We start from the raw sequence: 144,179 nt of genomic DNA, 5'->3' as shown, positions 1-144,179 counted from the left end.
ACTATACTGGTTTCGTTTTTTAAAAACGAGATATACATATGTGATCAAACTTGGGCACTGCCTGAAAAGAAGGTTAAACTTAGTTTAGGTTATAAGGCCAGGCTAGGGTTCAGAAGACCTATCTGCATTTGCAGCCATTAGAAAAATGATTTTTCTAATGTGCTCTGTCCCCCGTGCTACTCCCCCACTCCTCTTAAGCGTTGAATTCCCTCCCACTCTTTTGCGGACTTTGCCCCATCAGTCATCCTTTTTCCTAGATCTTCTTTTACCTTGATTCTCTTCGTCCTCTTCTACCAGACTATAGTCGTGAGCAGTCTTAGATTATTAAAAACAGAATTATGCTAATCCCCATATAATCTCATTTACTCAGCAGCTCATTTTATTTCCATCCTTTCCTTAAATCTCATTGAAACTCTCAATATGACTAAATACAATGCACGTTCTTTCCTCTTATGCCACCTTTGTGTCTTTAGGCACTGCCAGCCTCTCTCACCTTGAACTTTCTTGAAAATTCTCTCCTGTGACAGTACTCTCCAAGTCTTCCTCCCAGCTCCCTAGATGTTGCTCCCTAGTTTTTCCTGTATTGGTATCCCCTCCTTAGCTTGTTCCCTAAATGGTAGTGTTTTGTAGGCTCCACCCCTGCCCACTCAACCCAGTAGTCACAGTGATTATAAACAGGTACAAGTTCGTGATTGTAACTTCCACACCCCCCCCTTTCCTTTTAAAATTGTGATCCTGACTCAAATGGCACTGCTAATTTCACCAGGCTACCAAACTGGAAATCTAAGACACTGGTTAGGTCCTTCTCTGCTCCCAGCTCCTCAGTTGAATCAGTCATCGGGTACTTTTTATTTTACCTCCAGGATACTTTCATAGCTTTCAGACCTCATGGGCTGGCTTTTTGAGATCTGTCCCATAGCTACCTCAGCCTTCTCTTCCATCATTCTCTTTCTTAGTCCTTTGGTCTGCCTGCCTGCTCCTCCATGGTTAATCACTTTGGCTGGCCTCTTTGAAATGTGGCTAGTTATAGCACCTCTGGGGACTCTTTCTTGAACCCACCACCCTACCACCGTCTGATTTATGCCTGTCCTTTGTGGTCAGTCCCACAGCATCTGTATGTGCCTCTAGCACAGTTGTTCTCAACCAGGAATTATTATGCCGTCTAGGTGATATTTGACAATGTTTGGAGACGTTTTTGATTGTCACAGTCTGGAGGGGAGGGAGAATACTGCTCTGTAGTTGGAAGAGGCTAGGGATGTTGCCAGCCATTTTAACAATGCATAGGACAGACCTTCTACCACAAAGAGATACCTGTCCCAAAATGTCAATAACCCCAAGGTTGAAAGACCCTGCCAGCATAATATTTTGTGGCTCTCGGTACTTGATTATTTTGTTTCCTTCTCCATTAGACCTGGGACCTTGTCTTACTTGTTTTTATAGGACCTGTCACATAGCAGAAGTTCAATAAATTTTGAAAAGGAGTAAAGGAGATAATTAGGGTTAATTTATAAATGGGAGACAAGCAGAGTCTGCTACCAAGGGGTACTTGCTAATTTCAGTGATTTCCCCCTCATTGCCTTTTATTCATAATGCATTGCAGTGATGCCCAGACTGGTCTGTTTTTCATTTATTCATTCAGCAAATATTAATTCATGTAAAAAATAATATATTGATGTTTTCTTTCTTCAGCATACTTTATGCTCTCCTCTATGTGTGTATTTTTGCCATTTATGAAGTGGTAAAAACTCATTGATTAGCTATGCTTCAGAAAACAAACCAGATCTGTTTAATTCTTGTCAGAGATTGGTTGGTCAAAACTCTGCAAGACATAATGACTTCGACAAATAAAGCAATTGAATTACAACTACAAGTGAAACAAAATGCAGAAGAATTACAGGACTTTATGAGGGAATTAGAAAACTGGGAAAAAGATATCAAACAGAAGGATATGGAACTAAGAAGACAGAATGGTGTTCCTGAAGAGGTAAATTTCTTAATTAAAACCTACTTTAGCATCCAGCAAAACTATTTAATTTAAAATAAAGCACAGCCTTTTAAAATGTTTTGTGAAAATACTGAAATTGAAGTGATTTGCTGCCTGTCAACATTTTGAAAAATTCTGCTTTTTAAATCTTTGTAGTACTTATATTAACTCTGGTAAGACATTTTAAGGCTTAGCCAATAGTTAGGGAAAGGAAGACCATGTGATAATTCTTCAGGTAAATGAATAGCATTTTCGATATTTGGGGGTGTGTGTGTGTGTGTATATGTATATAATACAGATCATATATAATTATATATTTAATGATATCTTAACATATAGTATTGGCATAAAATACAGATTACTTACGTAGGTTCAACCAAACGTTTTTCTTAATACTGTATATTTAAATATGCATAATTTTTTCATACTAATGGTGTGGAGGCAGTTCAGTTTGCTGTTGTACTATTGCTAATTCATTGTAGTAAGGCTGAAGATCAGGCAGTTTTGAAGTGTGACTTTAGGATTGCAAATTAAATGTATAATTAAAATTTCTAGATAATACTTTCCTTGTGACTAAACAATATTCAACATTTGTCAAAGAATGAATTAAACTTTTCAAGCATGAATTGTTATAAGTGAAGATGGTAAATTGGTATTTTTAAGCACTTAAAAAATAAAAAGTACTTCTTTTTTTTTTTTTTAAAGATTTTATTTATTTAATTGAAAGAGAGAGAGACAGAGAGAGAGGGAACACAAGCAGGGGGAGTAGGAGAGGGAGAAGCAGGCTTTCCGTGAGGTGGGGAGCCTGATGCGGGGCTTGATCCCAGGACCCTGGGATCATGACTTGAGCCAAAGGCAGACGCTTAACAACTGAGCCACCCAGGCGCCCCTAAAAAGTACTTCTTACTTGAAAATATAATTTAGTGAGAATTTTAAACATTGGTAGTTATACAAAAAAGTAATAGAGCAGTGCTCAAACATCATGTGTTTATTTTTTCCCATCCCTAGAATTTACCTCCTATTCGAAATGGGAATTTTAGGAAAAAGAAGAAAGGCAAACCTAAAGAGTCTTCTAAAAAAACCAAAGATGAAAACACAAAAAACAGGATAAAATCTTATGATTATGAGGCATGGGCAAAACTTGATGTGGTAAGTTAATCTACTTATATGCTTCTTAGTATTTGAATAAGATTGTCTTGGAGTTAGCTAAGAGTAATGGGTTAAATGAAAATAATGTAAAGTATCTTACCCTTGTGTCTTTCACTTATAGATTATTTTATGTGAATCCAACTTTAATTACAATTCTTTTCAGTTAACTAGATTATTTTTTCTCCTGCAGCCCTCTTTCAGTGAGTAGTGGCTAAAACAGCCAGGATTCTTTTCTTTTTTTCTATTTTTTCTATTTTTTTTCTTTCTTTCTTTCTTTCTTTCTTTTTCTTTCTTTCTTTCTTTCTTTCTTTCTTTTCTTTTCTTTTCTTTTCTTTTCTTTTCTTTTTTCTTTTTTCTTTTCTCTTCTCTTCTCTTCTCTTCTTTTTTTTTTGCAAAAATAGTACGTAGAGATCCAGCATACTTCCCACCCAGTTTACCCCAGTAATTCCTTAATTATAGTACAGTATCAAAAACAGGAAACTGATATGGTACAATGTATGTATATATCACATAGATTTGGGTAACCACCATTGCATTTAGAATTCAAAAATACTGCATCCCCATCCCATCTTCTTTTCTTCCCTCTACCCCCATAAATAACCACTCTTCTGATTTTTAGGTTTATTATTTTATTGGCACTTTTCTATTTAACATTTTTATTTGAGGTTAAACATACAGTAAAGTGCAAAAATCTTAAGTGTACAGTTTCCTGAATTTTTGCTCCTGTATATACTTGAAAAACCACCATCCACATCAAGATAGAAGATATTTTCAGCATCCCAGAAGCCTTCCTTTTCAGTTGATTACCTCCCAGAGGTAGCCACTATTGTGATCTTTAATATTATAGATCAGTTTTGCCAGTTTTGGAATTTCATATAAATGTATCATACAGTATGCACTCTTTTGTGTTTGGCTTTGTTTGCTAGCATTGTCTGAGATTGATCCATATTGTCAGTAACAGTAATTTATTTTTTTCCTTGCTGATCAGAATTCCATTGTGTGAATATATCACAATTTGTATATCCATTCTCCTGTTGACATACATTTGGGTTGTTTCCAGTTTGGGGCTATTATGAATAAGCCTGCTATGAACATTCCTGTATGTGTCTTTTGATGGATCTAAGCTCCTGGGAGGGAATTTGCAGGTCATACTTTATATATACATTTAGTTTTAGAAGACACTGCTCAATAGTTTTCCAAATTACTTGTATTTTTCTTAATGAAACCAAGGCTAATTGACTCAAGATAGAGCTGGCACTACCAATTAAATAGTTTGCCATCTGCTTCAGTATTGTCCTGATGCAGGGAAAGTATAATTTTACGTCTTGGATTTATTGCTGTGGGAAATGATGCTTTCTGAACATGATATTTTCTCCGCTGAGTATTATATAGTCTACTTTCATTTTTTATGACCTTATTCCTCATTATATAGCTTTTTCCTTTTCATAAGGTGCCATCTTCTTATAATGCTTTTTCCTGAAAGCCATCATCCTCAGATCATTTCTGAGAGAGGTGCTTTCTATACAGTCATTTATTTACTCAGCAGATACTGATTGAACTCCTGCTTTGTGTGGCCGATGCCATCATGATGTACTGCAGTGCTTGACGTCAATTTAGTGTATCTATACAAGACGTAGGTGTTTACTTACTGTTCCAGTCTAGTTGAGATCTGAGCAGTTGCTTTAGTGTTCTGCTGCTGGTGGTGGTCTCCACATGCAAGCATAGCAGCGTTGGATAATCTTGGCTCTTTAATGTTGGTAGGCTGGTGGTATTTGTAGAATCTTCATGCTAAAACGTGTAGCTGAGTTTTAGTCTATCTTTTAGTGTTCATTCAGTGAAACTAAGCCTAGATTTTATTTTATTTTTTAATTTGTCAATGATTTGGGGCTTTTTGACATAAAATAGTATGATATTAAATGCAAAAAAGATTTTATATAATTAAAATTTTTGTTTAAATGAGCTTTAATGAACTCTTTAATGCTTACTGGTTTTAAAATCTCTTACTGGTTTTAAAAACCATTCTTTTATCATATATGATAAATATGATTAAAAATTCCTGATGGGGTTTATGAGATGATTTATTACCATGAAAGGAATGTGTGATCCAAAAGAGATTGGGAATTGTTGGACTAGTATATTACGTATTTTCTTTGGTAGGGTCGGCTGTATTTTTGGAATTCACTGAGACTATAACATAGTCATTGAGAGTGCTTCAGAGGAGGCAGATTTACCTTGATTCAAATCCTGACTTGGCCACTCGTTAGCCAAGTGATCTTGAGTTAACAAACCTCTGTGTCTTGATTCATTCCTTCCAGTAAAAAACATGGGGAATTGTACTTACCTCATAAGTTTTTGTGAGGATTAGGAGTTAATGTGCTTTACAGGCAGTTTTTCATGTTTTGAGAATAAGGAAGAAAAAAGGCTTTTAGTAACAACCCTTTCTTGGCTGCTGGTTGTTTATTATACTAGTTTAGGGTTATTTCCAGACTTGCCTTATGTCAAGCCATAAATACCTCACTACTAATAGTTTGTGATTTAGGGGTGATTTGTGGACTCTGTTGACTTAGCTTACTTCATGAGTTCAGAGCTAGATTCTTTTAAGTGGTTTGGATCTTGATTTTCTAGACAAGGGTACAGTTTTCTCTGGAGAGAATCCTAACAATGAGAGGTTATTTGGATTGAAAGCAACCTTAGGCCTTCAGGTCCTTAGATCATTACAACCTAAGTTGAGTGTACTTTTTTTTTTTTTAATGTCTTCTTTATTTTAATGGTCATGTAACTATGAGCACTGTTCTACTTATAATTTCAGGACAGTATCCTTGATGAGCTTGATAAAGAAGAGAGTATCCATGATTCTGTGTCTCAAGAATCAGAGTCAGAAGAAGATGGGATTCACGTAGATTCACAAAAGGCTCTTGCTCTAAAAGAAAAGGTATTTTTCTTTAGGTTAGCCTTAGTTTCCTTCATGTAAGCAGGATATGTAGAAAATCATGTGGATCCCGGTATTTCTTCAATGTAGTTTTGGGTGGGGAGGTGCTCAGACTTTAATGTATCCGTATCAAGAGGCAGTATAGCTTGTTGGTTAGGAGTATATGTCTGAAACCAGATTGTACGGGTTCAGATCCTGTGACAAGTTCTTTAATTACCTGTACCTCAGTTTTCTTAACTGTAAAAATAAGATTAATATTATTACTAAATCTTAATGGGTTGTTATGAATATTAAATGAATTATTATATGTAAAATGCATGGACTGTACGGAGAGTCCTTTTAGGGTTTTTTGTAGTAGACTAACTTAAAATCAGAATGTGAATCTTGACATGAATATTAAATTCCACTCTTCCATATCACAGGTCATCTCTGGTTACTTTTTGGAATATTAAACATCCCTCTTTGGAAAGCCTCATTAATAAAACTAACTATATTGCTTTTCAAAAAGGTGGAACTCTTTTCAGATTAAACTTCATCTTGATGTCTTTCTTTTGTTACATTTCTGTGGGTATTGTCAATCAAAAGTACATAATTCTACGTATGTTACTCATTTTTCTACCAAGGCTTTTTTGGCTTGTGCTCATACAATGACTATCTAGTGAATTTCAGCATTTGTTGAAAGACCATTTTGCTTAATTTTCTTTTCTTTCCTGTTAACCTTGAACACAGAGCTAATGAGTTAGAAAGAGATGCATAATATTGAAAGAAAATGGTTCTGCAATTCTCTGCCAGTATATATCTGACTCATATGCTTTTTCAGGGCAATAAATACTTCAAACAAGGAAAATATGATGAAGCAATTGAATGCTACACCAAAGGAATGGATGCTGATCCATATAATCCTGTGTTGCCAACAAACAGAGCATCAGCATACTTTAGGTTGAAAAAGTAAGGGATTCCCATAATGTGTGTGACTATTTTATATGTGTATGGAGGCTGATTTTTTTTTATGTTAATGTTAGTCACCATACATTACATCATTAGTTTCTGATGTAGTGTTCACTGATTCATTATCTGCATATAACACTCAGGGCTTAATGCAATATGTGCCCTCCTTAATACTCATCACCGGGCTAACCCATCCCCCCCACCCCCTCCCCTCTAAAACCCTCAGTTTGTTTCTCAGAGTCCATCGTCTCTCATGGTTCATCTCTCCCTCCGATTCCCCCCGCTTCATTTTTCCCTTCCTTCTCCTAGTGTCCTCCATGCCATTCCTTATGTTCCACAAATAAGTGAAACCATATGATAATTGACTTTCTCTGCTTGACTTATTTCACTGAGCATAATCTCCTCCAGTCCCATCCATGTTGATGTAGAAGTTGGGTACTCATCCTTTCTGATGGCTGAGTAATATCCCATTGTATATATGGACCACATCTTCTTTATCCATTCATCTGTTGAAGGGCATCTCAGCTCTTTCCACAGTCTGGCTATTGCGGACATTGCTGCTATGAACATTGGGGTGCACCTGGTCCTTCTTTTCACTACATCTGTGTCTTTGGGGTAAATACCCAGGAGTGCAATTGCTGGGTCGTAGGGTAGCTCTATTTTAAAATTTTTGGGGAACCTCCACACTGTTTTCCAAAGTGACTGTACCAACTTGCATTCCCACCAACAGTGTAAGAGGGTTCCCCTTTCTCTGCACAACCTCTCCAACATTTGTTGTTTCTTGCCTTGTCAATTTCTGCCATTCTAACTGGTGTAAGGTGGTATCTCAATGTGGTTTTGATATGAATTTCCCTGATGGCTGATGATGATGAACATTTTTTCATGTGTCTGTTAGCCATTTGTATGTCTTCTTTTGAGAAGTTTCTGTTCATGTCTTCTGCCCTTTTTTTGACTTGATTATTTGTTTTTTGGGTGTTGAGTTTGAGAAGTTCTTTATACATTTTGGATATCAGCCCTTTGTCTGTAGTATCATTTGCAAATATCTTCTCCCATTCCGTGGGTTGCCTCTTTGTTTTGTTGACTGTTTCCTTTGCTGTGCAGAAGCTTCTTATCTTGATGAAGTCCCAAAAGTTCACTTTCGCTTCTGTTTCCCTTTGGAGGCTGATTTTTAAAAAAAATCTTTCATACGTCCAGGCAATGACATAATATTCAGCGATAAAAACGCGTGAGTTATTAAGCCGTGAAAAGTCATGGAGGAACCTTAGATGCATATTTCTTCTCTCTCTTTTTTTTTTTAGTGTTACTGACTTTTTATTCTCATAACTAAGCCTAGTAAAACAAACATAGTCATTTGCTGTCATAATTTCTTGAACAAAAGACTATTTGGCAGTATTGAGGACATAATCTTAGAACAATCTTTTATTTATTTATTTTTTTATTTTTTAAAGATTTTATTTATTTGACAGAGAGAGAAATAGCAAGAGCAGGAGCACAAGCAGGGGGAGTGGGGGAGGGAGAAGCAGGCTTCCCGCCAAGCAGGGAGCCTGATGTGGGGCTCGATCCCAGGACCCTGGGATCATGACCTGAGCTGAGAGCAGACACTTAACGACTGAGCCACCCAGGTGCCCCTAGAATAGTCTTTTAAAGATTTTATTTATTTATTTATTTGAGAGAGAGAGAATGAGAGAGAGAGAGCACGAGAGGGAAGAGGGTCAGAGGGAGAAGCAGACTCCCTGCCGAGCAGGGAGCCCGATGTGGGACTCGATCCCGGGACTCCAGGATCATGACCTGAGCCGAAGGCAGTCGCTTAACCAGCTGAGCCACCCAGGCGCCCCCCTAGAATAGTCTTTTAAATGAAATCATTTGGCCTTATAAGAATTTACGTATGGCCTGTCTTTTCCCAGTTTTCATCCTAACATGGTAAAAACTTGTCCCAAATTCTGGCACTTGCCTGCAGACTAGCATTTGGGAATCATACATCATAAAAAGATAACTTTCGGGGCACCCGGGTGGCTCAGTCATTAAGCGTCTGCCTTCGGCTCAGGTCATGATCCCAGGGTCCTGGGATTGAGCCCCGCATCGGGCTTCCTGCTCCGCGGGGAGCCTGCTTCTCCCCCTCCCTCTCCCCCTGCTTATGTTCCTTCTCTCGCTGTGTCTCTCTTTGTCAAATAAACAAATAAAATCTTTTAATGAAAAAAAAAGATAATTTTCTTCTTTCCTTGAAAATGGAGATGGGATCTTCATTTTCTTTTTTCCTCCAAATTTTTATTTAAATTCCAGTTAACATACAGTGTAATATTAGTTTCAGGTGTAGAATTTAGTGATTCATTGCTTACATGTAACACTCAGTGCTTATCACAAGTGCCCTCCTTAATACCCATCACCTACTTAACCCATCCCCCCACCCACCTCCCCTCCAGTAAACCTGTTTGTGTGTATAGTTAAGAGTCTGCTTCTTGGTTTGTCTTTCCTTTTTTCCCCCGTGTTCATTTGTTTTGTTTCTTAAATTCCACATATGAGTGAAGGTATTTGTCTGATTTTGTTTAGCATAATACACTGTAGCTCCATCCACATCATTGCAAATGGCAAGATTTTATTCTTTTTGATGGCTGAGTAATACTCCATTGTATATATATACCACATCTTCTTTACCCATTTATCAGTGATGGACTTTTGGGCTCTTTTCATAATTTGGCTGTTGTTGATAATGCTGTTAGCATTGGGGTGCATGTAGCCCTTTGAATCAGTATTTTTGTATCCTTTAGGTAAATACCTAATAGTGCAATTGCTGGAATGTAGGGTAGTTCTATTGTTAACTTTTTGAGGAACCTCCATAGTGTTTTCCAGGGTAGATACACCAGCTTGCATTCCCACCAACAGAGTAAGAGGGTTCCCTTTTCTGCCCAACCTCCCCAATACCTGTTATTTCCTGTGTTGTTAATTTTAGCTATTCTGACAGGTGTGAGGTGGTATCTCATTTTGATTTGTATTTCCCCAATGAGTGATGTTGAGCATCTTGTCATGTGTCTTTTGGCCATTTGTATGTCTTCTTTGGAGAAATGTTAACTCATGCCCATTTCTTAACTGGTGGTGAATTTGGTAAGTTCTTTATAGATTTTGGATACTAACCCTTTATCAGATATGTCATTTACAAATATCTTTTCCCATTTTGTGGGTTGCCTTTTAGTTTTGTTGATGGTTTCTTTCACTGTACAGAAGCTTTTTATTTTGATGAAGTCCCTATAGTTTACTTTTGCTTTTGTTTCCCTTGTCTTTGGAGATGTATCTAGTAAGCAGTTGCTATAGCCAGTGTCAAAGAGGTTACTGTGTGTGTTCTCCTCTAGGAATTTGATGGTTTCCTGTGTCACATTTAGGTCTTTCATCCATTTTGACTTTATTTTTGTGTGTGGTCTAAGAAGGTGGTCCAGTTTCATTTTTTTTGCATGTTACTGTCCAGTTTTCCCAACACCATTTGTTGAAGAGACTGTGTTTTTCCATTGGATATTCTTTCCCATAGAATTGTGGATCCATTTCTGGGTTTTCTATTCTGTTCCATTGATCTATGCGTCTGTTTTTATGCCAGTACCATGTCTTGATGATGATTATAGCTTTGAAATATAGCTTGCAGTCTGGAATTGTGATGCCTCTAGCTTTGGTTTTCTTTTTCAAGATTGCTTTGGCTGTTTGTGGTCTTCTGTGGTTCCATACAGATTAAGGATTGTTTGTTGTAGCTCTGTGAAAAATGCTGATGGTATTTTGATAGGGATTGCATTAAATGTGTGGATTGCTTTGGGTAGTATAGACATTTTAATAGTATTGTTTTTCTAATCCATGAGCATGGAATGTTTTTCAGTTTCTTTGTGTCCTCTTCAATTTCTACAGTTTTCAGAGTACAGATCTTTCACCTCTTTGGTTAGGTTTATTGCTAGGTATCTTACGGTTTTTGGTGCAATTGTAAATGCAATTAATTCCTTGATTTCTCTTTCTGCTGCTTCATTCTTGGTGTATAGAAATGCAACAGTATTCTGTACGTTGATTTTGTATCCTGTGACTTTACTGAATTTGTGTATCAATTCTAGCAATTTTTTGGTGGAGTCTTTTAGGTTTTCTTTATAGAGTATCATGTCATCTGCAAAAGTGAATGTTTGACTTCTTCCTTGCTGATTTAGATGCCTTTTATTTCTTTTTGTTGTCTTGATTGTTGAGGCTAGGACTACTAGTACTATGTTAAATAACTGGTGAGAGTGAATATCCCTGTCTTGGTCCTGACCGTAGAGGAAAAGCTCTCAGTTTTTCCCTATTGAAGATGGTATTAGCTGTGGGTTTTTCATGTATGGCCTTTGTAATGTTGACGTATATTCTTTCTGTTCCTCCTTTGTTGAGGGATTTTATCATGAATGGGTGTTGTATTTTGTTAGATGTTTTTTCTGCATCTGTTGAGAGGATCATATGGTTCTCATCCTTTCTTTTATTGTGGTGTATCATGTTGATTGATTTGCAAATATTGAATCACCCTTGCAGCGCAGGAATAAATCCCATTTGATTGTGATGAGTGATTCTTTTAATATACTGTTAGATTTGATTTGCTAGTATTTTGTTGAGAATTTTTGCATCCATGTTCTTCAGAGTAATTGGTTTGTAGTTCTCTTTTTTAGTGGACTCTGGTTTTGGAATCAGGGTAATGCTGGCTTCATAGAATGAATTTGGAAGTTTTCCTTCCATTTATATTTTTTGGAACAGTTTGAGAAGAGTAGGTATTAATTCTTTAAATGTTTGGTAGAATTCCCCTGGGAAGCCATCTGGTCCTGGACTTTTGTTTTTTGGCAGATTTTTGATTACTGATTCAATTTCTTTGCTGGTTATCAGTCTGTTCAAGTTTTTTGTTTCTTCCTGTTTTCAGTTTTGGTAGTTTAAACATTTTCTGGGAAATTTGTTGGCATATAATTTTTCATAATACTCTTATAATTGTATTTCTGTGTCTTGGTTGTTAATGTCCCCTCTCTCATTTGTGATTTTATTTATTTGGGTCCTTTCTCTTTTCTTTTTGGTAAGTCTGGCTAGGGGTTTATCAATTTTATTCTTTCAAAGAACCAGCTCTTGGTTTCATTGGTCTGTTCTACTGTTTTTTGTTATTGTTGTTTTTGTTTTGCTTATTCCTGCTCTAATCTTCATTATTTCTCTTCTTCTGTTGGCTTTAAGCTTTGTTGTTCTTTTTCTAGCTCCTTTCCAGGTGTAAGGTTAGGTTATGTATTTGAGATTTTTCTTGCTTTTTAAGGTGGGCCTGTATTGCTGTATACTTCCCTCTTAGGACCACTTTTGCTGTATCCCAAAGCTTTTGGACCATCATGTTTTCATTTTCACTTGTTTCCATGTATTTTCTTATTTCTTCTGTGATTTCCTGGTTGATCCATTCATTCTTTAGGATGTTTATAATCTTCATGTATTTGTGCTCCTTCCAAATGTCTTCTTGTGGTTGACTTCAAGTTTCATAGTGTTGTGGTCAGAAAGTAGTCATGGTATGATCTCAGTCTTTTTTGTACTTGTTGAGGCCTGATTTGTGACCTAGTATGTGATCTATTCTGGAGAATGTCCCATGTGCCCTTGAAAAGAATGTGTATTCTGCTGCTTTAGGATGCAATATTTTGCATATATCAGTTAAGTCCATCTGGTCCAGTGTGTCATTCAAAGCCATTGTTTCCTTGTTGATTTTCTGCTTAGGTGATCTGTCCATTGCTGTAAGTGGGGTGTTAAAGTCCCCTCCTATTATTGTGTTATTATCGAGTTCCTTTATGTTATTAATTATTTTATACATTTGGGTCCTCCCACGTTGGGACCAAAAGTATTTATAATTGTTAGATCTCTTTGTTGGATAGTCCACTTTATTAGGATATAGTGCTCTTCTTCATCTCTTGTTACAGTCTTTGGTGTAGAATCTAGTTTGTCTGATATAAGTATTGCTACTCCAGCTTTCTTTTGACTTCCATTTGCATGATGGATGGTTCTCCATCCACTCACTTTCAATCTGCAGGTGTCTTTAGGTCTAAAAGGAATCTCTTGTAAGCAGCATATAGATGGGTCTGTTTTTTTTATCCATTCTGACACCCTATGTCTTTTGATTGGAGTATTTAGTCCATTTACATTCAGAGTAATTATTGATATGAATTTAGTGTCATTGTATTACTTGTTCTTTTGTTGTTTCTGGAGATTTTCTCTGTTCCTTTTTAGTCTTTGTCACTTTTGGTCTTTCTTTCCCATTCAAAGAATCCCCTTTAATATCTCTTGCAGGGCTGGTTTAGTGCTCATGAACTCCTTTAGTTTTTGTTTGGGAAACTCTTTAATCTCTCCTATTTTGAATGACAGCCTTGCTGTATAGAATATTCTTGGCTGCATATTTTTCCCGTTCAGCATGTTGAATATATCATTTCACTCCCTTCTGGCTTGCCAAGTTTTTGTGCGGAGATCTCCAGCTAGCCTTACAGGTCTTCCCTTGTAAGTTAGGGGCTGCTTTTAGGATTTTTTCTTTCTCACTATATTTTGCAAATTTAACTACAATATGTCTTGATGTTGGCCTGTTTCTGTTGATTTTGATGGGAGTTCTTTGTGCCTCCTGGATTCAGATGTCTGTTTCCTTCCCCAGATAGGGAAGTTTTCAGTGATTATTTACTCAAATAAATCTTCTGCCTCCTTTTCTTCATCTGGGACTCCTATGATACGAATATTATTATGTGTGATGGAGTCACGGAGTTCCGTAAGTCTATTCCTGTGATCCATAATTTTTCTTTCTTTTCTTCAGCTTCATTATTTTCCATTATTCTCTCTTCTGTATCACTTATTTGTTCCTCTGCTTCTTCCATCTTTGGGGTCATTACATCAGTCTGTTTGGAATCTCAGTTATTGCATTTTTCATTCTGATTTTTTTTTAACTCTTTTATCTCTGTGGTAAAGGCCTCCCTAATGTCTTCTAACTTTTCTCAAGCCCAGCAAGTATCCTTGATTGTTGCTTTATATTCTACATTAGGCATATTACTTATATCTTTTTCAATGAAATCTCTGGCTATGACCTTTTCTTGTCCTCTTTTAGGATGAATTCCTCTGTGTTGGCATTTTGTCTAAGTCTCTGTCTTCCGTGTGTTAGAAAAGCCTGTTATGTTTCTTGTTTCTGAGAGTAATGGCTTTATGGAGAAGAGGTCATATAGTGTCCAGGGTGTGGTGCTCGGGGAGTGTCTGGTGTGTGCCGCGCGTACTCTGCTCCTGTGGTTCGGCTTCTCTGTCCCTCTGGTCAGTCGTCTGTAGAAGCTCTCCTTGCCTGCCGTGGGCAGCGTTTGAGCCTTGGCCACATGGTGGTGAGTTTTAACTAGGTGTGCTCTGGTCTGCTTGTTCAGTGAGACCTGATACTACTACTTCCACTAGAACTGAAGCCTTGTGGAACTCTCTCGTCAGTAGACGTGTGTGTGGCGGTTTCTGCTGGTCTTCTGGGGAAGGGGTCTGCTGCACTGCGACTTGGGCACACTTGCCTGAGAGAAGCTGTACCGGTGGAGCGGGGGGGGAGGGGGGGCGTGCTGGCACTTGGGGTAAGCAGGTTAGGCAGCCAGTATTGGTGCTGTGCTGTTTACTGAAGTTGGTTTAGGCTAAGGGGGGCCGGGTTGGGGGGGAGGAAAATGGCTCCTTTTTTCCCCGGAGAGGGGTCTCCATACTTGCTGCTCTCAGGGAAGCACTCCCAGAAGAGCAAACAGTTTGCCAGGAGTTTTTCAGGTCGCTGTTTTCCTGCTGTCTGTCTCCAGGTTGCTTGCCTGCCTGGAGCAGTGCAGTGCACTTTGCGTTCTGTCCCCGCCAAGCCTGCTGACTTTTAAAATTCCACACTTTAGGGACATGCTGTGGCAAGGGCCTGCGCTGGTCTTCTGGGGGAGGGTCTCGCTGCTCTGGGACAAATGCAGGTTTGACCAAGAAGGGTAGTCAGCGCAGGGGCATGGGATTTGGAGCAAGGCCGGCTAAGCCAGTGTCCGTGTTAGCCACCCTCAGCATGTGTCTCTGAGCCTCTGCTGAGGGTCGGGGGAGGGGGAAAATGGTGCCTGTTGCCTCTTTTGTCCCTTGAGAGACGTCTCTGGGAATGCCACCTCTCATATGCGCTCCCAGAAGCGCGAACGGTCTCTCCCTCTCGCCGTGTGCCATAGGTGAACCTCAGATCGCACCTTCTGCCCCCAGGTAGTTTGCCTGTTTCTTTCTAGGAGCAGGGCAGTGCCCTCAGGGCTCTATCCCAGCCAAGCCTGACCTCTAAAACTCCAGGCTTTGAGCCCAGCTGGCTGCAAAAACTCATGAAAATCAGCTCCACTTGTTTCCGAAGCCAGTGGCTTTGGGGTCGTGCTCTCTTTGTGCATATCCCCGAGCACTCTACTCTCACCTTTCTCCTCCATCAGGGCTCCCTCTGCTCCATGGCACCCAGACCACATCTCTGCACCTCCTACCTTCCTCGATGTGGCTTCTTCTGTCCCTCTAGTTGTACAGTTTGTTCTGTCAGTCCTCAGGTCGATTTCTTGGCTATTCAGAATGATTTGATACTTATCTAGCTGAGTTGGAGGGATGAGGCAAGCCTAGGGTCCTCCTACTGCGCCGCCATCTTAGCTCACCCCTTAGATGCATATTTCTGTGTGAAAGAAGCTAATCTGAAAAATCTATTTACTATATGATTTCATGATTTCAACTATATGATATTCTGGAAAAGGCAAAATGGTGGAGACAGAAAAGATGAGTGGTTGTCGGGTTGGGGGTGGTGGAGGAATGAACAGACAGATTTTTAGGGCAATGAAAACATTCTATAATAATGTAATGATAGATACATGCCATTTTATACTTTCCCAAACCCATAGAATCTACAACACCAAGAATAAACTGTAATGTAAGCTGTGGACTTTGGGTGATAATGATGTGCCAGTATGGGTTCATCCCTTGTGCAAATGTACCACTCATGTGGGATATTGATAATGATAACTATGCATGTATGGAGGCAGGGAGTATACAGATGAGAAATATCTGTACCTTCCCCTCAGTACCGCTATGAGCCTAAAACTGCTCTAGAAAATTTATCTTAATAAAAGAAATTTGAATAAAAAAATCTTTCATGATAAAGGATCTGTGAAAGATTAAACATGTATTACGTTTCTTTTCAACTGTAAATTCTTACAGCTCACTTTTTTTTTTTTAAGATTTTTTTTTTTTTTTTTTTATTTGACAGAGACACAGCGAGAGAGGGAGCACCAGCAGGGGGAATGGAAGAGGGAGAAGCAGGCTTCCTGCTGTGGAGGGAGCCCGATGTGGGCCTCGATCCCAGGACCGTGGGACCATGACCTGAGCCGAAGGCAGACGCTTAATGACTGAGCCACCCAGGCGCCCCTGGCTCACTTCTTTTTATTGAGTTATTTTATTTAAACCATTTTAAATGGTTTAAATGGTTTCAGATACTCACACCATGCTCCTGTAGTTCACTTTACCAAGATGTATCCTCCAATAAAAATTTGAGTAATGATGTTCTTTACCTAATTCACAAAAGAAAGGAGAGTTAGCTGGGTAAAAATTTTTAGAAATTAATTTCCTTATTTTGAAAAATCATTTATCCACTCTTTAACCTAGAGACCTTTCATTATAATAAACTTAAAATGTGTTCTAATCTTTGTTTATCTTTAAGTCATACTGACCCTTTAAATACATATATAATGTTGAAGAACATGAATGAGTTACGGTCTTATCATAAGCAGAGAATGGACTTATCATAAGAATTTAAACAAAGACAAATACCATCAAGATATTTCTTGAGGGATGCCTGGGTGGCTCAGTCGGTTAAGCGTCTGCCTTTGGCTCAGGTCATGATCCCAGGGTCCTGTGATTGAGTCCTGCATACTCAGCGGCCTCCCCTGCTTGTGCTTTCTCTATCTCTCTCTCTCTGACAAATAAATAAAATCTTTTTTTTAAAGAAAAAAAAGGTATTTCTTGAATGTTAAAATTTTTAACTGTTAAATTATTATTTGGAAATATAAATTGTATGGGTATCTGAGTTTTAACTATTTAAATGACATTTAAGTGTTTGAAACTTATTAATATCCTGACAAATTACAATATTTACATTTCATAATATAGCTACAATTTAGTATGTTTAAGTTATGGAAAATAATTTTAAATAAACCCACATGCACCCACCATGCAACTTAGGAACTAGAACATTACTATTATTTTTGAAGCTACCTTGATACTCCTTTCCATATCCTGACCCTTGCTTCTCTCCCAGTTAACCACTGTTTTAAGTTGCATATTATTCTTTTGGTTTAAAAAAATTCATCGTATATGTATATATTCTTATGTAGTATATTGTATGACTGCTTATTTTTGAGCTTTAGGAGTGTATTATACTGAATATAATTTTCTGTGGCTTGCCTATTTCTCTGAATATTATATTGCTAAGATTTGTTCATGTTTTGCGTATAGCTGTAGATCTTTCATTTTCACTGTTATATGTAATTCCTTTCTAGGAATATACTATTCTGTATCCATTCTCCTGTTGCTGGGTTGTTGGTCTCCTTTCTTCCTTTCCTTCCTTTCCTTCCCCTTCTCCCCTTCCCCTCCTTTCTCCCAGGGACTCCCACCCTTCTTTTCCTCCTTATTTAAAGCAGTGATACTGTCAAGATTTTTGTATGTTTCTTGGGGCTGGGTCACAGGATATATGTGCGACTTTACATGGTGATGACCAATTGTATAAGTAGTACAGAGGTGGTTGTATAAGTTTATATTCCCATTAGGAGCATGTAAGAAGCTTGCTCCATTGTCTTTACCAACACTGGTAGAAACGGGCTTCTTAATTGTTTTCTAGTGGATGTAAAATGGTAATTCATTGTGGTCTTAATTTGCATTTCCACGATTGCTAATGAGGTTGAACATTGTCTTAAATGTTTATTCACCACTTGTATTTTTTTTTTCCTGTGAATTGCCTGTTTTGTCTTTTGGCCATTTTTCTGTTAGGCTATTTTTCTGTTGATTTTTAAAAATTCTTTATTGTGGATACTAATCCTTCAGTGTTTATTTATAATAATTATTTTCTTCCAATTTGCAGCTTTGCTTTTTTTCTTTGTGAAGTCTCAATGAACAGAAATTCTTTATTTTAATATATTTCAGTTTATTGATTTTTTTAAAGGTTAGCACTTCCAAAAATATGATTTGTTAAAAAAAAGTTTCCTTTCCTGAGCTCATTATAATCTTCTCTATTTTCTAAAAGTTTTTATGTTTTAACTTTTCATGTTTAAGTCTTTACATATGCTGAAGGTAGAATTCAAATTTCATATCTTTTCATGTGAATATTTCAATCATTTCAGTCTTTTTTTTTATTTTATTTTATTTTTTTTAAAGATTTTATTTATTTGACAGAGACATAGTAAAGAGAGGGAACACAAGCAAGGGGAGTGGGAGAGGGAAAAGCAGGCTTTCCGCCGAGCAGGGAACCCATTGTGGGGCTCAGTCCCAGGATCCTGGGATCATGACCTGAGCTGAAGGCAGACGCTTAACGACAGAGCCACCCAGGCACCCCCCAGTCTTATTTATTGAATATCCATGCTTTTCCCATGGATTTGCAATGCCACCATTGTTCTATATCAAGTTTGCACTGATCTCTTTTTTATCACTGTGTTCTCCAATTGATCTGTTGCTTATCCCTCTGCCCATTTCATACTATCTTCAATAGCTATAGCATTATAATTACAAGTCTTGATATTTGGCACTGGGTGTGTTTTTTTACCTTATTTTTTAGGAATGTCTTGGGTATTCTTGGACTTTTGCTTATCAGTGTAAATATTGGAATCATGTCAGATTCCTTGAAAAATTATGTTGGGGTTTTGATTACAATTGCTTTGGATTCAGAGCTCAGTTTGGGGAGAATTATATTGCTATGTTTTTGTGACTTATTATAGATCATGAATATGCTGTATCTCCACTTAAGTCTTCTTTAATGTTTTTGAAGATGGTTCTCAAATTTTCTCGTTCCTTGCTTTAAAGGGAACATTACTTATATCTCACCATCACGAATTAATGCTTTTCAGCAGCCTTAAGTAAATAAAAGAAGGTGGGTAACACACCTTTAAGTGGGAACTAAATCCCCTTGGGGATTTCAGAAACAAATTTTGAAGTTTTGGTTTAACAAATGAATTTTATTAACCTTAATTTTTTTTAAATTGCAGATTTGCTGTTGCTGAGTCTGATTGTAATTTAGCAATTGCCTTGAATAGAAGTTATACAAAGGCTTATGCAAGACGAGGTGCTGCTCGATTTGCTTTGCAAAAATTAGAGGATGCCAAAAAAGGTATTATTTTCCAGGTCCTAATATCTAAAAAAGTCTTTGTTTAATTTGACAGATGCTATACAAAGAATACTAGACAATCATAGTTCTTACCTTCAGAGAACTTTCTGTATTTGAATAAAGCTCACTTTTGCTATTTAAAAGTATCTTGATACTTTGGGAAAGAATGCATTATTTGCCACCAATTTGACTTTGGTTCAAATTCTTATTCTACCATGTATTAGCTGTGTGACCAAAGGGAAGGTTATGGAAGGATCTCCTATGATTTTCAGTTTCTTGCCTGTAAAGTAGGGATTAAAACACCTTGTTGGATAATTTGAGGCAGAGGCACTGTACCTAAAGTTCTTAACACGTTTTTCTTTATTTGTAAAATCTAAGCCTTTTATTATTTTCTAAAATAGGTTTGTGTACTGTAAATTACAAAATAATAAAGTTGATAATCTGGGATTCTGCTGCTACTTGGTTTTATGATGTACAACTTAATGATAGCAAGTATCCTTCCTGGGGCTGGTGGAAGAACATGATTTGTCGTGGGATTCTGTCAGGGTTTTGTTTGTCCTGGGGGAGAATGGAGAAAGTCCAGTAGCCTGCTGTTGGTTAGTATTTCTTATTCTTCTTAATTTTGCTGCAGGACACTTGCCTGTTGGTCACATGTAGCAAAGGATTACGGTTTTACAGAATTTTTAAAATATCCTGTCTTTCAAGTATTAATCTTCTTGTTTACCTAGATTATGAACAAGTATTAGAACTGGAACCAAATAACTTTGAAGCAACAAATGAACTCAGGAAAATTAATCAGGTAAATCATAGTTACTTAAATTAAGTGCATTACTTAACCTTTATTTGATGAAGTAAAAGTTTTTGCATAGTCTTTGTACTATAGATTACTTAATACAGACTTTTTCTAATTTTAGTTCTTTGTACTGTATAGTTTTATTAAACAGATCTGCAAGCCAGAGGAAGTAGAATGAATGGTATTTAAAGATCCTTAGGAGTCATCATCTTAAAAAGTCATCTGAGGGGCACCTGGCTGACTCAGTCAGTAGAACATGCAACTCTTGATCTTGGGGTTGTGAGTTCGAGCCCCACGTTGGGTGTAGAGATAACTTAAAGTCTTAAAAGAAAAAAAAGTCTTCTGAGGTCTGTGAACTCCTGCTGCTTTATTTTTTCCCAGATGATAGAATTATTTCTCTTTATCCCACCGATTTTTCTTCTTTGGCTTGCGCTTTGATTTCTGTACTAAACTTTTACTTTTGTAAGTAAAAGTAAGTAAGTTTGATTTTGTAATTTTAAGTTGCTCCATCCTCATAGTTTATATTTTAGCAAAAGCAATACTAATTACTTAACAGTGAGAAAATAGTTGTTACTTAGCTATAAAATTTGCTGTCAAATGATACTGTACAGTTACGTATTCCTTTCATGTTGCTGTTGAATCAGTTACAAGTATTGTGTGCCATCCGTTGAAACTTTGAGAAAAAAGTGACAATGGGGAAAATCTGCTTTTAAATATTGCCATTACTTATTGCACATAATTTTCTGATAAATTTATCAACTTATAATGGTGAATTATGTTTTATATTTTTGTATTTTGTCGGAGATTAAATAATGACTGAATATTAAATCTGAGAAATTTGGTGATGTGGTCTTAATTATCTGTTTATTTTTGAAAAAGGTTACTAGAATGGTGCCTGGCCTGTGTAAAAATTCAATAAATATTTCTTGAATAAATAAATGAACAACTACCACTAGTGGATATGGCTTATTTTAATTGGAATAAGATGTATATTAAATTCACTATTTTGTTTTTTAATTTGAATTAGACTTTGATTAGAGTAAAAACTATTATTTCAATATTAATTTGAAATGTGACAGAAATTCTAACACATTTGAATGATTTAGTGTTTTAAAGTCAAATATATATATGCATCTTGCATTACTTGTTTTACTTTAGCTGACTACTGTGTCTCCTAGGCTTTAACATCCAAAGAAAATTCATATCCAAAGGGAGCTGATACAATGATTAAATCAACCGAAGGAGAGAAAAAACAAATTGAAGAGCAAAAGAATAAGCAGCAGGCCATTTCAGAGAAAGATCTGGTAACCAGAGGGATTTCAACATATATATGTTTTGCTGAGTGTACTCTTCATTTCTTTTGTCTCTTTCTGTCTTCTCTAATATTAAAATTCTTCAGTAGGAACTGAAAATTATACTAAAAAACCCCTGGAGGTTACTAATTCAAAATTTGAGTAATTGATGACTTAATACATAACTTTAAAAAATAGTATAGTTTAGGGAGGAAATTACTTTTTTTAAAAAATTTTTTAAAATTTTATTTGTTAGTGAGAGAGAGAGAGAGAGAGAGAGCACGAGAGGAGGTAGGGTCAGAGGGAGAAGCAGGCTCCCTGCTGGGCAGGGAGCCCGATGCAGGACTCGATCCCGGGACTCCGGGATCATGACCTGAGCTGAAGGCAGTCGCTTAACCAACTGAGCCACCCAGGCACCCAGGGAGGAAGTTACTTTTGAGGATTTTAACATATTTACATAGAGATGGTTATAAATTTAACATAGAAATAAGTTACAGTTCATTCTTACATAGAATTTTTTTTTCATTAATTCACACTGGACTGTTTTCTGGTCAAAATTCCTTTAGGAATCCTGAGTTGGGATTTAGTTTAACATATTTGTAGCTTTTCTTGGAAAAATACTTATGGAATGATAAATACTTACGGAATGATACTGATTGTGATAAACCTGACTGATTATAAATAAAATAGTGAAATCTGGTACACATTCCAATATGGTTTAATTTATCCTGTGTTTAGGCATGTTAGTGTTACCAAAGAATGAGTTGTACAATTCTGGTACTCTGTTCTTTCACAAAAATTATTTGAGTTAATGAAATTCTATTGTACAGCTTCCAATACAACTAACGAGTATAATATTTGGGCCTCTATTTATTAAAGTGTGTTTTTAGATTTAAGCTTTGTATAATATTTAATTAGTAGAATAATGATTAATGGTGCAAAGTAGTATAGTAGTGTACATTTTTTTCTTTTCAGTACTGAAAAGAGAATAATGCCATTACAAAAAACAACCTAAACTAACAGATTTTAGAACATGTGTCATGGACTAAATTTTTAACATTAAAATATACTTTAATTACTGATACAGTGTTGATGAGTATTCTTGTAGTGTTGACTTAAGATTTGAATTCAGCTAATTTTTTGCATATTTTGTCATTCTTTATACTTCTCTCGAAAATGATAGGGGAATGGATTTTTCAAAGAGGGGAAATACGAAAGAGCAATTGAATGCTATACTCGGGGGATAGCAGCAGATGGCACTAATGCCCTTCTTCCAGGTAACAGAGCGATGGCCTATCTGAGGATTCAGAAGTAAGTATTGGTTCTATTTAATGCTTTTCAGGATGAAAATGAAATTTACCATAAATTGGCATGTTAGATAAATAATAAAATATAATTTATTTACTCATGAGCATTAAATTTAAATGAGAGAGAAACTGAGTGTGTATCAGTACATATTCAGTAAATGTTAGCTCTTGTTATTATTTTCCCACTTGTAATAGTGTGGCATTACACAATTTAACATTTCTTCAATTGTTTAATGCATGTTACTTTGAATTAGTGATTTAAAAATTATTTTTAAACTCAGAACCTTTTGGGCAAAATCTTACCTGGCAGTGTTTTATATATGCATGTCCATACATAACAAAAGAGAATTGTTGCCATTGAGATCAGCTGATTGATTATATATACAGCTAAGACTTGGTCCTGTGATACACTAACAGCTGTTTCTGGATGCACTCAGGGGTTCCGAGTTGAACAATCGGCTGGATATATCTGCTCGCAGAAACTGTGTCTCACAGTTCTTTACATCTGTTGTAATAGTATTTTGTATACTAGTGATAGAATTTAAGAAAAAACCCTGTGAATACTTAAAATAGGGATTCTGAACTTTTTTTGGTGCTGTGGACCCATTTGGCTGCATGGGGAACCTTTCTCGGGATATCTTTGAATGCATAATTATACATTTGAGACTACAGAGGTAGCCAATTATGTTGAAATATAGTTTTTAAAATACTACACTTTGTGACAGTGGTATATATACTTTTTAATTGACACAACAAAACGAGAAGCTACATTTAAAATACAGGTAGATTTAAAGCTAAAAATTTGCTTTGAAGACATAATACGAAAATTTAAATTTGGGCTGATCTGTGACATCTTCTTCCACATACTGATGCACTAGTAAGTGTGGATAGGAAGTAAGAAAAGTAACACACACAGATGGTTATGTTACCAGTGTGGTAACATATGACTTTGCTCTTTGGTATCTGAATGACTACTAGGGGCAGAGTTAGTTGCCTAATAGTTGGCCAGTTAGGCCCTAGAAGCATTTATAGACTGGGATGCTGTGATCACATACAAACAAATCGCAGGTTTAATTACTACTATAATTCTGAAATAGTGGTGAACATAAGTAATATTTTGAGATATCTGTAATAGTTGTAATGTGATATGAAAATAATGATATTTATTGGGGCGAAGTCATAGCTACTGCTTTTGCTACTGTGGTTTTCTTGTCTACAGTTATAATCGAAAGAAAAGCCAAATCCCATTTAAGAGTTAGTGAAAATAAGGAGTAATATTTTTCCCATCCAACTTTTCAGGTCTCTTAAAGGACCTCAGGTTAGGAACTCCTGTCATAGGAGTAAATTTTGTTTGTATATTTATTCTCATTTAAACTAACAGACACAATTAGAGATACATTATTTTGGTTAGAGTAAGTGAGGTGAAAAACAGGTTGAGAACCCCAGTATAGGTTTAAAGGCACAAGAGTGGGAAAGTTAATGTAACTTCTGGAAAGGGCACGTGGCCCATATTGTGGCTGTATACAGGGTACAGTGGTAGAGCGAAGGCTGGAGAGTCAGGCAAGCCCTTGACTTTGTGCTCCTTAAAGTACTTTACCTTGAAAACTGGGGCGGGGGGAGGAGGGCATGCATGTGTCTGGAATGAGAGAATGATACAGTCAGCAAAATAGAAAATCTGTTAGTGGGGCGTGGCCACACACACTTGTACAGACATAATTTCATTGAAAAATGAATTAAAGAAAAGATGTTTAAGTTCATTAGAAATTTTGATTTGTTCTTATGAGGTCTTGTTTTGAGGGTAGAATGGCATTCATTTTAGACTTGGGGAGAATGTAATCACGGGAGAGACTCATTTTTTGGAATTTTTTATTATGAAACTTTTATAGCTTTCATGAAAGTAATATAATAAATCCCATGTACCAAATCATCTAGTTTTAACAAGCCATACGTTTGTCATTATATTTAGTTAGCTTTTTTCCCATCTGAATTGTTATAAAGCAAATTAGGACATATGACATCTTATCCCTAAAGGATCTTTTGTACATAACTGTAATACCATTATCATGCCAAATAAATTTACAGTAATTCATTAATGTCATTTTGACACATAGGAGGGTCTTCAGTTTTTTTGTTTGGTTTTTGTTTTGTTTTGTTTTGTTTTAGCTCTCTTTAACTTTTTGTTTTTTAGAGCACTACCCAGTCTGACTGAATTGATGGCTGGTTGCATGGTTGAGTAGAATTAATGAAAAGCGTTAGATGATATGCCATCACACATATAACGAGTCCTCAGTTTTGCGTAGGTTGGTTTTCCTTAGGTGAGGTATACCTTAGGTGATCCTTACGTGGGTAAATATTAGAAAATTAATGCCAGTTTTAATTGTCAATGTAGTACCTGTGTGTATTGAGTGTTGAGGGGGAAGTGGGCTGCCAGCATGTGGTATTCTTTTGTCTGCTCGGCTTGTATTTTGCCATCATTTCTTACATTCTTCCAGCACATTCTTTCCTGACTTTCTTTTAACCTCGTACCTTTTCCCTCCTTCCTAGATGTTTCCAAGATTTGGTGAGAGGGAACAATTAAAAAAAAAATAGTCTTTCCCCTCAAAGACAGATTTGGGAGTTTTTAATTAAAATAATATGCCTGCGTTTTACATTAGAAGCTCTGTTTATGTCAAGTTTATCTATGAGCTCCATTTTCCAGTTGGTAATTTTGTTATATTAAATAGATATGAAGAAGCCGAAAAAGACTGCACACAAGCTATTTTATTAGATGGCTCATACTCTAAAGCTTTTGCCAGAAGAGGAATGGCAAGAACATTTTTGGGAAAGTTAAATGAGGCCAAACAAGGTACGACTGTTTTTAAAACAACTATCACTCACTTGTCCTTATGAGACTCCTCTAAGTTACAGAAGCAGAGATTTATGTAGCTTTTCTGTTGTTCAAGGATACAGAACTTAGAGAAGTAAATTTTCTTTCACAGTTCAGATCGTGAATAGTTTGCAGATTTGAAGGAATGCAGCTTCCATAGTGGACCAGATTATCTTTTACTTTAATAGTGTACAGTCTGACCTGGCTAATTGCCAATCAGAGTTAATGAATAATTTGAATTATAGGTGAGAAGGAAAAGGCAAAAAGAAAAAGAAAGGGAATCAGCCGTTAAAGGTTAGAGGATAACGTGAGATCTGCAGTGGTGCTCCTTTTTATTGTTGCTACTAGTTATTTTATTTTTCCAGGATCTATCTTTTAAGTATTCATTCTATTAGTCTTTTTGGAGAACCAGCTTGGTTTTATTGTGGGTGTTTTCTGTTTCATTTATTTCTGCTCTTTATTCCTTTCCTTCAATTTTGTTGAGGTTTGTTTTAAAGATTTTATTGGGGCGCCTAGGTGGCTCAGTCGTTAAGCATCTGCCTTCGGCTCAGGTCATGATCCCTGGGTCCTGGGATCGAGCCCCATGTTGGGCTCCCTGCTCAGCAGGAAGCCTGCTTCTCCCTTTCCCGCTACTTGTGTTCCCTCTCTCACTGTCTCTCTCTCTCTCTCTGTCAAATAAAATCTTAAAAAAAAAAAAGATTTTATTTGAGAGAGAGCGAGAGAGGGCATGCGCATGAGCCGGGGCGGGGGGGGGGGGGTGGGAAGCAGAGGGAGAGGAAGAAGCAGGGAGCTGAGCAGGGAGCCCAACAAGGGCTTGATCCCAGGATCCCAGGATCATGACCTGAGCCCCCAAGCGCCCCTATTTTGTTTAGGTTTAATTTGATGTTTTTCTAATATCTTGACATCAATACTTAGATAATTGATTTTCAGCCTTCCTTCTTTTCTGATATGTGCATTTAAATCTGACAGTTTCTCTCTAAGCTTGGCTTCAGGTGAAGCTCATGCATTTAAAAAAATAGTAAAATATACATAACATAAAAATTTGCCATCATAACCTTTTTTTTTTTTTTAAAGATTTTATTTCTTTATTTGAGAGAGAGGGACAGATAGCGAGAGAGAGCACAAGTGGGGAGGAGAGGGAGAAGCAGGGTCCCTGCTCAGCAGGGAGCCCCATGTGGGGCTCGATCCCAGGACCCTGAGATTATGACCTGAGCCGAAGGCAGAAACTTAACTGACTGAGCCACCCAGGCGCCTCCATCTTAACCATTTTTTAAGTGTACAGTTCAGTGGCATTAAGTACATTCACACTGTTGTGTGACCATCACCAGCATACATCTTCAGAACTTTTTCATCATCCAATCCTGAAAATCTACCCATTAACAAGAACTCCCCATTCCCCCCTTCTCCAGGCCCTGGTAACCACCATTGTACTTTCTGTCTCAATAAATTTGACTATTCTAGGTAACCCATATAAGTAGAATCATGCAGTATTTGTCCTTTTGTGTTTGGCTTCTTTAACTTAGCATAATGTCTTCAAGGTTTAAGGCTGATAATATTCCATTATATGGAATTCTCTTAGATTCTATCTTACATTTGGTGAGTAACCCTGTCATTTTTTAATAGTATGAGCTTTGGTAAGTTAGATGACCTCTAGGCCTCATCTGGAAAGTGGGGTTGTGATGAGGGTGACACGAGAATTCACATAAAGTAACTAGAGGAGCACTTAGTCATTGTTTAGCTCTTATTATTGCTCACCTGTTTCCTAGTATCCTGAGTAAAGCTTCTGGAGAGAAACATGGGTTATTAACTAAATGTATCATGGCTTGAACTCTGTAAATATTTTCATTAATTCTGTTTCTTAAAAATTCACTTTAGATTTTGAAACTGTTTTACTTTTGGAACCTGGGAATAAGCAAGCAGTAACTGAACTTTCCAAAATTAAAAAGGTAATGTAATCTTTTCACCAAAATATGGTCTTATTTTCTGAAACAGAAACACATTATCTGTTACATAATTAACTTGAGAATATATTTTGGTAGTCATGCTTACAAATTTATTTTCAAGGACTTAATTGAGAAAGGACACTGGGATGACGTTTTTCTTGATTCTACACAAAGGCAAAATGTGATAAAACCTATTGATAATCCGTCTCATCTTGGGTCAACTGTAAGTGAAGCACTTTTCTTTCATTTTTTTCCTTTTTAAATATCAGTGTTGTATTAGAGTTGGAAGCAAACTGTTGAATTAATAAACTTTTTAGAATCTTTAAAAAGCACTCTTAGGATAATTATTGACATAATAAAAATGGGGAAAATTCAGCTGTTTAGAATTCTGGGAAAACTTTTTCAGTGACTTAATTTAGCACTATAAATTTAAATATTTTGACATATTTTCTGATATTAAAGGAATTTGAGGTAGTTTTACATTTTATAATAATTATTTTTTAAATTTCTAGTACCATTTTTATTTGGGATTATGATTTTATTATAATAATAGCCTTGCATCTCATGTGGGGTTAGATCTAAAATTAGCACTTAAGCTCAACAACAACAAAAGATGAACGTGCTTTACAAGTCATTTACACTGCTCACATCATTTATCAGCTGGTGCAGGTGGGGGTGGTGGGTGTGGTCCCTGGGGCCGCCGAGGTGCGGGAAGTGGAGGTGGCTCATAGCCCATGGATAGTGATAAAGGGGGGCCCGTGAACTAGCACGTGCAGGATGGTCCTGGTAAGGAAGGGGGTCCTCTTGTCGCCATACTGATTTGCAGAGCAGAAGTGGAAGCTATGTTGATATGACAGACAAAAGGGCCAATACCAACAACAGCTGAACCCCAGAAAAGCAGGCGTCTGCACCTGCTACCTTTCCTATCACCATGTTCCCAGAGGGCAGCATCAGTCCCAGAGAACTCTGGCCCTCCCACTGGGTGCTGCCTGCAGCTCGGGGGACTAGAAGCCAGGAGGTTAAATGACTGTCGCCACACGTCACTGCCCATGTCTGCCGTGTGGAATGGCAAGGGGTTCCATCCTAGAGGATTACCAGAAGTAATTATAAACGAATAAAGTCGTGTACTCCAGACAGGTAGGCATCTGTGTCCAGGATAACCTTGCGTCCCTCCTCCGTGGCTGCAGGAGGTGGTTCTTTGGATATTGAGAACAGAAAGAATGAGTGAGAATAAAAAGCCCATTCTCCACTCCTGTGGAAGAGTTCTGCCTGCCAGCCCATGACCACCTTCTTTTGCTTCCCTCCCTGACAAAGGGGTCTTCTCCCTGGAAGTTCTGTCAGTGGCCTCAGAGACCTCTGGGAGATGGGGATGCCTGCGTTTTGGAGGGGAACTGAGATGGTGTTTTCTGGGAGGAACATGTTCCTTATAAATGACAGCTCAGCTATGTTTATCTTATCAATTCATAGGTAGTTCTAAGTACACTATGAGAGAGTAATTATGTTCTGTGGAAGCAGGAGGCAAAAGTTCTAAATAGCAGAATTAACACAAACGTGTTTTGATTTTCTGGTATAAAATTCCCATGCTGTATCATGAGAGGCAGAATGAGTCCTAACCAGTGACTCAGGACACAACCGAACCCGCTCATAAGAACACAGCTGAAGGACTGTGTGTGGAACTGGCCCTGCAGTAGTAACTGATTTTTCTCTCTTCATGACTTCATTGCTGGTGTACGTTTTCTACTACAAATATGTCACCTCTGATAATTCAGAATATTTTTACCCAGGGTACAACTGGAGGGATTCTGTGTGGCACATTTACCACCAGAGATGGAACAATGATGAGTTAGGAAACTGACCTTATCTAAGACCATTCAGAATTGCACAAAGCACACACTGTAAAGTTGGAGGGATGGCATTTCACATTTTCCAGTTGCGAGGATTACCGCAGACATTCTGAACAGGTTAATCATCTAATAACAGGAAAGGAGGAAACAGCAGTGATCCCACCTAGAGGAGTTCTGGAAGGAGTCAGCCAGGCCAGGAGGCTTCAGCGTGGAGTGTGGTGTCCTCCTCTTCGTGTTATTCCCAGAAACACACAAAGCCCTAAGGTCCTCAGCCTTTAGGTACTTTTGGCTTCTGGAGGCACAACCAAGATGACACGCTGAAAAGAGAGAAGCCTGTAGGCTGTTGGGTTAAGAGTTTGCACTTTGAAAATAAATAACACAGCAGACATCTCACACAACACGCAAAACAGAGCTAAGGCCAGGAGAGAGCGCTGTACAAAAAGATGGTTTCGCAAAAGGGGTACAACTGAGAATGGCCACAGCATTTACCTTGCCCTTCCCCTGTGCCCTTGGTAGAGACAGAGCTGCTGTTCTCAGGGGAGTGGCGCCAGCTTCTGGATCTCAGAAAGGCCCTTGGAAGGCATGGAGGTTTATTTTGATTTGCATAGACTGTGCAGAATTAAACCCTCCACTCATTGCTCTACCACCTTAAACTCTTCCCTACTCTCAGGTCCCTGACTGGCAGAGGATTTCCCACATGCTCAGGTGATCCCCAAGGATAAGGGGGAGCCCTGTCCCCTGTACTTGGTGAAGACACCACAGGGCCCTGGCTCAGGTGTTTTCATAACTCATCAAACAACTGTGGACAGCTTGGGGCTCAAATCAGCTGGAACAAAAATTAGAGGCGTGCCTCATGGCTCAGAGAACCCAGCACATGGTCTTTGTATGGTGCACATCCACGGAGGTGGTGCATGTCTGCCTTTCTGTAAACAGCCTCTTTCCCTCTCTGCAAGAGACCCCTACTTTCCAGCTCAGCGTGGGGAAATGACACAGTCCATCATAAGGGGTGTCCTGAGAAACTTGAGGACGGGTACAGTGTCCTCAGCCAAGTTTACCCTTGCATTGCAAGACCCTCAGTACCATATCTACCTCTTTTCAAAAAAAAAAAAAGCACCTCAGGCAAAACTCTCTAGTATAAGCAAATTGTCTTTAAAAATATACATTGCACATTGTTTTTGGTATACCATACTATTTTTCATTAAATCCAACAAAGCCAGTTTTTTTCCTGCAATATTAGAACAGAAAGAGTAGCTGGCATGAATTTAGCAATTTGTTTTGTGGTGAATCTTTAAAGTTATTATCAATAACTTTATATATATATATATATATATATATATGACTGTGGTAATTTCTGACATTAACCTAACATATACAGAAGAGTCCACAAGACAAAATATTTAAAAAATAATTATAAAGTGAACACCAATGAAATCACCAACTAGGTCAAAAATTGAAAGGTCTCAGTCTCCAAAATCCCCCTGTGTTCCCCTCACTGGTCATGATCCTCTCCCTCCTCCTGGAAGTAACTGTTATGCATGGTGGATGCTTTGAGATTCTTGACAATTTTATAAGGAAGTCAGAGCAGGTATTTTTATCTTGCTTTTACAAAGGAAGAAAGTAAGGCAAAAAAAGTTTGCTTTGTCGAGTTCAAATTTCAGGTTAGTAACAGAATTTCTTAAATGCTTTTCTAGTGTTTTTTGTTTGTTTGTTTGTTTGTTTTTTAATTAAGTAGGCTCCATGCCTAACGTGGGTGCTCCAACTCATGACCCTGAGATCTGGAGTCTTGTGCTCTACTGAGAGCCAGCCAGAGGCGCCCCCTCCGTGTTCTTGTTGTGACTTTATTCTTGGATTTTCTGAGACAGTACTTGTTTCGTGACCAGGCATAAATCTAGTTGCTTCTGTACGTTGTATTCATTTTCATACATTATGTTAATGTCTACTATTCTTTTCAATAAAGGTGATTAAATGTTTAATGAAAAGTGGTTTAAAAAAGTGGTTAAACTTTTACATCTTTATAAGACATTTTCACAAAAAATTCACAAGGTTTAAAAAAGCCTTTGTCAGACTTTGTTGTCCATAATTATAAGAACATGGCCATGTGGTAAATGAAATATCTGTATATACGATGTCCCATGGCCAGTATATAAGGAGTGTTTATACATTTGTTGGGTTCTCTTCTCCCTCACTTAAAAATCAACTTATATTAGTAGTTTGAAAATGCAACATGTATTTAAGTCTTCTGTGGCAAGATCTGAAAACAAAACACCTCTGTGAAATGAAAGATTTGGGGTAAACCATTCTGTAAATGATCCCAAACAAACAAAATCAGTATCTTAGCAGCAAGGGGGAAAATTGCTGTTTATTTTTGTAATAGGTCTTCATAATAAAAATGTGGGCATTATTTAAAAGATAGAAGATGCAGTTAGGCATAATGTTTTTAAGAGTTGATTTGAGCCTCACTTTATAATTTTTGAAATCTTGGGCAAGTTACTTAATTCCTGTGTAACCCTTACTTTTTCTCCTTGAGGATAACTCACAGATTAGTTTCGATCAAGGGAAATAATATCCATTAATGCTAAGGCAGTTTTAGGTGAAATGAATATTAATTTCCTTCTCAGTCCATATTTGTGAGACAGTCAGACCACTGGGAAAGTGGTCAGGAAAGAGAGGAAGGCCCGGGAAGTGGTGGGAGTGTCCTAGGATTACTTGAGTCAAATGGGAGCCTAGGCCAGGGAAGTCTGTGTCTCAAGGGCTGACGGCCTGGGAGTACTTTTGGCGAATCTTCTTTGGAGAGCGTGTAGGAGAGCAATGATGTAGGTCACCTGGGACCTGGGGTTCCCGCACAGGTGGTAGTAAATGAAGGGTCTATTGGTTTCGTAGTCTCTGCTGAAATACTTTATTTTGTTTTATTTTCATTTTTCTGTTTTCCTATAGCAAAGCTTCATCTTTCTACTTGGTCTGTCCCCTTCTCTTTCTCCCTTTCTGTTTATTTTTATTTTTCTCTTCCTTTTCTTGAAATGGCCATAACATAGAGCTAAATAAAATGTTATGCATCTAAATCTTAGTTTTGAGAGAGCGTTAGTTGAACCTTTCATATTTTCTTAAATCTTTCTGTCATGATATCTTTTTTTGTGTTTCATTCTTGTTAACCAGCAAACTGTCACCGCCTCCCCCCCCATCCCTCCCAACCATCAGTAGCCCTCAGCAGCTCCCAGTACCCACTGGTCTACACTTCATAGAGACCACTGATTAGGAAATTTTTAGATTATCATCATGTTCACACATCTGTTGTCAGTGAAGGGATTTGGTTTTAAATGGGACTATATTAATTTAATCCAATGATTATTGCCTGTCAGAAATGATAGTCCATTGTGCAGCACTAAGACATGCCCATTCTTGGTTAATATCTTCAGAGAAAACTGTTGCTATTGAGAGTTCTCAGCAAGGCAAAGGCTTCAGCTTAACGTGATTGTACTTTAAATAGAACTGCTACTAGGACTCTTAACAATTTTGCTAATAGCTTTTAAAATTTATGTTTATTCATTTAGTAACACTTGGTTGTTACTGTTAGGTCTTAGCTATGTTAATAGAATGTCTATATTTAACGTTGAGTTTAATATTTATGTCTAAAGTTTTTATATTTACAACTTTTTGATTTAAAGTTCAACCGTACAGTTGGAATGAACACTTAGGATAAATTGAAGAAAAGTTTTTTTATTAAAAATAGAGTACTGTATGTAAACTTAAGAAGAAATTGAACATGTTTGACATTTGTAATGATTGAAATAAACAGTGAATCCTATTTATTTTGTTAAATTAGAAACCATTGTGGTCACATCTTAGCAACTTTGTGAATATATTTGACAAATCTTTAACCCTGGGCTGGTTTTGTCCAGCAGCTACATACTTAGAAAATCTACTTAGGTGTTTTTTGTTTATTATTGTCATTTTTTAATCTACTTAGATTTTAACGTTACTCTGTTTCATACAGGATACTGGTTATTGTCTGACCTTGTTCTGCTCGCCTTCAATTAGGCCACTGTAGGTTTGGCCATAATGTTTCTTGGCTTTGTTGCCTCTCAGACAAAGTCCAAACTCCTTGACATGGCGCACAATTCCTGTATAAGCTGTCTTTAAGCAGCAGCCTTTCAGGCTTTGTCCCCCCAACTCCTCGCCTTGCTCTAGCCCCTTTGGACTTCTCATCTTCCCACTGACCGTGCTTGCCCTTCCATATTGCCGTTCGTGTGTACTTCCCTGTGACGACTCCCCTGATGCCAGTGTTTGTCTTCCTTCCTCTGTGTTCCTGTAGCATGTGGTGCTTTCCCCTTTTACGGCATGCTGCCCATTGCCTTGGAATTATGTATACGTACATCTCTTCTTTCTCCCGTTCACACTTACACATGCTAGGTGCTCTGCATCTTTCTATTCTTTGTATTCTCAGAGTATGACTCCTGTCTATCTAGCCATCAGACCGAACTGACTTACAGCTGTTAGTCTATGAAATTAAAATCTAAGTACATTCTCTAAATATGGAGCAGATATTAGTTATAAGAACACAGCAGCCTTTTAACTTGTGACCCTAAAATAGGAAACCTTTATACGTTGATTTGAAGTATTGGTTTTAGTTTTTTTTTAATTTTTTATTGTTATGTTAATCACCATATATTACATAATTTGTTTTGGTGTAGTGTTCCATGATTCATTGTTTGTTCATAACACCCAGTGCTCCATGCAGAACGTGCCCTCTTTAATACCCATCACCAGGCTAACCCATCCCCCTACCCTCCTCCCCTCTAGAACCCTCAGTTTGTTTTTCAGAGTCCATCATCTCTCCTGGTTCGTCTCCCCCTCTGACTTACTCCCCTTCATTCTTCCCCTCCTGCTATCTTCTTCTTTTTCTTTTTTTTTTTTTTAAATATGTTGTGTTATTTGTTTCAGAAGTACAGATCTGTGATTCAACAGTCTTGCACAATTCACAGCGCTCACCGTAGCACATATCTTCCCCAATGTCTATCACCCAGCCACCCCATCCATCCCACCCCCGACCACTCCAGCAACCCTCAGTTTGTTCCTGAGATTAAGAATTCCTCATATCAGTGAGGTCATATGATACATGTCTTTCTCTGATTGACTTATTTCACTCAGCATAACACCCTCCAGTTCCATCCACGTCGTTGCAAATGGCAAGATCTCATTCCTTTTGATGGCTGCATAATATTCCATTGTGTATATATACCACAACTTCTTTATCCATTCATCTGTCGATGGACATCTTGGCTCTTTCCACAGTTTGGCTATGGTGGACATTGCTGCTATAAACATCGGGGTGCATGTACCCCTTCGGGTCCCTACATTTGTATCTTTGGGGTAAATACCCAGTAGTGCAATTGCTGGATCGAATGGTAGCTCTAATTTCAACTGTTTGAGGAACCTCCATACTGTTTTCCAGAGGGGTTGCACCAGCTTGCATTCCCACCAACAGTGTAGGAGGGTTCCCCTTTCTCCACATCCCCGCCAACATCTGTCGTTCCCTGACTTGTTAATTTTAGCCATTCTGACGGGTGTGAGGTGGTATCTCATTGAGGTTTTGATTTGGATTTCCCTGATGCCGAGCGATGTTGAGCACTTTTTCATGTGCCTGTTGGCCATTTGGATGTCTTCTTTGGAAAAATGTCTGTTCATGTCTTCTGCCCATTTCTTGATTGGATTATTTGTTCTTTGGGTGTTGAGTTTGATAAGTTCTTTATAGATTTTGGATACTAGCCCTTTATCTGATATGTCATTTGCAAATATTTTCTCCCATTCTGTCGGTTGTCTTTTGGTTTTGTGGACTGTTTCTTTTGCTGTGCAAAAGCTTTTTATCTTGATGAAATCCCAATAGTTCATTTTTGCCCTGGCTTCCTGTGCCTTTGGTGATGTTTCTAGGAAGAAGTTGCTGCGGCTGAGGTCGAAGAGGTTGCTACCTGTGTTCTCCTTTAGGATTTGGATGGACTCCTGTCTCACGTTTAGGTCTTTCAACCATTTGGAGTCTATTTTTGTGTGTGGTGTAAGGAAATGGTCCAGTTTCATTCTTCTGCATGTGGCTGTCCAATTTCCCAACACCATTTGTTGAAGAGACTGTCTTTTTTCCACTGGACATTCTTTCCTGCTTTGTCAAAGATAAGTTGACCACAGAGTTGAGGGTCCATTTCTGGGCTCTCGATTCTGTTCCATTGATCTATGTGTCTGTTTTTGTGCCAGTACCATACTGTCTTGATGATGACAGCTTTGTAATAGAGCTGGAAGTCCGGAATTGTGATGCCGCCAGCTTTGCTTTTCTTTTTCAATATTCCTCTGGCTATTCGCGGTCTCTTCTGGTTCCATACAAATTTTAGGATTATTTGTTCCATTTCTTTGAAAAAAGTGGATGGTATTTTGATGGGGATTGCATTGAATGTGTAGATTGCTCTAGGTAGCATTGACATCTTCACAATGTTGGTTCTTCCAATCCATGAGCATGGAACGTTTTTCCATTTCTTTGTGTCTTCTTCAATTTCTTTCCTGAGTATTTTATAGTTTTCTGAGTACAGATCCTTTGCCTCTTTGGTTAAATTTGTTCCTAGGTATCTTATGGTTTTGGGTGCAGTTGTGAATGGGATCGACTCCTTGATTTGTCTCTCTTCTGTCTTGTTGTTGGTGTATAGGAATGCCACTGATTTCTGTGCATTGATTTTATAGCCTGCTACTTGACTGAATTCCTGTATGAGTTCTAGCAGTTTTGGGGTGGAGTCTTTTGGGTTTTCCACATAAAGTATCATATCATCTGCAAAGAGTGAGAGTTTGACTTCCTCTTTGCCGATTTGGATGCCTTTGATTTCTTTTTGTTGTCTGATTGCTGTGGCTAGGACTTGAAGTATTGGTTTTAATTGTTTTAGAAACCACTCAAGAAAGTTGTTATTGAAGAAACTGGTGATTTGATACAGACTATTGATGTGCCAGATAGCACTGCTGCTGCTGCACAGAGTAATCCTATTCACCTGGCAAATGGAAGAGCAAGTGCAGGCCCTGCAAATAAGAAGAATTCAAGCCAGGGTGACCTTTTGCCCACAAGTGATATTCCAAAAGCAAAAGTATTGAAAATAGAAGAAATCAGTGATACTTCAGCCCTGCCGTGAGTAGAAGAAATACTCTTTTTTTTAAAAGATTTATTAATTTATTTTAGAGAGAGAGTGGGGGAGTGAGAGTGAGGGGAGAGGCAGAGGGACAGGGAGAGGGAGTCTTCTGTAGGCTCTGTGCTAAGCAGGAGCCCTATGTGGAGCTTGATCTCCTGACCCTGAGATCATGACCTGAGCCGAAACCAAGAGCTGGACGCTTAGCTGACTGCACCACCCAGGCGCCCCAGAGGAAATACTCTTACTTGATACTCCTCTAGAATGGTAATAATTCGCTAGAGAATTGGTGTTACTGATGAGACTTCTGGTTTGTGTTTATCACTGTAATTCTTTGAACTGCCCCACTTCACATTCTAGATTTTTATTTGTACTTAACCATAAGAGAGGTTTTGCTTAAGGTATGATCGCTATTCCTACACCATAGTGGGGAATTTAGATGTAAGAAAGTATCTTGAACAAATTGATTTTGTGCATTTTTATTCTAAAACTTCAGTATATGCATTTCACTTTTTAAAGTTTTTAAAAGGAAACTTCATAAAAAATGTAGAATTTAGTCATCATTATTCTAGCCATTAATATTTAAGATTATTTGTGGGCTCTTTATGTGTGGAATTTTAAAAAAGTCATGTGTTTGCTTAATGGTGAGAATATAAAAGATCTAGATTAATTAGGTTTATTTGGGGATGTTGAAACTTTATTCATACATTCTTGTATTGCCACTCAGCAATCCTGTTAAAAGTTTTTTTTAATGTTGAACTTGAGTGATTTTATCTAAAGTGATAGTGATTATTTAGTGATTTGGGGAAAACACTAACCAGGCAGATTTTTTTTTAAAGGAGGAAGCATTTCTTGGTGTCTAGGAGTATCTCTCTTGAAACTGTGATAATTCAGATTTCTGAAAGGCTGAGTTGTGAGTATATGTGATATGATGTAGTAACACAGTATATAGAAATGATGTGCTTCAAAAGGTGGCCAGGCGTAGCCCAACAGATGAGAATAGTCATTACATAGCCAGCATGTGAAAATTGGCAAAAGCATAATCTGTTTTGGCAAAAATATAGGTATATTTTTATCAGCTGAGAGAATTTGCTACATGTAGAATATAAATAGTTAACAATACTATATTAATAAAGTCAGAAATTGAAAAATCGCCATTGATGTTTCCTTATATAAGCTGTAACTATCTCTGGTTCTTTTCTAATTGTTTGATGCCTCTGAAATATTGCAGACCTCCAGTCAACTTGAAACAGAATGTATGTCAGTCTTTCAGTGAGAAGATTTCTGGAGAGATAGACAAGACACCTGCTCAATTTGTCACAACTGTTCTCCCTCCAGTTCCTGCAAACTCATTCCAGCTTGAATCTGATTTCAGACAACTGAAAAGTTCTCCGGATATGTTGTATCAGTATTTGAAGGTAAGAAAGAGGAAGCTAGTAGTTCCAGTTTAAGCAGGTCAAAGAACTTCTTTTGTCACTAGTACTGTGCAATAGCACTGTATCTGCTTTTTGTATAATATGATTGTAGACCCCTTCCTTGCTTGCTGCATGTATTACCTTGGCCAGACTGTTTTAAATATTTGCAGCCAGGAAACCTTTGGAAATAGGTTCTGTGTTAAGTTCTGTGGTTTAATACAACTTAATCTAATTTCAGAAATCATAACTTAAACTTAATTCTTCATTCTTCAAGATGGGGAAAGAAGTTAAAATACATTGAGTGCCTTCCATGTGCCCCAAGCACTGTGCTTGCAATATTTAGACAATCATTCTCCTGAAAATGAGCTCTTATTTGCTCTAAGAAAAAAGACCAGATCTTATGAAATTTACCAAATAATGGATTTTAGCATTGTCTTTTTCAAGTGTGATTATAGTAATAATCCCTTACAATTTTCTAGTATCCAATTACTTCTAAGTACATTATCTCATGTAATTCTGTTTTTTAAACTATCTAGTTATTTTTATTGCTCCTTGAGAGCTCTGTCAAGTTTCTGTTTCAGGGAACATCTTTCTGTTCACGAGATTATTCTCTGCCTTGAACAGAGTGATTATCTTACAGTTACTCTGACTTCCGTTCTTCTGTCACAGTTACATTGCACTGTGACCCCATTATTATTCAGTAAGGACTAGTGCATAACAGTTACTCTTCCCTATATTCACCTACGCAGTTGTTATATACATAATTTGTGATATGTGAATGTAGTCATGATGTAATTTTCTAACTCTTTGTATCTTTTCCAAGCAAATTGAGCCATCCATGTATCCTAAGTTGTTTCAGAAAAATCTAGATCCAGATGTATTCAACCAAATCATTAAAATTCTGCATGACTTTTATATTGAGTAAGTGGAATTTTTTTGTTATACCTGCATATTGTAATGTTATGCTATTTCTGGTGATTTGGGAAAGTCATTCTCCTTGATGTCATATTACTACCTTCTGTAGAGCAAAATTAGCTCTCTAGTATAAGTTGTGAAGAGATTACACGTGCAAGCAATAAAAAGGGAAATGATTAGGTAGGAAGAAAAAGGACTTTAAAACTTTTTTTTTTAACGAAAGGGAGGTGTAGAAGTGACAAATGTGATAGCAGATTAATTAAGTCTGTGCTATGGGATGTAATGAGCACTGGGTGTTATATGCAACTGATGAATCACTGAACTCTACCTCTGAAACTATTAATACACTATATGTTGATTGAATTTTAATTAAAAAATAAATTTAAAAGAATTAAGAAAATTATAATTTCTTCAATTGACTTGATAAATCTCTTCATTTGGGCACTTAAAATGTAGACCACATCCAGGGAAAAAAAGATAAATGACCTTATTTATATATAATTGGAAATATTGTATTAGAAAAACACAATTACATGAGCTACTTTTAATTAATCATTTGTTTTATATTTGGATTGTTTCAGGAAAGAAGAACCATCACTCATCTTTGAAATCTTACAAAAACTTTCTGAACTAAAAAGGTTTGATATGGCAGTGATGTTTATGTCAGAACCTGAGAAAAAAAGTAAGTCTGTGAAGAAAGCTTTTCCAGATCTCTTTATTCTGAACCTTCCTTTATTTAGTCAACAAATATAGTGGACATTTATTGAATATTTACTCTAAGATACATACAATTAAATTAATCACAAGTTAAATTGAATTACAGTTAAGTAAAATCAGATCTTTTCATCCTGACAATAGCATTATGAGGTTTAGGTGTGATTATCAATTCCCTTTTAGAAAGGCAGCAACTGAGGCATAGGTAAGGAACCTGACCAAGGTCACCTAGGTAGGAAGCCAGACCCAGGATTTAAAATTAGGCTTTATAGTCTGGACTCTTCTACTTGAAAATGCATGGAAGCGTAACGGTTGATAGCTTGCTGTGGTGGGACACATAAATGGTACCTACCACAGACGCATGACACTGGGCATGGGTGCAGGGGAGGTCCACCCCATTCTGTGAGAGCCCGTTTCCTTGTGTGTGTGTGATTGAACCTGAATCCTCAGAGACATGCAGGAGTCAGTTAGATGAAAGGGGTGGGGAGGAGTTTTAGACCTGGGGAATGATGTATGCAGAAGTTCTGAGGCAGGAAAGAGCAAATTACCTTCAGAAAATTAAAAGAAGTATGGTGTAGTTGGATTGTAGAGTCAGGGGGACAATTGGCAGGTGATGAGCTTGCAGAATTCTCTTCCTTATCTATTTCTACATCTCAGTTTTTCCCATGAAGTGTCAGTTTAGGGAAACCTTAAGTAAAATCAAACTATTCAGGAACTTCAGTTACTTCAGAGTTTTGGGCTTTACTCTAGTTTTAGGAAAAGGAAAAATTATTAGAATGCAAGAGTACGAGGTTTTTAGTTTTAAAAATTGCAGAAACTCTGTGTGTACCATTTTCACATATCTCCTGGACTAAACATACCTCGGGCTCCTTTTCTTGTTTCTTTATGTTTCTAGCAGCGACATTGAATGAGTCTGAATCACTAGGAAAAATACTCTTTACATTGTACTTAGAGAAGTGGACACATCATTTTACATGAGATATTTAAATAGGGTTTAAGCTAAAAGACGTTTCTGTTTGTCTTTACTCAGAAATAGTCCCTGAAGTTCCCTGAAAAATACTAGCTTCTCTTATTACTATTCTAACCTCTTCTACTACTTTTTTTGATTACTCTGCCCCACCACACGGACTTTATATTTTTTGATATACCAAGCTGGTAAACTTATTTTGGCCTTAGGTGCTTTGCATTTGGCCATTTCTGCAGCCTAGAGGATCTCCCCCTTGCCTGCTTCTTGACTTCATTCAGTTTCCACCTTAGAGTTGCCACCTCAGAGACACCCATTTACTCAACAGACCTACTCAAAATAACTGTCTGCCTCCCTTTATCACCCTTTGGCTTCTTACCCTCCTTTATTTTTCTTCATAATATGTAACTAGCTGAAAATATTTCATGTATTTGTTTATTATTTCTCTCTCCCTAAAAGAGTGAAAGCTCCATGAGAGCAGGAACTTTGCATACCTTGTTCTCTAGGCCTCAGGGCATAGAACAGTGCATAACAACGTGTCAGTGTAAATGCATTGAGTAAATGAATTTCTTGCTACTGTAATGTGATAAGTACAAGTGTACTCAAAGAATGAGTTGGTTCTTTAGACTGGCCTACCAACATTACTGTCTTGGTTGGGTCACCACTGTCAGCTAAGCTAAACACAGGGAACACCTGGAATGGTTCCTGGAGTGTAACTAATAAGCATTCAATCAATCTTAGCTGTTGTTACCTTTTTTTATCAGTAACAACTGGTAGCCAGTGTTAATTTTGAACTATACAGAGTTTTCCAAAATGTTGAGTGTGGACCATTCAGTGGTATGAAAGGTGATTTTATATGATTTACAGACAAGTTTTGTTTTAATTTTTAATAGTTTATAGTTTATTGGATATTATAAAAATGTATAGCTTATATTTTGTAGATGTTATTACTAAGTTTCAATTTACAGTAGTAGATAAAAAAATTTTCTTATAAAATGGTTTCAGTTTGAAAAACAGTTAATTGAAATATTAAGTAAATAAAGGATACTTGTTACAGAGGGCAAAAATGTTTACGGTAGTACGGAATGAGTTAAGTTTAATCTGCAAGATTAATGTTATTGAGAAAGGGGAAATTTTTTACAAAATATTCTGGTAAGAAACATCATTAGATTCTTATATAATATTCTCAGATTAGCTTTTTAAATATCTGAATTAGAATTTATAAATAATCCTAATGGTTATTGCTTTAAAATATAAAAAGTTTTATCAGATTACTCTTTTTGTCTCACTTAGTTTTTAAAAAATGGAGACTAAAATGAATTTTTTCTCTTTTTTCAGTTGCACATATATTGTTCAATCACATAGACAAATCAGGATTGAAGGATAAGTCTGTTGAAGAACTCAAGAAAAGATATGGTGGTTGATTTTCATTTTTACTGAAATTATTGTCTTTGACTTTCATATGTAAAATTTTTTTTACTGAAAATAAAGTATTTTGCCTCTTAAGAAAATGAAATCATACAGGAAAAGATTATCTTTAGACATAAGTTAATTAACTATACGGTGAATTGTGACTTAAGTAATGAGTAATGTACTCAGGTGAACTATAAGTCATTTTCCAAAAATAAAAATATAATGACCTATACTTGTAAAGATCAGTATTTTATGTCATTTAAAATTATAAATCTAGACACATTCTTCAGTGCCCCATAATTTTAACATATTTTTATATTTTCCTAAGTTTTTGTAGCCATGTGACAAGTTTGCTTCATTAGCATACGAATAAAGTTGCATAGAGTGTGTTAAATAGTTTCTTTATAAATGTTTTAATATTGTGCTAGTTCACTTACGTAAAAATATTTATTTACAGGGTGTGTGTTTTTAGTATTTATAATGAAAGGAGACTTTAGACTCTTTCAGTAGGTTACTTGAAGAGTCACAGCATCCTTAAATTTTCATGCTGCAGTTTTTTTTCCCTCATGATATCCACATTATATGTCATCTAAAGACAGATAATAATCTAAAGCAAACTGTAAGAATTTTAAAAACTAGGAATGTCTAAGGTAGTAATTAGCATATAGCTTGTGTATATGTGTTGCGTATGAATGTGGTGTCTGTAAGTTTTGAAAGCAGGGCTAGTATTCTCATCCTGGTTTTGCGTAGTACGTGGCACAGTCCTTTACACATAGTTAGGTGCTCAATTGATATTTATACAACTTAATTGAATTTTACCATAGGGACCAACTTTAGCAAATGTCTAAGATAGCACCCTAGCAAATTTTGGGCATACTGTAAATGTTGTTAAAACCAAGTTAATTTTAGAGGCTACCAGGTTGTTAAAGTATTAGGTCACTGTCCTCTAGCTGTTATCAGCATCAATAAGACTGTCCAATTTAAGACTTTTGTACTGTTGGTTATTTTTGTTGCATCTTACATATGCTTAAAATTGCTTGAGTAAGAATCAAAATCTATTTACAAAGATAATTTCCCCAGTTGACAGTATAAATTACTGAAATGATCATAACTTGTATAGCCTCCGTATTTTACAATGCACTTAGGATAGAGGTTGTTAGTGTTATTCATTGCTAAATGTATTGTATTATGGCCTATGAAAAGGTAATGAAATTGAGCCTTCTATGTATAGCTTATATGTGAGCTATAAGTATTGAATTTGGAATGACTTGAATTTTTCTCAAATCATTATATAAGTTGATTTTGATGTACAGAAAAACCTTCCAAAGGCAGAAATGTTCTTTCGTATATTTTCTTATGTGATTCTTAGAAGAAACTTACAAAGTAGTCAGGGCAGGTAGTGTGATTGCCATTTTTTTTTAAGTTTTTTATTTTAATTCCAGTATAGTCAACGTATAGCATTGTATTAGTTTCAAGTGTACAATACAGTGATTCAGCTCTTCCGTACATTACTCAGTGCTCATCATGGTAAGTGTGCTCTTAATCCCCTTCACCTATTCCCCCATCCTCCCACCCCCTCTCCCCTCTGGTAACCATCATTTTGTTCTAAGTAAGAGTCTGCTTCTTGGTTTGTCTCTCTCTCTCTCTCTCTCTCTCCCTTTTTTTTCCCCTTTGCTCATTTATTTTGTTTCTTAAATTCCACACATGAGTGAGATCACATAGGGCATTTGTCTTTCTCTGACTTAACTTGCTTATTAGCACAATGTTCTCTGGCTCCATCCATGTCATGGCAAATGGCAAGATTCCATTCTTTTTGATGGCTGAGTAGTATTCCACTGTGTGTATGTATGTGTGTGTGTGTGTGTGTGTGTGTGTGTGTATATACCACCTCTTTGTTATTCATTCATCTATTGCTAGCTCATTGTCCTTTTTAACATAAGAAGAGGAGATTCAGAGAGCAAATGGCTCCAGGATTACAGAGCTAAAAAAATAGCAGAACAGGTTCAGAATGTGCTGTCTTCTACTTATAATCTACAGCTCTTTGAACTACTCCAGGCTGCAACATTTATTATTTATGTTGCATTACTTCTGTAGAGACTGGACTGAAGAGGTATAGGTCCCAAGATTTACTTTAGAATTTGCATTAATTATTACTATTATTTTTTAATGTTAACCTGTTTTCCTCCAGAGACAATTTCACGTAGTGGTTAAGACAAAAGGCTTTGGAATCAGACTTCTCATGTTTGAATTCTGGCTTCATCTGGCTTTAGGGCCTTGGACCAATCACTTTTCTGTGCTTTGGTTTCCTAAGCTGTGGATGGGCATACTGATAGTTTCTACCTCATTGGACAACTGCTAGGATTAAAGGAATGGACACCTTTGTGTTTGTAACAGTGCCCAGATACATAGTAAGTACTTACTAAGTTACTGTTGTTATTATGACTGCAGTTACCCTCCTGTCCTAAAAGTTGTTGGAATAAAGTATAGTCTTTAGGGAATGTCATATTGTCACCTTACTGCAAAATAGCACAGTGGTAAATAGGGTCATTTTGTATAGTCACATGACCTGAGTGGACATCCTGTTTGCACTTAACTACCTTGTGACTTTGGACACATTGCTCAACCTCCTTAAGCCTGTTTCCTCTTAAATAAAATTAGAAAAATAGTGAAGTGCCTACTTCAAAGATTCTTGGAAAGATAAATGTGCTGTTACATAGAAGCATTTAATACAGTGCCTGCCGTGTAGTGCTAAGTTATTTCTGTTAATAATAGGAATATCATTAATTGACATAAAGACACAAAAGCAGAACTTTCCCAAGTGATTTCTTTCTAAAAATGTAGTTCTTCATTGTTAAGTTCTTCTTACTTGATAGCATCATTTAAATCTTAATCTGGCATTATTGACAGAAATACCATGCCTATCATTTATTGGCTTCCTCCGAGTCTTTTGTTTTATTTGCACTAGTTTCAGTGAATGGGTAGAGTATACCCAAGTCCTCGCTATTTCTGTAATTTGTGCTAATGCATTTGAGAAAGATTTTACTTCTGACCTATAAATCTATTATCTGTGTTAACAGAAGGCATTTCTGAACACAGTACCAAAGCTCAGATTACCTTTTTACAATTTCTTAATGTTTGGCCTTTATCAGAGAATTCTGTTTAAGGTGACATTAAAAGATTTAATGTTAATGAAACTTTTGTTTGATTCATTCATTCATTTATTAGTTTAACAAGTATTTATTGAGTGCACGTACAATGCCAGGCACTAAAAATGGATTTTGCCTTCACAAAGCTTAAAGTGGCGTGGGGGTACAAATAAACGGTATGATAAATGCCATGTCAGGTAATACCAGGGGGTCATGGGAAATAGCAGATGCAAAATGCAAGACGTATTTGACAGACGAATTTGGAGGATGGAGTGGGAGCTAGACAGTGGTAAGAAGAAGCTGGAGAAGAAAATAGGGCCAAGATCATAGGAGACATTGGGACTTTAGCATGAGGGAGCTGGGGAGCTAGTGATGATTGATAATGACCATCAGGTTTGTATTTTGTGAATAGTTTACTTTGGCTGCTGTGGGAAGAACAGTAACATGGGGACACTGGAATCAGGGACACTTGTTGGAAGACCTTTTGGGTAATTAAGGCAAGATATTATGGTATTCTGAACTAGAGTATTCTGAACTAGCCATAAGGACAGAGAGAAGTAGTAAGAATGGAGAAATATTTAGGAAGTAGAATAGGTGAGACTTGGCAGTGGACTCAGGGCCACCACATTTAGAGCACCTGTTCATGCTGTCTAGGGAATGGCACCTCTGGATATAGTGTGAATGCTTCCTGATTTGTGCAACCTCTTGATCCTGTGTGGGCTGGATATTCGGGTGAGAGACAAGTTGAGAAGCAGGAGGAAGCATTAAAGACCGTGCCCAGATTTTTTTCCCTGAGGGTGGTAGTTCCATTCACTGAAATAGAGACGACAGAGGGTGACACAGGGGACTAAGCACCGGGGAAAATGAGATGGAGCTTCTACCCTCAGGTAACTCCCAGTGTAGTTAGGGAGTCATTAAGTAGCAGCTACAGTATAGTGTTATGGGTGCCCTGGGAGAGGCTTGGAGAGGGCACCAAGGGGGCACGGTAGGGGCGGCTCTGGATCATACGAGGTGGGAGGGGCAGGAGGAGGCAGAGGGTGATAGAGCTGAGAGAAGAGAACAATGGTCTGGGTGCACAAATGGGAGGAAAAGTGTCCAGACAGAGAAGGATCAGCATAGTGGAAGACTCATGGGACATGGTCATTAGCACCTTGATTTGCCCTGGGGGTTGTAAGCAAGTCCATACATCATGGGAGGTGGCAAGTGGGGGAGAGGCTGAGTTGACTGACTACATTTTCCTTTCATTTTTTACTCATTTTTCATGCAAGCATATCCTGACTCTACTAGATTTTAAGCTAAATGAAGGTCCCGATGTTGGCTTGTAGGCTGTTGGTGCTAGCATTGGCCTTGTTTACGACAGAGGCTGAGTTCATCTTTATTGATGATTGATCTGTGTTATTACTATTATTGGTGCGTTTCTTCTCTCACTGTGATTGTTTAATGCAGGACCCTCAAATCACACAAATCCTGGTTCTAGGGAGCCTCAGATGTGTCACACCATTTGCTAAGCGGTGGGTTTCTCCTTAGTAAGATTCGGTGATAATGAAACAACTCCATGAAGAAACTATGGATTTAGTTTATTGTATACCATCTCCTCCTTTCTTTTGGGGCTGCTACTAATGTGGCTTGGATGGCAGATATTTTGCGACAGCTAATCTTTACGTAGGTAGGTAAATAAAACTTGTTTTCATGCTTTTAAAAATCTGAAATGGTGTGGCAAGTTGACTTTCAGGAGCTTTTGCTTTTTGAAAAAGATGTGAGAGATTGACTTCCTGAAGTGAGTTATAAAGCAGGTGGCATTAAAAAATGTAGCAAAATTTCTAATTCACTGGTGAATTACACTATTCACAACTTTTTCAGAGTAATTGCTTGAAAAGGAAAAATAAAATGAAGCTGTACGTGGTGTAGTTTATTCCAGAATCAGTTTGATTATAGTTTGTCAAATAATAATTTGGGGCAGCAAAAGGACTTGATTAGCAATCCTTTTTAACATGATTATTTTGAATTATATATAAGTTTAAAAAGTCAATTATTTCCCCCTGAGGCATGAAGATGGAAAGCCTCACTTTAAATTAGCCTAACAGCAGCCTGTTTAGTCAGACTTTTAACAAGATGGATCACTTCTTTTACGTTTATATAGCAGGCCACGCACACTCCTGATTCTTCTAACCTCCTAGTGAGGGGTCGGAATTCTCCATCCCTCTTCTGAAAATGGCTGCTCCTAAAGTAGGAGCACCTCAAGTATCTGGAAACCTTCATTAGCTGATGCTTACTATGGAGTTTGAAAAAGACCTCTGGGAAATTTTATTCAGTAAGTGTTATTTAGCTGTATTTCTTTTAGAGTATCCATATTTAATAACAGCAAGACCAAAAGACACACACACACCCTGCCAACAACACTGTAAAGCTTGTGGGTGTGTGCAGCCCTGCCCTGGTATCTCACTGGATGCAGCTCTGGAGGGGACTGCAGGTGGCAGTGCAGAGAGCTCGGTCTCTGTGTCTCTCCCAGGACACAGGGCTGTGGGTAGCATATCGAAGAAGATAAATCCTTCAGTTTCTGTGACCTCTCTGATTGCAAGCAGCCAGTCAAACGTGGGAGGAAGGACAGTGGATTCCCTGTGGCTCACGGGTTCAGTACTGTGCTTTTGCAAGGAGCGGGGCCATGTTGCTGGCTGCAGAGCAGGCGGGGCTGTGTGTGATGAAAGACGCAGTGGAGGGACAGGACTGATGGTTCTGGAGCTGGAGGCACCGGGATAGGCAGGGAAGACTGGCGGAGGTGGGGTCTGAGTGGCTTGGCAGGCCATGGAGGGTCTGGCTAGGTAGAAGAGGGGTGACAGCGTCTTAGCCGCCAATGGCTTGCAGAAGGACAACCACGTGGCAGAATGCAAACCTCTATGACAGGTCCCCAGTGGCACTGAAAGGCCCAGTCCTGTTCCCTCTGGAGATAGCTTGGGGAGAACAGTAAGTAGTAGCGTTGTCAGCTGCCGTGTCTCCGGGAAGCTTCCGTATTTTCTCTGATGACGGTAGCATTTAAACTTCATGCTTCTGAAATACCAGCCTGAGGGATCAGAGAGAGAAATCAAAGGCAGCAGACAGTCATGCAATCGACGTGGATAAAACTATACATTTAGGCCTCATTAGAATCCTTCCTTTGGTTTATTATCTCTTCAGGGAATAGCATAAATGAGGAAGAAGTGTCTGAGTTTGGTTTTAATCTATTCCTTACTTCTTGCCTTACTGATTGATGTTTAAAATCACCCAAGCTGATGAACACGATGATGACCCTGAGGCCACTGGTGGGGGGCAAAGTAGTTTCATAAAACTAGGGCATCCTTTGGGTGGTGTGGGGCAGATGAACAGGGTAAAACGAGAAGATTAATAAATGTTGGGTAGAGACAGTAAGAAATAGTGAAAAATCTGTAAAAATGTCATCAACGATAAAAGATTCTCAGCTGCCAGTAAGTTACTGAAGTATAGCAAATGCTTCTCTGACCTGGTCTGGCTCTCTTTTAGTAACTAGTCTCTCGCTACACAAGTTTGCTTCCTCCCTCAGGATGGAGATCGCTTTGCATGGAGCAGAGCACAGAGTAGGCACTCAGTGAACATTCACTGAATGAGAGATGAGTAAAGCTCCAGACAGCTGTTGCTGTCTTGTCCACCAACACCAGTCACAAGTGAATCTACATTAATTTGATCTTACAAAAGGAGAATTTTTAGGATGGCCATCCTGTAGCCAGAGTGGTAGAAACACACAAAGGTAGATGACTCACAGTCATTCTACTGATCAGGTACCAGAATGGAATTTGCAGTACCATCTAGAATACATCTGGAGCTCTGTCCCAAAGAATCAGGGCCATAGTAGAAGATACCACTTCTACTATCACAACATGCTGTGGTGCAGCATAGTCTTCTTGACATTCAGTTGATTCTCTGTGACCCTTGAAACTATATGTAGGGCAGCTCTTAGGTTAAATTACTTGCCCAAAGTCATGAGAATAGTGATATAACTCAAAATTTGGTGGTGGTTCTAGAAATTTCTATCAGGTCCCCTCTCGTGGAAGCCAGTAATGATATTATGACTCAACTTTTAGTGCTGCAAACCTTTGAGGGTGGACTCCATGGGAAGTAGATTCAGTCTGCCTATCAGTGGGATTATAGACATGCAATGTGCTTTCAGGGGATGGCTTCCAAAGCAAATTACTTGGCACATAATATGAAGTTATTAAATATTTGCTGAATAAATGAATGAATTGAAGCACTGTGGAATGAGATGAAGTATCCAGGTGAATAGCCTTTTAACTTTGGCTCAAAGCACTTGCCTGAACATTAAAGACCTTTTCATCATCAATGGGGATGATTTTAATTCTATTTCATAGGATTATGTTCAGAGAGCTCTGCACCCCTGCTCCAATGTTCTTTGAATTTTAAATGAGTGTGGAAAGGGAATAAGAATTTTGTTTCTCATGTGGAACTCTCTTTTATTGGTCTTCACAGTTCCAACAGGCTTAGTGATAATATTAGCCACCATTTATATGCACTCTTGTTAGGCACTGTACCAGGGGCTTTGCACGTATTATCTCAGTCCTAGAGATAGGCTCAGAAGGAGGTGGTTCTGCGAAGCTGGGAGTCTGACTTAGACACTCGTACACTTCCTGCTACACTTTATCATGGCCAAGCAGTCTTCACGATAACACAAAAGTAGGGTGGCTAGAGAAGCAGGCTGGCAGCCGGCCTTTCTTTGGTATCACTGCCACCCACTGTAGCTTCAGAAAATAGCACAAACATGACAGACAGCATACTGATAGGAATCCAAATGAGAGGGAGTTTTAATTTCTTAGCAAGATGTTGACTCTTCAGCGTCTGTAGAAGTCTCCTAGCACCTCTAGCAAAAGAGAAGGTCTAACCTTTGATGGTGTTGTCCAGTATTGGAAAGTGGGAGGAGGAGAATGGAGTGTGGCCAACAGCTTGTTAAGTCTGGTCCTGTATGAGTTCTTCAGTTCATTCTCTCGACTAACACATAGGTCCTGCAGACCTCCTCTGTGCTGGGCACCATGGGGTTGGCTTGGGTAGTTGGCACACAGGAAAGGATGTTAGTGTTTACTTAGCCCCTGTTATGGGCCATTGGATTCACTGTCCTGGCCATAGTTGTCTGGCATCCCTGGGTGTGGTCATGCAGGGAGTTCTATGAGGTCCCTGGGCAAATGTCCAGCCAGGGAGCACCCATCAGAGTCAGTGCCCAGCTGTGCCACATCAGAAGCTCCATCTTCCTATACCAAGCAGAGTCCCTTTTTCTAGAGTGTCATAAAGTCTTTCTTTTGACTAGGAGGGTGTGGGGGCGGGTATTCTTCCCTTCAGTACTTTAGTGCCCGGGACCTGGATCTAAAATAACAAACTGGACTTTGAAAGGAAGAGATGTCACAAAATGCAGTCAGAAAGGAGTGTGTAGAAATGTCCTTCCTTGGGACAGAGAAGGGGGAGGTGTGTGTGGGTGTGCGTGCGTGCATGTGCGTGTGTGTGTGTGTGTGTGTGTATGCATGTGGCAAATGGCTAAAGGTCTTTATATAATACTCGGGTCTGTTTCTCTTCTAATTTCCTTGCCTCCCATTTTCCATCAATAAATTGTTTTGGGTTTTGCTTTAAGGAGTCCATTTAGGTAAATAATATATGGTGACTTGAGTATTTATTTCTCACTGGGATAATTTCTTACTGGGATATGCATGTTCTATAACATCAGAGCAAAAACTATGATCACTGAAATCAAGGCAGATTCTGGGTTATGGTAAAGTGGTGCATTTGCCACAGGAGAAAGCCAAGTTGAGATTTGTCATAGTTTTGTGGTCATTTGTTCAATATCCTGAAGATTATACCATGTTCAATCTTCTTTTCTACACTTTGTATCAAGTCTTTTGTGAGTGCTAAACATCCTTGAATTCTTTGTGATTAGTCACTGCTCATTGGGCAGGAATTAGCTTATTAGGATGGCAAGAGGACCAAAGGGAAGGACTCATCCATTTATTGCCTAGCAATAAAGTGATGTGCCAGTCTGTTTCTCTAGCTGAAGTTGCTACTGACCTGATTTTAGCCCTGAGAGCCTATAATTTGAGACCCAGGGCAGTATTATACCTAGAGTCTAACAGTGGTACAAACTCTGCTTGAGTATAGGCTTGATCAAGTCCTCAGCCCTGGGCCTGGGTTAGACGGCCACCAACAGGCACCAGACAACCCCTTTTGCCAAATACATCTCCCCACTGGCTTGCTGCAGTGCCTGAGAAACCTATTCTGGACCTCGTGGAGACACAGTTTTACCTTGGCCCAGACATTATCATTTGAAAGAGCTAATTGGTCCTTTAGAGATGATTTTATCTGATAAAATCCATACTACCCTCAGGCCTTGGAGAGGATGCTGAAGGAATCCAAAGGCAGGTTTGGGATGCCAAAGCCTGGGTGGAGTTCCAAGTAATCCAGAAGTGAAGAGTGATCTAACTAGGGAAATGGAGGAGAAGAGGAAGGCACATGTCTCACAGTTTTGCCTGGGCCCTGGACACACTGAAGTCCTGGGCTCACAAGCTTGATGTAAGTATAATGGGTCCCCAGGGTGAGCATTCTCCCGAGTCAGTTCAATATTAGGTACTCTGTTACCCCAGTAATAACTAGATTGAGGTTAGTGGAAGGTAAGGTTCAGTAGGATGCTCTAAGTGACCGCCATCTGCCTTCAGCCCTTCTGCAAACCAAATAGCAAGACCATCTGAAGCCCTCAAATTGCAGAATCCAGATTCAAATAGATTTCTGTACCTGTCACCACGCTATCTCCAAGGGCTCCAGCTCTAGTGGGTCATCCATTTCTTTGATTTCCCCCAAACATAGCCTGAGCCTCCTACTTGTGTCCCTGGAAGACATCATCTTCCATTCGTTCCCAGCAGCCCCCACCCCAGGGAGTGTGCACACCTGCGCAAATCCATCCTGTCCGCTTCTCCTCGGCTCTTCTTGTGCACAGCTGCTGCAGCCTTTCCTGCCATGGCCTTTGTAGCTTCTTCTGGCTTCTGCTCCTCCCAAAGCCTGCTCAACCCCAAGTGTGGGCACAGACCTCTCTGTTAGCCTCCCAAACACAGGTTGTACTGGAGGGCAAAGTTAAACAAGACTTCGCGGAATGCTTGAGGATGCCATCACAGCATTACAGGAGTGAGAACTTAGTTAAGGTAGGCATGCCTGCTCCTGGAGGCCACTGCTTCCTTGCATAGTGCCCTTCCTCAATCCAGAATTCTCTCTGAGCTGGCCTAAGCTAGGTGAAGCCAAGACCCTGTACCTTCCTCTAGTAGTCTCCGCACAGGTTCCCTCCTCGGATGTGGTTTTTATGTTTGCAGGCTCGGCCTCTCAGGCTGCAGCCTCTGTCCCTGCACTTGGACCACGCCTGCTTTCACGACTTCCCAGGAAGAGTGCGTAGGCACCTAACCTTAGATCTGCTTGACCAAAACACCAGCTGTCTTTCTCAGAGCAGTAGGAGAACCTTTCTAAAGGAATAAAAAATTCCAGTACACACAGGATGCAGAGAATGCTTGTGATTCCCCTGAATGTTGCCTGTTGGGTTTATTTTGTTTTTTAGTTTCATGTCTTACATTGGGTACCTAGGATTTGACTTAGCCCTTTTTACTCACTCTTTTTACCTTCTTCTGCATCCAAGAAAGCCTGATTTGGGTAACCAGAGTAAGTCAGAATGTTCGAATTGAGTGTATGGTCTGTCAAGTAAACTTGAGCCTTTGCAGTCTGAAATGTTTCAAAGTCAGGCTACAGTGCCTGTTTGCCATCCCTTTTTTCATCTCACTTGATTTGTCATTGCTTTTGATAGAGCAAAGCAGAACAAAGCTGTTACTATCTGAACACATGGCGTCATCAACCACAAGAGCATTTTGAATCCAGGCTTGGTAGAAATTCAGGAAAAGAATAAATGATACAAGGGAATGAGGCTCTTTAGATGAACTTGGAAGATCATGTCAACAGGTCAACTTAACTAGCTGTAAATGATCTGAATTTAGGACTGATTTTCATGACTATAGTGATCAGTATTGATTTTTTAAAAAAAGATTTTGTTTATTTGAGAGAGTACAAGCCAGGGGGAGAGGCAGAGGGAGAGGGAGAAGCAGACTCCCCACTGAGTAGGGAGCCTAACGAGGGCTTGATTCTAGGACCCTGGGATCATGACCTGAGCTGAAGGCAGGTGCCTAACTGCCTGAGCCACCCAGGCACCCAATCAATATTGATTTTAATGACATTGCCCATAATGTTTGTTAGAAGGAAAGCAGAGTCTCATTTTCATGTATAATTACTTTTTGTATATCTGCTCTTAGCTGGAGCTGTATTATTGTCATTTTTTAAAGAGCTGCATTATTAACTTTGATCCAGGAGATGGCAGTGTGCTTTTTGTTTTGGGACTTGGATGTGAAATCTTTTACCCTCTCTCCCATAAGCTGGCATGTATAATGCGGTAGTGCATTGTGAAATCCATGATGTACTGTGTTCATTGATTTACTATATTAAAACAATAGTAAAACATTGCATAGGAGTCATAGGAATAGGGTCATATTTTAAATTCATAAAATTAATCTTTTTTTTTTTAATCAAGCAAATAGTGAACACTTAATCTCTGTGCTGCATTTTCAGTGGGTAGGGTAGAAATATAAAAAGCCATCATTGCTTTAAGAAGCTTAAAACCTAGATGTGGACTCACAAGGCCAATAATAGTGAAACAGATGACAGTTTTGTATTAAATTAGGAGTTAAGAGGAAGGAGAGATTGCTGTGGTCTGATACCAACAAGAAGACTTCTCAGAGGTTGTAATTAAAGGGAGGTGGGGACTTCTGGATAAAGATGTGGCTTAAGCACATTCATTTTTCTTCCCCTCTCTCCTCAGATCCTACTAAGATAGTAGTAAAAGATCACAAATGAATAAGTCATAAACAGCAAAAAGAAAGGCAACAGGGCTTTAGGAAATGAGAAATCAACAAATTTTGGAAAGATGAAGGACGGAGTTATAGAAAGAATTTGCATGAAGGTGTTATGGCTGAATTGCATTCTCCCAAAATACATATGTTGAAGTCCTAACCCCCAGTACCTCCAAATGTGACTGTCTTTGCAGATAGGGTCTTTAAAGAGGTAGTTAAATTAAAATGTGGTCATTGGACCCTAAACCAATATGATTGTCGTCCTTATGAGAAAAAGATTAGGACACACAGAGGGAAGACCATATGAAGACACATGGAAGAAACAGCTCTCTGCAAGCCAAGGAGAGTCCTCTAGAAGAAATCAACCCTACTGAGACCTTGGATCTCCAACTTCTAGCCTCCAGAGTTGTGAGAAAGTAAATTTCTGTTGGTTAAGCCACGTACTCTGTGGTACTTTGTTATGGTAGCCCTAGCAAACTAATCAGAATGTATTCTGGAATGTATTCCGGAACGCTTCAGAGGCTCTGGCCCAGGGAAAGGGTAGGGTAGGTGTCTATCATAAATTTTGGGAAATTCTCAGTCATTATTGCTTCAGATATTTCCGCTCCTTCTGGTATTCCTGTTACGTGTATATTACACCTTTTGGTATTGTCCCACAATTCTGGAGTATTCTGTTTTGTCTTTTTCTCCCTTTTTTCTCTTTGCATTTCAGTTTTAGAAGTTTTGTGTTCTACATTTAGGTCCATGATCCATCTTGAATAAGTTTTTGTGAAAATTTCACTGGCTAATTGCACTGGTCAGATCATCTCGAATTATGCTGAATAAGAGTGGTAAAGGGAACTTTCTGCCTTGATCCTGATTTCAGGGGGAAAGCATTCAGTCTTTCATCATTAAGTATAATGAATGCTAGGTGTGTTTATTTGTTTGTACATACTCTTTATCAAGCTGAGGAAAGTCCCCTCTATCCTCTGTTTTTTTTTTTTTTTTTGATTTTAGTTTTTTAAAGATTTACTTATTTTAGAGAGAGCACAAGCGGCAGAGGGAGAAGGAGAGGGAGAGAGAATCTCAAGCACACTCCACGCTGAGTGTGGAGCCCAACGGGGGTGGGGGGTGGGGTGGGCTCAATCTCATGACCCCGAGATCACACCTGAGCTGAAACCAAGAGTCAGAGGCTTAACCAACTGCACCACCCAGGTGCCCCTGAAAGGTTTTTTTTTGTTTTTTTTTTTTAAATCAAGAATGGGTGTTAAATTTTTTTCAAATGCCTTTTCTGTACTGATTGATAAGATCATGTAATTTTTTTCCCATAGCCTTTTTATATGGTGGGTTACATGGATTATTTTTCAAATATTGAACTAGGCTTGCATCCCTGGAATAAAGCCCATTCATGGTATAGAATTCTTTTTATAGCACGCTGAATTCCATTTGCTAATATTTTGTTAAGATTTTTTACATTTATATTCAGGAAGAATATTTGGTCTGTCTTTGTGCTGTCTTTGTCTGGATTTTGGAACCAGGGTATTACTAATTTCATAAAACAAATTGGGAAATGTTCTCTCCTCTTATATTTTTTGGAAGGGATTATATAGAATTGGTGCTGATTCTTCCTTAAACATTAGGTCAGATTATCCAGTAAAACAGTCTGGGTCTGTATATCTATTTCTTGAGAGTTTTTAGATAACATATTAAATTTCCTTCAAACTATAGAGCTATTCAAATTATTTCATATTGAATGATAGTGGTGGTTTGTGTTTTGATCCATTTCTTCCAAGTTGTTAGATTTGTATGTGTAGAGTTATTTGTAGTATTCTTTTATTATCCTTAAAATAATTTCAATTATTTTAAATTTCTTGAGGTTTGTTTTATGGCCCAGCATATGGTAAATGATTTGTGGGCACTTGAAAAAGCTATGGATTCTTGTGAAAATTAAAATAATTTGTATTTTATAAATGCTCAACCTGTTGGTTGATGGTGTTGAGTTCTTCTATATCTGCTGTTTTGTCTAGTTGCTCTATCAATTGTTGAGAGAGGAGTGTTGAAGTCTCCAACTGTAATTGCAGATTTATCTATTTCTTATTTCGATTCTATCAGTTTTTGCTTCACATACTTTGTGGCTGTGCTGTTTGGAACATATGCATTTAGGATTGCTATGTCTTCTTGGGGGACTGATCCTTTTGTCATTATGTAATCTCCTTGTCTCTAGTGATTTTCTTTGTTACTTAATATAAGTACTCCTTTGATTGCTTTCCTTTGATTAATGTTTGTGTGATATGCCTTTTCCTATCCTTTTACTTTCAAACTTCTTATATCATTATATTTGAAGTAAGTTTCTTGTAGAAAGGCTATGGTTTGGTCATGTTTTGTAATCCAATCTGCTTATCTCTGTCTTTTAATTTGTATATTTAGGCCATCTATATTTAATGTAATTATTGATAGATTAGAATATAAGTTTGCCATTTTATTTTTTTGTTTTCTTACTGTTTTTCATTTCTGTTTTCTTTTTCTTGCCTTCTTGTGTGTTACTGGAACATATTTTAAAATTCCTTTTTGGTTTATCTATATGTTTTTTAAAGTATATGTTTTAATATAGCATTTTTATTGCTTGCTTTAAGTATTGCATTATATATACATAACTTATTGCAGTCTCTTTGTATTGTCATGTTACCAGTTTGAGTTAAATATAGAAATCTTATCTCCTTTTATGTCCCTTTATCCTCCCATATTTGTAAGTCTTATATATCTTCTCTACATATATTAGAACCATATCAGACAATGTTATAATTTCTGCTTCAACCTTCAAACATAATTTAGAAAGCCTGTTGTAGGAAATAATGTTATATAGGAAAAATGTAAGAGAATAATGTAGGAAAGCCTATTGTTTTCTTTCTGTTTAGAGAACTTTCTTTAGCCATTCTTTTGGACAGGTCTTTTGGTAAGTTTTCCTTCATGTGAGAATTTTTTGATCTCCACATCATTCCTGAAAGGTATTTTTACTGGAATCCAGTGAGTCTATTAGATTCTTGGTTGGTAGTTCTTTCTTTCAGAACTAAAAAGTATTGTGTCCCTTCTTTTTGGTCTCCATGGTTTATTATGAGAATTCCACTGTCATTGTAATTTTCCTATAGGTAAGTTGTCATTCTTCTTTGGCTGCTTTCAAGGTTTCTAATCTATTAATTCATTTATTCTGTAGTTTCTAATGTTCTTTCAGTTCATTGTTTCTCCCCGATGTTTCCCCTTGCTGTTGAGCCCATCTACTGAGATTTTTATTCCAGTTATTATATTTTTCAGTTCTCACATTCCATTTCCACTTCTTTACATCTTCTGTTTCTTAATTTTTATTTGTTTTAAGCATGTTTGTAATTGCTTATTGAAGCATTTAATCATGGCTGCTTGAAAATCTTTGTCAGATCATTCCAACATCTTTGGCATTTTGGTGTTGGCATTTAGTCCTTTTTTTTCATTCAGTTTGAGCACTTCCTTTTTCTTTGTATAACAAGTGATTTTTAATTGAAACCTGGGGATATTCATAGTATGTATGAAAGTCTGGGTTTTATTTAAACCTTATTTTTAAAACTGATTTAATCTGGCACTTCTCTGGCAGGGATGTGGGTGGGGGGCACCACCACCCTGTTACTAGCAGGTGGAGGTAGAATTCTGGGTTCTCCACTCAGCCTCTGTTGACACCTGGGTGAGGGTGGGGATTCCTCATTACTGATGGGTGGAGATGGGAGTGTCGTTTCCTCATGTGGTGACACTGTGGTAGGGGCAGTCTCTCTCTCTCTCTCTCTTTTTTTTAAAGATCTATTCATTTATTTTAGAGAGCATGCATGGGGGGAGGGGCAGAGGGAGAGGGAGAGAGAATCTCAAGCAGATTCCCCACTGAGCATGGAGCCTGACATGGGGCTTGACCCCATGACCCTGAGATCATGACCTGAGCTGAAATCAAGAGTTGTAAGCTCAACTGACTGAGCCACCCAAGCGCCCTGGGGCAGTCTCCTTATTGCTGAATGGAGATCAAAGTCCTGATTCTCCATTAGGTCTCCTTTGACACCATTTCATCTGGGAAGGGGAGTGGGCACCTCATTATTGCTGGGTAGAGGTAGAAGTTCTGTTGCTCTGTGGTGTCCACTGATATCATGAGGGGTTGGCATGCTTGTTACTGGGCAGTGGGGATGAAATTCCTGGCTTCCTATTTGTCCTCTCATATCAGCCCCCTTCAGTGTTGGAGCTCCTCATTACAGCCTCATGAGGGTGGGAGCCTAGGCTCCCTACTTGGCTTTTGCTGGTATGGATGAGAGTGGAGCCACAGATTTTTTTTGTGGTATTTGGAGCAAAACTGCTATTATCTAGAAGTTTCTCCCTTGTTTGGCTGCTCCTTTCCTGGTCCTTGGCAAACTTTTGGGGCCTTATTTTGGTCTGTGCCCATTGGTGTTTCTGGGTTGATGATGATGATCTTTTCAGCATCATGTTTGAGATACATGAGGCAAAAAGAAAGCCCGGGGTATTCACCACTGTGTTCTTTGGGTCCCAATCTCCCTAGTTGATCTGAGGTTGCCTCATTCTCTCTACATTTCAATCTTCTTATATTTGATTTATAAGTAATGTCCAGAGATTCTATTTGTATTTAGCAAGAGAACTAGGGAAAATATACCTAGTACTAATAGTTTTAAAATATTTTATGTACTTTCAAACTTAATCTCCCCCAGAAGCTTAAGTCAAAATCTCTGCATCATGCTTTGTTCCTCACTTTCCCTCATTTTCCATCCCTGAGTCCTCTTTGCTCTATCTCTGAAACATATTCAGGTCCTCTCCTCTCCATCTTCATTTTCATTATCCAAGGTCAAGTCAGAATCTGCTTTCTAGACTACTACATGTAAGAGTAACAGGTCTCCCTGCTTCCATTTCTTGCCCCTGCAACCCATTCTCTACACAGTTATTACAGTAAACTTTTAAAAACCTAAATCATTTCATGTCACTACCCTGATTAAAAACCTCTAAATGTTTGGGTGCCGGGGTGGCTCAGTTGGTTAAACGACTGCTTTTGTCTCAGGTCATGATCCTGGGGTCCTGGGATCAAGCCCCACATTGGGCTCCCTGCTCAGCAGGGAGCCTGCTTCTCCCTCTCCCTCTGCCTGCTGCTCCCCCTGCTCACACTCTCTCTCTGTCAAATAAATAAATAAAATAAAAAAACCTCTAAATTTTTTTTCATTGCCTTTTTAATAAAATGTGAATTCTTTGTCATAGTCTGTTAAGTATCGAAATGATCCACCCCTTGCCTACCTCTCTTAACTGCATCTCTTTTATTCCTCCTTTAAATCAAAATGATCCCATCATATGACCTCACTTTTCCTCCTCAGTACTTCTATCTTGTACCTACCTCAGGGACTTTGCACTTGCTATTGCAGAGCCCAGAGTGCTCTTCTAGATCTTCATAGGATTCCTTTGCTCATGTGGATTCCAGCTAAACATCACCTTCTCTGAGAAGCTTTCCCTACCACCTCTCTTACCTAAGTAACTTTCTGTATTAACACCCTGTTTAATTTTCTTCAAAACATCTATCCCTAATATTTCCTGGTACATTTGTTTACTAGTCATCAGTTGTCTTCTCCTTATGAGATACAAACTCCATGAGATCAGGGTTATTGCCTATCTTGTTAACTGAGATGCACTAGAGATACAGTATCTAAATATTTTTTACTGATTGGATGAATTTAATCAACTCCTAGTGAGCTAATTATGTACAGGGATCTATATTGGGTGTAAGATAATTTTTCACATCTGACATAGAGACTCTGAACACTGACCTTTTGTTGTAAGATATCTTGGTCACCTTTTATAAAGGAGGAAACTGAGGCTTGAGGAGATTCAGTACTTTTCCCCAAAGTTAATGGAGTCAATTCTGCCATCATTTACTGAGGGCCCACTATATGCCAGGCTAAGTACATGATCCCAGGAACACAAACATGAGTAAAGCTTTCTATTTTCTCACAGTCTGGTGTGGGAGACAGAGCACAAACCAGTAACTACTACAATATGATGTGTGAATAAACTGGGGTAAGCCTTAATCTCAAGGTAGGAACAAAACACTAAGAGAGAAAGAATTGCGTGACTAATTTTGCTGGATGGTTGGATGAAGATTTTGAAAAGCTTTACAGAGAATATGGCATTTGAGCGAGGCCTTCAAAGAAGAATAGGATTTTGCCAGGTGCAGAAGGGGCGATAAGAGCTTTCCAGATAGAAGAAGAGCTGTGAAAGCAGGCTAGTTAGCTGTCTGAGAGCAGGCTGGGCTTTCACAGCATTCATTAAAGTCAGCATTAAAGTGAATCTGGCCCAAGAACTGCACGAATAGGCTTTTATTCTTTTTTGAGTTAATGAATTTTTGATCTGTCTCCAGGAGTCAATAAAAGTTTGCTTTGTCTAAGATTTCACTTCCAAAGTTGTATGTGGATTTTCCTCAGTCAGCCTCTTCTCTTTGAACTATGGTCGCACCATGTGCAAGTGGGGATAAGATCACGGTCGACCCCCAAATACCCTGGTTTGCTTTTTCTGTAGGCGTGGCATGGTGTGATGTGCCGTAGTTAGGGAAGGCTCTCTTACCCTCAGCCAGTACGACCGCATAACAGAAATTCCTGAACTAGGAGTTCTTTGCTGTGGATTCAACCTTGCTGGTTGAAACACAAATATCACCAGGAAGGGGGTCGCCTGGGTGTCTCAGTCGGTTAAGCGTCTGCCTTTGGCTCAGGTCATGATCTCAGGGTCCTGGGATTGAGCCCTGCATGAGGCTCCTTGCTCAGCGGGGAGCCTGCTTCTCCCTCTCCCTCTGCTCCTCCCCCCTGCTCGTGCTCTCTCTCTCTCTCAAATAAATGACTAAAATCTTTTTTTTTAAAGATTTTATTTATTTATTCATGAAAGACAGAGAGAGAGAGAGAGAGAGAGAGAGGGAGAAGCAGGCTCCCAAGGAGCAGGGAGCCTGACGCAGGACTCGATCCCAGGACCCTGGGATCATGACCTGAGCCGAAGGCAGACGCCTAACCATCTGAGCCACCCAGGCGCCCATGACTAAAATCTTTTGAAAAATATATTACTGGGAAGAGAAACATGTAAAACTGTTATTGAATGTTAACATCTTTGTGAGAATGAATTGTGAGCATCTTGCTTCTGCGCTAGCCAGTGTCCTTAGGGAACCAAGGGCATGGGCATTCGGTTGTAGGAGAAGGACAAGAAGGGGAAGGATGAGTGCCAAAAATATACAGAGCTGGGTACTCTCATGCTTGTGGCATGTTAATTTTCTCAACACTCATCTTTTAATTTGACAGATTGGGTCACTGAGGCAAGTAGAAGCTGAGTAGCTTTACTGAGATTACACTGCTAACAGTAGTAAAACTAGGTCTGCTTCCACAGCTGTGCAGCTGCTCTGCACCCACCTTTTGTAGTCTACAGCATGTGGTCACATGGGGAGAGTAGTGATGGGGTGCATGGTAGGGAAAACGTGGCAAAGATGCAGAGCGTGAGGCCAAAGTTCGCTCAGGTCACAGTCACACTTTGGGCTGACCCTGAGGATAGTACTGTCTCTCTAGTCCTGGAGTTGTCTCTTTGACCTTATTCATGTGCTATCTATCTAGAGCCGTTGGACAGGGTAGAAGCATTATATAGATAGGCTGATAAAATTCTTGGCAAAATAAAATGTACCAGATAACCCTTTAAAGTGACCTGTGGGCTTTGCTTCCTATAGTGAACCTGTGGCTAGAAGATAATCAGAAAACCTTTTTCATCAGATGTCATATCACAGATGAGAAAAGCAGTACGAAGGAAGGCAACACGTGAGTCAGGCAAACAGTGCAAGGTACAGGTTGGCTTAAACCCATTGTCCCTCATCCTTTGCAAGGCTGGTGTGATTCTCTGCCAAGTTCCCTTCCAGCTCATCCCTTGAAAGCATCAAGCATGACTTCAGGATCTGCCACCTGGAAATGAACACTCCAGTCCACAGGGAAATGGCCTCCTCCTGTATGTTATACACATTTGTCCTCCAGAGATTAGAGAAGATTGTGCAGGCAGCCTAGACAAAGAAGCTATTGTGTAGTTTGTGGGGAGGGGCAGCACACACACACACACACACACACACACATACACACACACACACACACACCCCTACATGCACATGCGTGCGCACACACACCCAGCACCGATGAGCTGGTCTTCTACTCCTTGCTACTCCTTGTGTTGCATGCACGCCGCTAGGCTCTGATGTGCAGTTGTCTACTCTGCAGTTCTGCTGGGGAGTCTAGCCAGCCAGTCAGTCTCTCCCAGTGTGGGCAGCGGGCTGGGAGGTAGAACTGTACTGTTCTGACACTGACAGTGTTCTGACACTGTCAGGTGTCCGTCCACTCTGGGACAGACCGTTGTGTAACTTCTTAGAACTGGAACCTGGGTAGTGTTCTCCCTTTCACTCCTCCAGGCAACAAACTTTGTATTCAGTGACCATGACATGTACCTTGAACACATCCAAGCCGTAGATTCAGTGGTAAAGGAGATGTTGTTGGCTCCTTCTGACACTGGACATAAATTCTCACTTTCAGCATTGGGTACAATCTCCTTATTCATTTCACTCCAGCCACTCGGGCCTCCGTTCTGTTTCTCAAACATGCCTTAGGCCCTTGCCTGGGACTCTCTTCCCTCCTCATCTTGCAGGCCTCAGCTCAGGGGTTATCTCCTAAGAGAGGGCTTCCCTCATCATTCGGACTCAAGGGATCTCCCTCCCTCCCTGCCACGCACCTGCTCTAGGTATTCTCTAGCCAGTATATCCACTTCTTTTGTTACAGTCTTAGCATTTATCACCACCTGATTGATCCTTTTTGTTTTACCAGGTGTTTCTCGTCTGTTTTCTAACCTCTAGAATGGTAACTTCTTGCAAACAGGGACCTTGCCTGTTTACTGTACTCTTAGCCCTTAGTATCTCTTAGACTAGCCTGTAGTTGTTGTTCAATAAATATTTGTGAACGAATGAGTGACACGTTCCTGCATTTGTGCTTGTAGTCTAGAGAGGCAGTTTAGGATCAGAACTTAGACTTGAAAGTCAGCAAAGCTAGCAGTTTGAATCCCAGCTGTGGCACTGATGACCCAAGGTCCCTGAAGTTCAGATTCTTCGTCTGTGAAAAGGAGGTAATAATAGCACGTACTTCAGAGGTGACGTGAGGATTAAATAAAATAATTCATCTGAAGTGCTTGGCATTGGGTTCTTGACTTAGTAACAAGTGCTGTGTTTTATTGTTACTGGGAGTGACTCTAATGAGAATGCAATAAAATGTTAGGGATGAGGGGGAGGGGGAGGACAGGCGGCCTCAATGACATCTAAGGCGAGACCTGTTTCAGTTTCATTAAGGAACCACGTCCAGCCAATTATGCCCATGACCCAAATCAACAGATTCGAAGGAGAAGTATTCGTGAGGGTCCTCATGGGCATCATAGTACCAGAAGGACCTTACCCGAGTTCTCCCTGACCCCGGTAGCTCTTGTGTAACTTATCTGCAGGCTGAGACTCAGGTCCTCCTTATAGGGGAGGAAGCAGCCCTCTGGCAGCAAGCACACCCCGGTTAGCGATGCCAGTGAATGACGTTAATAATCTGATGGGGTTGAGATCACTTTCACTCATTTAGAGTCTGGTTCATGTATCGGAAGAAACATACTAGCCCTTTATCTACTGTCGGTTCAGATTTCGTGCTTCCTTCTGCATGTGCTATCTAAATTAAATCTCGATTCCACGAGGGAGGCCTCTGGCTTTTCGCTCCTATTTTTGGAATAGTAGTTAAGACTTGGATCTCCAGAAAAGGAGGCTCTAGGGCTCTTCCTGGGGCCTGGGCTCCCCCAGGCTCTGCATGTCTGAGGGTTAATGTTCCTCTTTCTCCTGCCCTTGGGATAATGTTCAGCCAGTGACACCAGTGATAGCTTGAAGCTAAGCCCTCGTCCACCAGTAGTTCCAGGACCTCCCCCGATAGGCTCTGAAGCCAGAGTCCCAAGGACAGCATTGAAGTCCCGCCTTTCATGCTTGTCTGCCTCTTTTTTGCATGAGTAGATAGACTCCCAACAAAGAATGACATGTAGTAAGTAGCAGCTAGAGATCTGCAGGGGGAAGAAATGAGTGTGGACGCTGGGGTTTACATCCTGGATTGAGAAAGTTGCCGAAGGTCAGCTGGTAACAGTGCTGGCACGTGTGGCTATTTTCAGTAACACCTGTGGGTAGAGCTGGGGAAGCAGGGGGATGCTCCTGTGGGCCAAGTATGTGGAGGTCTCTCTTACAGGGCTGCAGGGACCTGCCAGATGGGGACGTGTGGTGGGACCAAGGGCAGTGACTCATCCTAGGATCGCTACTGCCACCACAGGGCCTTGCTCCCAGGGTGGAGGGATTGAGCTGGAGAATTTGGACCCATAAACAGATACAAACCTCTTTCTTTGGTTCCCCTCAGCAGAGCTTGGACAAATTGGCATTTTCAAGAGGACTTTACCAAATTCTAAGAGCAAATGTAGACCATAAATGAGGTAGATATTAGAGGCGTAAAAAGTTCAGCTCACATGGTTCCAGTCTCACGACACCTGGGTAGCCTGTAGCATTCTGCTGTGTCCGCCGGAGTCCCCTAGTCCCAGCTCTGAGACAGCCTCCCTGTGGAGGGCACCTTCTTTCTTCCCTGAGGCCACAGTCTGCTTTCCTGGATGTCAGCACCTGGTTTCCTTGACACTTTCAGTTCTTCAAGGTCAAGGCCAGGGAAAAATGCTACTGCTGCCCGTCTTGTAGGGACTTCCCACTGAGTTTTAGATTCTGGTCTAAAGATGGGTGTTTCTCGAGCCACCCCAGAAGATGATGCATTTCAGGGGAGATCTTTGCTCTGCTTAGAAAAAGCAGTTTGCTCTTAACACGTCCAAGGAGGGAACAATAAATACAAGCATTTAAGAACTACCCACTTACAGCTTTGTAAGGAAGTCACTGGTCCATGGTGCTCCACGGAGGGCAACTCTGAAGAGTGAAGGCCTGGAAAGACACAGCTGGGCAAACTACCCCTCTTCCTCAGTGCCTTTCTCAGAGTGTGTTTGTTCTGGTATCACCCAGTTAGGGCATTTCTGCATTGTCACCCATTATGCCCCTGAGCTTCTGTAGGCTTCTCAGCAGGTGTGTATGGTGTATGGCCTTGCACTGGACAGAAGGAAGCTTGTCCAGGGGTGCTGGTGGGGGTGGTGGGAGGTATTTCCTCAACTGTGAGATGAAGGGTGTGCTGGACGGGTGGGATGCTCTTAAAGGGGCCTGTTCTATCTCAGTGAGCCTTTTCTTTTTCCAGCCTTTCCCACCAAACCTTGCTTTCTCACTTTTTCTTGATCCAGGACTCGGTCAGACATTGGTTTTCATGACATAACCTGTGTGACTGCATTGAGGTGGTGTAATTCCAGTGCAAAGCAGAGGAACTTGGATGTGTTAGTTAACAGCTATGTGTGCAAGCATGTGTGATCCCTGCCCCCACCCCCCCCATGTTTTGAAATAGCAAGGTATCCTTCTCAGAGGTTTTAAAGGGACACCAAGGGAGGTGGTTGGAGGAAGAGTTGGTTGATGTGGGCTGCAGCGGGTTGGTCCCAGCTGGCATCGTTGAGGGTGGTGGGATATGAACCCCAGAGTTATGTTTGACCAGTTTGGAGAGGCAGCAGGGGGGCGGGGGGGGCACTGTAGGAGGGTAACATGGGAGTGGATTGTGAGCGGCAGTGTCGAGTCATGGAAGCCAGAGTTGAAAACAGAAGGGGGCAGGTTGTGAATGTGCTCAAGCATCAAACCCGGGAGTCTGGACTACAGACAAAGGGGAGCCTTTAGAGGGATTTGAGCTCTGAAGTAATCTGATGAACCTGCCTTTAGGAAATTGGTCTGGCTGCAGTGTGTAAGACGATTGTATTAATTTTAATTACAGAGTTGTAGCCAGCAGTGTATTGAATGAAGAAACCATACCATATAAATATTTTATTTGCAAAAGCATAACTCTTACATTATGTTGTAATGTAAGGCAGGAGAATATTGTAAGATACTAATGGATATATATATTTTTTTCTCCTGGAATTCACTTCTGTCTCTTCCCCATTTAGGCCATTAGTTGGTCCTGAACTCCATACCACAGGGAAGGAGATGTGGTAGAGATACAAAGGTGTGGGAAACTTTTAGAATGTGGTTTTCAAAAGTCTAAACCTCAAGGAACAGGGAGAAGTTTCTGAAGAATGAGTAAAAGTTCCTTGCCAGAAACTGCAGGGAGGTGGGACTTCTCAAGGACCAGAAAAAGAAAACTCTCGGTGAGACGGTGAGAGGTGATGGGAGCAGAGAGCCTGTGGTCTGCTGCCCTGCAGAGCCCAGCAGAGCCCTGGCAGAAACCCGCAGAGCCCCCGCAGAGCCCCCATAGAACCCTGTAGAGCCCCTGCAGAGCCCCCGCAGAACACCCACAGGACCCCGCAGAGCCCCACAGAGCCCCCCAGAGAGCCCCCGCAGAACCCCGCAGAGCCCCCGCAGAGCCCCCGTGGAGCCCCACAGAGCCCCCACAGGGCCCCCACAGAGCCCTGCAGAGCACAGAGCCCCACAGAGCGGCCAGTCTCCCGGAGACTCTGCAGCGGGAAGATGTGGCCAAGACATCTCCCCAAAGGCCTGCACCTCTGTGTCATTGCAGCATCAGGGCCATGGGACTTGAAGGGTTTCGCAGGCGGCACCCCGTGTGAGCAGATGACACGGTCACCAGAGGGAACCCTGCCCCCCAGCAACCTGGCACCGGTGAGATCCAGAACTGGGGCTGAGCAGGAAGCCTGCACTTGCCCTCCTCATGTCTCCTTCCCTCTCACACCACGACTGCACCCACAGCACTTCCGATGCCAGATATGGGCAGGTTTCCACAGGGAGCAGTTCTCCCATGCCAGCTGCGACCCTACGATTTCCTTCAGTTCTGTCACCTGCTCCCTGGAGACAGCATCCCATCTCACAGGGTAAGGGCTCTGTTGCACCGGACTGCCCCTACCTCAGATGCAATGGCGAGGAGTAGGTCTCCAGGTGGCCCACAACTTCTGTCCCACGTGGCTACAGATCAGAGGTTCCCATGACTTCCTCCCCCTTGGAACTGATTATTTGCTAGAACAGCTCACAGAACTCAGGAAAACACTTTACCTGTTTATTATATAATAAAGGATGTGATAAAGGACACAGAGGAACCGCCAGGTGAAGAGGTACATAGGTGAGGTCTCAGAGGATCCTGAGCACAGAAACTTCTGTCCCTGAGGAGCTGGAGCGAGTCACCCTCGTAGTATGTGACGTGGATGTGTTCACCAACCTGGAAGCTCTTCTAACTTCATACTTTGGGGTGTAGGTATGGTCAATTATTAACTCCGTGTCCAGCCCCTCTCCTCTCCCTGGAGAATGGGGGGCGGTGTGGAAGGGGGTGGTAGAGGAGAAGGGCTGAAAATTCCCAGCTTCTAATCATGGCTTGGTCTTTCTGGTGACCAGACCCACCCAGGAGCCATCCAGCAGCCCACCAAGAGTCACCTCATTAGAACAAAAGACACTATTACTCAGAAAATTCCAAGGAATTTAGGAACTGTGTGTCAGGAACTGGGGTCAAAGACCAAATATTAGAACAAAAGTAGTTTTTATCACTTAGGTATCCACAAGGGTTTTAGGAGCTCCATGCCAAGAACGGGGGAGGGGTGGGGGGCAGAGACCAGTATATATATTTTTCTATTAGCTCAGTGACACATCCCAAGGGAGAGGGGCAGGAAGTAGTGCCTCAACTATCCCAGGAGGGGGATTTAAAATAGCAACTAAGTTGAATTATTAAAAATAAAGTTATAAATTTTTGACACCAGGGTGTAGGGATTGAGGTTCATAACTATTACGAAGTTAATTTAGCTACAGAGACAATGAGTAGTTTACATGGCTGGTTGAGTATCTGATAGAGGCAGTTTTCTATAATGATTTGTAAATCTGGCTTGGGATTTTAGGCCCTTTTCCTCAGGGTGGTGGAAAAAGCCCTGGGCTTAGGGGAGAAGCCCTACCGTACAGTCCAACACGGCCTCACATCTGTACCATGACTTTAGGCTAAGGTTGCCATAGAAATACAGGACATTCTGATAAATGTGAATTTCAGATAATGAATAATATTTGGGATGTATTTATACCAAAACATTATTTGTTACTATTTGAAATAATTTAACTGGGTATCCTGTGTTTCTCCCCGCTACGTCTAGCAACCTTGCTTTGGGCAAGTCATTTAAACTCTTGGAGCTTCAATTTCCTCATCTGAAAGAGAGAATGCTACCCACTTTGGAGTGTTGTGCTTAGGATCAAATGGGGTCTCTGCAGCAAGGGGAAAGTTCTTCTCTACCTTCTGAGGCTCCCTGGCTGGGTCCAAAAATTGAACTGACAAAGATAGATTAGCAGGAGAAAAATCATACGAATTTATTTAAGTTTCATGTGACATGAGCCTTCATAAGGAAATGAAGATCCAAAGAATCAGCTAGACCTGAGTATTTTTTTCCAATTTTATTTTATTTTTTTTCACTTTTTAAAAATTTTTTGTATTAACATATAATGTATTATTTGTTTCAGGGGTACAGGTCTGTGATTCAACAGTCTTACACAATTCACAGCGCTCACCATAGTACCTACCCTCCCCAGTGTCCATCACCCAGCCACCCCATCCCTCCCGCCCCCCTCCACTCCAGCAACCCTCATTTGTTTCCTGAGATTAAGAGTCTCTTACGGTTTTAGACCTGAGTATTTTTATACTAGTTTTGATGAGTGAATAGTGATGGAGGACTATGATAGATTAAAGCTTATGAAGTAAGTGGAGGAAGCTGGAGAAACCAGCAAGTCCCGATTGCTAGGATTCTTCTCCATGTCCCTTTGTCTTCAGAGAAAAGGACATTCCTTTCCTCACGGTATAGGGAGGGCCCCTCTCACCTGAGGGTTTTATGACCTGTTTTGGGGAGAAGGATGGAAAAAAGATCAAAGTGACTTTACTGCTTCTTCTGTTTCCTCAAACTCCCCCAGCTTAAAATATGCCTTGGTGCCAAGGCATGGTGCCACCTTGATATGCCAAGGTGCCATATGTTAGAGTAGTGTGTCCTGGACCCCATCACTGCAATGGTTAAAATGATTTGGACTCTATAGTCCTCTGCACTCCTAGAATAGTTCTAAATAGTTAAGTCTGCATGAAGTAGGACAAATTTAGGTTTTAATTCTTCTACTTAGTAGACATGTGTTCTTGGATATCCATTATATGGGATAATAGTGGTATCTACCTCAGAGTGTACTTATGAAGCATCAATGAGTTGATGAATGTCAAGTGCTTAGCTTTGAGCATGCTACTTTATAGGTGCTCGATAAAGAATACTTAGTTACTACCGCAGTTGTACAAAGATGATGTAACATTCTCAAAGTAAATCAGGAAGACTTGGAAAGGAGTCATTGAACTGAGCACCCTTTATGGAGTGCTCTTTCTGCACTGAGTGCTGATGGGCAAGATCTTCTCCTTCTAGTTGGTAATCAGAAGGGGACAGAAATTGGGAGTTTTAGTTTAGCAGGGGAAGAAATTTACACCTTTCCCTGAGTATGTTGAGACAGAGAGAACACCTTTGTGAGCGTTTTTGAAGAGTCTAAAAAATTTTCCCGACTCTTGGTCCATTCAATAAACTCCGAAGAAATCAACAGCTGATGCCTAGATTTTACCGTGGGCAAAAACACCCCTCGTAAACAAACGGGGTGCGCTGCCGCCGTAGATGAATCACTAGCTCGAGGCTAAAAGGCTCCCTGCTTATTAAACAAAACATGCAATCTGGGTCACAGCCTTAGCCAGTGGTGAGCTGGCTTTGCCCGGTGCTCTGCATCCTTGAGCACAGAGGGAGAAAAAGGAATCAATCAAACAGCTCGTCAGGGGAGTTTCAAGAGAGGCTCGGATACCTTTTAAGAGCGGAAAACAGTAAGATGTAACCACACGGAAAGGTAGAAATAGGAGCTGGGGAGGAGCGGCAGCAGGATCAGTTTTGAACAGTTCTTGAGCTTGTGTAAAAACTGAGTATATGTGTAGCTGCTTCTCATGCTCTATCAGTGTAGACTTTTCAGGGACCCCAGAGACTCAATGGATATGGGGACTGATGGGCAGGTGCAGGTGGCAAACAGAAAACCTCTTCCTCCCCAGCCCTCTCTCTGAGCCCCGAGCCCACCCCACCCACCCCGACGCCCAGGCAGATTTCTTCAGCCGCTCTCCTTTCTCCAGATATGTCTAGTGTCTTCTTTACCAAGTTTTCCCTTGTGAGTCATTTTTAACATTGGGCAGGTTTCACTATTGAAATAATCATGCCTCTCCCTGAACTGAGGTGCTGGACCCAAGAGGGGAATCAAGTATCTGTTTGTAGGGTGAAGAACACATTTACAGCCATCAAGCTGCGTGGTCTGAGCTGACATAGAAGATGCCCGTTGGGAGTGACTGCTTTTTCACTTTTTTTTTTTTTAGTTGAAGTACTTGTCATTTCATGTTTCTTTAGCAGCAAATCAAGGCATGTTAGTGCGAATGCACGAGTCAAACATTTCTTTAAAAAAACCACTGCTTTCAACATTATAGCCTGTGGAAGTCAGATGTATTATCTTATGATAAATATTTGACAGTGTAGAAGTCTTGTTATGTAAACCCATCTGCATATGCAGGTAAATAATTCCTTGAAACCATTGGCTGGGTGGTGAAAGAGTCTTACAGGTTGAAAAATAAATCATGCTTTCTGCTAAAAATATATATTTTCCCCCTTTCTTACATTAGGTTCCTGTAGAGCAAAATCCAAGGGTCGTCTGGAAGCCTCCTGCATTCATTAGTTTGGTTTCCCTGGTGACTCTCTTTAGATTACCTTGTTATCCCCAAGCCTCTTCCAGTTTGCTCTTTTCTCATTTTCTCTTTCTTTCTCCCAGAAAGCTTACATAGAAAAATCCATCATTAGTGAGCACGTGTTGACCGTGTCCCCATTACAGGCTCTCTGTGGTCTGGAGTTTGGGGAGATGCAGATTGAAGAGTGGGGGTGGCAGCCTGTGAGGCTGACCTGGTTAGGCAGGTGGATGGAACCAGATCGGCCACCCCCCCAACTTCCACCCTCTGCCCTCCCATCTCCTCCCACTGCACCCAGGACTTTAGACAAAGGCCCTAGAAAGAGCACAGATTTTGGAGTCACACAGAGCTGTCTTTGCATCCTGCCACCTCATCAGCCAGGTAAGGCACTTGGTACTGCAGGTCAGGGTTTCTTTAGCTGAAACACGAGTAGGGTACCATATGCCCTGCTTTGCCTGGGCCAATCTTGGTTTATGCTTTGTGTGCTGGCACACTTATGCGTTGCGTCTCCTTTCAACATCTCAATTGTTCTGAATAGGTTATATGGTGACCCTACAGAAGGAGGCTAACTCTTACCTCCGTTGTTGTGGTGAGGGTGGCATTTTAAGTGTCTACTGTAGTGTCTGGTACATAGATCCTCGAGATGGTACCTCTTGTTATTATTAATAACAAATGATGCTCTCACCTGATCTAAGTGGTTTCCTTGATGTGCTGAGTCCACACACGAACTTGGAACAGAAAAGTCCATTTCTGTTTTACAATCTGGAATCCATTTAGATTTTATGCTTTGCATTAGAAATGGAATTAACTCCCACCTTGGTGTTTTTTTTTTTTTAAGATTTTATTTATTTATTTGACAGAGAGAGACACAGTGAGAGTGGGAACACAAGCAGGGGGAGTGGGAGAGGGAGAAGCAGACTCCCCGCTGAGCAGGGAGCCCGATGTGGGGCTGGATCCCAGGACCCTGGGATCATGACCTGAGCCAAAGGCAGACACTTAACCACCTGAGCCATCCAGGCATCCCAATTCCTCAGTCTTTACTCCATGACCTTCTGAAGATTTTGAATATTGCTGACCCATTATGTTGAAGAATATCCCTTGATTTGGATTGTCTGATATTTCCTCATGATCAGATTCAAGGCTGTGCATTTTGGGAGAAACATCACAAAAATTTTGTGTGTTCTCATTTCATAATTTCAAGTTACTGATGATGTCGACTCTGATCACTTGATCAAGGTGGTCCACTATAGTTACTCTTTTTCCCTGTGTGACTAATAAGTAGGTGGCGGGAAGAGACTTTGGAAATCCTGTTCCTCAACAAACTTTGGATTAATTAATTCATATCATGGTTTCCTCTTCTATTCATGGATTATGGTTTGTCACTATCATTACTTTGAGCTCCAGTGGTTCCAGATTTGACTAGTAGGATCCTCTTCAAGATTGCTTTGGTGTCCTTTTGAGATGGTTCCATTATTCTGGGAGTATTTCCTAGCTTTCTGGCACAAAGTGTTCGAAAGTTGGACTTTCCCTGCCCCAGCCCCGGAATCAGCCACTTCTCCAAGGATACCTGGTTCCTTTTACTGGAGAATGATGTTTGGAAACTAAGATTTATGCACTAGCTGTGCTTGGTATTATTGTGGTGTCTGCTCTCAGGCCATATCAGTGGACAGATGAATATATATATATGTGTGTGTGTGTGTGTGTGTGTGTGTAAATTTACATCTACATATTTCTATGTCTATGAATATATTGTGAAAACTGAGGTCACCTTAATAGCTCCAGTTCCTATTTAATAGCACAGGATTGATTCCAGTTTTCTCTCTTTCTCTTATTTGTTACTTCTTTCTCTGACACGGAGTAATCTGGCTCCCATTTTTCTTAAAATAGAGTCACTTATTTGCCCAGTCCACCTTTTTGCAATCAATCTCCAATCTCCCACCTGCTTAAAGTCAAAGCTCTGTATTGTTAAATTTGAATGGGAAATTTCCATATGAACATATGATTTAAAAATATACACATGTATATTTCCTCCTACCTTTATCCATTGAAGGGCCTAGAAGCATTGACAATCTAGGGGCAGTGAGTACCCCTAGCAAGCAGATTTTGATTTCTAACTCTCATTCTCACTGAAAGGAACCAGGACTCTTTAGGAAAATGGCTGATTCTGGGTCTGGGTGCAGGAATGAGCCTGGGATACCTTGCTGGGCTAGAAAAAGAGCAAATTTAAATGGAGTCTTATAGGACAAAAATGGAAAAATTTGAACTTCAAAAAGAGTGACTGCAATGGGATGAAACATGCTAACTATACAAATCTGTAAGTCTATAAAATGATACTCATAAAAGAGAAAACCAAAGACAAAACAAAACAAACAAAACACCATTTGTCACCTATTCCTTACTCTGAAAAGTGATAATTCAAGATAAATAATTATTTACTTTGCCTTTCCAGAAGGAGCAGTTGATGAGATAAATCTCTCTCTCTCATAAAGGTCATTAGCTAATAAATATAGAATGATTGATAGAAATAGAAAAAATAATCACCATTTTTCAACCCCTAATGAAGGAACTGATTAAGGCAAGAATCATCCGTGGATGATAAAGCCATTAGGTGCTATATTGATGGGGAATTAGATGCTGTAGTGCAGCTGAAGTATTGCTCCACAGATGATCTGATGGTTTAAAAAGAAAATGGAAATTTACAGTGGAGGGAGGAAGCTAGCTCTGGTTTACCGATAATGGTTCAATTAGATATGACACACCTCACAATGTGTTGCAATGTCATGCAGCATAAATAATGATATCTTGCTTAAAATGTTTAACCAGGATGTAATCCAGAGCTCCAAACAGGGAGCTTTACAGGGAATGCATGCTTGAGCATAATAAATTACATGACACTACAAATACAGAAAGTGGGCCATTCTGAGGGCCGCCTGGCCTTGTCTTTCCAAGTTAATGTCATGCCAAAGAGTGGGGCAGCGGGAGCATTGTTTTAGGTCATAAATGATGAAAGAGATATAACAACCAAACATAACGTGGATTGGATCTTGGTAGGACTAAACTGGGAGAAACATACATTTTTGGAGCAATTGGCAAAATTTGAATATGGATTAAATATTAGAAAATAATAATAAAGAACTATCATGATTTTTCAAAGCAGTATAATGGTATTGATTTTAACAAGGAAAATATTCTTATTTTTGTGATGTCCATATAATTTATTTAAAATACTTCAGTAAAAAAATTGGTGAGGCAAATATGATAAAAATGTCAACAACCACTATTAATCTAGATGATAGCTATATGGGTGTCATTATACCCTATTTTTCTCTATGTTTGAAAATGTCATAATAAAAAGTTAAAAGTAATTCTGATTCCCAGTCCCCAACCCAGACCTACTGCTTGAGCCTAACCCTCAGTTGGCATCTTATTTTATCAAGTGTGCTATCTCAGTGAGGGACTGGATGAATAAATGTCCTTTTCATCTGTGTCATCCTCTTCAACAAATATTGATCAGGTCCCTACTGAGAGCCATTGACTTTTCTGGGTCCTAAAAATCCAGCAGTGAATAGATACAAGGGACCTTAAACCCATGGATTTAGCATCTTGCCTTCTCCATAGTAGAATTCTTTGAAACAAACAAGCAGACTTTTAAGAATTGTTAAATATAACAAAAAACACAGAAAACAGCGTAATGACTTGTTGGACAGTAACAACCCCTGCCCCATACAGGACCCAGAACCCTCTCAGTCAGCCAGGACTCTTCCATGGCCCCCAGCCCCAAAGTCACAACCCTCTTCCTCCCCAGAAGAGTAGGTTTTAGAAGGCTATCGTAAGTTCAGAACCCTGCCCTTAATATTCTTCTGAGTAGGACTCGACCCCTCAAAAGTGAGGTTTTACATTTTTCCTTTGGTTCAACAGATTTTCATCTCAAAGTTTTACAAAACAGTACAATTCAGACATGCATTATTAGACATGTGATTTTCACTTTATCATTTCAGGTAAATGGAGCAGCTGTGGGGCAGACTCATGCCTGATTCACAGCTAATTCTGAGAACATAGTATCATAAAGGATCTTCAGATGCAAACGCATAATTCTAGCGGGTTGGGATGAAAAAATTAAAATGTTATTTAAAATAACCTCAGTGCCAGCTTCAGATGAATGAACTTAGGGTCTCGAGAGACTGTCTGCAGAGTCATTATGTTGTACTGCTGTTAAAAGGTGACCCGAGGCATTGCTTGTTAGCTGGGCTGCCTGAATCAAGTGAAAAAATAAGCTTCTCTCCTTAGGAAAAAAACAGAACAAAACAAAACCCAACAAAAAACTTTCAGAGAACTTTAACATTCTCCCCGTTTTGATTTTTTTCTCTTCTAAGTCTTTCAGTTCCAGACCTGAAATATTGTAAAAATGGGCAACGTATTCCCTGCCCGACTGTACTCAGAATGCCCAAATCTTGGTTAACAACCACAAGGATGGAAAGGAGATGAATGCATTTTGTCTGGAAGTTTCAAAGCTCTCATCCTAGGTAATGTTAAATGCACAATGACACACAACCTTCCCCAGGCTGTTGCGTGCCCTGAATAAAATACTAAGTACATGGTGTAGCGTGGGGTGTACCCCCAGGAGTGCAGGAAGAGTTTGCGGGGCTGCTGAGGTGGCGGGAAGGGTTCCAGACTGGGTGGGAACCGGTCTCCCCTTCCAGCAACTCCATCTCCCACCTGGATGGCCATGGGCCCATCTCTATGTGGTGAAGCCTCAGTCCCCTCCTGGGTGAGTGGAGGCAGATTCCTCACAGGGATGCTGTGAGGAGGCACGTGACACCTGCCATTGACTTCGTGCTTCCTGTGGGCCACCGTGTCCCTCACACCTGCTGTCTCCCATATTCTCAGCGTTCCCACCCGCGCCCCTGTGATTCACGAGCAACTAGAAAACGGATGAAGCCTAAGCATTTTGAAAAGGGCGCGCTTTACCCTTTCCACTCCCAGCCCCTCAGAGAGTAGGCTGCTCAATTGCATCCTGAGTCCTCAGTTAATAGTTTTAATCTCTCTCCAATTACTTAATCTCTTGAAACGTGGATTTGCTCACATGAAAAATGAAGATGAAAGGAGGACCTCCCCGCTGGGTTGCCGTGAGGATTAAATTAGATGACGAGTTTTTGCTCTGTAAGTCAGGTGAGGGGTGAGTCGGGAATATTCTGCCAAGTCTGGAGCCTGAGGCCCAGCTGTCCGTGTGGCAGGCTTCGCTGTGCTGCGAGGACCCCCATCTCACCCCTCCTGGTCTGAAGGAGGGGGAGACAATTTGGAAGGAGCGGTCGGTGCTCCAGGATGACAAACGTCGTTTTCAGTACGTGACGGGAACCCCTGCTACGGTCCAGGCTTCCCACAGCAAGCCCTGGAAAACATCGGTGAGAGATGGGGAAAACACAATTGTATTTCCCTTCTCTTTCTGTCACTGCCTTTCTCTAATCAATAAATGTCTCCCAGCTATTGCCTCTGGCAGCTTCCTCGGGGTGTAGAGCCTGACACTTCAAGTTTTAATGAGGAATAATAGCCACATTAAGTCCCCTCCCCACCCCCCTTGTGCAAAGCCTTATATTTGTTTTCTGGAAGAAAAATAGAAGTGTATCATGTTGTCAGTCTTGGGCTGGACATTAGATAAAAACAGTCAAATTGCAACAAAATTTCAGCAAAAGGCTCTGGGGTTTCCAAGAGTGAGGGGTTGGGAAGGGTGGCTCCTCACAGAAGGAGCATGGGCTGTTTTCTCTCTGAAAGTCTTAAAGGGCCTTTTGTATCAGAAAGCCATTGGGCCCTCAAGTTGTGTACCGTCTACATTTTATTTCTCTTCATGGTGCTCATTTGAATGCAGGATGTGTGCCCAAGGACTAGGGGGAATCAGGCTGCCCTGAGGACCCTCACCTCCCCTGACTCTCTCCTCTGGCCACTGGCCTAAAGTTTGTCACTCACCGTCATCCCCAGAAGGCCACTGGTGAGGGGTTACATGGGAGGCATTCCTTCCCAATGGCAAAATCCAGAAGAGAGCTTACATGTTCTACAAGGTTATTTCTCACCTTAGAATTTTAAGCAGTACCTACAATTTCATCTGAAGGGATGGTCATAATGATGTGACTGCTTACACTTGTAGGAACACCTCATTACTTAGAGAAATAGAAAATCTCAGTCTTCATGACATCCCTATGCAGTAGGCTGGCAAGGAGACGTTATTCCAGTCTTATAAATGAGAAGATAGACTGGGGGCTTGAGCTATTAACTTAGGAAGACGTGGTAGTCCATTTTGCCTCAGCAAAATCGTCGGACCAAGGGTGTAAAATAGTTCCTAAATGCACCCTGGTATCCAGTGGCTTTGGAATCAGAATCTTTGCTTGGATGGAAGGAAACTGATATTTATTGAGTGCTTACTCTGTCCAGGGCACCAATGATAAGTTGATTTGGTTTGTTTGTTGATGGGCAACCACCTTCCTGTGTTTTTATGTATGAATTATCCCCACTTTACAGAGAGAACTGAGGCTCAGGGAGTGTATGTGGCTTGCCCTAGTGGGAGGTGGAGATGGATTTGAACCTGTCTTCTCTTATTCCAAAGCCCAGAACGACCAGGGATCATGGAACACAACTCCTGACTAGACTTTCCTAGCAGTGTCATCATAACAGAGCTTCCCTCAAGCAAGGGAGGTCTTGGCTGGGTGTGGTTGTGCAACCCGGGCCTGATTGTCCCAAGAGCCACAAACCTTCTGTGATGAACCGGGTACATCATCTTTGTGGAGATTCGTGGAAATCCTGCGTTAATGTCACTGTTGACAATTTAACGTATTTATGCTTTAGGCTGTATTTCTTCATGCAGTAGTCAAATCATTTAAAAAGGCATTTAAGTAGTCCTGTTTATTAGTTATGCTTCATCTGACTGATAAACAAAATCTGTTGGACTGGCTTGAACTAAAAATGTATTTATTATTAAAACATTACTGAAATATAACAAATTTCCTGGTTTCTTGGGTTTACATGAAATCTCATGGTGTTGATACATTATCCACTCTGATATTTAAATATTTAATTAGGCTCAAAATAAATCATTTTTTCTCTCTTTGTAACTCTTGCTTTGTCATGAAGTTTGTTTGGCTTAATGGCTGGTTAGATATCCCCATAGCAAACTCTTTTATAACTCCATATTTTTTTTTCCCAAAGAAGACAGAAGTTATAAATATGCATGGAGCAGGAGGCTGTGGGGAAAAAGCAATTTGCAGCTCTTGGTAAATTTGGACAAACCACGCACAGCATCAGAGAATGAAGAAATGTTGTCGTGTGTGCAAATGAGTATGGTTGTTTATTGGAAAATCAGCACTGGGGGTAAAAGTCCAATGGATTGAAAAAAAATTCCATATTAATCACTAGGTGAATGGCTTCTTTTGGCTGGATCACTTGACCCAGAATGATAATGGCATACTCTGTGGTGAGGTACTGCAGAACTATATGTACACACACCCACCTATTTAAGCTTTCAATAAATACAACCGTTTTAAACCATTTCAGTAAAATAAATAAAAAAATATTGCACTTCTATTGGTCTGTTTTGCCTCTTGAACTAGCTTGGAGTGTTGCTCATGACAGAAGACACAACAGTTAATTAGTGCTACTCCAAGCTCCTTAGGCTTCAATATTTCCTGCTCTTCAAGCCTCAGCACCTTTTTTGCAACGATAATGGTATTCTTCATTAGCATTGCCACTGTCATGGGACCAACACCCCTGGGACTGGAGTGATGCCACTGGCTTGCTTTCTGACTCCTTCAAAATCCACATCTCCAACCAACTTGGGGTTAACAGTTATGGGATCCTGAAGTCTATTTCTTCCCATATTGGTGACTACTGCTCCCTCCTTTTAAATACATTTTTATTTTATTTAAATTCAATTAACATATGACATATTATTAGTTTCAGAGATAGAGTTCAGTGACTCATCAGTCTTCGGTAACACCCAGTGCTCAGTACGTCACGTGCCCTCCTTCATGCCCATCACCCAGTTGCCCCACCACCCCCTCCCCTCCAGCAGCCCTCAGTCTGTTTCCTATGGTTAAGAGTCTCTTATGGTTTATCTCCCTCTCTGATTTCATCTTGTTTTATTTTTCCCTCCCTTCCCCTATGTTCCTCTGTTTTGTTTCTTAAATTCCACATATGAGGGGTGCCTGGGTGGCTCAGTTGGTTAAGTGACTGCCTTTGGCTCAGGTCATGATCCTGGAGCCCCAGGATCGAGTCCCGCATCAGGCTCCCTGCTCAGCAGGGTGTCTGCTTCTCCCTCTGACCCTCCTCCCCTTCATGTGCTCTCTCTCTCTCTCTCTCATTCTCTCTCTCTCAAATAAATAAACTCTTTTTTAAAAAAAATTCCACATATGAGTGAAATCATATAATTGTCTTTCTCTGATTGACTTATTTTGCTTAGCATAATACTCTCTAGTTCTATCCACATCCTTGCAAATGGCAAGATTGCATTTTTTTGATGGCTGAGTAATATTCCATTGGAGGTATATACCACATCTTTTTTATCCATTCATCTGTCAATAGGCATCTGGGTTCTTTCCATAGTTGTGGACATTGTTGCTATAACCATTGGAGTGCAGGTGCTCCTTCAGATCACTACATTTGTATCTTTGGGGTAAATACCCAGTAGTGCAATTGATGGGTCGTAGGGTAGCTCTATTTTCAACTTTTTGAGGAACCTCCATAGTGTTTTCTGGGGTAGCTACACCAGCTTGCATTCCCACCAACAGAGTAAGAGGGTTCCCCTTTCTCCATATCCTCGCCAACATTTGTTGTTTCCTGACTTGTTAATTTTAGCCATTCTGAGGTGGTATCTCATTGTGGTTCCTATTCGTATTTCCCTGATGCCATGTGATGTTGTGCTGCTCCCTCCTTGATCATAGCTGCTGTGATCAGATTTGGACTGCCTGTAGCAGAGACCACTCTATCTGCAAGAACCGTATGTTTCTTCAGTTGCTCTTTGGGAGTGTACGGATGAGACACGGTAACCATGGCATCGCCTCCAGGGCGTTCACGTGCCCCATCTGTGTGTAGTAGCTGTGCAATGGGCATGCCAACATTTTTGACCTTCCAGCCACAACCACATTCTTCCCTGGGATTGGAATGCCAGTTTGCTTAATTATTTCCTAGACACTCCATGAGATTATTGGTAACATCGAATACTGTCCCAACACATTTGCCCCACACGAATGACATGAAAGCCATCAACATCCTTGTCTGGAGAAACAGCATTATAGATCTCTTCCTCGTCAGTGTGCTCTGGAAGAGGCAGCTGAACAAGGAGGCCACCTGTGTTACCATTATTTAGTTTATTGATTCAATTCAACAGTTCTTCCCCTGAAACTGAAGCCAGTTTCACAATGGTGCGACGATTCCCACATCTGCAGCTGCCCTGGTTTTGTTGAGGATGGAGGGGTGACTTGCAGGATTCTCACCAACCAGAACCACACTCCCAACCACCTTGCAGCTTGTGGCCCAATGTCACCCATTCTTCCACCTCCTGCCACACTTCCTGCTTGATCTATGGGCAAATTTCCTTCCAGAAATGACAACAGCTTCATTTTGAACTACCGAGAGGCGGAAAAGGCGATGGCGGAGGCCGCAGCTCTTTGCGGGCCAGGAGGGCAGCCAGGGGGCAGCCGGTGGCCGATGTGGACACGGGGAGGATGCAGCTGCCCTCACCCGTGCCGGTGTCCGCCCGGCAAGTCTAGTCTTCAGTCAACTATTTTAATATTAAAATAATTATTATGTGGCTGTTCTCCAAATGTAGTGATTCTAAGCTTAATAATTCCATTCAACCAGCTAATTTTTAAATTAAAGCAGCAGTATCCCAACTGTTTTAATTACATCCCTCATGAATGAAAAAATGTATCCGCATGCTCTCCCAATCCGTATGGATTTATTTATAAATTATATACCCATGCCAGGATATCAATATGTTATCTACATTAGAAAGGATGCATAAAACGGCAATTTAAAAAGATGACATACAGATAAAAATGAGTGGTTTTTTTCTTACTTTACTCATTACTAGAACAATATCACTCAGTTATGATGATGACTGTTTTAAGCTGCTTCCTTTTAAAAAATGCCTTGCTAATCTAATCCTGATGGCTTCATGCTCCCCGTAGCTATAATACAACAAGCACAGCACAAACTCAAGGCATGGCTAATAATTAACAAGAGGGGAGGTAAATCCATATTTTAGGTAGTCTTTCTATTAAGCTTAAGTCTGGAGGTTGATGTTTGGTCGGATAGATCAGAACCTTGCTTTACCTCATAACGTGGCTGATAAAAAGCTCGCCCGTCTGAAGGATCAGAGAGGTGGGCGCAGGTTGTGCCATTTCCTTTTTGTTTACTTATGCTTATTATTTGGGGGGATTTGTCTTTAATCCTCTCCATTTTGTGAAAGGTAGTTCAGTTGAAACCAGATGCTCCATGCCATACATCCACCGAGACACATCTGAATTCCAACATGTGGCCACTGGGTGAAAGTGAACAGCAACAACAAAAAATGTGTCAACTCCTTGCTTAGGGAACTTTCCCCATCACCATACCTAGAGAACCACGGAGGGGGGTGGGCTTGTGTCCCAGGCAGGTCACACCTGGCAAGCTGACCAAGCAGGCGAGGGGCCTGTATCAATGAAAATATTTAAATAGTAGTAAAACTCGACTCATTTCATGGTTACATATAAGTGTAGATCTAAGTGCATCCCGTCTTACAGGGCCCCTACCGTGCATAGACTCCAGGCAGAAAGATATTCGCTACTAACTCACCCTGGAAAGTTCACCGGGAACCATTGCTGCTTATAAATGGACATCCCAGAAAGCTGCTTCTCAGGCGTCAGGTGCTTCCAACATAACTTCACAAGTTTGCCTTACCTATACATCGTCTGCACTCTTAATATTGATACGATATTGACGTATTTTTTTAAGTGAAACATTGTGTCGCTGGCATGAATGGAAAAATTCGTCTCACTTCCCTCTCTCTTGTTTCACAAACCCCCGTCCTTCTGACCACAGTCTGCACCTCGCAGCTGCGAGCCCCCTAGTGCTCCTTGCCCGCCTCCCTGCAACAGCCAGCATTCCGTGCGGCCCGGCGAGACCCCGGATGGGAAAGGGCATCGCCCTGCACCTGCGGACGGGCTTCTCCGCAATCAGTGCCCAGAAGGTGGGGAGGGTGAGTGTGCTGGCAGGCTTGTGCCTTCACAGATCAACTTGTAGACCGTATTTGGGGAAGCACCTCTTTTTTTTTTGTTTACTTCTAGGAAATACAGAACCAAATATAAGACTCAAATGTAGTCGTGATATTGTCCTTATGGCTTGGGTATTTGGGCTAGTGTCCCTTATCACTCCTAACCCTGGGTTTTGATTTCCAACCCTCAGTTGTGTTTTTCTCAGTTCGTATTCATTGTTTGGATTTATGGTTTGCTGGCATTTTTGTGACTGCATTCTTACACCAAGCCACCGCAAAGCTTTGTGGAACAGGGCAGAAGTACATAAGACATCTCACATGACATTCCCTGCCCCCAGATGTCATTACTGGCTTCATCTCTCATGAGGATGTAAGTCTGTGTATCTTATGGAGGACAGCACTAAGGACGCGTTGGATGTCTTATTATATCTGCTTCATGACATTTCACAATCTACTGTATAAATTCTACACAGAGACCGACTCGCTTATTACTCAAAACAAACCTGTGTAAAGGGCACACCAAAAGAATGTGGTAGAATGTGGTAGAAGTGTTAGATGGCCAGTTCTCCCAAGAGACCATTTTCTCTCTCTGTCTCTAGCTCACTTTCTTTCCCTCCCTCTCTCCCTTCCTCACTCTTTTCTCTTATCCCTCCTATTTCCCTCCTTTCCCTCCTCTCCCCTTCTTCCCTCCTCTCTTCCCCTGTTTCTCCTTCATCCTCCCCCTCCCCCACCACCATAAGAACAATCCTGGGCTAGCCTGCTGGAGGTTGAGATAAATCTCCTGAAACAGAACCAATTTGTCACAGCTGAAAGCCATCTTAGAATTGCCAGTGGACCCCAGCTGAGCTCAGTTGAGCCTCTCCCAGAACCACCTAGCCATAGATCTGTGAGAAATCATAAGTGGTGGTTGTTTTTAGCCACTAAGTTCTGGGGTGGTTTGCTGTGTGGCGATAGCTAACCGATCTAGAGACACAGAGATTGAGGTTACGTGACAGCTTGTTGGTGGCAGAGCTAGGAGAAGAATCAGGCTACTTCTTATCCCTGGTCTAGGAGTTTGTCTATCATAGCATAATTCTGACTCCATCCACCCGCCTGCCCCTCGAGGAGCTGAGCTTTTGTCCTTGGAAGAGTGACCACTGGTGTATTCTGCCCCTCACAGAGTCAATGGCAGCTACATGGATGCCCAGATGACATCCTTATGCAAAGAAGTTCTGTTTAGATTTTGTAGAACAAATCTCTGTTTTGGAAGACATATCGAACAATCGTTGGTTGTTCTGGCATCTCCATCTGCACGTTTTTTACATAAAAATCTCAAACCAAATCAAATTAGCTCTACTTGATTTTCCATCTTAACATGTAGTGGTAAAATAAAACACGCACATTATCATCTGGAGGTCACGGAATACATCAATTCCCCATGTTGTGACTCTGAAATGCCTTTAGGGAACGTTGGGAGGTGGCTCTCCCTCCCACTGCACCTTGGCTGGCTGCCTCATTTCTGGCTGTGGTATAAAATGCCAGCCTACGGCTGATGCTCGGCTTGATTTCTAAGACCAGGCTCATTGGCATGCTTTGTAAAATCTCCTATCAGCATAGTAAGAAAGGTCACTTAACAATGAGACAGTCAATATGTTTCCACCCCATGAATGAAGTTTGGGGTAAAAAGAAGTAAAAATAGTGCCAGGAATAAATTATCAGCTTATCAACATGTTTATTAAATGCATCATACTTGGAGCACCAGATGTGAGAAAGGCAAAGGCTAAATGCCGGCAGCAGGGTTGCTAAGTAAATTATTTGGCTTGTTGCTGGTAATGAGAGGTTGTACTTGGTGGGAGTTGCCATGAAATTATATGTTTCTGCTGTTTTGTTCCTCAATGAACCGTGATCAACTCTAGGAACTGTTTGGATTAAGTTTTCCCTTTGGTGTTGATAGAAAAGAAAATTCTCTCTAAAAGAAAACCTTTATAAATTCCAGTTTTTTTTCTGAATTCACAATTTCCTTATGTCTTCATTTTGGGGTGTTGGTGACAGAGCAATACATGAATTCAACTGATTAATAAATGTATCAAATGTAATCTTACGATTACCTCCAAGTCTCCCTTTTCCCCTTATACCTTGAAAAGAAACTACTGTTGACTTGAGTTATGCTCAAGACTTAGAATGGGCAGAAAGAAAGAAGGTCCTAGAAAGATGAGACTTTTGTTAGCATTTTCAAGTCATATTTCTGCTGGAGAAATGGGCAAATCTTACAATAAAGCTGCTGATTTGATTAGGAAGACTACTAATTACACACTGTAGCAACACCCTCATGCACAATCTCCTATTCATAGATCTGGCATTTTCCCCATTTCTTGTTTAGAAAAACATTTTCTGGCTTAGTTGAGAAGAACAAGTCATTAGAAGCTCCAGTAAACAATTCTGTGTGGGGTGTCCATTTGAGCAAGCAGCTGTCCTTTGAAAATTGCCCTTTATTGTTTGAAGCTCCCAATTTTGCCGTCAGGAGGTCGTATAAAATCAATTAAGTCAGAGGATCTCTGGGTAATCGGTTCCAAGAACTGTTGCCCCAGCTGCGATTATTTGCCAACTGTGGCAGCTTACGCCCTGTTCTTGTGTCACAGGCGCCCACGCATTAGCCTTCACCTTCTGGCAGGAGTGTGGTCCCGCCCCCCTGAGCTTGTCTCCTTCGCCACCCTTGCTGGGTGGGCGGTTGGGCGCAGGCTGCCATGTCCCTGATTCTTCCCCGGGCTGCACTCTCCAGAGATACCAGGAGGATGCCCTGCTGGGTTAACAGGTTGTGGCTTTCACTTCCTCCTCACTGGCAGGTAGGAAGCTGGAAGGAAGGACGGCAAATTGCTGTGTTGCTATGGCAACCAGAGCTGCTCCTCAGAAAAGCTGTTGAAGAGAAAAAGCTTCTCTAGTCTTCTGATTATCCTTCTGTATTTTCCCCCTTTCTTCTCCCCTTATTAGGCACCTCAAGCAATCATTTCTCCTAATAACTCTGTACACCTCCCCCTTAAGGAAATCACTCACACCGAGGCTTAAGCAACTGACAAGCGTTCATCCTTTAATTTAAGGTAAAAATTCTTAAACCAAAAGAAGAAACTTTCATAATATCAAATATTCTGATTTTATGCATCATTTGACTGGGTGAAGAAGTATTTTTGATGTAGAGGGTAGAGACTTCATTCATTCGTTTATTCATTCACCAAGCACGTATTAAATACTCGCCAATAAGTACCAGGTGAAATGCTAAGCCCTGAGGATTCAGAGACAAAGAAGACATTGTTTCTATCTCAGTCTGATGGAAAGGCAGTTATGAAAATAAATAGTCACAATAAGGTAGCGCTGGTGCCTGATAAAAGCCCATCTGGCCCTGTGGGGCCTCAGGGATGGGTGAGTCATTCTGCTGGGAAGGGTGTGAGCGTCAGGAAAGGCTCAGGACACAGGCGAGTTGAGAGGCAGGCACAGGTGTGTGATATGCACGCCTTACATGCTCTCCTGAGTTCATTCTCTCAGTTTCATTTACTGGCTAGGGGGTTGAGACCGTAGAAAGCCCAGGCAGTCTTTGTGAGATAAAGTGTAAATGTGATTCAAAGAAAGCTGGGGCTGTGTCACTTGTGAGTGTTTGGAAGCCACGTGGAGATGGTAGTGACGGAAGCCAGGAGGGTGGAGGCTGGCAATGAGGGGAACCATTGGGGAGCCTCATAGGGGAAAGTCCAGGCTAGAATATTCAACTGGACCTGGGCAGGGGGGCAGAGTGGGGACAACAGGAGGCTAGTGTGGGAGGCGTAGTTGGTGTGAGGTGATCAAGCCCATGGGGTATGGGAGCCTGAGATTGGTGGGGACACCCCTGAGAAAAGATCCATCTGACCATTATGAAGGCCAGGGTGTAGAGGCATGGTTAACAGCCGGGCTCGGGAATTCAACAGATGTGGTTCGTCTCCGCTCTACTACCACTAGCTGGAGCCTTTGAACACATAGGAATCTTTCTGGGCCTGTCTTCTCAGCTGTGCAGTAGGGAATAGAGATCTGTTATGGGTTGCATTGTGTCCTCCTTCCCAATTCACATGTTGAAGTCCTACCTGCCTCCCGGCATTGTGTTTGGAGATAGGGTCTCCAGAATGTGACTCTATTTGGAGACAGAGTCTTTTAAAGTTTAAATGAGCTCATTAGGGTGGGCCCTCGTACAATATGACCGGTGTCCTTATATGAATTTGGACACAGATACAGACAGAGGGAAGATAATGTGAGGACCCAGGGAGAAGATGGCCATCTACAGCCAAGGAGAGAGGCCTGGAGCAGCCCCTTCCCTCACAGCCCTTGGTAGGACACCTTGATCTAGGACTTCTAAGCTCCAGAACTGTGAGAAAATAAATCTCTCTTGTTAAGTACCACCCAGTCTGTGGTGCTTTAACAAATACGTAGAGTTGTCGAGAGGATTAAATAATTTATATAATATAGCAAAGCACCTGATAATATTCAGTATGTGGTAGCTGTTATTATCAATAACAATGAAATTGGTCTACTTTAAACAAAAATAAATCCTAACTCACTTGCATTACTGGACTGATAAGGCTATCAAGATTACTTGTGTCTCTGCTTAACTGAGTGTCAGAGGGTCCTTTTTTTCCATTCTGATGTTTAAATCTTTTAAATATGCCTCATCCATCCTTATACTGATTAAAATTAAAGCTTTTTTTTTTTTTTTTACTTACAGGCCCGAGTGACTCTATTCAATTGCAAGAGATTGAAATTGAACATGTACTGCTTATAGAAAAGTTTTGTTTTGTTTTGTTTTGTTTTGTTTTTAATAAGTCAGTCAAGTTGTCAATGTTTTCTAATGACTTGCTTCTTTTTTTTTTTTCACAACGGAGTGCTGAAAATTCCAGTTAACTTTAAGGTTCTAGGCAATTGAATAAATCCAGTGTGTCAACATTCTTTGCTTTCCTTGGGCGCATTCTGCAAAACACAGTCTTACATAACTGCTCTACATTGTGAGGACTCAAACTTGTGTCTGGAACTTTAATTATAATAAAAAAACATATGCAAATTACTATCATTGTCTCTATTTATTTTGGACCAGCTGCTTCTAAACAATTAACAAACAATCATGTAAATGTAATTAGGAGAAATACCAGGCTCAGAGCAGAAAACAGAAAAAACTGAATTCTGTTTATAATCTTCCAGGTTATGCTTCTCCGTTGCATTTATAAGAGCTGGTACCAAACAGTGAATTTCACTTTATCATTGCCCTGATCTGACATTTCTACTTATCTTCTAAGAGTGAAATTTATTTAGTTTCTTCCTCTCCCTTGAGAAGAAGGTTATAAACCACAGAACAAATTATTTTTATTGGTTCTTATCTACCCAAGAAAAGTCTGTGCCCAGAATTTCAAGGAAAGAAGAATGGGGAAGGAAGATTATGGGAAGATGTAACTCAGACTCTCAGGAGGAGGGAATACAGGACCTTTAATGGGTAGGGTGGATTAAAATGCCACTTCTCCCAACAGGATGCGAAGCCTAGTACACCACTCCTTGAATCTGGGCTGTACTTTGCAACTAGCTTTGGCAAATTGAACAGTGTGATTTCCAAGCAAGGCCTCAAGAGTACTTACAACTTCTGCTCTCATTTTCCTGCATCATTGTCCTGAGATTGCCATGTAAAGAAGTTTGCTTGAGTCACCCGGAAAACGACAGAGCACATGAAAAGAGACCCAGCTGACAGTCAGCACCAACTGTCAGACATATGAGGGAGGCCATCTTAGACTATCCAGCTCCAGTCCCAGGCAAGTCCAGGAGAAGAATAATCTAGCTGAGTCTAGCCCATATTGCTGTCCTACCAGATTGAGAGTCAGTAAAAGGAATGTGGTTTTAAGTCACTAAGTTTTGGGTTATTTGTTACACAGCAATAAATATCTGATACAAAACACATAGGATATTGATAAAACATTTTACAAAATCCAACAGTCTGTCATGATGAAAACACTCAACAAAAATTTACAAAAATTGTAAAGTTGTTAATTAAATGTGTAGATTATGTAAAACATACTGACTTTAGAAAATATAAATTGAATTTGGCAAGGCAAGGGAAGACAAACGTGAAAATAATCAAACATTTTAGGTGTACAATACAATTTGACCTATGTAGTTGTTTCAAAACTCGTCAGTTTCTTGAAAATCATTGTTAAGGCTGATACAAGAAGTACATTTCTAGTTTTACAGATTCTAATTTAATGGTTAAATTACTATGCATTATGCAGGCTGTAAAACTGGTCTTATTTATTTTATATACTTTTCTCATTCAGAACACTTTTCATTACATTTCATTGTGTTGAAAGTACGGTATGCATCTGTTTCAGTGCCTTATTTTGAAAGCAATCTTTTGCTTACAGTTAAAGAACTGTTGTCTTAAGAATGAAATAATAATTCATTAAAAGGATCTGTGAAATAAAAAAAAATCTTATTAGAAGGTAATTTCCTTAACCTGATAAAAGCTATCTATGAAAAGCCCTTGAAGAACATCATACTTAATTGTGAAAGACTGAATGCTTCCCCTCTAAGGTCATAAACTCAGCAAAGATGTCCAGTCTCACCACTTCCATTCAACATTGTGCTGAAGATTCTAGCTAAGACAATTAGGGGAGAAAAAGAAATAAAATGCATCTGGATTGTAAAGGAAGAAATAAGATATTCTACTTGCAGATGATATGATCTCCCATATGGAAAATCCTAAGGAATCCATTAAAAAATTATTAGAACTAACAAATGAGTTTAGGAAGGAGCAAGATGCCAGATCAATGTACAAATATAATTGTGTTTCTATACACTTGCAATGAATAGTCAGAAAATGCAATTAAGAAAACAATTCCATTGACAATAGCATCAACAAGAATAAAATACTTATATATTTGTTTAACATAAGAAATCCAAGACTTGTAGAGTTAAAACTGTAAAACACTGTTGAAAGAAAACAAAGATCTAAATAAATGGAAAGACATCATGTTCATTAATGAGAAGACTTAACATTGTTGAGATGGCAATACTCCCCAAACAGATCTACAGATTCAACAAAATCCTTACAATCCTTATCAAATCACAGCTGACCGTTTTTGGTAGAAATTGACAAGCTGATCATAAAATTAATGTAGAAATGCAAAATACCCAGATTTGATCAAACAATCTTGAAAAAGAAGAGCAAAGTTAGAAGACTCACTTCCAGATTGAAGAAGTCACTACAAACCTAGGGCACTCAGGACAGTGTGTTACTGGCTAAGTATAGACATATAGGTAAGTGGAATAGACTTAATGGTCCAGAAATAAACCCTCATATTTATGTTCAACTGATTTTTGACAATGCACCCAGATAATTACACAGAGAAAGAATGGTCTTCTCAAGAAATGGTACTGGGACAAATGGATATGTACATACAAATTAATGACTTTAGAGCCCTACCTTACACCACACAGACACAGTAACTCAAAATGGATGACAGAAGAGCTAAAACTATAAATCTGCTGGAAAAAATGTAGGAACAAATCTTTACGACTTTGGGTTAGGCAACTGTTTCTTTTTCTTTCTTTTTTTGTTTTAGAGATTTATTTATTTATTTGAGAGAGAGTGAGAGAGAGGCAGAGGGAGAGGGAGAGGGGGAGAGAGAATCCTAAGCAGGCTCCAAGCTAAGCGCAGAGCCCAACGTGGGGCTCAATCTCAGGACCCTGTGATCATGACCTGAGCCAAAATCAAAAGTCAGATGCTTAACTGACTGAGTCATCCAGGTGCCCCCAACTGTTCCTTAGACAAAAAATCAAAAGCACAAGTGACAAAAAATAAATATGATTTCATCAAAATTATAAACATTTGTGCCTAAAAGGACACCATCAAGAAAGTAAAAGGAAAACCTGCAGAATGTGAGAAAACACTTGCAAATCATATTTCTGATAAGGGACTTTTATTCACCATATTTAAAGTAACTTCTAACTCTAATAAAAAGAGAAATAACTCAATTTAAAGATGGGCAAAGGATTTCAATAGACATTTCTCCAAAGAAGATCTACAAATGGCTAGTAAGGACAAGGAAAGGTGCTCTACGTGACTAGTCTTTAGGGAAATCAAAACCACAGTGACATACCACTTCACATTCACTAGTCTGGCTATAATAAAAAAGACAGAAAATAGGTATTTGGAAAGATGTGTAGAAATTGGAACCCTCTATACATTGCTGGTGGGAATGTAAAATAGTGTGGCCACTTTTGAAAACAGTTTGGTATTTTCTCAAAATGTGAAACATAGAGTTACCATATAGCCCAGCAATTCCACACCTAGGTGTATACCCAAGAGAAATAAAAATGGATGTCCAGACAAAAATGTGTACATTCTTGTTCAAAGCAACATTATTCATAATAGCCAGAAACTAAAAACAATCCACATTTCTATCAGAATGGATAAACAAAATGTGGTATATCCATACAATGGAATATTATTCAGCCATAAAAAAATGAAGTACTGGTATGTGCTCTGACATGGGGGAACCTGGAACACTACTACACTGAGTGGAAGAAGCCAGTCATAAAAGACCACGTATTGCATGATCTCATTTATATGAAATGTTCAGAATTGGCAAATCTATAGAGACAGAAAGTAGATTCGTATTTGCTGAGGCCTGGGGGTAGGTGGGGGGAGGTGGAGAATGTTGAGTGCCAGCTGGCAGCCATGGGGTTTCATTTTGAGGTGACAAAAATCTCAAATCAGATTTTGGTGACAATCGCACAACTTCAAATAAACTAAGAAATCACTGAGCTGCATGCTTTAAATGGATGAATTTTATAGCCATGTCTAAGAGGGAAACCAAGCATGAATTTACAGTAATGCCCTTGGATGATATACCCCAGTCAGGATGTGATGCACTGGTAGGAGAAGGCCAGTGATCTAGGGCGGATTGGATACCTAGATAGGTTACCAAAATAAGTTACAACCTAATCTGTGACCTAAAAGAAAGAGCATTAATTTATGAGGAGCTCTCTGATAAAAGAATTCCAGGGGGACAGCTCTTTGGGAAATGGCACATAGCGTATTCTACTCATAGAGATTCAAAGTGAATATTAGCAGACTAAGACTCTGAAAAATCCTATAGTAAATAAACTTCTTTGTCTTTATTTAATCTGGTATTTCTCAAATTTTCTTGACCATGTAACATTTTTTTTTCCATAAAGCCCATTAATAGCTCATGAACACTGGCAAATACAAGCTCCAAAAATCCTCTCGTTATTAACATAGAATCACATTGCTTACAAAAGCTAGTTTCTAGAAGGTGTAGGAAGAAGTGGATACTGTATCAATTAAAATGAAGTTTAGAGGGCGCCTAGAGTGTGGCTCAGTTGGTTAGGCACCTGCCTTTGGCTCAGGTCATGATCTCAGGGTCCTGGGATCCAGCCCTGCGTTGGGCTCCCCGTTCAGCGGGAAGCCTCCTCCCTCTCCCTCTGCCTGCCACTCCCCCTGCTTGTGCTCTCTCTCTCTGTCAAATAAATAAAATCTTAAAAAAAAAATAAAATGAAGTTTAGAGACTCAGAAGACTCTAGGCCCATTTAAAGTCTTTTGGCTCCTCTCTTTGCTCTGAACAAATTTTCTAACAGTCTCTCAGAATTTGGACATGGTTTATTCTGGAACCACTCCTTCTCTGGTTAGAAGGCTTCGTGGGGTGCCTTTGCATGACAGCTCTGTCCTGCTTCAATTGCTGTGTGCCTCAGCTTGTCAGACAGCTGGCTTTTTCCTCTTGTCTCTGTTGGTGCCCACTTTCACAATGAGCAACTGTAGGGGGCACAGGAATTTCTCTTTCAGGTCCCGAGCGGATTCCAGAAGACAGCGAGCTCTTGAGCAAGATGAGGGCTGTTTAACACTGTCCATTCCTGAAAGGCATATATGCTGTTTGCCCACTACGGACTCAGCAATACCCAATGTGTGATGGGCACATGGGGTTCATGTACTGGCTCTCCGCTGCTGGTCTGCCCCTCCCCTGTTTCCATTCCTAACCCAAAGGATCTTTAAGAATCTTCTGAGAGCTAAAGATACGAGTAATATACCTCAGGTTACCATGCTGTCAGAAAATGCTTTCTGTTTAAATGTTTGTCTCTTCTGCTGGCCACTAAGGATAGAAGCTGTGTCTTATTTCTCTTATTTCTTCCACAGTAGGCACAGGTGATAATCCATAGTAGCTGCTCAGTAAATAAAGGTAATATGAATGAATGCTTTCCATAGGGGTTAAAATGATTTTTGAATAATATCAAACTTCTAAAAAAGTACATGAGGGATCCCTGGGTGGCTCAGTCAGTTAAGTGTCTTACTCCTGATTTTGGCTATGGTCATGATCTCAGGGTGGTGAGCTTGAGCCCTCTGTCGGGCTCCATGCTCTGTGCAGTCGGCTTGGGATTCTCTCTCTCCCTCTGCCCCACCCCCTGCTCGCACGTCTGCGCTCTCTCTCTCTCTAAATAAAATCTTAAAAAAAAAAAAGTACTTGAATCGGACAGTGACCATTACCAAAGATTTGAAATAGTAGTTTCTCCCCAAACAGTAAGATGACAGGGATTGATTCTTAACTTGGGTCCATTTCTCCTCAGTCCCTTCTCTTCTATCCTCCCAATCCCTAGCTTTTTCTTCTGAAAAAAAAATGTGAACTGCAGAAAAGTTGAAAGAATAATATAGTGCATACCTGGAATACTTTCACCTAGAGTCCCCAATAATTATCATTATTATATGCAAGAAAATTAACATTATTTGAAACACAGTCCATATTCTAATTTCCCTAACTGTCCCCCTCCCCCAACCCTTTATAACTCCCCCCCCCCCCATTCAAGAGTCCATCAGGGATTTCGCATTGCATTTGATGATGGAGGACCTGCCACAGGGCTCCACAGGGCCCGGAATAGTAGCACCTCCCTAGTGGGCTGGGCCCGCTGACTACTCAGGGCACTATTTTATTATCCAGTGTACCTCCCCAGGTCCCTCTCTCCAGCTGTGCCGCCTATAAATTACAACCAGGTTTCTCTGTGTTTTCAATTTGTTAGAGATTTTAATGAAATAGCGTTTAAGATGCTGACATTCCTAAGATGAATAAATCTTACCCAGCCCAAACAATAGTGACTTTAACATTCCCGATTTTATTTTCTTGTGTACAAGGAGTCTGAAAATAGCAAGGTTCCTATTAGCCCTTCCTTCCATCATCACTAGAGTTTGGTATCTGTTCTCATGGTAGAAAATGGCTGCCAGAACTTCAGCCATCACATTTGTGTTTCAGGTAGTAGGACTGAGAAAGGGAAAGAGAAGATCTGATCCCTGTTTTAAAAAGGAAACTCCCTGGAAACAGCACATAATGCTTCTTACATCTCATTGTCGAAAAAGTAGTCACATGACCACAGCTATCGGCAAGGGAGATTTTAAAAAAATGTAACCTTAGCTAGGTGGTAATGTGCCTAGCAAAAATTGGGGTTCTGTTACCAAAGAAGGACAGGGTATTGGGTGACAGCTAGCAGTCTCTGTCTGCCATATCTCCCTTATTGGGGGGTGGTGCATAAGTCTTCAGCTTAAAAAAGATTACAAATTCATACCCCCTAGGACCCATATTGGCCTAGGCTGGTTCTGGTTCCTTGGGGAAGACGCAGTATTAAGTGTTGTGAGGGCTTACATTTCCCATTTTATTTAACAATATTAGGTCTAGGGGGGAGTAAATGTTTATCAATCGATTTAGAATAAAAATTCTTCATCATTTCATTAAAACCATAATAATTTATGTAAGCATGGTTGAAAAAGCATGGGCTTGGGTCAGAGAGACTGGGTTTGCCCCGTGCCCACCGTGAGAGTCCAATGGTACACCTGAATGGGTTCAGTAACTAGTCAACAAATAGTAACTGCTCACCCGCCTTCTAGTCTTCTTGTCTTCCCTTCTTCCTCTCTTCCTCCCGTCAGAGTTCCATGTCCTGGCAGAGAGGCCTCATTAAGATCCGCTGCTTCCCAATTGCTCTTTAAAGCCAACTGTGTCTGGCTAAATGGAAAAGGATACTTAGACGCGGCCAGGGGGCCATTCGCTGACTCGTGTGCCTCTCTGGGTGAGGTTGCCTGGATCTCGAGCTTTAAGTAGGGCACTTCTTATGTGAGGGAGAAGTTTCAGTAAGAGCTGAGAATAAACATACCCTCCATTTTTGTTTGTTGGTTTTGTGTTCATTTTGTGTTTTCTTTTTTTATTATCATTATGTTATGTCAATCTCCATACATTACATCATTAGTGTTTGATGTAGTGTTCCACGATTCATTGTTTGCGTATAACACCCAGTGCTCCATGCAGAACGTGCCCTCTTTAATACCCGTCACCAGGCTAACCCATCCCCACACCCCCTCCCCTCTAGAACCCTCAGGTGTTTCTCAGAGTCCATCCTCTCTCATGGTTCGTCTCCTCCTCCCATTTCCCCCTCTTCATTCTTCCCCTCCTGCTTTCTTCTTCTTCTTCTTCTTCTTCTTCTTCTTCTTCTTCTTCTTCTTCTTCTTCTTCTTCTTCTTCTTTTTTTGTAGTAAGCTTTCAGCTATGGAGACAGTAGGAAGAGGTTCAGTGAGTGATTTAGGTTTCTCCGACTTTATGTAAAGGGCACCCTCTTTCTGAGGTAGACCCACAAAAGGCTCTGGAACATCCCCTTCAGTTCCGGACAATTCCCAGCTCAGCTGTTTCTCTGGAAACCACTGCCTGAATCATGTAAGCTGCTGAGCACAGAGTAGAAGGGGAAGCTTTTTTGTAAAACATCTGTACAGCGTCCACTTCTAGTGGGGATGGGGAGTGGTGGGGAAGATGAATGGTTATTTTGACAGGCTGACTCTTTAAGCTGAGGCACTAAAAGCACGTTTCACATTGTTAAATACAACTTCCCTTCCTTACTCAGAGTTGAGATGTGACAATGGTTGATTATTATGTACAGGCTACTGTATTTGACTCTTTCTTAGTAGTTCACATGGGAGGATATTAATCACAGATGTCTTCTGAGGCTTGGATGGAGTGATTTTGGTCTTCTTAATAGGTTTGACATGAAATTGGGGAAAGTACCTACTAAAATGTTGACAACCTCGCCACCATGTTAGGAATATTTATTATCTTTGGGAATCTCAGGGACTAAACATATGAATAATTCTGGGGACTACCTCTTTAGCTAGATGCCTTTTAAGTGGAGGGATCAATTCTTGATTCCCTGAATAGTAAATGTGGAGAACTAGAGTGGTGAAGTGGATAGAGCTTTGGATTTAGAGTTGGACAATGTGGGTGAAAGCCCCACCTTAGAAATTGGAGTGAACTTGATAAGGGTCACTATGAGATTCATGATAAGTAATTTGGGGTGTCAGGCATTGACTCTGGTGTTTCATCTATGCTCTATTATTTAATTCTGACACTGATTCTAGAAAGTGCTTTCACTTTAATCTCAGAAATATTTGGTTAGTCTCACAGTTAGATCCACCTGATGCGTTCCCTGGTGCTGCATGTCTTTACTTGGGACACTTAATGCTATTTTTGTAACCATAAAGACTAAAGCCACACACAAAAGATGGCAGAGCCAAAAATGAGAAGTAGCTTAGGTCCATGATCACACCATAGAACAACCCTCCCAACCTTGGACTAAAGAACCTAGGACTTCTGGTTATATGAGGAAAACAAATCTCTATGTGTTTAGTTTCTCTTGGTTGGGTTTCTGTTATTTGTGGCTAAATACATTTCTAACTGATGCTGCCCCTCCCCCATAAATTGTGTATTGTGATCGCTCAGAAAGGGGGACAGATTGGGCAAACTTTCATGTAACACAGTTTGAATATAAAGAAATGTGTTTTTCTCCCTCTCTCACTTCCTTTTCTGAAATGGTTCATTGACATGTGTTTGTTATGACAAAAAGAATTACGTTCAGAAACCAGGACTCTTTTTTTTTGCTATAATGTTGATGATTTCTTCAATTCTAAAGTTTTTTTCTGCTTCTCACAATCTGGTGAAAATTAAAGATGACATCTTCCTTAGAGATCAGCAGCTTTTGCTCCATTTATGACAAAAATCATTTAAAAATGAGAATTATTAAGATATTTTTTCTGACATAACTATGTTTGCCAAACAATTTGTGAACAAATCAAACTGTAGCTTTTTCTGGTCCTAAATGAACAAGGTTTCCTACAGCTTTAAAGTTTGCTGAAATTTTTAAAAAATTCATTAAAATTATCCTTAGAGATTTATATATATAAAATTTATATATTTATATATATATAAATATTTTTAAAATATTTATAAAAGAGACTTTATGGAAATATCAACCAGTTGCAATTCATGAGGACCTTATTTGGATACTGACTTGAACAAACAATATGTTAAACAAATTTATGAAACATTAAGACAGTAGTGGAATGTTTGTGACTTTTATGGAATTATCATTCATTTTTTGTGTGGTAATAATAATGTGGTGATATTTTGGAGACTTTATCTTTCAGAGATACATAGTGAACTATTTATGGACAAAACATCTTAGATTTGTCCATGAATTCATAACATGGCCATGAGGCTCATTGTTGATTCTGGGTGCTGAGGTTCATTGTTCTATTCTCTCAGCTGTTGTGTACAGTTGACATTTCCTGTAATAACAATATGAAAGCAAGCAAACAAAGGTGATTAGAGGAGTGATGGCATTACAAAGGAAAAATTAATTGGGGGTTCCACACACTGTCCCAACAATAAGTAAAAAGCTGAACACATTGAAAAATCAATAAGTCTTCCAGGAGCCATGAGAGAAGTGGTGAAGCAGGGCACACAGCAGCCCTCAGGAGTGGAGAACAGGCAGCGAATACGGAGAACCACAGCTTATCTGAGCAGACACTCAGAAACTACCATGGGAACCAGTGCCAGGTAGGCAAACCACGACTGTAATTGGCAAATTGCTGGAGGCTTGTGTGGACAAGTCTGAGTTAAAAACTCCACGGTCTTCAGTTTTTTGTGAGATTTACCTCTAGGAGCTTGTTCAGGTTCTTACAGTAAATATCAAAGGAAAATCCCCTCATGCTCTTGCCAGGGAAAGGGAAAAAAAATCATTTTGAAATACACGAGAGCACTCTGTCCCTAAGAAGTTCTGTCCTCGGGAGAAACTAACTAATGAGACCTGACCTGCTGGGCTGTTACCAGAGCCTAACTGACCTGGGGAAATTCTAGTCTACTCTAACCATCCTCGTCCACACAGAGGGAGAAAGAAAAAATTTAAACACCTGTGACATTCACAGTTCAGAGGCATTGGCTTACTAAAGACTGAGACTTAATCATAAGACTGCAGAGTGCCCTCCCCTCTGTGCACATCTTACCAGCACATTGCTAAAGGCCTACTTACAGCCGTTCCTTTTGCTTGGTATATCATGTCTGGCTATCAAGAAAAATATTATAAAACATACTCAAAAGCAAAAAACACAATTTGAAGAGGCAGAGCAAATATCAGAACTAGATATGGCAGGGATTTTGGAATTATCAGACCTAAAATATATAACAACTATGATTAATATACTAAGGGATCTAATGGATAAAGTAGATAGCATACAAGGACATATAGGCAATGTAAGTAGAGAGATGGAAATCCAAAAAGAAAACCAAGAAGAAATATTAGAGATAAAAAAAAAAAGCACTGTAAAAGAAATGAAGACTGCTTTTGATGGGCTTACTAGTAGTCTGCACATGACTAAGGAAAGAATTTCTGAGCTTGAGGATATCTCAACAGAAACTTCCAAAACTGAAAAACAAAGATAAAAAAGCTGAAAAAACAGAACAGAATATCCAAGGACTGTGGAAGAACTACAACAGTGTAACATACGTGTAATAGGATTGTTGGAGAAGAAGAGAGAAAGAAACAGATGTATTTATAATATAATTACTGATAATTTCCCTAAATTAATGTCAGACACCAAACCACAGATCCAGGGAGCTCAGAGAACACCAAGCATGATAAATGCCCCCAAAACTACACCTAGGTATATCATTTTCAAACTACAGGAAATCAAAGTGCTGAAAAAAGCCAGAGGAAAAACACCTTCATTATAGAGGAATGAAGGTAAGAATTACAGCTGACTTCTCCTCAGAAACCATGCAGACAAGAAGACAGTGGGGGGCAATATTTAAAGTGTTGAGAGAAACGACTACCAACATACAATTCTGCATCCTTCAAAAATGAAGGAGAAATAAAGACTTTTCAGACAAAAATTCAGGAATTTGTTGCCAGTAGACCTGCCTTGCAAGAAATGTTAAAAGAAGTTCTTCAGAGAGAAGGAACATAACATAGATCAGAAACTCAGATCTACATAAAGAAAGGAAGAGCATCAAAGAAAGATTAAGTCAGAGTAAAATAAAACTCTTATTTTTCTTATTCTTAATCGATCTCTCTCAGATAATAGTTTGTTCAAAATAATAATACTAATATATATAACTCTATATGCTTATATGTAAGTGAAATGAATGACAATGGCACAAGGGATGGGTAAGAGGAATTATTTTTGTTATTATAACGTACTCACACTACCTGTAAAATGATAGTGTTATTTGAAAGTGGACTTCTATGAGTTGTAAAGGTATACTGCAAACTGGGAAAACACTCCTGTGTTTTCTCCTTTGTGTTTACACTGCTATCATACAATAATTCTAATACCAGTTGTGGGGGTTTTCCACATGTCAAATAATTTTGTCAAACACGAGCTGGTTGTCCTATAATTTGATTTAATTCAGACACTAACATAAGTTAGTGCAGACAATACAGGTTAAGGGCTCAGTCCCACAAGACTGCCTTCCACTTTAGGTACCAACCACAAGTAGTAGGTCCCCAGGTTACCCGCAACTTCTGCTGACTTGGCTGCAAATTGGAGGTTTACATGATCCCCCCCTTGAATTCAATCATTTGCTAGAATAGCTCATAGAACTCAGGGAAGCACTTATTTATATTTACCAGTTTATGTTGCATAATAAATGTGTTTATGTTTATCAATTTCTATTGTATAATAAAGGATATGATAAAGGATACAGATAAAGAGCCAGATGTAGGGTGAGATCTGAAAGGGTCTTGATCACAGGAGCTTCTGTTTCTGTGGAGCTGGGCTGCACCCCCCTCCTGGCATGTAAATATGTTCACCAACCTGAAAGCTCCCAGAACACTGTACTTTTGAAATTTTTATGGAGGTCTCATCATGTAGGTATTATGGATTAGTAACTCAATCTCCAGCCCCTCCAACCCTTCCCGGAGGATGGGTGGTGGGGCAGAAAGTTCTGAGCTTCGAATCATGGCTTGATCTTTCTGGTGTTCAACCGCCCATGCAGGAGCCCACCAAGAGTCTCATTAGAACAAAAAACATTCTTATCACCCAGGAAATCCTAAGAAATCAAGGAGCTTGGTGTCAGATGTTCCTAGCATAAATAAATGGAGAGATATTCCATGTTCATGGATAGGAAGATTGTCAAAATGTCAGTTCTTTCCAACTTGTTCTATAAGTTCAAAGAAAACCCAAACAAAACCCTAGCAAGTTATTTTGTAAGTAATGACAACTGATTCTAAAGTTTGTATGAAGAATCAAAAGACCCAGAAGAGCAAACACAATATTGGAGAGGAAAAATTAATTTGGAGAACTGACATTATATGCTTTCAAGACTTACTATAAAGTTACAGAAATCAAGATGATATGGTATTGGTAAAAGAATAGACAGAGAGATAAATGGAGTAGAATAGAGAGCTCAGCAATAGACCCACATAAATATAGTCAACTGATCTTTGACAAAGAAGCCAAGGCAATACAATGGAGCAAAGGTAGTCTCTTCGACAAATGGTGCCGAACAACTAGACTACCACAGGCAAATAAATGAATCTAGACATAGACCTTACATCTTTCACAAAAATTAACTCAAAATCAATCATACACCTAAATGTAATATGCCAAGCTATAAAACTCCTAAAAGAAAACATAGGAGCAAATTTAGATAAATTTTGGTGTGGTAATGACTTTTTAGTTATATCTAAAGGCATTATCGATGAAAGAAATAATTGATAAGATGGACTTGATTAAAGTAAGAAAAACTTCAGCCCTGTGATAGGTAATGTCAAGAGAATCAGAAGATGAACTATAGACTGGGAGAAAATATTTGCAAAAGACACATCTGATAAAGGACTGGTGGGAAGGTATGAATAGGCAGAGCACAGAGGATTTAAGGGTAGTGAAAATAGTTGGTATGATATTATAATAATGGATATATGTCATTATACATTTGTCCAAACCATAGAATGTATAATACCAAAGCAAACCCTCATATAAACTAAGGACTTTGGGTGATTATGATGTGCCAGTATAAGTTCATCAGTTATAAGAAATATTTTACCCTGGTGAGTGATGTTGATAATGGGAGAAGCTCTGCATGTGTAAGGACGGGGTATATGGGGAATCTCTGTACCTTCCTCTCAATTTTGCTGCAAACCTAAAAACTGCTGCCAAAAAAGTTTTTAAAAAGTACTAAATAGATTGAAGTCAGAAATGTTACTCACCTCTTAAAAGATCGGGGAAAAAAACCCCCAATTTTCTTCATGAGAACCTTCATATAGCTAACCCAGCCTCTAAAGACCTCTCATGTGATGCTTCTTACATCATAGCTGTTCCAGTCATTTTCCAGTTTCTGGACTTCCATTTCAGTGATTCTTTCTGTGGTTTATCAGACCCCCAGCATAGCTTCTTGCACAAAAGGCAGAAGATGCCAATATCCTGGCAACTCAGAAAGACAAAGGAGAATTGAAGGGAGCTGCCTATTAGAATGCATTCCCTTCCAAACTAGTTGTGCACATATGCCCTGGAGGCCAGAAGAAATACCAGCTGGTCGTGCTGAGTCCATCCCATGAAGTGCGGTGTGTCTCAGCCCTTGCCCCTCAGGTCTTAGCGGCTGAGCTCCTGGAGGGCTGCCGTGGATCTCTGAGTATTTCCCTCTGTAATCCCCAGCACTTCCACCAGACAAAGGCAGGTGCTTGAGCGCTTTTAAAGTGAAATATGTCTGTTCTTGAAAAACACCTCTCTGGAGGGTCCAAGGGAGGATGTTACATAGCACAGCACATGGCTCCATTGCCCCCAAATCACTTTCAGAGGTCTCTCCCTCCCCTACAATTCTCGCAAAAGCTGCCCTCAAATTGTCCCCCCTCCTCCTGTCAGGTCCAAGCTGCACCATCCCCGACCCCTCTCCCCATGCCACTCCCCACCCCCCCACCCCCGCCCTCTGGTTAGGACCCTTTTTCCAAATAGTGTAATCTCCAGGCCCAACCTCTTTAAAAGAGAGGAGAGAGAAAATGGTAAATAATATATTTATAGTTTAATATTTTTATTCTAATTCAAACAATATAGAAGTGCCAAGTAAAATATTAATATCTCCTCCTGCCCTCTTCTCAATCCCACTCACCAGATTTAAAAGATCACCCACAAAGATGGCCTTGGAGACTTCTACACTCTCCTCTATTCAAAGGTAATCATCCATTTCTAGATCTGTATATAGTTTCGGCAGAAACAGGAAAAATGGATCTTTCAAAGCTTGTGTTTAGAGAAACAAAACCCTTTTGTGGGCTTTTTGAAAATGCAGAGCCAAGGGAGAGCCCAGTTCACAGGGAGAGACGGAGACTGAGAAGCACTAAGCTGCTTGGCATGATACAATAAAAGGATGTCCTCAGCAAGTGGAGAATGGTATGACCTGGGATTCCTTAAGAATCTTTGGAAATATTGGGAGGCCCCTGGAATTGGGAGGCTACTATCCTGGGGGATGAAGGCTTGAATCATTTTCTGGATGTCATAGGAAAGGGTGGCCCTGGAAGGCCAGAGAACTGGGAGCATCAGCTGCTCTGAGACTGTGCTGTATACACTCTTTGCACCTTGGTGCTTCCCCTTAGTGTTCTCAGACATCTTCCCTGTCCAAGCTTCGTGGGCTTATCACAACTTCTCAGTGATAGTGAGCCATCCAGAATACAAGGGGATAGCTCATTAGTAGGTGAAAATAAATGGATATTACTGGGCAGGCAAGTAAATTAACTTTGCTTCAAATGTAAATGTTCCTGCGGGAGCTGGAAGTGCATTTTAATGACCTTCTTATGGCCAAATATAAAACACATCAGCAGACCAGTGTCTGTCTTCTTTTCTAGACTTTAATTTCCTCCTTTGAACAAAAGGACAATGAGACATCTGATTCAGAACAGAATGTGTTGCACGGTTGTTAAATTAAATGTGAAGGGGAAAAGATTGAGGCTTTAAAAATGTGTGCTCAATTTTTTCATCAACAGGAGGTCTCTGCAAAATTATCACCCTCAATGAGGGCTCTGTTGTTGGGTTATCAGACGTCCTGGGCCCTCAGGAAATGAAAGGACTTGAGGTTGGTTGCCATCTGTGGCTGGGCACCGCCCCCCCCAATGCCCTTGGTTGTCCTCTGGACTGGCTCCTTGCCTCGGTACACTCTTGGCCTTTCTCCCAAGTCCCGTCCTCTGGACCTGTGGGCTCTCCAGAAACACTCACCTGCTGTCCTAATTCCTGAGACTCCACTTGGTCATGAACAGAAGGTTCATCTTGGAGTTTAAGACCTGGGCTTGAGCCTTGTTTCATCTCTGCCTTTCAGACTGTTTTATCCTCTGATTTGTCCAACTGGGAAGTGGATTAATAGTAGGTCCTTACAGCCTTAGAATGGTGATGGGTGATAATGGATGTGGACACACTTGCTAAGTTTTTGAGACTTATAGAAGAGCAAGACAGTTCGCATTTACAAAAGCATCTGGATTTACAACCCCTGTCATGGTGGTGATGACTTCTTCAATGTCATCACCTTCTGGGCCTTGGATAGGTAGGTGGTTTGATTCACAGTCCTGGGCTCCTCCCTCCTTCCATGATGCCTTTCCTGGCTCTCGTCCTTTGTCCAAATATTCAGTCCCCCATCACCCATTTCTCCAGGATGCTACTGAGGAAGTTGTGTTCTGAACTTTTACTGAGAAATTAAACAAGAATAATGGCCTGATGTCTTTATTGTTCCACATGATAACTGTATATCTATCTCGATGAATTTTATTTATTGTAAAGCAGTATAACGGTAACAGGAAATGAAAAAAAATCCACCACTGTTCCACCCTTGACCATGCCAACCGTTTCCATTCCTTGAGTTCCCTGCTGGTCTTTGTCCATATGCTACCTGCTTTACAGAGCGGTAACTCATAGCACAGCTGCAATACAGCCTCTGCTTTAGTCGTACAAGTATGTTAGTTTGCCATGTTGTTACATAGCTCTCAGAATCATCGTATTTAATGCTCATATGATATTTCATACCATGGCTATGTTAGGACTTATTTAACCATTCTTCCCTTTTTGGACATGTGGGTTATTTCCATTTTTCTCCATTATCAGCAGCTTTGAGAAATAGATACCCTCAATTCTTTTCTCCTTTTGAATGATTTCCAAAGAATAAATCCCAAAGAATTGAACTGAGCCAAAGGCTACGAACAATTTTAGGGATGAACAATTCACTTAACGACCGTGTTCTGAGGATCTGCTGTGCTAGGTCTTGAATTGTTACACACGAATGTCGTAGAGCCTGCACTCAATGAACTCAGCATCTAGTGGCAAAAAAAGACATCTGTTATCACAATTACCCCCCCATTAAGTGTGTGTTCAGTGCCAGGCAGTATGCCACCAGGTGTTTACATTTATTATTTTAATCCCACAATATTGCTAAGGGTAACTTTGTTGCATTCCTATTTGGCAGATGAGAAAACTGAGGTTCAGAGAAGTTAAGTAACTTGCCCAAGGTCACACAGCCAGTGAGAGACTGAGCTGTGGATTCAAACCAAGGTCTACTTGATTTCAAAGCTCATGGGCTTCTCACCAGGCTGCCCAGTCCCTCTTCATACAGAGATATTTGCTAAATTGTTTCCCCCGAAGAGTGTGCAATGTTGTAGTCATTTTTGGTCAACAGTATGAGTCTTTGTATTTCATTTCTACTGACAGTGTAAGGTGTAATAATTTTCCCAACCAATTATGTAGGTTTTTCAAATGTAAAAGTATAAGTATTATTATGCTTTTAAAGAGAGGCTTTCAAGAGCTTAATGCAAAGGATTGACTAATACAGTGCCTCAGAGAGTGTGGAAAGTCTCGCCCTCAACTCCCACTCTGGGAGTGGCCGCTTAGTCCTAGGGTTTTGCCTTGATGAAGGCAGAACTCATTCAGGTGGTTTCTGGAACTGGTCCAGATAATGTCATCATCCCTACCATAAGGGGATTTGTGGGATGTACTCAATCATTATCAGATTTCAAAGGCTATGAGGCTCTTCAGCTTCCTGGATGATCCAGGGCATGCGAGCGGCATCATAATACATTTTGTTTTTAAGTAACTTTTATTACACAAAGGATTCATACTCATTGTAGACAAATCATGTAATCAAATAAGCCACAGGAGATAAAAAGTAGCCATAATTCCACCTCTGAGATACAGTATCACTGTATGTATTTTGTACTATATCCCTTATATATATGATCTTTCCATACACAGTTTTCTGTGAACTGGTTTCTGCATTCAAAATATTCCCTACACATCTCCGCAAGTCACTGAGATACTTCGATAGTCTTCTCTAATGGCTTCAGTGGTGTTTTGTTCTGGCATAATGTACTTAATAAATTCTCTATTATTGGATATTTAGGTGGATTTTATCATTTTGCCACAGCGCTACAATAAACAGTCTTATAGTTAAATCTCTTATCCACATGTTTACTTGCTTTCTCAGGTTAAATTCCTCTAAGTATAACTACTGGGTCAGAAGGCAATGTGGTTTTTAAAAGGCTTTTATCAATATTGATGAATTATCTGCCACAAAGACTTTATCAATTTACACTTCCCAAACTCTTGGACACTATTACCTACAGTACTTAATTTTGTTTCCACCACCTTAATAGTCCTATACATGATCTCATTTTAGTTTTAATTTGTATTTCTCTGGCTAAAGGGATGCTGAGTATTTTTTCATGCATTTTTTTTTTTTTGGCAAAATGCCCTAGTTTTAAATACATGTTTGACCAAATGCCCGTTTCTAACTTACCATGTGTGGTTAGGCTAGCTTCGATGCACCATGAAATCTGGAAGCTTCCATTCTAACAGATGTCCATTCTAGAAGTGTTTGGGAACATGGCAGCCATGATGAACACCTTGGAGAGGAAAAGATGACAGAAAGATTTTTTTTGGAAGTAGGATTCTACTGTGTTACTGTGGCTGGAATCAAATTATTGTTGAATGAAAAAATGGTGAGAGTCCTAACGGGTCTTGTGTTTAACCTAAAAGAGCTTCAGCAGCTGTGAATTCTTGAGCTGCTGACTTATCCATATCCCATTTCTATTTGTTGGTGCTTCACTCTGGCAATCTGTTGCCAAATGTTACTTTCTTCTCCTCTGGAGAGTCACACATTTTAATTAGTCAAGGAGGGAGTGGGATGTTCTGTTGCCTGCCAGATGACAAGTCTTGGCTAAGAAAGGAATCAGTAAAAACATTAAGGCCATTTAAATAGAGTTGCCTCTGTTTCCGGAAATGAAATCTCTCAAGGAAGTCTTAGCGTGACAGGACTGTAATAAGGACTTTGTATTTTACTTATGCTTATTTCAGTAAACATCTTTAGAATTATGGACCAAAGGCAGATAATGCTAGTGCTTACAGTTACATATGAATGAATATCAGCACAGTGTCTTTAATACGCAAAACTGAAAAATAATATTTAAGGCAATACTCACTATGAAAGCCAAAGTGATGGCCAACGTGCTTACATCTTACGTGTCAACACCAGTTGTATTTTCAAGGTATTCAACTTGAATACTAAACCTTTTCACTTATTTATTTATTTATGCAAAGACAGTTTTTAGAGTTCAGTTTATGCCAGAGACGATACTAAGCAGTGAAGATAGTGAGATATGGCTGCAATCCAACAGGAAATTATATCTGGAGAGGTCAGTCTGATAGACAAACAGCTATAATATAAAGCATGACACAAATGCTGAGCAAGAGAGAAACAAAATATAAAGTTGGTCCAAAAGGGTAAAATCACTGCATGAAAAAGTTAACTTTATGCCTCATTTCCGGTATTATGAGTATATGAGATTCAAACAACTTAAAACACACTACTTAAATTGTGTTGTTAAAGGTGGTTATCTCTGCAGGGTGGGTTGATAGGCAGAATATTGATTCTGGTTATCAGAATCTATAATCAGAAACTAAAGGCAGGTTGATAGGAGCCTTTCCTTGCCCTCAGCCTCCAAAGCGGTCCTGGCCTTGAACCCCAGTCTGTGTCTGCTGAAGTTTCTTGACCTCCTGGGTGCTGAAGGCTGGTAGCTGGGGCCGTGAGTATTTAAAGACATCTTATTTCCAAGCTTAGCCACATTGGATCATAGGGAATTCTGTTTCCTAGGTTTTGACAAATTCAGTTCACCCCAATACATGTCTACTGGGATTGAGAAAACCCTAGCTTTACAGGCTATATTATTTTAGTTCCTTACTTTGGCTTCAGAGGCATTAGAATATATGAAGACCCATATGGACTCAGGAGCCTTGTGAGTTGCAGAATGCCAGGAGACGTGAGTCACCCATGGTATCTTCTGGGCAGTTGTATACGTGGCTTGTCTCACACAAAGGTCTGTTCTCAGAGCATTGCTGACTTCTGGTTTACAATTGTGACTGTCTTGTGGATCACTTAAGAAAATCTATTTTGTGGTTTTTTTTTTTGCATTAAAGATTATAAGCATTGAGTGTTATATGTATAGTTCGTATGTTGGCTAAATGAAGTCATTGTGTTCTATTCCAGTAGTAATTATATTTTCAATGTAATTACTATGAAGAGAATACATAGCTTTCAGCAGGTCATCAAAGGGGTCAGTGATCCCCCAAAATGTTGAGGTGAATTTTAGCCCAGGTACAGGTCTCTGAGTACAAGTAGGGGAGGGTTTTCTGATGCGCAGGACACTGTCAGAAGCTGTGTAATCACACCAATATGGCCCCCACTGATTTTCCAGCTCAGCACTGTCTGTGCTTCTGAAGAAATGCCATTTATGTTCTATGGTGCTGCCTGTGAATTATTGCCTATATTTTCTTTTATTAGGTTGAACAATATGAAATTGCTGCTATTTGACCACCTTTTTACCTGCAAAAATCTGAATGGAAATGGTTCAACACAATATAGAAAACCAAGTACTTAGTTTGAACCCTTTCAAGAAGGAAAATGGAAATTCCTCTTAAATCCATTTGTGACTTTGCCACTTTTTCTCCTTTTTCTCAGGACTGTCATGCCAAACATCTGAATCACAACAACCACCGACTCTCTGTAAGGAATTCGATGACTGATTCTTAAGGACAGGACTTTAACCATGACAAGATGAATTCTGGGCTCCAGGGCCAGCTAGAACAGATGCTAGGATTAAGGAAAGAGAAGAGAAGAGAATAATTTCATGTCAAAACCTTACTGGGCTGAGCTGTAGGAATGCAACATGCAAGAGCTGGGAAATGCTCTGTATATTTTACTTGACATTAGTCTGGCCCTCACACAAGCATTTTGTATAGTTTACAGCCCTGTGATTTGACAGGTGAGGGGAAACAGGATTGAAGACCAGAGAAATGCTACACCATTGATTAAAGGGCCAGAACATCATTCCTTTGAATAAAAGGATAAAAAGCCTGACATTCTTTCGCCTGGAAAAGTGAAGGATTGGAAGTGATTTAGTAGTATCTGTTGTATTTAAGACATTACTAGGACCACTGCCGTGATTCTCTACCTCAAGAGGCCTGACTAAGGAGGAATGGACTTCAACCACAGGCAGGGATGGCTTCTTGATCATTATGGCAACAAATATGGAGGAGCTAGGTGACATTTCAAATAATCTTTTCCCCACCAGCTGTGGAATCTTAGCATCATCCTTTTAGGATATCATACCTGTTTCATCTTTATCTCTAACCAGTAGGAACAAGTGTCTTGGAGTGAGTCTTTAGGAATTAGGCACAGGCTGGACGGAAAGAATTTAGGGTGGGGGCAGAGACCTTTATGTTGTCTTAAACACGCTTGAGCTAAGATCAGTCCTGCCTGTGGTAAAATCACATAATCTCCCTGGATCTTTTCCCACCTGTCAATGGAAGGCGAATCAGGAAAAAATACCATCATCATATAATTATTTGAGATGAAATCCATATGGCATAAAATTAACCACATTAAAGTGAATAATTCAGTGGGTTTTGTGCACTCGCAATATTGTACAAACACCACCTCTCTCTAGTTTTGAAACATTTCCATTAATCCAAAGTAAAACCTTTTACCCATTTGGCAATTTCTCCCCATTCTCTCCTCCCCTGGTTAACCCCTGGCAATCACCTAATCTTCATTTTCTTTCTACAGATGTATTTATTCCGGATGTTTCATATAAATGGAATCATGCGATATGTGACCTTCTGTGTCTGGCTTCTTTCTCTTAGCATGATGTTTTCAGGTTTCATCAACATTGAAGCCTATAGCAGTATTTCATTCCTTTTTATGGCTGAATAATACTCCAGTGCACATTTTTACCACAATTTGCTTATCCATTCATCAGTTGATGGGCATTTGGGCTATTTCCTCCAGCATGGGGTCTGAACTCACAACCCTGAGATCAAGACCTGAGCTGGGATCAAGAGTCGGATGCTCAACTGACTGAACCACCCAGGCGTCCTGGGCTATTTCTACCTTTTGGCTATTGTGAACAGGGATGCTATACACATGTATGCACACATACTTGTCTGAGCACCTGTTTTCAATTTTGGGAGTACATACCTAGCAATTGAATTGTGGGGTCATATAGTAATTCCATGTTTAACTTTTTGAGGAACTGCCAAACTATTCTTCACAGTGGCCATTCCCATCAGTAATGTACTAGGGTTCCAGTTTCTCCACGTCCTTGTCAATACCTGTTATTATCTAACTTTTTCTACGAGCCATCATAGTGGGTCTGAAGTAATATCTTATGGTGGTTTTGATTTGCATCTCCTTAATGACTAATGACACTGATCTTTTCATGTTTTTGTTGGCCTTTTGTATCTTCTTTGGAGAAATGGCCATTCAAGCCCTTTGTCCATTTAAAAAATTGAGTTGTTTGTCTTTTTGTTGTTGAGCCATCTAATTATGCATGGTAGTCTAATTCTCCTCCAGGATTTTTAGAGGATATTTTTTTTCTTTGTCATGGATGCAAAATATAGTATGCATAAGAATCACCCAGAAAGTTTGTGTTAAAACACAGATTCACGCCCCCCCCCCCCCACCTCTTGTCTCCTAGATTCTGACTCCAAAGGTCTGGGATGAGGCCAAGATTTTGCATTTCCAACCAACTCCCAGATGATGCTGATAGTGTTGACCCATGGACCACATTTTGAGTAGTACTATTAAGATAGACAGGTGGTTGAGTGGCTGCCCCATCCTTAAACTCCTATTCTGAGACCCTCCTCTTATTTTTTTCAGAATAATAGGTTCCTGTGGCCATACATGTACTCCATGATTGCTTCCCTCGGCCACAGGCTGGTAGATCATAAGAGGGCGCCTGACCCCAAGCTGGACCAGCCAGATTTTCTCTCTTGGGAATTTGTAATTGAGACTCAGAGATACTAGTCAGTTTTCTACTGGTTTCATGAATTGAATTGTATAAGTGCTAAGCTGGGGTGTGACCATCCTCTGTCGTGTGCTTATAGAAAAGTTACAAGGATAATGCAGAACTCCTCTGTATGTTTCGCCCAGTTTCTCCTCATATTAACATCTTAAATAAGCACAGTATACTCATCAAAACTAAGAATTTAATATTGGTACATTACTATTAACTAAATTTCAGATTTTTTTTGGATTTTTACCAGTTTTTACACTAAATTATCTATCTCTTCCCCCCTCCCCTTTTTTGGATCCAATCCAGGATACCTCATTGAGTTTAGTCATCGTGTTTCCTTAGTGTCTGGGTTTCTGACAATTTCCCAGATGTCCCTTGTTTACCATGACCTTGACAGTTTTAAGGAGTACTGACCAAATATTTTGTAGAATAATCCCAATTTGAATTTGCCTGATGTTTTTCTTATGGAGAAACTGAGGTTAGTCATTTCTGGGAAGAAATCCATAGAGGTGAGGTGTTCTCCTCATCATTTCATATTGGGAGTATTATGATATCTACTTGACTTATTGCAGGTGATGTTAGCCTTGATCATTTGGTTAAGGTACTGTCTGCCAGATTGCTCCACTGATTTATCCCTTTTCATTCTCTGTTCTTTGGAAGTGAGTCAGTAAGTACAATCTCTACTCATGGAGAGGGGAATTAAGCTCTACCTCCTTTTTTTTTTTTTAAAGATTTTATTTATTTATTTGACAGATAGAGACAGTGAGAGAGGGAACACGAGCAGGGGGGAGTGGGAGAGGGAAAAGCAGGCTTCCTGCCGTGCAGGGAGGCTGATGTGGGGCTCAATCCCAGGACCCTGGGACCATGACCTGAGCTGAAAGCAGAGGCTTAAAGACTGAGCCACCCAGGTGCCCTAAACTCTACCTCCTGGAGGGAGCAGTATCTACATATATTATTTGAAATTTTGTAAGGAAGAATTGTCCTTTTTCCTTAAAAATGATTATTTATTCAATCATTTAATTATATTAAATGGGCTAGCCAATACGTTTATGCTTTGGATTATAATCTAGTACTATGTTATTTCTTTTGCTGCTCAAATTGTTCCAGCTTTGGCCATTGGGAGCTCTTTTAGTTTGGTTCTGTGTCCCTTTGATACCCTTGCCTCCTTCTTCCCTTCCTCCTCCTTCTTTTCTTCTTCCTTCTTTTCATACTTCTTTACTTTCCAGGCACTGGAAGAACGCTCTCAATTTGTTCACTTAACAGAACAACCCAACAAGATAGGTTCCCAAGATTCTCCCCATTCTACAGATGAGGAAACTGAGGTACAGAGGTGGCCACATGCTCTGTGTGCCTGTGCTTGCGGGCATGTCACAGACACAGGGGGAATGGGAGAGGCTGCCCAGTGCCTGAGGGTTTTCTAGTTCTTGATTCCTGTGTCTCCTAAAACCTATCCGTACTTTTCTTGGGTTCTATGAGAAGTCCTTGTATCTTTACAAGATTCTTTCTCTCCCCAGAGACCTGCTTTGAGTGGAATTCTGTACATGCTGCTGGGTCAGACTTGACCCCACCATAACTCACAGAGTCATCTTAAAACCTGAAGGAAGCAGAGTCACCATCATTTTATAGATGAAGCATCTAAAGTGCAATGAGAATCGGTGGATCAGAAATCAGCCCACGGACTGACTGCCAGTCCAGGGTCAGCTCTACAGGATTTTGCCACTTACTGATGAGAGCTGGGCATATAAGGAAGGAGCTCAGGGTTTAGGTGAGCAGACAGTCCAGTGTTGAAATAGCATTGCACACCCAGTACAGTGCAGCTCAGTGGAGAGATCCACTACCTCTCCCAGGCGTTGAGAGAAAAGACTTCCCCAAGAAGGCACTTGTCGAACCTCATGAAGCAGATGAGTCTTACCAGGGACAGTGGGGGCAGAGACAGAGAAGTCCAGGCAAAGACCACTCAAGCACAGTGGGGTGGTGGTGGTGGCAAGAGCTGGGAGAGATGAGTCTTGCTTCTGGTCACAGAAGATGGTGGGTAAAATTCTGCTGAATGTTGGTTGTAACATTTGTATGGGGTTTATAGTTGACAACACGGACTCATTTACACTAAGCTGGTGGCACCTCTGAACACTCTTCAGCATTGGCAAACAGGAGGGGCATTCACTTGTCTTTTTTCTGCTTCATCTCGGGAACTGCCATTAGCCAGGTAGAAGTTGTAGCTTTTTCAGAAGACCGTTGAAGGAACAGGCTGCTTTTATTTTTTATTTTATTTTATTTAAGATTTTATTTATTTATTTATTTGGTGGGGGGAGGGGCAACGGGAGAGGGAGAGAGAGAATCCTAAGCAGAGTTCCCACTGAGTATGGAGCCTCACGTGGGGCTCGATCCCATGACACTGAGATCATGACCTGAGCCTAAAGCAAGAGTTGGACACTTAACTGACTGAGCCACCCAGGTGCCCCATGGAACATGGCTGCTTTTAGAAAGGACTTTTCCCAAGAAGATCATAGAAGTGTTTGGCAACTTTATAACGTGCAGATTCCATAGCTTATTCACACTTTTAAGTGGAAGATCATTTGAAACTCAGCCTTTAGCCTACTGTCTTACTGATTTACAAACTGCTAGCACTGAGGGACATATGAATTCAGTGAGAGGAAACCAGAACACTTGTTCATGGTTGCTTTTAAAAGCAGATATTTACTGTATTTTTATGGCAGGCGGGAGAAAAAGTGTTAAAATGGTTTCTAATGAATTCAGATATTTAAATGATGAAGGACTAATGTGTCTTGTAAGATACAAAATAAATGTCAATATTAAAATGCCAATAAATGATCAATGATTTAAAAAAAAAAGATTTATCCAGTCTCCTAATTCTGGACCTCCCTGTACCCTGTCACCAAAGTCCCCTGTCTGAGTGAGGTGTAGTGAGGGGTCAGGGGTCCTCACTGGCCCCACCTGCTACGGTGAGGCATAAGAGACTCACCAATCCTGTTCCACGTGGCAGCTGATAAAATCAGGTTGCCCCTGTCACTCTCCCTCTCCCACATACACCTAGCACATGTGGATGACATACAAGAATTGTACGTGTTAGGATGAATAAAGATAATAATAATAAATGATAAGAACAGCAAACATTTAAGCATTTACTATGTGGCAGATAACGTTCTAAGCACTTTACCTTCATTAACTCAATTCTCAGAATCTATCATAGAAGGTACACTAATAACATCCCCAATTTACAGATGAGGAAACTGAGGCACAAAGAACGTCACACAGCGTGTAAGTAGCACAGTGAGCACTTTGTCCCTGGTCACCCTAGTCAAAGCCTTATATACTGCCCTTTGTGCAGCTCCAATTCACATTGATATGTGTTCCCCATGTCTTTCTCTCATGGAATATGGTCTTTGTGGACATAGTTCTTCTGGAGACTTCTGAGGGGTGGAATTGGCAGAGAGCACCAAACTCAACTGCTGTAACTCCTCCTCCAAGATCGTTAGAAATGCAACATGGTGAAGAAATCTCTATCCCTCTCACAGATGGTTTGTGGATCCTTTACAGAGATTGCCGACATCGGTTGAGAAGATAGTGCGATAAACTTGCTTTGGTGAAGAATCTGGGCCTCCCGCACTTGGCAGAGGGTTGACTGGCTTTGTGGTTTCAGGGAAGAAGCATGTGCATTCGGGGAAGGGGTGTAGTGGGTGTTGGGGGGTAGCTGTTGGGTAGGAAACAACAAGGAGAGGTGTCTCCACTTTGAAGAGGGACTGCAGAGACCAAGTGGGAGCAGGAATCCCAAATGGCAGCATGAGAGCGAATGCTCCGGAGAGAAAAATGCAAGAGGAAGATTTATTTTTATTTTATTTTTTTAAAAGATTTTATTTATTTATTTATTTGAGAGAGAGCGAGAGTGAGAGAGAGCATGAGCAGGGGGAGAGGCAGATGGAGAGGGAGAGGCAGACTCCCCGCTGAGCAGGGACTCCCCCCCCCCCCCCGATGCGGGACTCAATCCCAGGGCCCTGAGATCATGACCTGAGCCAAAGGCAGCTGCTTAAACCAACTGAGCCACCCAGGCATCCCGCAAGGGGAAGATTTTGCCAGCGAAATGACGTGTGCTCTGCAGTGTGATCCCCTTGTAACTTCCCCGCTCTCAGTCTTCAGTAACATTCATGAAAACTGGCAAAGGGTTATAGCCACTGGTGCGGGTGGAGACAGAAGCAGCCAGCCTGAACACAGGGAGGGTGACAGCTAGGTACAGGAGGTAAGAAGGAGAAGCATGCATCAAGTTACCAGTGTTCTGTGATGCACACATATGTGTTATATATATAATAGTATATAGCTTAATTACAAAGAAAAAGGCGTGTAATGAACATGAAGTCAGGAGATGATTGACAAAAGCTGTTTTTGCTTGGCCTTCACCTCACTGCTCCCTCCCCCCGCTTCCCCCGGGATAAGGCCATGGTCCCTTCCAGAGTCAGCTTCCACTGCCCTAGGATGTGCCACCTGGCTTCTTTCATGAAGGTCAGAAGCAAAGTCCCTTCCTCTGTGCCACCACCTTTCTCCTGCATGACACTGAGCCATTTCTCAGCCCTGGAGACTTCCTCCTTGCCGGCAGGCTGTGGATGCGCGGCTTGGTGATACCCACTGGGTGGCTCTGCTTACCTTCACTCCTGGTGACAGGGCCTTGGCTGAAATTGTAAGCTGGCCCGAGGTTTCTGGCCTTCTAAAGAATGAGGATCACCAGGGCAAATGCACCCACAAAGCCTTTGGGTGGCTAACACGCAATTGTAAGGATTTTGATCAAGGTGACTTTTGTACTAATTCAAGCTTCCAGTAAAGAAAGAAGTGGAGTGACATCATGAATTTAGCGGTTGGTTGTGCTCTGCCACTTCACCTACTCTGGGTTCCGTCTGACTTGTTGGAGGTGAATCCTTCTGCAGAGAAGCCACGTCCCTGGGACCTGAGCTGTGGAGGAACCAGGCCAAGTCTTCCAGCGAGGGCCTCCCACTTCGTGCCAGCAACAAAGGAAGTGTGTGCCAAGCAGGGATTTTCTGGCATCAAAGCACTGAGGATGGGAGGCTTTCTTGAATAAGTCACAAAGGATGTAGTCACGTCAACAGTGTGTGCTGGTTAGGCTATCCTGTTGCAAGGGGCGCAGACTCACTCATGCTCCTCCAGGCAGTGATGGGGAATTTGCATTTAGGATTCTAGAGATAATTAGGGACTTGGCCACATGGCGAGGCTGCATGGGCACTGAGGCGTGATAAAACACCCAGTCTCCAGGAGGACGTGTGACCAATGTTCCTCAGAATGCGGAGCCACCGGAGGATTTTCTGGCCTTCACTTGAGTGTTCTCCAAGTCCCAGGACCCCAGTGCCTTGCTCTTCCTCTGCTCCTCTTTGTGCATCATTTGTTCCTTTTTTCCTGAGCCCCTAACTGATTCTCTGCACAGCATGGCAGCTCACTTTTCCCAGAGCCAGAGATCTGACAGAGAGAGTACTCTGGAGACAGAAGCGATAGTTTTTTCCTAACCCAATCCTAGAAGTGACATATCTTCACTTCCACCATATCTTAGTGGTCACAAAGACCAACCCCGGTAACAGGTGGGCGTGGAATACGTGTGGATACCTGGAGGTGGAGAGCGTTGAGAGCCAAGTTGGAGGCTGGCTACTGCATTACCTCTAGAAGCATCGGATATTTCCTGCTCAGTACACTTGCCCTCTGACAACTATCCCGGTCCTCTTCTGCTTCCTCCTGGGAGGAGCTACATTTCTCAGACTCCCTTCCTAACAGGGTTCTGGATATGATTTAGATTCGACCAATGGGTTGATACTTGGGAAGCAGACAGAAGCAGAAGCCATTCATCCTCCAGTACATACCGGCTTCAGGGCGTGAGTTTTCCAGTGTCTAGCCAGACCCCACCTCCCTCTGCCATTCGGCGGCTTTGGGGCTGTGGGGCAACGCTGATTTCGGCCATGGCTCCTGAAGCTTTCTGTATCTCTGGTGAGCAACAACAACGTCCTAAACTCTGGGTTGTAGCTTGTGGCCATATGACCCAGACAACTTATTGGCAACCCCCTGGCTTTTGCTCTTCCAGGCCTCCTAACTCTTTTGTCAGCACATAATTCATATGATTTAAAAGCACATAGTTGTAAGCACATAATTCTAACCATTTTGTAAGCACGTCATAGCACACATGCTTGTATACCTAGAAAGGTTTCTGTTTTTCTGGGCCGGGAGAAGTAACAGTAGTATAGTAGTGAGATAGATGGTCAGACTGCCTCTTCAAATTCTATCTCCACCACTTACTTGCTGGGTGGCATTGAACAATTACCTAACCTCATGAAACTCTGGTTCCTCATCTATAAAATTGGGATAATAATAGCATCTGTCTCATAGGGATTTAATGAGGATTAATGTGTTGAGATAATAAATAAAAAACACTTAGCATGTACCTGGTGCATAGTAAGCGCTTAATAAATATGTATTATTATTATTATTATTATTTATTGCTACTACTGATGTGCAGGTCAGAGACCCCAATCTCTAGAGCCCACATGAGAAGACTTAGAGGGAAACCATGGACAAACCCAAGCTGTCTGTTCTCTCATCTAAGTGGAGCAAGCATGTGGTATTTAGAATTGAAAGGGACAAGCATATGCTGGGAGTTTAGTGAAGGTCAGCTCAGAAGCCCTGCTACAGGAGGGGAGCCAGAGAGTGCAGACAGCAGGCCAGGTGTTGGAGGATGGCCCACAACAGCAGGCTAGTTCCGAGCCGCTACACAGAGGACCACATGCTCGTACCATTACAAAAGAATCCAGCCTCTCTACCAATGGCTGGAAACCCCAGTAAGGTATAGACAAGTAGGGCTTTTTCTGAGTCAAAAGATTGTCCAGCCCATGAAGCAGAGAGACATGGATGGGACCCACATCCTCTCTCTAGACCCAAGAACCAAGACAAGCACCTGAGCTCTCAGTGGAGAACCAAGTCAAGTTCTTCCTGTGGTCAAGATGGCCAGGGTACCTTGCAAAGTTGACAGTGAACCTGGGGACATCTTTATCTCACAAAGTACAAGGAGGACAAGTAGCCTGCCCAAGGTTACACAGTCAGTTAACCCAAATCTCCTCACCCCTATTCTGGCACATTCTTTTCTTATACCTGGCTATACTGAGAAGCCAATGGATATCTCAAGTTTGCTGGGCCTTTAATTACTGGGTTATTTGGTGAAGGAGCAAGAGGAAGGCTGTAAGTTTCCCTTAATTTTTGAGATTTATGTTGTGTTAGAACATGAGGAAGCAAGAAAGGTAATTAAAAACATTCAAATTTCTGCCATTTGACAGTTATTAAGTTCCAGACAGAGGAGACGTAATTGCTATAACGAAAGGCAATAGAAGTTCTTCACTTGGGGTCTAAGTATCCTTAGAGGTCCTGTGCATGACTCCAAAGTGATGTGAGATTTTGTGCTTATGTGAGAATAAAGGCTTACAGCTTTCAATATGTTCACAAGAGAATCCATAACCCAAAAGAGTTTAAGAAGAATGCTATTGAATTTCACATCCCAATAGCACCGGCTGGCTAGTTTATTCATTCATGAAGCGGACATTTATTGAACCTACTTGATACCATAAAAGCATTTAAAGTTCAGCACATTTAAAACCTGAGTCAGGATCTTCCCACGCAGACCTCTGCTGGTGTTCTCTTCTTGTGTTCTCTGTATTATCAGTAAGTGGCACCAGCACCTAGGAGCTCTGAAGGTCAGAAGTCTGGGAGCCATCCTTGACACCTCCCACTCCCCAGCCCCCATTTCCAGTCCATCGGCAAACCCTGTTCCTGCTACCTCTTAACTCTCTCTCATATCCCACCATATCCCATCAAACCAGATCAAGTTGCTAATAATAGATTAATGTCTCATATTTTAGTAAAAGTGACAATTTTTTAAAAATTTTATTTTATTTTTATGTTAGTCACCATACATTACATCATTAGTTTTTGATGCAGTGTTCCATGATTCATTGTTTGTGTATAACACCCAGTGCTCCATGCAGTACGTGCCCTCCTTAACACCCATCACCGGGCTAACACTTTCCCCCACCCCCTCCCATCTAAAATCCTCAGTTTGTTCTCAGAGTCCATAGTATCTCATGGTTCGTCTCCCTTTCCGATTTCCCCCCCTTCATTTTTCCCTTCCTACTATCTTCTTTTTTTTTAATTAACATATAATGTATTATTTGTTTCAGAGGTACAGGTCTGTGAGTCATCAGTCTTACACGATTCACAGCATTCACCATAGCACATACCCTCCCCAATGTCCATCACCCAGCCACCCCATCCCTCCCACCCCCCACCACTCCAGCAACCCTCAGTTTGTTTCCCGAGATTAAGAGTCTCTTATGGTCTGTATCCCTCTCTGGTTTCATCTTGTTTCATTTTTTCCTCACTTCCCCTATGATCCTCTGTCTTGTTTCTCAAATTCCTCATATCAGTGAGATCATATGATACTTGTCTTTCTCTGATTGACTTATTTCACTTAGCATAATACCCTCTAGTTCCATCCACATCATTGCAAATAGCAAGATTTCAGTTTTTTTTTCTGATGGTTGCATAATATTCCATTGTGTGTGTGTGTGTGTATATATATATATATATATATATATACGCCACATCTTCTTTATCCATTCATCTGTTGATGGACATCTTGGCTCTTTCTATAGTTAGGCTATTGTGAACATTGCTGCTATAAACACTGGGGTGCACGTACCCCTTCAGATCACTACATTTGTATCTTTGGGATAAATACCTAGTAGTGCGATTGCTGGGTCGTAGGGTAGCTCTATTTTCAACTTAAAAGTGACCATGTTTTATGTAAACTTTTTATCAGGGAAAATTTTAACCAAATACTAAAATAGTACCCCTTCCCCTGACATCACATACTAGCTTTAACAATTGTCAACTCATGGCCCATCTTGTTTCATCTACAGCCCCCCACATTCCCCTCTCCTCAATGGATTATTCTGAAGCAAATTCCAGAAATCATATCACGTGATCAGTAAATATTTCAGTATCTTTGAAAGTAATGAACTCCTGTTAAAAATCACAATCATAGTAAGTAAAAGAATAATAAAAATTGTCCCAAATCTTCAATATACAGTCAGTATTCAAATTACCCCAATTTTCTCAATATTTATTACTGTTTGTCATGATCAAAATGAGGCCCACACATTGTAATTCATTGATATGTCTCTCAAGTCATTTTTAGCCTATAACTTCCCATTCTTCTTCACTTGACTCTCCTCTTTCCAATGTATTTCCCAGAGAAAATATTTTCCTGTGGCCTTTTCCATAGTTGATGAAAGGTTTTAAAATTCTTCCTCAAATGGCATTAAATGATTTAGAAAATGAAAAGGAGAAATCAAAATGTTCTATACTTATTTTAATTCTTAATTCTACTTCCTTCGATTTTTTAAAACATGGTTTAAAACATCTTCAAATAATATACTTTTTTGTTGGAAGTATAGTTGATGCTCAATATTATATTAGCTCAGGTTTGCAACATGGTGATTTGACAATTCTATGCCGTAAGTTATGCAAACTACGATAATTATAGTTACCATCTGTCACCATATGACACTATTACAACACTATTGACTATATTCCCCATGCTGTACTCTCTATTCCCATGACTTATTTGTCTTATAACTGGAAATTTATGCCTCTTAATCCCCTTCATCTATTTCAGCCATCCCTGCAACCACCTCCCCTCTTGCAACCACCAGTTTGTTCTCTGTATTTATGATTCTAATTCTGTTTTTTTTTAATTCATCTGCTTTATTTCTTTAGATTCCACATGTAAATGAAATCATATGGTATTTGTCTTTCTTTCTTTGACTTATTTCACTTAGCATAATACCCTCCAGGTCCATCCATTGTTGTCACAAACGCAAGATCTCATTCCTTTTATGGCTGAGTAATATCCACTGTGTCTATATCCATATCTATCTGTACCTATCACATCTTTATCCATTCATCTATCAGTGGACATCTAGTTTGCTTCTATTCTAGTTTTCTTTCACTCTAGTTTTCTTCTAGTTTACTATTGTAAATAATGCTGCCATAAACATAGAGGGGCATATATCTGTTTGAATTAGTGTTTTCATTTTCTTTGGGTAAATATTCAGTAGTGGAATTACTAGATCCTATGGTATTTCTACTTTTAATTTTTTGAGGAAACTTCATACTGTTTTTCACAGTGGTTGCACCAATTTACATTCCAACCAACAAGGCACAAGTGTTCCCTTTTCTCCACATCCTTGCCCAAACTTGTATTTTTGATACTAGTCATTCTGAATGGTGTAAGTTGAGCATTCTTTTCATGTGCCTGTTGGCTATCTGTATGTCTTCTTTGGAAAAATGTCTATTCAAGTCCTCTATCCATTTTTAAATTGGATTATTTGTTTTTTTGGTGTTGAGTTGTAAAAATTCTTTATATATTTTGAATATTAACCCTTATTTGGATACATCGTTTGCAAATATCTTCTCCCATTCAGTAGGTCACCTTTCGTTTTGTTGGTTTCCTTTGCTCTGCAAAAGCTTTTTATTTTGTTGTAGTTCCCAATAGTTATTTTTGCTTTTGTTTTTCTCGCCTGAGGAGAAATATTCAGAAAAATGTTACTAAGGTTGATTTCCAATATTGCTTATGTTTTCTTTTAAAAGTTTTATGGTTTCAGGGACACCTGGGTGGCTCAGTCATTAAGCGTCTGCCTTCGGCTCGGGTCATGATCCCAGGGTCCTGGGAGAGAGCCCCACATCGGGCTTCCTGCTCAGCGGGAAGCCTGCTTCTCCCTCTCCCACTCCCCCTGCTTGAGTCCCTCTCTCACTGTCTCTCTGTCAAAAAAATCTTTAAAAAAAGATAAAAAAAATAAAAGTTTTATGGTTTCAAGACTCACATTTAGGTCTTTAATCCATTTTGAGTTTATTTGTGTGTATGGTGTGAGAAAGTGGTCTACTTTCATTCTTTTGCATGTAGCTGTCCAGTTTCCCCAGCACACTCATTGAAGAGACCCTTTCCCCATTTTATATTCTTGCCTCCTTTGTCATAAATTAATTGACCATATGAGCATGGGTTTATTTCTTAGCTCTCTATCCTGTTCTATTGATCTATGTGCCTATTTTTGTGTTAGTACCATACAGTTTTGATTACTATTGTATTTCTTGAAATCAAGGATTATGACACCTCTAGTTTTATTCTTCCTTTTCAAGATTGATTTGGCTATTTGGGGTCTTTGATGGTTTCATACAAATTTTAGGATTATTTATTCTAGTTATGTGAAAAATTCTATTGGTATTTTGATAGAAATTTCGCTGAATCTGTAGATTGTTTTGGGTAGTATGAACCTTTTAATAATATTAAACCTTCCAATCCATGAGTATGCTATATTTTTCCATTTGTGTTGCTTTCAATTTCTTCATTAGTGTTTTATAGTTTTCAGAATACAGTTCTTTCACCTCCTTGGTTCAATTTATTCCTAGGTTTTTAAATTTTTTTTGGTGCAATCGTACATGGAATTGTTTTCCTGATTTCTCTTTCTGCTACTTCATTATTAATATATAGAAACACAGCAGATTTCTCTATATTAATTTTGTATCCTGCAATGTAACTGCATTCATTTATTTAGTTATAATAGTTTTTTGATGGAGTCTTTAGGGTTTTCTATGTACAGTATCATGTCATCTGCAAATAATGACAGTTTTATTTCTTTCTTACCAACTTGGATGCCTTTTATTTCTTTTGTTGTGTGACTGCTGTGGCTAGGACTTTCAGTATTATGTTGAATAAAATTGGCAACAGTGGACATCCTCGTCTTGTTTCTGATCTTAGAGGAAAAGCTTTCAGCCTTTCCACATTAAATATGATGTTAACCATGTTATATATGGCCTGTCATATATGGTAGCCATATATGTCAAATAATATACTGTTTGATTTGGAAGGGATGTTGGAGGCTGCCAGCCTTCTTGTTTTACATGTGTAGAAATTGATGCCTTTGAGTGCCAGGCATAAGACCATCAGGGCAAGCTGTAGACATAACCAGGGCTCTGTGCTCCTGTCTCTGGATTTAACTACTTTCTTTTTCACCACTCTTACTGTTCTATTCAGCATCCATCAAACAGGAATCACTATTAGTTGGCATTTTCATATTTCACTTGCACCAGGATAGTTGAGGTTTCCAGTGGTGACCCAAGAGAGCAACAGGTAAAACTGTGTTCAATGTTTGATCGTTCCATCATATCCTGAAAACTGAGCAATTCTCGTTACTGCGCTTGGTAACACTTCCTAGCTACCAACCTCATTTCAGTCTCATTCTATACTGGAATGGTTCAGGAGGTATTTTAGGAGGATTCCTCACTCCTTCTTTGCTGTCCTCATTTTTGTCTCAGTGGAACTCAAAATATCTCTTCTTTTGGGTAGGCAGTCCTTTGGTTCCCCATATGGCAAACCCTTAATTGGAATTTTTAGGAAGCTATTTAATTAGGCAATGTGGATTAAGGTAAAGGTTGGACTGTGCATAAACTTAAGAACCACACCTCAGGTTTTAAGAGTCCCTCAACATTGCTCACAAGTACCGGCTGGACCACATTTCACTTTCTTGACATCAACTTCCCCCCCACCCCAATCTATCCAGCCTTTCTCAGCTCCCCTTAATGCAATTCTCCAAGGCAGTATCTGATATGTAAAATATTTTAATGTAAAACAAAAAAGTTGAGAGGACAAACTAACTCTCTGGCTCCTTTATAACTATGTCGTCCTTTTTTTTTTTTTTTAACTTCCAGGCTACTGGCTCAGCCTGTCCCTCTTTCTGATCTCTCATGGATCTTGCCCCTTTTAGGGAAAAAAAAATCAACATATATTCCTCTGAAACAGCATTCTCTGTAGAGGTGATCTCAGACATCTAAGAATACCGTATTCCTTTACCAGAATAGTTTAGAGACAGTATTTTAATAAATCAATAGCTATTACAAACACAATTGATGTTTGCTCGGCACTGTGCTCAAAGCTGTGGATTTACAAGCAAGTATGAGGTATGATCCCTGCTCCCATGTTACAGAAAGGAGCACGATTTAGGACCCAAGTTTAAAACCACTTACTCTTTGATCTTGAGTTTGCTCCACCTCTTCAAGGCCTTAGTTCCCTTGCCTGTAAATGAAGTTAATAATCCTTCTGTTTCATGGAATTTTAGTCAGGATTTCATGAAAGAGTGAACAAAGGAGTTGAACATAGTGCCAGCTGCATACTAAGGGCTCAATAAATTTGCCTAAATTACCATTGTTACTTAGAGAAGTAGAAACATATATTCGGGGTAAATGATGAAAACTGCAATGAAGAATTTAGATTTAATGGGGTTCAGAACGTCAGGAAAGTCATTTAATGCCCCTGAATGGGTGATATTAAGGCAGATATTTAGAAATCTTGATGTATCTTACCAGAGGAAGTGGATGAGAGAGGCAGAGAAGCCAGCTAGCTCTGCGGCAAAGAAGAGGGACTTAAGCTATGCTGAAGAGTAGAGGGATGCTCTGAGTAGCATTTCCTCAGAAAGAACAAAGGAACTTGTGTCCATTTCGATTCAGGGAAGGAGGATGAGAGGAGAGCCGACACCACCTCCCATCCCCCTAAGGTGGGATGGGGAGAAAGAACTGTCCATGGTAGCCATCAGGTATTCGGGTAAACATCTCTTTGTGTAGGAAGTATGACTTTCTACTTTGTGTAGGAAGTATGATGAGGTTTTTGTTTGTTTGTTTTTGGAAGTTATGAAATTAAGGTAACCTATTTAACTACCTATTTGTCTTATTAACCTCAGCATCTTCAGCAACCAGCATAAAGCCAGGTGCATAGTCTTTGAATAGAATTGAATGGAGTTTAAGGTGACGGCTGGGAATTCAAGTGAAGCTATAGGCATCTGGACATATGGCTTCCTTAGGGAAGCATCCCTAAAAAAGTGGTATATTAAAACTACAGGAAAGGATGATCATAGTTGAGATTAAACGGAGAAAGAATAAGAGCACAAAAAAGGAGAAAATTTTAAGGCCATTCCTAGTTTGAGACTAAAAGGAAAGAAAGGAACTGTATCAGTCAGTCGTAGTAAAAACAACTTCAGAATCTTAGTGGTGGTGCACACACGTTTCTTCCTCATGAACAACACATGTCCAGCACAGGTGTGCGGGCACTCTGCTTTGGATACAAGACTGTTGCTTCCTTATATGCTCATTGTCTGCATTATTCCTCTGTGATTCTTCCACTATCAATTACTAGCTCTCTCACTAAGGAGCCATATTCAAACTTTTGAAGAGAGGAAATCGAATTGACCCGGGAAATCAAAACCCTTCCTATTGCACCATAGGCCACTGCCCAGCCTATTGTTTGCTTTTTTGTCCAATTCTCTGTGGCCAAGAGGTCACAGTAAAATAAGTGACAGTCCAAAATATTTACCTGCAGTCCTCAGAAGTTGGCCCTGAAGCAGCCTCACTTATGTGGCTATTTCCAAAGGGAAACCATGGGGCCAGCATTCGAGTGAGAATCCAGTGCTTTCTTTTAGGGGAGCTTGGTCTATTTGTAATCAAAATCCCAACTAATTTGCACTTATAGACTTCATATTAATGAATGTAAATCACAAACAGGCAACTGGAAATCAGATCACAGATGCATTCCCGCTGAAACTCAGCATCTTGAGCTCAGAAACTTGGTAAATTAAAGGGCTGACCAGGGCTCATCCTACAAGCAGCCAGAGTGCTTTGCTCCCTAAAGAAAAATGCCTTTCATTTGTGCAGAATTTGAGAGCTAACAAATTGCTCTTCCCTTTTCCCCCTCACTGGTGTCCCCCTCACTCCAGTCTTTCAAGGTAAACAGGTCTCATTATCCTAATTTTCAGCAGAGGAAACTAAGGTCAGAAAAGTTGTAATGTAGCCAAGATCTTGAAAGAAATGTATACAGACACAAAGATTAGAATACAGGCCTTCTAATTCCAAGTGTTTTGTTCTTTGTTCCAAGTTGTAGGATGCTGCAGACCCCACCCTCTCCCTCTCTCACCTCCTGCAGGGACCAAAATGCCTTGAGGTAGCACAAATTCAAGCACAGATGGCTCTCAGCACTACCAGCTGTGTGACCTTGGACAAATAACTTGGCTCTCTGCATTTTCTTCCTATATAAAATTGAGGTAATTATAACCTAGCTCCAGGGCTTAATGTAATTTAGATATGTCTTTAAAGTACTTAGCATATGCTAACCGCTTATTAAATGGTGGTTATTATTACCATTAAAATGATCCCTTTGGGTTAAGCTATTGCCATTGTGTCTAGATGTAAAAAGGTCTCTTAGCAGGTCAAGCGCATTAACCTGCAGCCGCAGGTAACTTCAGAAGAAGGAACTGAGGCAGGCAGGATAGTTATGTTCCTAGAGAGAGTAGCTGGTGGGTGGCAGTGCCAGGAAGACATGTCCAAGTGGGGCTCCTCAGGTGGGGGCTGAGATGGCCGGCACAGTGGGCAAGAAATTGGGGTATGGCAGCCCACCTCCCTGAGCAGAGATAAACCCCACTCTGTCATTTGTTTGCTGTAGGTTGGTGTTTGCTGATAGGAATCCCAGGACATCCTCAAGTGAGTGAGGTTAAGAATCTTTTCAGTCACGGCTCAGGAGAAGCCGTTCAATTTTGAAGACCATTAAAGAATGGTCTCTCACTTGACCTTCCTTATATGCGGAGGAGGGGACACACTTTGAGAATCACCATAGACTAGTCTGAGTCTCCAGCCCCACCTCTACCCCTGTTGCCAAATAATAGCGCTAAGGAAGTATGAAGTCAAGCTGGAGTGCAAACTTGTTTTGGAAGAAACAGAGATGACTAATAAACCGAAGAAAATATTCTCACTGTCACTAGAAATGCCAGAAATGAGAATTTAATTATTAGAGCATCAATAAAATATGTCATTTTTTTCAATTTAAATTCAATTAATTAACATATAGTGTATTATGGGTTTCAGAGGTAGAGGTCTTTTATAACACCCAGTGCTCAGTGCATCACACGCCCTCCTTCATGCCCATCACCCAGTTACCCCATCCCCCCACCCTCTCCCCTCCAGCAGCCCTCAGGTTGTTTCCTATGATTAAGAGTCTCTTACGGTTTGTCTCCCTCTCTGATTTCATCTTGTTTTATATTTCCCTCCCTTCTCCTATGATCCTCTGTTTTGTTTCTTAAATTCCACATATGAGTGAGATCCTGTGATAATTGTCTTTCTTTGATTGACTTATTTCACTTAGCATAATACCCTCCAGTTCCACCCATGTCCTTGCAGATGGCAAGATTTCATTTTTTTGATGGCTAAATAATATTCCATTTTAGATATATACTACATCTTCTTTATCTACTCAACTGTTCATGGACATCTGGGCTCTTTCCATAGTTTTTGGCTATTGTAGACATTGCTGCTATAAACGTTGGGGTACAGGTGCCCTTTTGGATCACTACATCTGTATCTTTGGGGTAAATACCCAGTAGTGCAATTGCTGGTTCGTATGGTAGCTCTATTTTCAACTTTCTGAGGGACCTCCATACTGTTTTCCAGACTGGCTGCACTTTAGAAGGGTTTTCACCAAGAAAGGATTGTGGTCAGAATTCAAAAAAAAAATTTGCCTCTAACTCTCTGGGTACGTCAGTGTGGAAATAGTTAAGATTCAAGATTTTTATTGAAAAAATAACAGAATGCCCCAAAGTGGTATTGCAGTCACTATAGACATTATGCTCAGGGCTTCTGTCATTCACTCAGGTGTGTGTGCCTCCTTCTGGACCTGTCCCCACCCACCTCATCGCTCCTCTCCGCTCATTGCATTTTCCTGTTTCTGCTGCCAGGAACACCACCAGACTCCACTGTCTTCCTCCTCCCTGAGTCCTTTTATGCTTCTTGGCTCTGTTGCACATTTAGCGCATTTCATCCATTACGCATGTTTGAGTGCTTTGCAAACCAAGGCAAAATCTGCACTCAAGTTGTTTACAGGCCACTGGAGTTGAATAGAACAAAGATATGTGCACACGTAACACAAGATAGAATGGGAAAAATGTCACATTTTGAATATAAATTAAATACTGCCATCTTTCAAAAAATGAGGAAGGTAGAGGTAGCTGTGAATTTCTTTCTATTCCCCATTTTACAGACGGTAAATTTGAGGCCCGCAGGGAAGAAGTGGGGATCTCTGGTACCAGGGACTGGTTTATGTACGTAAGCTCAGGCACTTCCTCTGTGTCTGCCTTGGGTAGCAGGACTCTCAGTGGACCAGGGTTCCAGTGAACATTCTGAGGAGCTCTAGTCAAACAAGGTGCTCTGCTTTTGGTGGTCAAGTGTTTGGGAAATGTATAAACCCTCTTCTGGGACACTCAGAGTGGCCATTCACACATTGAAGTCTCCTACGCGTTCAACAGAGGAGAAAGCTTTATTCAACCTGGAGAGGCTAGAATCTCCCCACACAGCTTCTGCCCCCGCAGATCCAGCCTTCCAGTCAGAAAAGCCACCAAACATTCCTGGAGAGCCTCCATCTTTGTCAGTCACTCGATGACTGTTCCTCTGCTCTTAATTTGGGAAACTAAGAAGAAAGGGGAGAAAAGTCTTCGAAGGTGAGATTTTCCCCAACGCCTTCCTCTGGCTAGCTCACTTCCAAGGCAATTATTTGTATTTTCATTATGAATAGCCAATTTCTTTACCTATCTTTTTTGATTAAGAACATTTACCTCAGTGTGTTGGTTTGTGACAACATTCTGAATCATGTGTCTGAGCCCAATTGTCATTACCTGTCATATAATCCCTTCTCTGGGAACTTTCTATTAAATCTTTTCTACTTAATTTTTAAATACCAAAATAATGTATTAGCTTTTATTTATTTTAATATTGTTTAATTTTAAAATAGGACATACTGGCCCATGGTACAACATTCAAAAGTCAAAAGGGTATGAGGTGAAAAGTGTCACCTTCAAACACTGTCCACCAGTAGCCCAGTTTATATTTGTGTATGTGTACGTGTTTATTTTCCTTGCTTTTCTTCCCACACAAATGTACACAAATTGTTAAAATCTTGCTTTTTGTACTTAAAACTGCATCGTGCTAATAGTGCATCACGAGTACATAGAATGTCCTCATTTGTTTCTGTAGCTGCACGATATTGTATGTGCTGCAGTTTATTTAAAGATAACACTTAGGTTATTTCCAGCGTTTTGCTCTAGTCAGTGCTGTAGTAAATAATTTGAGAAATTGAGGACATTGGTAAAGTTAGTAGCAGCCTCCTGCCACTAAAACATATCCAGAAAGTTAGCTGATGATCTGTAAATGCCTTCTTCATAATGTGTGACATAGCAAGGCAGCCCGTATAAATAAATCACTAATAAACTGGGGTAGGAAAAATTCAGATAATTTTTACGCACTGGTGAGCACACAGCATACAGGAAGCTAAAGGCAAAGGATCTAAGACCCAGAAAGGGTCTGGTGGTTTTATTTCTGTGTGAGATAGAAGCACCTTGGGGATGGTCACCAAATACTCTCACGGGGCTCACATAGCAATGAAGCTGGTCATGTAGCATTAATATTTACTGGCTTTCTCAAATTTTAAAACTAAGAATGTTGAACAATTTTTACTTTTACTTTTAATAATAAAATAATACAGCATATGGCCCTTGAGCAATGAGGGGGTTAAGTAAGGGTGCCAATCCCCAGGCAGTCGAAAATCTGCACATAACTTTTGACTCTCCCAAAACCTAAATAGCCTACTGTTGATCTTACCAATAACATAAACAGTCAACTGACACGTATTTTGTATGTATGCGCATTGTTGAATGGAATACATACTGTATTCTTATCGTAAAGTAAGTTAGAGAAAAGAAAATGTATTGAGAAAATCAAAAGGAAGAGAAAATACATACTGTATTTATAAAAAAAAATCTGTGTATAAGTATAAAAAATCTGAACAGTTCAAATTGGTGGCGTTCAAGGGTCAACTGTAATTTTAAAAGCTAACATTTATTGAGCAGTTACCATATTCAGACACTATGCTAAGCACTTTATAGGTATTACCTTATTTAATCCATTAACATCCCATGAGATGGGTGCTATTCTTATCCCTGTTTTAGAGATGAGGAAACTGAGGTTCAAGGACGGAAGGAGCTCAACCAAGGTCACACAGCCAGTGAGAAATGGAGCCAGGTTTCTGTATCCAGAGCTTTCTCCCTTGACCACTGCTACCCACAGTGGGTCTTCACTTTGAAGTCTTCTCCACTTTAAGCAACAGCAAAATAAAAAGAGATTTGAGATTTTTATACTCCTAAATGTGTCATGGAGGCTTGTGGTCAGCTTGGAGGACTTTAAAAGCTGTCTGACTGGCCCATGATTCAAATACGTGAGCCAATGTCTTCCGTGTCTTCTGTGTTGCTCTTCCGGCTTCGGGGCCCATGATTGTATTTCGATGCTGGTTTTTGTTCCCTCAGAGGAACCTGCTCCAAGCGCAACAGGGAATCACTCTGAAAACGACTTCGGCATTTTGTAAAAGATAAATGTCCCTCATAGGCTGTGATACTGGGTTTCTTCTTCCCACCATGTTCTTTCAAAGGCTGAATTTATTCTTCAAATCAGCTTCCAGCTGCTTTATGTATACGGATTATGGTGCAAATCCCCTCTTGTTGAGGTCCAGTTGGATCACTGATTCGATCGGGAAGTCCCGTGAAGCTCACCAGGACGTCAGAAAAGACAATGACGAGGAAGTTTATGAACAACACGTAATGCCTCTCTGCAGACTCTCCTTGTCCCTCTTTGTTTTTGAAATTTGGAAATCTCTTGTGTCTAGGGCAGGATTTGCTGTAATTTGTAAATCAAATTATTGGTAATTCGCCCCCGCTGAAACTGGTGGAGGGACTGTCGTTCTTGCAGAATGTAATAGATATTTATAATTCACACACCATCCAGTTGCAAAAAGCGTTTGAGGGGCTACTCCAGTGAGCTAAGCATCCATGAAGTAAAGATTCTAAGACCTGCCTGTGATAACAGGCCGATTCAGGTCTCAGGTCCCACGTCCTCTCCCGCGGAATGCCGCCTTTGACCTTTCTAATAAGAAGCAGTCTCCGCTTATTTATGCGTAGCCCTGGTGACCGTTTTCTCTTCCCTTTTAAGTAATCCCTTCCTTTGGTGTATTTGGAAAAAGGGACGTTGTGTCAGATGCTCTTCCCTGTGTAACCCATTGGTGGTAAGGTGCACGCGTTGGCCCCGCACTCTCTGGTCCCCGTGGGCTCCTCTTCCTCTTGCTGCGTGCGGGTCCAGTACAAGCTCGGGGCAAGTGAGGCAGCCAGGGACCTCGGTTTGAGGAGGCATTTTCTCTAGGGGTTGTGTGGGTTCAGGGTCCATCTGCACTGGTCCTGGCGCTACCCGCCGGCCACAGCCTAGAATTTATGGACTCCAGTCCTTCGTCGGGGAGGATGCAGGTGGGGTCTGACCCGCAGCACCTCGGCAGCAGGATACCCCAGCGCTGAGGGGCCTGCATTCTGGGGGTGGACATACTGCCTCATCTCTTTGGACACTTCAGTGTCCTCATTTGTAAAATGGGTTGATGATCCTAAAAATACAGCCTCTCTTTGTCTGCTTGTGGAGAGCGTGAAGACAGGTAATTAATTACCCCCTCTCCCCCCCCTCCCCACCCCAGGTAAATGCCCAGGAAAGCACATCTCTTCCTCACACTGCTCTTCCGGGTCCCAGTCCCACCCACTTCCTGCCTTAAACTTTCTAAGAAGGTCGGAGGGAATTCAACAGCACTTTTTTTTAAAATTTTTAACAGCATTTTAAAAGATTTAAATTGTCAAACGAAACAGGATTTCCTTGAGACCCCAGAGAAGAGTTCCGAGCAGTGAAAGGCTACTGGGAAGTGCTGCATTTCCTGAGCTGCCTCCCTCACCCAGGGCTTCTGTCCGCTCCTGAGGTACCTCCTGTTTCACTTCTTTGTTTTCTGGATCTTCTGCCACCACCTGCTTTGCAGCAACCTCATTCTGTCCGCACAGAAACTCCCTGCAAATACATCCTGTTTTCCCAGTGACTGCTTCCCCAGGCTGAATTGTTCAGGCCGGAATAGCATTAGACAGCCCAGGGTCAGTCCAGGGTGGGCACTGGTAGCTCAGGTGCAGTCCCCCGCAAAGTCTTCTGAGTAAGAGACATCTGTTGGTTGTGCTCCCCATCTGTCTCTGCTCCTCTCCCACCAACACTACCTTGATTTTCTATGGAGGGAGTCACTCCTTCCCTATACTCAGCCATGAAGTCGGGGTAGGATTTTCCCTTCCTCAGTTCGAGGGGTGAACTAAAGCCAACAAATGCGTATTCTGTACCCCTGGCTCTGGGGATTGGTTCAGGATAGAGCTCAATAAAGCCAATCACAAGCAATAAGACAAGAGGAGACATTCACTGGGGCTTCTGACAAAGCTGGTTTCTTCTGGTGGAGATTTCTGAAGTGGCTTTTGACCCCCATGATCTCCCTCCCTAACCGGATATGTATGAGGAGGAACAAGAGGGCAGAGCCTGCCTAAGGATGCTGTCAACAGCAGAAAGCGAGGGACAAGGAGGGAGGTCGAAGGGGGAAAGAGCGAGACAGACAGAGAGACAGAGAGGCAGAGGGAGACAGAGAGAGAAAAGGAGGGAGGAGCATTGTGTTCTATGTCAAGCTGAGTCTGAATTTCTTTGGACTATTCAGTTATGTGAGACAACAGATTGTCTTTACTGTTTAAGGCCATTAGAGTTGTGTTTTCCATTACTTACAACATAGTGACCTAATTGCTTTGGTGTCTTCGTTTTGTAAGAGTCCGGCAGAGTGTGTAAGGGTCAAAGTCAACCTCTCTCTCTTTCTCTCTCTCTCTCTGCCTCCTCAATCTCTCTTCCCCCCTTCACCAAATACACACACTCCTTAGGGAAAATATTAATTTGTAGATGTTATAAAGTCATTGCCATTCACAAGAAGGAAGAAAAACATTTTTCGCATGTATGATAGTCTGCAGGCCATTCTTGCCCGGAGAAATGTTAGTCTCTGTACATTATTGTGCACAACTGCTTTAGTACATGTCTCTCATCTGCACCTCGATTCTCAATTTGTGCACTTGAGACTCACCTGGAGCAAGACATGAAGCCATTTACTGAGCTACACACTTCTTCCTGGCTGCTTCTTAAGCTCCATGGAAACTAAGTTAAACCTTTGAAATTATAACTTGTAATGGCCAGATTAGTTTTCCCACAAGGCCATTCTCTTCCCTAGCTGAGGAGGCTGGATGGAAGGTGTGTTCTTTCGGTTTTTATTTTTTAATACTTCTCCTTATACACTTATTCCAGAGGACAAGTTGAAATAGGAGTTTCATCACATTGCCTAAAAAATTGTGTGGTCTTTTTGATCATATCGCTTTTCATCTACTAACCCACGTTAACCCAAATTCTCTGAATACTTTTAATACTCAGGGAAATGAAAGATATTAAGAATTTTCCCTTGTCATAGACTCCGAAATTTTTGCCCTTCTACAGTCTCCGTATTCTGAATTGCTTGCCCTTCAGAATAAGAATGTAGTTCAAGGGCAACTTTCATTTCCCTGTAGAGCCTTGGGAACAAATTAGACATTTGAGATAAAAACAATCCTCAAAATGTCATATTTTTCACCTATTTTACATTGATAATTTGGAGGGCCTGAGAAGGATGTGCCTATCTCACTTCAAAGGAAAGATTGTACTTTAGGAAAGGCTTTTGTCTAAATGTTGGGGGAAGTGTTATAAAAAGAGAATACATTTATAGCAAACCAATTTGCAATGTTGTTAGCTAGTATCTGTAAGTTGAGTGATGATGTCACATATTGTGCAAACAAAGCCCCTTTTGAGGATGGAATTTGGGAACTATTTATTAGTAAGGACATCAGGACTTCTACTACAAGCCAAGATGGAGCAACCGGGATGGATTTACCCTCCCACCTGAAACAACAGACAACCAAGCAAAATATATGAAACAACAGTTTTTAAAATGTTGGACATCAGACAATGAAGAACAGGGATCCCTGAGATGTAAGAAATGAATGATGTGAGCTCTGCGATTGTCCTGTATTACTGCCTGGAGAGAGTTTCTGGTCTGTAACACAAGGAGGGGGGGACCCAGGTGCAGCCGGGTGGTCTCCCTGAGTTGAGGAGACATTGCTGGGACTATAAGACTGTACTGCTGGAGTTCATAGCACAGAGTACTAACGGAGAAATAACTACAGAGAGAAAGGAAGAAAGAGAGAGGGAGGGAGAGAGACTGTGCTATGGAGATCTGCAGAGGGTCCCCCTTAAGTACCCAGCTGACTACTGATCAATGCACAGAGTTGAGGAACAACCCAAGGTCACGGAAACAACTACATGAGTGGATTAAATGGAATTTCTGGACTTCACACAAGGCAAGGAGTAGTTCTTGTTCTTATCAGCCAGAGTGGAAAACCTCACAATTCCTGGTGTGTCAGATAGAGTGCTCAAAAGTTTCTTTTTTAATCTCAGTAGTGGGGCAACATTAACATTATGCTTTCTGGCCCCACTGGAGAGAGCTTAAAGTGAAACCCAAGATGTTCAAACTATTTCCAATCCTTTAATTCTGTTTCAAAGCAAAGTTCAAGAATTTTTACAGAAATACAAAATATCCCACACCCCAAAAGATTAAGTTCACAATGTTGAGCATCTAATTAAAACTTGCCAACATACAAAGAAGAAGGAAAATACAACCCGGGAAGAGGAGAAAAGTCTATTTATTGGACCCCCCCTAGGACTGATACGGAATTGGCAGACAAGGACAATACAGCGGTTGTTATACCGGGTCCCACATGTTCAAGAAGCTCAGAGGAAAGATTTCATATGGTAAGTAAAAACATAAGGAAGGTTCAAACTGAGCTTCTTGAGATGAAAACTACAATATCGGAAAAGACAAACATACTAGGTGGGATTAACCAGGATGTTAGAGAATTGCAGAAGAAAAGATTAGTGACTTGACAACGTAGATAGAAACTATTCAAAATTATACACAGAGAGAAAGAAGGTTGAAAGGAAAGTGAACAGAGTGTCACTGAGCTGTTAAAAACTCCAAATGGTAATCAGAGAAAGATAAGTATCATATGGTCTCACTGATATGAAGATTTTGAGAAACAAGACAGAGGATCATAGGGGAAGGGAGGGAAAAACAAAATAAGATGAAACCAGAGAGGGAGACAAACCCTAAGAGACTCTTAATCTCAGGAAACAAACTGAGGATTGCTGGAGTGGTGGGAGGTGGGAGGGATGGGGTGGCTGGGTGGTGGACATTGGGGCAGGTATGTGCTATGGTGAGCCCTGTGAATTGTGTAAGACTGATGAATCAGAGACCTGTACCTCTGAAACAAATAATACATTATATGTTAATAAAAAATTAAAAAAAAAACTCCAAATGGCCTAATATCCCACTAGGTAACTGGAGTCTTCAAAGGAGGGGGCGGAAAAATGATTTAAAAAAATCCCCCAATTCAATGAAAACTATAACCCGCAAACACAAGAAACTCAACATAACCCATGCATAAGAAATATTAAGAAAATCCCACTGAGCTACATCATAACGGTTGGCTTATAGTAGTGATAAAGGGAAATCTTAAAAGTAGCCAAGATAAAAGGCACATGAAGTACAGAAGAACAAAGATAAGAATGACAGTAAAAGGAAAAAACAAGCTGTCAACCTGCTTTTCAAATCCCCCAACAATTTTGAAAAATGAAGGAGACATACAAGAGCTGAGGGAATTCACACCAGCACACCTGTCCCATGAGAAAGGTTAAAGGAAGTCCTTCAGTCAGAAGAAAAGGATATCAGATGGAAATCTGGATCAACCAAGGGAATGAAGAGTACAGAAATGGTAACCACATGGATAAATATAAAATACTTTTTTATTTTTAAAATCTCTTAAAAGATAATTCATTTTTTGGGGCGCCTGGGTGGTCCAGTTGGTTAGGCGTCCCTGAGTATTGAGCCCCAAGTTGGGCTCCCTGATCAGTGGGAGCCTGTTTCTTCCTCTCCCTCTGCCTCTCCCTCTGTTGATGCTCTTTCTCATGTGCTCTGTTTTTCTCAAATAAATAAAGTCTTAAAAAAAAAGATAATTCTTTTTCTTTTAGATTTATTTACTTACTTGAGAGAGGGAGAGAGAGAATACTCAAGCAGATTCCCCACTGAGTGTGGAGCCCAATGTGGGGCTGGATCCCAGGACCCTGAGATCATGACCTGAGCCGAAATCAAGAGTTGGACACTTAACCACCTGAGCCACCCAGGCACCCCAAAGATAATTGACTTTCAATGCAAAATTAATAGCAATGTATTGTGGGGTTTATAACATCTGAAGAACTAAGATGTGTGGCCACAGTAGCATAAAGAATGGGAAGGAAGAAATGGAAATATATATAAGTGGTGTAATATTGCTAGAAGAAAGACTGTATTACCTTAAAAATATGTACACTGTAAAGCAACCACCACTAAAAATAACCACAAAAAGTGATAGCTAATATATCAACAAAGTAAATAAAACGATATCATAAAAAATGCTCAGTTAATCCAAAAGAAAGCAGAAAAGGAGAAAGGGAAATGAAGAACCTAGGAAACATAGAGAAAACAAATTGCAAGGTGATAGACTTAAACCCAATTGTACCAATACCTACATGAAATGTAAATGGTACAAACGTCCAATTAAAAACAGTAATTGTCAGATTGGATAAGAAAGCAAGAGCCGACTATACGCTGCCTAGAAGAACCACCTTTAATACAAAGAAAACGGGTTGAAAGTAAAAGAGTGGGGCTTACGACAGAGGCTGGAGCCATGCCACCTGGGACGTGTGGGGTTTCTCTAGGAGAAAGGCCACCTGTTACACAGAATCATGCAGTCGTGGAATGTGGCCAATTTTTCAGAGTAGAGAAAACTCATTAATGAAAACCAGTTGCCCAGTCAGCTTGGAGGAACTACGTTGACTCAGTGTTTTTTAGTGGAAACTGGATGTGACAAATATGAGAATGATCCAAAATTAGAAAGAACTGAAAAAAGAAAAGCTATTCCTGGGTTGGCATAATAACCATGTGCAGAGATAAACTACCAAAGTATGAAGAAAATGTTCCTCTAGGAACATTAGAGGCTGTTATTGGGAAATAACAGATGAATTAGAGACGTTACTTGCGCAGAGAAACAGAAGTTTTATCTCGAGACAAGGATTAAGATACTTTATAAAGAACGTCTATACTTGGACGATGCAATTCAGTATATCTGTGATGGAAGTGGATATTTGGATGTAGGGGATGAAGATTTCAAACTGATTTGGATTTGTGTGGCACGAGCGGATGTAACGTGTCCCGGAAGGACTTATTACCGCTTCATCCTGGATGAATGGAGCTTTGGGAGAGCAAGGAAGCTGTTTGTTGGAGAACCAGTATTGCTATATACAATGGACCAGCTGACCATTTTGATGCTCAAGGACAGCTCGTGAAATTTGGGGCACAAACAAACAGCATTGCGGTGCTCCCTCAAAACCAACAAACTCTTCAGGGGTCCTAAATGTAATCATTAAGTGGAAACTTAATAATTTCCCGCTCACTTTTACATCGTAAACTTGAAGCTAGGCTCTTTCTCCTTGGTTAGATTATTTGATCAGATTTCTTTAATGAAACAAAACTGATTTTGACATGAGATAAACTATGAATAGGTGGATACATTACATTTATGAAATTCATTATGATTCATTTTCTCTAACTAAATCAAGAAGGGTTGTTCAGTAGACCTGTTAGTATACACATCCAACTATAACCCGCGTGAAAGCTTAATCTCCCAAATTATGATGACTCAGAATATTTTATCTGAATATTATTCTTAGGCTTTAAGTCAAATATCAGTTGACACCATCACTTCCCTATAGGGAATAATGGATAGATAACATAAGTAACCAAATATAAGATACTTCTGCCCATCACCCTTCTTTTCTCTTTAGGTTGAGGCTCTGGGGAGAAAGCCAATCATTGGACACACTCAATTACTTAAACGATTTTTCCTGTTCAAAAGAAAACAATGGTCTTAATTTTATGCAAATGAATGCCCACACCCTAAATTCAGGCATGTTTCATACTTTTGTCTGGTTCCTTAAAAATCACCTTTCTGCTGAGTCTTTGTTTCAGGCTCCGTGTATCTCTGTGACAAACAAGTGGCTCCACCTTGGAGCCAAGTGCCAAGGCTAAATCCCACCATTGCTGGGAGATAGCAGTGCCACATTCCTTGATGTTTATGTTCCAAAAGAGATGGCTTCCGGGACCTTGAGGTTGTAAAGCTGGCAAAAACCTTACCTAGCCTTTGCAAAAATTTACGTATCTGTCAAAGGGAGAGAAAAAGGATTCACAAACATTAGGCTTCTCACAGAAATGCTCTTACAGGAGAGGAAGGGATTGAAGCCTCTTTCCCCTCTGGCATATGGAAAATTCTAAATGTTTTTATTTACCCCTACTGTGTCCAGAAACCAGGTGGACAAGGGGACATCACTGTGGAGAATGGATGAGGAGGAAGGCTAAGGACCAAGACTAAGTCAAGTCCCTTCTCCCAATCATCACAAGGATACGGAAATGCCTTTCTTATATGTCCAGGTGTTTATCTAGAAAAGGAGCCAGGGTGGAGAAGGAAATCTCAAGTTCTGAGCATTTATCCTGATAACATCGAGTTTCCTTAAGACACTGCTTAAAATAGTGGATAGAACTGAGTTTATTAGACTGTGCTATGTTGTTCTTTTGCTAGTCAGTGGGGTAGGAACCCATGGGGAAAAAAAAAACAGAGCAGTTAGTTATGAAAAAAAGGGGGGAGAACCTGGGTGGCTCAGTTGGTTAAGCGTTGGACTCTCCATGCTCAGGTCATGATCTCAGGGTCGTGAGTGTGGAGCCTGCTTAAGATTCTCTCTCTCTCCCTCTCCCTCTGCCCCTGCCCACCCCAGCTTGTATTGGCTGGCTCACTGTCTCTCTCTCTCTCTCAAGAAACAAGCAAACAAACAAACAAAAAACAACAGAGCAGTTATGAAAAACAAGGAAGTTACATTTTCTTTACCACTTTGGATTTGATGCATAGATTTGTGTTTCTGCTGGATAGCTGTCCATAATTCACTTGCACCATTATTTTAAATTTGCATAATTGGTCGTGGCTTGGCTCACGTGTGAGAAAATCAAATCAAACCATAGCAAACCAAACCAAAGAAACATTTGAGTACAGGATGAGTCACTTAAAAGTCATATATGCATGACTGAAGTATGAAATAAATATATACATTTAAGAGCTAATATCATGTCTTGAAGACTGTGGACAGAGCTTAATATAAAAAATTATTATGGTTTCATTTGCCATTTTCCAGGACTCTCCTTCTCTCTGCATGCAAACAAACAAAAATAAAAAATTGTGTTATCATACATATCCTACCCTTTCAGAGAGGAAGAACAAATATTACATTGAAATATTTGTTCAAAATTTGGCTTAAACAGACCTCCAAACATTGAAGGTTCACTGCAAAAGGGATAAATGTTGGTTAAAGTAACCGATGGAGAAAACAAAGATTAAGTGGAATTGTATTTAAGCAAAAAAAAAAAAAAAAAAAAAAGACATTGTTTCAGAACTAGCAGCATGGAATGGAGCTCCTCTGGGCAATGCTTTTGGTGTAATTATTTTAAGCTTCCTATTAAAAACGGTGCCCTCCGGAGATTCGGTTTGCTTGTTGCATCCCAGCTGAGAGAAACTCACACTAATGGCCTTTTCAGCTTCCTATTTTGGGTCCAAAACGCATGATACTGAGTGTAGCTGAACTTTTCCAAAGGACTGGGTTATCAAACCTATTTTCCTTTTAGAAGCAGTGAATCCAATTTCCTGGGAAGTCTAGAATAAACTGCACAGAAATAGCTGGGATTTTTACATTAAAAGAGCAGTAATTGGACTGTATGCACACAGCTTCCTAGGACCATGTGACTCCACACTATTCAGAGAGGGTTGTGTTCAATTCACATAAGTCATAGTCCCTTTGCTCAAGACATTGCAGTCAGTTGATTACAGAAAGGAGATAAACACATTCTGCAGGCATGCGTGGAGGCTTGGAGCTGTCTAGTCTTAAGAGCTGGTCCTTGATTTGTTTTGTTCAGAAACAGTAAGGGAATTTAAATTTATGCACAAAGCCTCTCCCATTCAAGAATTTTGAGAAGTCCTTGGGCGCCTGGGTGGCTCAGTCGTTAAGCGTCTGCCTTCGGCTCAGGTCATGATCCTGGGGTCCTGGGATTGAGGCCTGCATCGGGCTCCCTGCTCCTTGGGAGCCTGCTTCTCCCTCTGCCTCTCTCTCTCTGTCTTTCATAAATAAATAAATAAAATCTTTAAAAAAAAAAAGGATTTTGAGAAGTCCTCAAAAATGAATCACACTCTTTTAATAAGTTTTACAGAAAAAAAATCCACTGCCAAACTCAAACTCCTAGACAAATCAGGAGACTTGAGTTATTGAACTTTGTTTTGGTTCTTGGTCAAAGATGATTTTGTTATTTTTAAAAAGTGAGCAACTGCCCGTCCAGAAATATCTCACAACTTTGAATATTAAAAACATTTCTCTGCTTTACTGCTTGATTTAGAAAGTATTTGCTGGTAAAACTCTTTGTTGTTGTTGTTGTTGTTGTTGTTGTTGTTGTATTCTATAATGAGGGGGACACATCCTCCTACTCACAGCCTAAAGACTTGGATAAGTTCCCAAGTTCATTGTTGGCTCCAGGGTGTGTCTCTGGGGCAGTGAAAGACATACTTAAAAAAGAGAGAAAGAGAGAGAGAGAGAGCACGCAATAAAGGTTTAGATAGTCCTGGCCAAATAGGAGATAGAGAGATTTTTAAAAAATAGCTCTAGACAGTGCTCGGTACTCAGTGGGAAACTCAATATTGATTAATGGCAGACCATCTTTTGCTGGAACCTATGTAGTGAAAGAAACTTTTAAGTAAAATACTTAAAATATAAAGTAAAAGCTACATGGTAGAGACTCCTGTGATTACTTTGCTCAAAGAACATTTGTAATTTCATTCCAAATTCTGCTTCTAAGAGATTAAAACTCACTGTTGTTACAAATTAAAGCCCACCATTATGGTTGAAAATCAGAAAGGCCTTAAAATTTTTAAGTGGGTAAGAGAGATTCCACACTTAATTTTTAGTGGCTACAGCTCCTGAGAAATTTTGGAAATGGGAGAGGGGAGTAGTGAGAGGAATGACTGACAATGTGATTCGAGGCCTATCACTAAAGCACACTTAACACTAAGCTCCCCTGTGCAACTCTACCCTATGCACCAAGGTGGCCATCAAAGATTTCCAATGAGCAAAAGAGGGGAGGAATGGGAACAGTATTTTAGGAAGAGTACTCCAGACTTTAGAGACCTGAAATGTTTAATTTTGGTGCTGGGTATAATTTAGGCATGGAAAGCCATTGGTCCACTGTGTGTCACAAACACAATTTGCCCAGTCGTCTCTCCCAGCCCTTGAGGGTCTTCTCACTGTTTCTAAACATGCAGAATTCATGCCCATGGCAACACCCTTGACCTTGACATTCATCCCCTTGGAACACACTACTGTTTTATTTGCAGATCCTACCATTTCTCCAGCTCTGCTTAAGTCTCACTTCCCCCAAGGAGTTTTACCACCCTCTATACATACTCTACAGTGATCTCTGTCTTTAGAGAACTCTGGTAACTCTTAGCGGCACCATTCCCATAATGCTCATCACAAACGACCTTGTAGTGTGGACTTTGCATGTGCCTCTAGAGTCAATGGACTACAGGGTCCTTGAGTGAAGGGACTATGACTTTTGTGAATTGAACACAACCCTCTCCCCCAACATTAAACTGTACATAGTACATGAGCTTGGTGGATGCAACACGCACAAATATTAATTGACTGCACCTCCATCCTCCTCCCATGTAATATGCTGGCTCTTCACTATAGTCAGAAACTAGAGATAAGAGTCTCAGTCTCTGTCACTTTTCATGTTCTATGCTATCTGCAACAAGGCAGCTTTAATTTTCCCTAAGGAGGATTATAATTCAATAGTAAGGGAAAAATGGCAACATTATTTTGCAGTTCTTCCCGTTAAGAAGGAAAGTCTATTTCTCCCCTTAGAATTTTGGTTTGGCCATTGGATTTGTTTTGGCCAATGGGACATTAGCAAACATGGCATAAATAGAGGTTTGGCAAGAGCTCGTTCACTGGGACTTGTTCTATGTCTTGTTCTTGGAACCAAGCTGCCACATGAAAAAGCCCAGAGTAGACTGGAAGATACTGGAGATTTGTGACCCAGTTACTCTCTTGCTCCAGCCAAACCCAGACATGCAAGTGAGCCATCCAGGACCAACCAGCCCCTGGCCGGTCTACCGGTTGATTGCAGTGTGTGAGCCCAGGAAGGACCAGCGGAGAAGCTGAATAGCTAAGTCCAGCCCGAATGAGTGATCTATGGAATTATGAACTGGTAAATAATCATTTTAAGCCTCTAAGTTTGGTGATGTTTTGTCACACTGCAAAATCAAACTGATTTTGTATATGATACAAAATTGATTTCACATATAACAAAATCAGAATATTAAAAAATCTCCTTTTCATGCATATTTGAAAGAAAGCCTAGGGGCCGCCTGGGTGGCTCAGTTGGTTAAGCGACTGACTGCCTTCGGCTCAGGTCATGATCCTGGAGTCCCGGGATCGAGTCCCACATCGGGCTCCCTGCTCAGCGGGGAGTCTGCTTCTCCCTCTGACCCTCCCCCTTCTCATGCTCTCTCTCTCTCTCTCTGAAATAAATAAATAAATAACATCTTTAAAAAAAAAGAAGAAAGAAAGCCTAACTGTGCTTTTAAAAAAAGTGCATGCGATTTCTTCAGAGCATGTCGAGTAAGAATTAAATTATTATCTGTGGCTGAGTCTAAGAGAAACAAACAAATAAACAAACAGACAGACAAACAACAGAAAGAAACCCATCACTCGGGCAAGTTCATTAAATTAAATAAACTTCTAAATTTCATCACAGAGTGTCAGGAACTGCTTCTTTCATCTCTTCCTAGAAGGCCAAGTAGAGATAACAGCTCTATTACATGGAAGAAGAGAAGAGATTGCAGCTGAATGATTCTTTCTCCACCAATATTTCTTTTTGGTTGCTCAAATACTTCAACAACAGACAACAACGTCAACGGAGCTAACACCGTCCAGGCACGAAGCCAAGAGCTCTTCATAGATGATCTTACTTAATTCTCCCTGTGACTCCATGAAGAGAACACTGTTCTGGTGTCCATGCTGCCGATGAAGACATTGGACTTCAAGTGTTGAAGTCACTTGCTCGGGAGATTATTTAACTAGTGAAGTGATGAAGCTGGAATTTGAATACAGGCAGTCTAGATTCTTAACCAAGCACCCACACTCTTCATCAAGGCGCTATACTGCTTCCCAAACAGAGAGCTGAAACAGACGCCCTGGCAGGACTGCTTTATATTTTGGTATCCTACTTTGGATAATGATAGGGGATAGCTTCGCTTTTATTTTCACTGTAATTTGTAGGCCTGGAAGCTAAAAGGAAAAGGTGTAGTCGTTAGGCTACTTTCATATTGGATACCACCATTTTACACTTTCTGCTATTTTAAATTATTTCCCCCCCTTTTTTTTTCAGTCTCCATCCACAGCAGGAAATGATGTCTCTTTACAATAATGAAGCTTTTGTAAATATCAGATATCAGAGAAAGCGGCCCCTTCTGTTCCAGAAGAGTTATAGCAGGATCCAAAGCATAGGATTAAGGAGGTTTACAGATCCACGCAAGTGAACACGGATTTTAACACTATAGAATTCACTTATAATTCAGTTTACTAAGTCAACTAAATGAAGTCACATATTTAAAGCGCTCTGCATATTGTAAAATGTTATAAAAATACTGTTTTTTGCTAAATCAATTCTTGAGAAATGTGGACACAATAGGGAACAAAGATGGCAAAGCCATAAAGTGAACAACAGAGATCGTACCTCATTATTGATTCTATTATGAGGTTCTGCTTTATAACAAAGCATCACGGGAATATCTTTAGGTGCCTTTGACTCCTTGATGCCAGCCTAACAGCTCTATTCCATGACAGGCTGCATACTCCAGTCACTGTGGAACTCTATGTAGTGTTGTAAAACAGCGAAACAATTACATACTCTTTTATCAAGTCATTTCAACTTTCTGAGCCTCAGTTTCCCTCTCTGTAAAATGAGCATCCTGAGATCTTTGTGAGATGTGGATAAATGTATATGAGGAGGCTGCTATAAGAATCCCAGCATGTGAAAAATATGGACTAAGACATTAATCCAGTACTAAATTCAAAACCCAGGCCTCTGAGCTGGTGGTCCCCAAAGACCTCATTACTGTCTGTTTGCATCCGAATTGGAAAGAAGTAAACATTCCAACCTCAACAAATTCTCTCTGTCCTTACAGTGTTTTCCTTGTTCCTCTCTCCCTTTCCTCTACCTTGTCTTTTCAAAGACTCTTTAGCAACTACAGTCATTTATCCAGCCATCATTAATATTTTATTACCACAAACAGTGCTCTGTAACTGTCTCCCTGTGACCTTTATTGTCCCTTGTTCACAGAAACGCACTGAAAGATGAGACAATCCCTGGCCTCATGGGTGAAAATCTGATGGATTTCTCAGAAATTGGAATAGAGAACAGTCCTTAGTTAAACCACTATTTATATTTAAGATCAGAATGCTCCTTTTAAAACTTGCAAAGAATGTGTGTTGCTATTAATAAACATTCTCTGAGTACTGATTAAAGAAAACTCTCATAATGTTTGAAGTCTGACAGTGTGCTACTGGTTAAAAAGATTCTCTAGGGAGAGCTGAATTAAAACAATCAAGTCCACTGATACACAGATGGGAAGATGTTGGGGATTTGGGAAGGTGTGTTTCTGCTGGCTCTGTCCTCGGAAGAGACACTCAGAAATCTCTTTATCTTTCCATCGCAGAAAAAACCCGAAGCATCAGTGGTGATGGTGATCTTACTGTGTGTTGGACCTGCTCTCATGCAAACACTTCTGTCTTTCTCAGTGCTCCCAGGGGGCATTATTTTTGACGTAGTGACAGTCTGCAGGTCCCTGGGTCAGTAGGAGATGAGTTGGGGCTGAACCCAGCACTCTGACTCCAAAGCTCTGGGGTTCCTCTTTGGCATAATCTCCCGCAACCCTCTCAAGGAAGATCCTTCTCAGCTGTTTTCCAGGGCTGATCTTGGCCATAACCGTGATGTCTGCTTCATTATTCTCCTCCTTGCCTTTCTTCACTCTCCCTCCTTGCTCCT

The 144,179-nt window shown here is 40.3% G+C and overlaps 1 protein-coding gene and 2 pseudogenes across 1 annotated transcript in view; 2 read left to right on the top strand and 1 right to left on the bottom strand.

Moving 5' to 3' along the window:
* The window catches only part of RPAP3 (RNA polymerase II associated protein 3), a 42,845-nt gene extending 647 nt beyond the window's left edge, over nt 1–42,198 (top strand). Inside the window, exons 2-17 of the mRNA XM_028123174.2 lie at nt 1,801–1,984; nt 2,993–3,133; nt 5,943–6,065; nt 6,883–7,010; nt 19,223–19,344; nt 20,070–20,140; nt 21,313–21,438; nt 22,610–22,737; nt 25,457–25,578; nt 27,475–27,545; nt 27,664–27,765; nt 36,301–36,536; nt 37,766–37,952; nt 38,773–38,870; nt 39,446–39,546; nt 41,881–42,198. Of these exons, the coding sequence (XP_027978975.1) occupies nt 1,832–1,984; nt 2,993–3,133; nt 5,943–6,065; nt 6,883–7,010; nt 19,223–19,344; nt 20,070–20,140; nt 21,313–21,438; nt 22,610–22,737; nt 25,457–25,578; nt 27,475–27,545; nt 27,664–27,765; nt 36,301–36,536; nt 37,766–37,952; nt 38,773–38,870; nt 39,446–39,546; nt 41,881–41,966 (1,995 nt within the window). The 5' untranslated portion in view covers nt 1,801–1,831 and the 3' untranslated portion in view covers nt 41,967–42,198. The remainder of the gene's footprint in view (nt 1–1,800; nt 1,985–2,992; nt 3,134–5,942; nt 6,066–6,882; nt 7,011–19,222; nt 19,345–20,069; nt 20,141–21,312; nt 21,439–22,609; nt 22,738–25,456; nt 25,579–27,474; nt 27,546–27,663; nt 27,766–36,300; nt 36,537–37,765; nt 37,953–38,772; nt 38,871–39,445; nt 39,547–41,880) is intronic.
* Nucleotides 42,199–51,485: 9,287 nt separating this feature from the next.
* Nucleotides 51,486–130,368, bottom strand: LOC114224078 (bifunctional methylenetetrahydrofolate dehydrogenase/cyclohydrolase, mitochondrial-like; annotated as a pseudogene).
* Nucleotides 130,369–135,740: 5,372 nt separating this feature from the next.
* LOC148163740 (acireductone dioxygenase pseudogene) lies at nt 135,741–136,395 on the top strand (annotated as a pseudogene).
* The last annotated feature ends 7,784 nt before the right edge of the window (nt 136,396–144,179 follow it).

Source organism: Eumetopias jubatus, unplaced genomic scaffold, assembly GCF_037043125.1.
Source record: "Eumetopias jubatus isolate StellerSeaLion01/CBP00866 unplaced genomic scaffold, mEumJub1_p1.0 scaffold_8, whole genome shotgun sequence".
Taxonomy (NCBI): Eukaryota; Metazoa; Chordata; class Mammalia; order Carnivora; family Otariidae; genus Eumetopias; species Eumetopias jubatus.
Note: the sequence above shows the minus strand (reverse complement) of the source record. Positions and strands in the feature narration are given on the sequence as shown.